The sequence below is a fragment of the Fistularia commersonii genome, chromosome 3, assembly GCF_037954325.1.
Source record: "Fistularia commersonii isolate RoL2024-O1a breed Wild chromosome 3, RoL_Fcom_v1.0, whole genome shotgun sequence".
NCBI classification, from domain to species: domain Eukaryota; kingdom Metazoa; phylum Chordata; class Actinopteri; order Syngnathiformes; family Fistulariidae; genus Fistularia; species Fistularia commersonii.
The window spans coordinates 18,206,104-18,330,409 of record NC_141286.1 but is presented as its reverse complement, the minus strand read 5'-3'; the positions used below and the strand labels follow the sequence as shown (position 1 = coordinate 18,330,409).

Genomic DNA, 124,306 nt, shown 5'->3' with positions numbered 1-124,306 from the left:
GAATGGCTGATATTGTGGTCACCGCTAATCTAGCTCATTCATGGGTGTCTAACATGAATTATTTATACAGTTGCAGCATCATACATGTGCCATATATGTAACGATATGGAGCTACTGCTGACGGGATGGGGAACTCTGAGAATGAAAAGGAAACATGGTGCTTTTGTCAGATAACCTAAGTTTGGAAGCTGGATTAAAACCCATTTTTTATTATTCCCTACAGGCATAGACATCAATAATGAGTGATTAAAAAGTTTACATAAACATAACATTTGTTAGGAAAATATAAATACGGTCACTTACGAATGTCCTTTGTTGCAATTGTCCCCTTTTAGCAAAGCTCCCCTACATGAAGCAGCCAGAGACCTGAAAAACCTCACATTCCCTCCAGAATAAAAAAATGATAGCAAGAGGAAGAATATATCAATTTGTTATATAACATTGAACAAGTAGCTTAATGCGAAGACAAATTAAAATGCATGAAAATGTGCAACAAAAATGGATTACATTAAAAGATAAGAATTTGTTCTAATACACTCTGATAGAATGGATGGTTATAACTACAAAATGGCCTGATCTTAGATCAGATACTTTCATGGCCAGTCAGAGCAACATGTGTGTGTTGAACATTCAAATGCTGCAGAGGTGATGAAACTGTTACATCCTCCCAAACAATGAGAAAGCTCAGTTGAATGAAAAATGTGTAGCAGAAGCTTGATCCCCCACCCCCCCAAAAAAGACTGCCATCTTTTTTCATACTTATAATATTATATTTTGAGTTCCAAACTATTCAGCTTCAATGAGACATTTAAGTAGAAAATTTGCATGGAGAGCAAATTTATTGTCAGCGTCAGCAAGATCTAGCCGCTCAACAACAAAACCAAAACATAATTGGAAAAACAAAGTGGAAAGCAGTTAAGTAGATTAGCATTTGACCACATTTTGTCTTCTCGGGCACCGGTCACAGTCAGCACAAGACAAGAAACAGAATTAGCTCAAAAGATTAAAAGAGCAGTGAAGGCACACTTCTTGTAGGCATCTTGAGCCATATGGTGGCTACTCTCTTCATCCTCAGCCACCACACAGTTGACCTTTGTAAGATTTACTAGTTAATTAGTCTTCTGGAGTCAGGGGTATGCAGGCTTTCAGCATGCATCCACCCAATTATAGATTAATCATTGATGTCAATATTTCGGCTCTCTGTCCTGGCGGGAAAATGCCAAAAGATATCAGGTGTGTTTCTGTCCACCTGCATCTTATGGTTCCTACATATGCACCTAAACATGACAAATAATAATTGTAAGGTAGCATGAAAGATAATCTGACATACATTATTAATGTAACTATACAAAAATCTGTTAGTGTCTGCACCTACAAGTGAAACGTTAAGGTGGATATTTCAGATGAAACACAATATTGTCACTTGTTTATTAACCCAACCAAGTCAAACCACAAAGGTTGAGAGTTCCAACCAATCCGAGACATCGTAAGTAGACTCATGCAAATACTGAGCTTTTGTCCTCGCTTGACTTGGTCTAATCAAATTGATACCAACCATTACCTGACATTTTAATTTGTTATCATATTATTAAGTAGTTAAACATTGCATTTTTTTATCTCAGTCATCAACATGAATTTTCTCTCTTGTGCTGAAATGCATGCATCTGATCAATTATTTAAAATATGATTCAGTGACGTCTTGAGTGGCCTTGATTTGGTTATTGATTTGTTGCATTTATCTGCAGAAACTTAGATTGTCATCTAAATATGTACACGCAGGTAAAAAAAAAAACATGGCCATGTAAAGCAGTTTCATGAGTTTGCTCACTGCATATAGAGGGACTGTATGGTGATCATGCCATCTGGATGAAGTAATGTGAGAAACAAATGACCTGCAAAGTTGAGCAGGTTTTTCCCGAGCAGAGGACGTATAGAGGACGGTGACAGCAAGATGGCTAACACTCTGGGTATTGTGGGACTGTATTTGACCATTAGTTCAAACAAAACTGTAGTCTTGTTGATGAATGAATGTAAACTGGATAATCAAGGGAACAGATGGAGCTGAGCAGCATCCCAGTAACGTGGAAGCCAAAAAGGACACTATGTATTTACTACTCGAATAACAGTCCAAGTCTTGCCTCATGTCAAATTTCGGCTACTGACTTGACTCAGCTTTGGTGAGTTGAAGTACTGAGGGAGTCCGAATTAAAGTTTGTTTGCATTGACGTGAAATAGTTGACGAGGTTCAGGCATATATGGCAGTTTAAGGGCCTCCAGCTGGAGGAACTCTGAGAAAGACCAACTGCTCAAAAACAAGTCTGTTGGAGGAGCTTTAAAGCTAAGCAGAGCACAATGTTCAAAAGGCTATTGAAGAAATAAATTCAAATCATGTGGCATACATGTTTTTTGTTGTTGTTTTTCATTGTTGGAACTCCTTTATTTTTGTTTGATGTGTGAAGTTTTAAATGTTGGTCATCAAAATAACACTTCAGAGATGTCGTTGGAATGGAAAGACCTGTTTTTTTACATCCGCCATTACTGTTTATATTTGTTAGATTGATTACATTGAATGTTTCTGCTTATAGTGAAGAGCATAAAGTGGAAAAAGATTTACAGGCCCATCCGGCTGACTCCAATTGAAGCCTCAGCCTGTGATTTGCACGGAAACCAACCAATATTGAGGGTGGGGAGGGAGGGTCTGTTGAGTCTGTTCATGTATTATGCAGCATTGATTTACCTAACATATGCTTGCGGTCCCTTTTAATATCTTATGAGAAATAGATATCGTGGGTGATTGCCTTTTTTATTATTTATCAAAATCACCTGAATTATCTCATTATCAAATAATGGGGGCGATGCAATAACTGCCATGGTTAAGGTAAGCAGGTCCTCTATTATTAAATTCAGATTTGGTTCATCAAAACCTGCTTTTCTTCAACATTTTCTGAGGCAGGTCCTATGGACATGCAAGATTTTTAACCCACACTTCCATATTGCTTGACGTTTTGGATAAAGATATACATTTAATAAGCTACAAACAGATACAATACAGTATAAACATGCACACTGAAGACGTGGTCAGACGAAAGTCATGGTCAGTGTCAGATATATATTCATTACTCCGATGCAGACACATTAATCGATTTTGATATATATAAATAACGAAAAATATTGTGATAAATATTTATTTTCCCATCAACCAGCCCTACATTCTCCTCACCGTCCTAGTACCTGCCAAATGTGAAGATACCAAAAATACTTTACAGAGTCAAGAAAATATAATAATTGTTCTATATGACAACAAGTTTTCCAAAACTACCTAACTGACAGACAGAAAAGATATATGTAATGTATAAATTTCATTATGTTTTAATCAATAGAGGGCCTCTTTAAGAAGGTGCCCATGAGTGTGACATTCTTGAGCAGAAGCCCATGTCTTCCAAAGATGACTCCTTCAGTGAGATGAGCGGCTATAGCTCACTGGCCAGGCCAATCGCAGATTTATAGCAGTTTACATAATGGTGATGATAAGCTGTGGGATGGAGCACACCATCATGGTGAGTTTTAGGTGAAGAGATGCTTACATGAGCAGGCCATAGATTATGGCAAGACAAATAGATTAGCATGGGAGCAGCCTAATATTAGGATTCAAAGAATGATTAGAGGCTGTGTTATGCAATGACATTATGGTTCAACTCATTACACCGATTACAATTCGAACAGGATGGAATCAGATGGTTTCAACAATTCTCTGTCAGAAAACATTGTTAAAACATATTTGTAACAACATCACATATTCATAAAAAATTGTCAAAAGAGAGATCGTCCTTGGATCTGAACATTCCAGGTTTAATTACCAGCTCCTCCTAGTGTGTCCAAGTGCTGTTACGCAAGACACTGAACCTTTAACTGCTCCCCTGGTTGACGGCAACCAACTGCTCATGGTTCATTCATGATGGGTTCAATTCAACCGACAACTATAAATATATAAAATTCAAATAAATAAATAAAAAGAAATATATATACCTATATATACACATATATAGAGATATAGATATATATGTAAAAAAAATATATATAGATAAAAGTATCGTGGAAATTAGAAATCGATCTAAGAAACAGACAAATTCTGTATGTTAAATTTGAATTTCAATATTTAAGAGAAATCTAAATATCAAAGAAAAATCTAAATGCAAAATTTCAAGTCTGATTTTTCCACATGAGTTCTTGATAACGACAACAATAACAATAACAATAACAATAACAATAACAATAACTATTATTATTGTTAAAATAATGATAATAATAATAACAATAATAATAATTCCCTATTATTATCATTATCATTATTATTATCATCCACTTTGAGTTTTTTGTTATACTGTGATAGCACAGACTAGACCTTTTCCATACTGTTAGATGTCAATGATAGCTGACATTTGATTTGAAGCACAGGGGAACATCAAAACACAAAACAGGAGATATTTGATGGAGGGGTTATGTGAAAGGAGAGGTCTGTTGGAGTTTGGTTACAATCAGTTGGGGTGATGACACTTCTTACTAAGTCACAGGGGAGAAATGCAAGCAGGGCCCTTATTGATCAAGGCAACTGAGTTACAATAAAAAAAAAGCATGTAGTCAACAAAAAAAGTTATCAGTGTTCATATCGCGGTAGCTTGCTTTTTGTCTCCAAAACAAACACAATGCCTACAACTTAACTGTATGTTTAAAGGCATTTACGTCACCAGAACTGTTGACCACAAATGTGAGCGCATTTATACGGAGATACCTTCATACATGCACATACACATGTAAACAATTGGCAAGTGTTTCTATGTACCATGAGAGAAACTTAGGGAGGAGCGTGTGGAGATGAAGGAGGTGTTAAATCTGATCTGTCCAGTGCTGACGATGGCAGTGTGGCTGCATCCTCACATCAGCTCTGCATCAATGTGTGCATGTGTGTGTGTGTGTGTGTGTGTGTGTGTGTGTGTGTGTGTGTGTGTGTGTGTCTGTGTCTGTGTGTGTCTGTGTGCGCGCGCGTGCGTGTGTTATATAACAGTAGGATAAATCTGCCTTTGGAATCTGACTGTGGCAGTTGAGCCTCTTACCTGTATGTCAGGTGTGTCAGATGGAAAGATCTGACAGCAGATCTTTATCTCCTACATCACGCAGCTCAGTGACCAACTCCTTTAATACACAACCTCTGATATTTTTGTGTTTGTCTTGCTGTTTTAAATACATTGTACAGAATCACAACAAGCACCTCTCTTTTTAGAATTCTGACTTATTGGTGTATGATTTTTTTACCGATTTTTTTTTCAACATTAAAATTTCACATTTTTAGTGTTATTATTTATACCAATAAATTGTAGAAACCCATACAATTATGACAAGAAAGTTTTAGTGGGCATTGCTATCCTCATGAACATATTACTGACTGTTGATGTTTCATACCAAAGTTAATTGTTATTTTATGATATTACACACATATTTACTGTGCTGATACAACCATTATCATATTAAAAAGCAGTTTATTTAGTGATGTGAATGGCTAATATAACAAGGCAAGTTTCATGTTATAATTGGGGATAAGTTTGCTTCATTATAATGTGTTTGTGATATGTATAATTTTTCTGCATCATTCACTTTGCAAATTACAACGTCATCCATCCATCCATCTTCTGCAATTTATCCTGCACTCAGTGTCATGGGGGATGCTAGAGCCTATCCCTGCTGTCATCGGGCAAAAGGTGGGGTACACCCTGGACTGGTCGCAAGTCAATCACAGGGCTACATTCAGTGACGGACAACTGAATGATCTCATGCATTCGGGGCAATTTTCCCAATTTTTCCAATTAACCTGCTTCAGTTAACCCAGAGGAAAGCCATACAGATGCAGAGAGAACATGCAAACTCCACACAGAGAGGTCCCCTTGTCAGAATCAAACCAGGGTCCTTCGTGCTTTGAGGCCAAAGCCCAAAACTCTGCACCACCGTGCCACCCAAAAAGTTTTCTAATTATAGCATTTTTCCAAAAATTCTTCGTAGGTTTTGACCCTAATTTTTGCCGTCATTGAAGTATTATTATTGACCCTCCAACATTATTTTGATCTTTATATATGTGTATATATATATATATACTGCTCAAAAAAATAAAGGGAACACTTGAACAACACAATGTAACTCCAAGTCAATCACACTTCTGTGAAATCATAGTGTCCACTCAGGAAGCAACACAGATTCATTTTGACTTGTTTTAAGGACATTACATCAAAGTTGGATCAGCCTGGAGTTTGTTTTTACACTTTAATTTTGAGTGTGATTCCTAATCCAGACCTCCATGGTTGATACAATTGATTTCCATTGACCATTTTTGTGTGATTTTGTTGTCAGCACATTCAACTGTGTAAAGAGCAGAGTGTTTCATAAGAATATTTCATTCATTTAGATCTAGGATGTGTTTTTTAAGTGTTCCCTTTATTTTTTTGAGCAGTGTATATATATATATACTTTTCAGTGATGAGTAATTGTAATAGCAAGATATGCATTCAGAAAAATACATATGTCAATATTTCCCTAGGTGCTAATCCAGGCCAGCAAGGTAACTTTAAGAAGATTAAACGATCTAATTATTGCATTACATTGCCACCAGAGGTCTTCTCCTACAAACAACAGTATGGCTGAAAATAGGCTGGAAAAATCTTGGGAAATGATTTCTGGTGTGGAAAGGGATAATACCGCAGCTCTATTACATTTTGATTAGCCCTCTTTTCTAATTGTATTTTCCTGATATCCTCCTCATGTTTTAACATGCCTGATCCTTGTTCTACCATACTGCAACAGCAGTAAGGGCGTCACTGATCTCTAGTATTCACACACCCGGGAATGTCCGAAGGTTCTTGTCAAGCTCTGGATCCCTCCAAATCAGCCTCATAAAAGCATAGAGGGATATTATGTTTATTTAAACTGTTGGCTGGGCTCTGACCTGGGCTTCCCATCCAGCTCTCTCTGTTGTGACCTAGATCTCTGACAGTAAACAGCTGCTTCCTAAAGCGACGTGCTGCCATCAGCAGAACGGCCACAAGAGATAAATGTCAGCTTGGACCTGGGCTGAGCCTCTTGATGCAGCTCAGGCCCTGCAGTGTGTTTGGGAGGTACGCAGACACTTAGCAGCCAACTGCTGCGGCTGGCGGCATTGTTGTGGTTTTTGTTGTTTGTTTCAATTAACACTGTTTGTGCTGGGGGCACACAATAGATGTAATGTACAACAACACACTGGAGCGTCATGTCAGCTGCAGTGAGCATCAAACACTGGCGTGATGAAGACAGAAAAGAGATGAAGGGTGAAATCATTGGTGACGGTGGGAAGCTGGGTGATTTGAGAAAAAAAGACAAGCCAGTTTTTATGTTGATAGGTATCACAGTTACTATGAGGAATATTATGAGTCAAAACCAAATTTAACGAAGCTATTCCTCAATTTAGCTGTTTGATTCTTGTTATTTTGAAAACAATAACGCAGATTCGAAAGAACTAAAAAATATAAAAATAAAATATGTGTAAATGCATCAGGTAATCTGAAATAATGTTAAAACAAATCAACTGCTCAGCACTGGAACAACGTAACACCGCTTATCACTTTTAGGAAACATTATTGAATCATGTAGAAGAAACAAATAATTTCAAATATAAATTGATTGAACGTCAGCCTTTAAATGGGAACAGTAAGTTCACAGTGATTAATGAAACTTTGACGTTAAATCAATACTAAACACCTCACTTGTCTATTTCAAAACAATCTTTTAATTTTATTATTTTAGTATCAGATGAGTAAAACAAACTAATTAGACACACTTATGGCAGATGGCAATCAGTCAAAGACCTAATTTACCTCGACCACTGCTGCCGCCGCTGCTGCTGCAGCGGATTAGTTTGGATGACTTTAGCTTAGATTAGGGCCCCTGTGGAAACACAGAGGAAGCAAGAAGATTATAGCAAATGAGGTAACTGAAATGGTCATTGTTACATGTCTGTAAGCTTCAGTTCGGTGCCACTGCTTTGTTTTAACCGATGGGAGACGAATTTGAAGGAGTCCTGTACTTTCTTAAAGGTCCATCACTTCAAAAACTTTATGCAAGACTGGGAGGATTCTGATCCTTAACGTAATAGATTCGCTGATGTGTTAGCGTAATGTAATCAGGTATATGCGGGCGATAGAATGGAGCAAAAAGGTGTCAACATAAAGTGTCTCTTGCAGACAGTTATAGCTTTGAAAATGATTGTGAATATTTGATCCAGTTTGAAGTGTGTGCATATATTAAGATATTCAGAAGAATTTTAATTTTAATGTACAACATGATAAATGTTTGGCTGTGTCCAGCCTGATGTCATTCACTGATAAATTAGTTGAATATATCCCTAGCATGATGAGCAAGTGATGTAATATATGTATTTTGAGTTATAAAGTGCCTATGCATTATGTATGGTACTAAGTAAACAAAAATGTAAAAAAAAAATCAACATTTGGAACAGTACCTTGCTTATCATTTGACATATAAAAAGAGGCATCCAACTATTACAATAGGACCAGTGTGCTGTAGGGTACAGCAACTGGAATGTTTACCATACATTCTGTCATTCACAATGAAACACACTGAGCTTCAATGGAGCTCTTAATACCCCGTGACCACCCCCCCCACTCCACACACACACACACACACACACACACACACACACACACACACACACACACACACACACACACACACACACACAAACACTCTGGCTCATCTACTGACTGCTGACACAGCCATTACTCACCAGTTTAAAGCAGCTCTTTGGCTGCAGTTCAGCCAGTTCGTTAAGGTTTCGGGGGGACCTGGAGGAGGTGGGTGAAGTGCAAGGGGTCAAGCCAATGGGCAGTGGGGATTACCACCGGTCCACCATCTGCCATCCAAATAATAAAGTGAGGAAATCAATTCCCTGAGTAAATATCAGAGCTTGTTTCACAAATAAACTCAAGTTTTACGGAAGCATGTCTCTGTACTAAATAGATAAATAATAAACAGATTTTAAGGATGTAGTTACAAATTAGCTGTTTTCAAGCTTTGGTTGACTCAGGTTTGAGTTTAGCAAGAATAACAATATACCTGAAAAAGCTTTATGCTATAAATAAACATGCCTAACGTACACATTTTATATTAACCTTCCTTAAATTAGTTACATATGATTACCGGTGTGTTGGCTCACTCCGTTATCTAAATGCTATCTCAGAACTTCTCAACCTGGCCTGAGTTATCTCTCTGAAGAAATGATCTGCTATGGTTTCTGGCATTATAAATGCAAACTAAGCCACAGTTAGAGCAGGCATTGGTAGAGAAAATATTGTGTCTGAGCCCATGACATTGTACGTTGAAAGAAACAAAACGCTTTTCCTAGATTGTGTTTGCCTGAAAAAAGATGCTAAGCTGTTTCCTTTGGTGACAAACCTGCTCCCAGCTCATCAAATGAATGCATGAGCACACAACTGTTGCTGGTGAAGAAGGTGGGACATTAAAAGGCAACTGGATTAAAAGACACCGACCTCGAAACTGGAATCCATGCATTTATTGCTTCGAGTCTTTTACGGGAGTACAACATCAAACTATCGTCATTTCCTGCATTTTTTCAGCTCAAAATCATGTCACTGGAAGAACATGAGAACATTATATATGAATGAAAGGGTCAAAGTTTGCAGAGGAGCCACATGCATAGAAATACAGATGCACATTAGAAGTTGATATATAAAAGTCTGTGTGATCATAATGAGCCCAGACTGCCCTCATGATTTGTAGCAATCTGACCAATGTGGCCAATAATGGTGAGATTTGTCTTTGCATAACGCAGATGCTCCTCTTTATGAGTCATGAGTTGAGGCCCACTAATTCAAACAGATGCCCCGATGCCCCCGCATGGCACACTTTTTCCCGCCTTTTATTAATACAACATATTGTTATCTAATCCGCTCAGGCATAATTAAAATGATATCCACATCCTCTCTTTTTTCCTATATTATCTTTGAGCATGTAAATCTGTTTAAATCCTAAAGGAACAATGATTTCCATGCAGAACTATGTACAGTAGTCTGTCACCTTGTGTGTTGCACGATAATCTGCTAACACACATTATCTGAGCAGTACATAAAACCACTAATGCCTTAAAGGTTTCTCGTGGTGCAGCGCAAACAGGTTGGGCTCTGAGGTCAGTGCAGTGGCCATTTATTGTTCTCTTGTCTTGTGTGATGCTGCACAGAGGCGTCAATGAGGGATTAGCGAGCTGTTGCACATGTCAGGGAGTGAGAGTGTGGACTGAAGCGTGCTGGAGAGATTGAGCGTCATGCAGCTCAGAGCCGGTGAAACACCTCATCACAGTTGTTACAGAGGGGAAGCTCGTGACTCGACACGAGACTGTCCCCTGCACTCGGGTGCACAACTCTGCAAAAACTGTTGGCACTAAAAAATGACTTCAAGTCACTAGTTGCAGCCTTTGAATCCTTTGGTTCAGTAAAAGTACCAATACAACATTGTGAAAGTTTTAAAGGGTCAGTTTAATGTCTTGTACTCAAAACATTACTCGAGTTAATGTGTGCAATTATTATTAGCAAAACCTCTCTGATACATTATAACTAATAATAGTACAGTAAAATATTCCTTCTGAGCATTTTTCTCTTATTCAAGATGTCTTACCGTAATTTTACATAGCCATTTATGTATATTTTGCATTTAATAGGTGATAAAGAAAGTTAAAAGATTAGATCAGCTCTTGTATATTTTCATTTGAGAAAACTATATGCTGCTTCTCTGGGGAGTTAGACAAATAGAATAGAATTTTGTCATGCTGCTGAGCGAAGATATTTCTGTTATTCAATGCAAACTTTCGTTAAGAATTTTAACTGAACAGGAGGGTAATGAAAGCCTGTAATTTCAATACAAAGTATACAAAGTAGGATATTGGTTTTCCGTTTTGGATTTCTAAGACTATCTTCATAGGCTTCAATTGTACCTTGGTTTTCACTGTATGACTTAGATTTTTTTGTCTTAAATATATTAATTTTGAAACACTTCTGTCTCATGGTTGTGTTCCTGGTTATCTTTTCCTTTTTTTATTCTGCCGCCCCCTGTCCGTCTGTCTCCTGTTATGTCAGCGTTTTATTTCTGTCTTCAGTTTAACCTGTAGTTGTATGTAGTTAAGTCTCAAATGTGTGAGTCTTGAATTATTCTGCCCCTTGCATCCACCTCCACTTTATTTTTAGAAAGAGGCATTTGTTGAGGCTTTTTAATTTTGCCAAAAAGATTCTCCTTATGAAACAATGAATCGTTATCCTATTTTTTCATATTTACTTAAAAATAGAATAATTCTATTCAAATTTAGGGCAATGGGCAATGGATGGATGATATCTATTGAAGATCCTCTTTACAGGGACGTTTATGACCACTTTCAACAGTTAAATATACTCATGTTGATTCTTTTAAATAGGATTATCTGGTGATCTACGTTCATTTTGACATTTTTGAAGATGGCTATCATAAATATGTGTATTTTGTCATCCAATCATGATGATGATGATGATGATGATGAGGATGAGGATGAGGATGAGGATGAGGATGAGGATGAAGAAAAGTGCCATATGGTTCTTACAATGTAATGAAAGTAAGGATCAGGAAAATTAAGAATATGCACTGACTTCAATTGTACTTTTGTCCTCATCACATAAAAGCCTCACCCATGGTAACTTCAGTCTTTTGCTGTCCAAGATAATATCTACTCTGCGGCACTTCTCTGGCAGTATGGTGGACACTAAAATTACTGTAATATTTTCTGAGCTCTTCTAAAATCTGTAGATTATGATCTCGGCTCTACCACAACCTGTCAAACAGGTTATCTGATTCGGCCTACTTCAAAACTTGGGGGGAATGAATGATACACATGACAAATTAGTAGTCGTATTGCCATCACATATCCTCTGGTTCTGCTCTCAAAAGATCTAAATGAATTTTAAATTATTTGGTATATCAGCTGCTTAAATAGAAATTTTTTCTACTCCACAAACAAGCGCTAGAGATGAGTTGATGAAGCCAAAACAATATTTTTTAAATGTATGAAGACCTTTGGGGCATGTTTCTTCTGCATGTAGTCTCACTCTCCTTGAAATTGCATTGTGTAGCAAGTGTTGTTCGACGAGTAAATTTTGTTCCTTGTGCATTTTCGCGAGCGGCGTCTTCAGCTGGTTTGCAGCCAGTCAGGCTACTGCCATGTAATCAGGACGGGAACTCGAGCCGTCTCTCACCAGGTCGCTATGGCCCCAGTCATTATCTTATCTCCCATTGTGACCCGCTGTAATTCCCCTACTCATGATTGATGATGTCGCTGTCTGATTACACCAAGACAAAACCCCCTAAGATCAACTTTCCTTCTTGTGTCCAAGTCTTCAAACTCCATGAGGTCTTCAGGAGAGGATGATGGGGGATACTGGTTGCCGCACACACTTTAGGCTTCTACAATGCCTCAACTACAGTGACAGCAATTGGGGATTATTCATAATTTAGAGCAAAAAATGTAGATCTATTTTTCAGGGAAAAAATAATGATTTTTTATGATTTTTATTTGTAAAATTTTAATGCGTCTAAAATTGTGGCCCATAGAATCACAATAATGTCCAACTAAATTAAATGTGGTTACAATTATTACTTTTGTATGGTATAAAAGAAAAAGAATGATGTTCCTATATTATTGTGACAATATTTTTGGTAGTGGCATTACTTGCAGAGGTAGTATTTTATTTTCAATCATGCAAATTCTTATCGTTACCTGTTTTTATTTTACTTTTGCATACTGTATATATATGACGTATACTAACATATTCAATGTGTGCTCATAGAATTATGAATATAATTATAACGATACATACAGTACCTAAAAACACATTTGCATCTACAAAGTGAAACCATTCTAAAAATGATTTAAGTTTAATGTCTCCTTTACAAAGTAATTTCTAAGTGATTGTTGAAATATTTGATTCATGTTGATGACGTCTTGCCTCTTGTACCGATGCCCATGATTGACTAAATTATTGCTTTCCGTCATCGAAATTATTGAATTGGAGGTTTGACACAGTTCTTTCTTAGTTTTGGCCGCAGCTACATTGCGATCTTGCATCAGTTCAAGAGGTTGTTTCCCAAGAATTAGACAAAAATTGAGACATGTGGATGGTTTTAATTTGTATAGACTCGATAAGACGCAGCAAAATGTTTGTGAAGAGTAGCTTTGTGTGTCGAGGGCCAAGAACTAAGAAATGGCTGATATAAAACATTTAGGCAGCAGGTTCCTCTGCATCAGATCATGTCCCTGTCTGCCTAGGACAAATCAGATAGCTAGCCTGTGCTCTTTTTAAGTGTGATAGTGAGCCTCATCCCTCCATGTGACAGGTGGAGACAGATGCCTCATTATTCATGCCACAGGGGACAAAACAAGTCCAGTACCTGATGGCCCCCCTGCTGGCATTCAGTTTCCAGTGCAGCAACACAAGGCAGCCTTGGACCATCGCCGGGCCACGTTCATCTCTGACCTCAGCCGGTGCAGGTCGCTCGCCGAGTCACATTAAACTTTCAGAGGACCCAAAGATCCACGTCAGGAGTGTTAACAGCAGCATTGTCCCAGATACCCCCGCCTCAAAGGGCCAAGTGTAACAAGGCACCCCCCTGCTGTGGTCATGGTCACCCCCCTGAGTCCATGGATATAGTGACAGTCTTCAAATCCACCTGGAGCTTCTCAGACTGATCGAAACAAATGCTTCATTTATTACTTCTAAGTAAAAAATCATTACTGCTACCACGACTTTCGCAAGCACTGTAGTTAACTATCTTCATGAAAGACAACAAACGGCTCAGACAGCGACTCAAGAGCCAATGTAGGTGTGGGGTGCAGGATCAGCCTCAGATGATGGGATTGCCACTGAGACGACTGATACCATTAAAGGTGCAGCCATGAAACCCTCCCAGCCTCTCAACACAATCATGCTGAGGGTTTTTCAATCAGCCTGACATGTCTTACCTAGGCAGGAAAAACAACTGTCGTTTTGTTCTTCTCACACAATCGAACCTAACCATAGCTTAACTTCCCTTATTTGATCAGAAAGACCATTAGATACTGTAGAATTACTGCATATTGGGTGTGACATTTACCCGAGGCTCTGGAAATAGTGTATCATATCGACAAAATTATTGAATGGAAGAACAGCCACAAAAAATGTGGGAATGACCTAATTGCATAAAAATTATTGTTATCTCTTCATATATGTCTTACTTAGTATTTACAAACGAACCCAATTCTTATCTTTATCATCTGATATTAATTGCCTTCATATACTGAGTGAGAGAGTGAGATTCAAGAAACATTTATAAATCAAATCCTCAAAATGTAGTTCTAATCCTTTCCTATTTTCTTTCAACTAACAGTGTCATTGCAGCATTTAATTGCAATGAAACCTCATAGAACACCCCACACTTATAGAAGACAGATATTAAAATAAAAGTTAAGTCACATTTCTGTTGGCTTGTCCATTTGTATTGGATATTAAGCCCGATAAACATGGAAGAAACTGCACAATGGACATCTGTTGAAGGTGTCCCCCTGCTCTATAACAACTCTATAAAACCATGGGCCCCCTACTGTTAAAATAAGACAATGATTATCTGGGATTGCTGGATGAAATATTTCAAAGACCAAGTATTTTGTGGGAACAATGAGACACCTGCTGCAGATTTTGTGACATCACTTCCACACGCTGCAGCTTGGCATCTAAACATGCTAAACTGTAAATAAACATGATGAAGAACATGATTAGCATTTAAAGATGCATTTATCCCCTCATAAAATGCCATGTGTTTTCCTAACTAATAATTTAATAAGTTTTAGCTTTGCAGGATGGAACATTATATATATGTGTGTGTGTCTGTGTGGGTGTGTGTGTGTGCGATTGGTGGGGGGCATGCAGAAACCAAATCCTCAACTGCTTAATTTACCGAGTGGATTTACTTTGACAAGCTTTAATAGAATATAAACAGGCTATGGCAGTCCTTTTACCTGCATTTGCTCGGTGTAATTCAGTAGTTTGCACATGAAAATGCATAACAGTCACAATATTTCTGATCTTTTCTTATCTTTGTCCTGTGATTATTATTAGTTGGGCTGACTGACGTTGTTTTTTTCTGAGTTAATATTAAAAAACAATATTTTGCAGTAGTGCCAAATATTGTGTTGATCATATATACTATACATGTGTACATTACTGATGCACTCTTATCAAGTCTCTGTTATGTCTCTGGAATAGCATAGCCTAATAGCCACCGTGTTTTATTGCAATTATGCTTTTCAAATTTTTTGTCATTATTTAATTATTGAGTTTAAAAAAGTCAGCAGACATACTTCAGATAAGATACATAAAGCTTTAATTTTGCTGTTCTTCTTCAAAATAAAAAAAGACAATTCAATCATATTCCTATGTATACCTCCAGTACTCATAAAAGCATGGCTCAGGCGTGTGTCCAGCTATAATTTAAGGCAAGTGAACAGTATGGATGATTTAACAATATATTGTCAGGAATTAACCTCGCTCACATAGCAAGCAGCCCAGACTGTAGAGGAAACAGGCCTTTTCCAAAACTGTCCCTCCCCTTTCCTCTCATGCCTCCAGGTACTGTATGTGGCAGAACCTTTAAGCATTGAAAATGGAAAATTCTCATACAAAACGTGATGCTACCAGAGGAGTTCAACTGAGTGATGCTTCACTGTTGTCTTCTGTGTGTGTGTGTGTGTGTGTGTGTGTGTGTGTGTGTGTGGTGTGTGTGAGAGAGTTATTTGCAAGTGTTTTCTCAATATTTACAATGGATTACGGGTAATATATTCTCCTTTAATGTTTTAAAAGAATTTATATGAAAAGCAAACTGCTCTAGAGGTTATGACCACATGATTGATATCGACTTGTTCAGCAATTTATTGCACTTTTTTTCTGAATTCAACCTCAAAGATTTGTACCTAGCCTATCTGAATTTCCCTGACCTTAATCTGAACTTGGCCATATATCTCTAACATCAACATCTGACTATCTGCACACTGATTCAACATGTGTAAACTTATTTTTAAGTTTACACATGTTGTGAATTTAAACTCATATGAGTTTTATACGAAAAGGCTGGTTTAGCAAAATGTCAAAATGTTTTTCAAAAATACTCTTGTGTAAGGAGTATTTGTCAATGTTGTGACAATTGGTGTGTCTGTGGGTGCAAACTGAAGATTAACAATATTAAATGATATACTGCACACAAATCTCATTAAATGATCTTATCAGCACATGTATGTTGGATTTATTATATCTATATGTTGGAGTAAAAAAATATGTTGATTGATAAAGCATAAGCATTGATAAAGTTTTTGGCAATATATAAAACATTAAAATGCAACATGATTGTGGTAAATGGATCCTGTGAGAAAAAGAACAATCAGGTACAAAGATGGTTTGCCTCCATCTAGTGGTTAAATAGAACAGTTGTTGGGCACAACAAAAATAAAAATGATTGATTTCTAAATGGATGAGTTACGATTTGGAAACACAAATACTGGTAAGAAGTCAGTCCTTTTTCTTGACCTGCCTTTGCAGCAGGTACACAAACACAGCGATGTTCACAAAAAACTGTAGTAAGCCTATAGAAGGTAGGCCGTAGTTCATGTAGAGGAAACCACCAACAGTTGGTCCAACTGTGCGAAGCAACGACTGAACAGACGCACACATCCCCAGCATGGTGCCTGCATGCAGAAAAGAAGGTTCACCTTATTGTTTTACCTATAGTACCTGGAGGATTTGTATTTTCATTTTCATTTTTGGTTTAGTCTGGAATAGGACTCGGGCAGGGGTCGGCAACCCGAAACACCCAAAGAGCCATTTGGGCCCGGTTTCCTCTGAAAAGAAAACACTGGGAGCCGCAATTACTTTTTGACATCTAAAATAAAGGTACCACTGTATATATTGCTTTTTACTACCTTTACACTTTGTATAAACAAGTGTGTAGTGTGTTGCTTCTGAAAGTCACAAAGTATTATGGAGAAAATTATATTTTATTTATGTAATGAACTCATTTTGAGCTTTGGGCTTTCAGAGCGTGTAGCTGAGCCTTCACCTGAATTTTAAAAATAAATCGGGAAAAAATTACTGTGTCAGTAAACAATAGAAAATAAATATTTGCAACATATCTTCATAAATATTTATTTTACCTTATGGGACTTCTGTTTCTGAACTTCTGCGCACAGCATCTGCAAACTTTACTGGCTGGCGGGTATACCAGCTTCCGCGAGTGTGACGTTATTTTGAGCGGCGAAAAATGATAAATATAATTTTATTTGATATTCTAAGATCACAATAATCTTCCAACTTGGAAGTAAAAGTTAAAAAAAGGAATTAACACAAATGAAATACACTTCAATTAAATATTTATAATTTATTTTCCCAAGCCACTCGGAGTCGCAGTGTAAAGATGAAAGAGCCGTGGGTTGCCGACCCCTGGACTAGGGGGAGGGTATCAGAAGGAAAGGGTTTCTCTCAGTGGTGAAATATATAAATTTAACCGGCTAATGTATGAAAAGAAGCACATGTAAGATATATAATGCATTTAAATGAGTTCATAAACAGCATGTTCAAGTGCTTGTATTGTTCTATTAGAATGCAGCTATTCTGATCAGTTTCTTATAACTACATTCAATTAGAATGATAATCATTCTTAATACCTTTTGGCTTATTTCATTTGCATGTTATGGTGTCATTCATTTTGGTGAATTCTTGGAAATCCAGGAGACAATTCTGGAAGATTTTTGTGCATATTGTGATTATTATAAAATCTAAGTGAATTAGAATGTGAAAAATGATTTGCAAAGTACTCGCAAGCCCTAAGCTTAAACCTGTATGTAAACATATACATGTATTTTTTTTGTTTGTTTTTGTTGCTCCATGTTAATTTTTTTTTGTCATCACCAGACAGTCGCATGTCATGTGATCAACCAGATTTTGCAAAGTTTTGTCAGCTAGAACAGATGGAGCTTACCTGTGTCTGAGGATGATACGCTCTTGGTGAGAATGCTGTTTGTGATAACGTTGAACATGCTCAGAGAAGATATCATGGGAATGACGATAAGGCAAAACTGGAACACATTCTGCATGTAAGCCTGCCGGAGGGAACAGAAAGGATCATTAACAACTTAAACAACAGGGGTTTGATTGGCTATGTGTTATTGTTTTAATTTTGATTCATTATTCATAAGACTCTTGTGCTAAAAAGGTTTTTACAATTCAAAAGTAAGATAACTATACATTTTTAACTGCACTTAATACTTTCTTGCTCCTGCAAAAAATGTGTTCTTATATGCTGGCATTTACCTGAGCGAGTCCCACAAAGGATGAAATTCCAACAGACAGAAGCAACAGTGAGCTCTCAGAGAATCTGGCTGTAAGTCGTCCGATGACTCCTCCCTGAACCACCTGAACAAACATCCCATTTTCATTCATTCATTTAAATTAATTCAAACTATTTTTCACACACAGAAGTTGTAGTCACCAACCATCTGGACCATTCCAAAATATGCCATCAGGTAGCCGTTCTGTTCCGGTGTCAGCTTGAAAAATTCCATTGCAATGATGGAGAACATCACTTGGAAAATTACTTTGGAGAGAGAAGAGATCTTTTCATTTCATTTTATACGAAAGGTTTATATTTGAGTGTGTTTAATCTTCCCTTTGAATGAAAACACTGTGCATCCTTTCCTAACAGATGGGAAAGCATGGATTTGTGAAAATTGTGCAACAGAAAAAGTGTGCAATGAATCTGATAAATCTAGTTGGACCTGGAGACAGGTTTTAGAGGTTGAAAAAAATAATTGTGAAGTTTCAGGCTTACCTGAGGGTAAACCAGAAACAATCTTCACCATAAATGTTGGGGCCACGTCAGGAAAACTCATCAGTCGTGCAATCTGTCGCAGGTTAAATATTGACTTGCTTTGGTGATCAGCTGCAGTGGATTCTTTAAAAAATTAAAGAACATATTAACCTTTTTTTTATTAAAAGGCAAAACTGACAACCACAAGAGGAACCTATTATTAAAAATCTGATGGTCACTCAAGGGAGCTTGTTGATCTAGACTAAAAGCAGCCTTTGTCATGACTCTGTTCCATGAACATCAACGTGCAAAAAGAGAGAGGACAATCGTCATAGACTCACCTTGTGGTTGGGCTTTAGTCGATTCTGGAATAAAGGTTAAGACCAAGAACAAACTAAGCGCACTCCCCACAGCACCAACACATGCAGCAAATGATTCCCTGGGAAACAGATAGTAAATTTTTTTATTGGCAGGAAAATATATATAGTAGAAAAGTATTAGCATTTTATTGTCAAGATGAAGTGTGGTTATGGATGAGCTATATGTGACAAAAATATGATATCATAGTGACAAAATACATTTCTAAATCCATCCAAAATTCAGAAAAGTTACTTTTTTTTTGTATAAGAAGCAGCTTTCCTGAAACAGAATGACTTATCTAAGTTCTGGGTTTTAAGAATTATCATTACATTGTAATATCTGTGCTTTGAAACATACAAGATTTCCTTGAGGTAAATCAGTCCACTGTGGAAATATGTGTGCACATTTGTGAACACAGATAAGTCAACTTTGTGTTCCTCCTGTCAAGTGAGTAGATTTTAAATCTGTTTTTTTTTCTGTACATTTCTTAGCAATGCAGCATGTGTTTTATATTTTTAATGTATGATCTATGCGTACACGCTTGCTGTTACTCACCCATATTTTGTGACAAGGTGGCCCCCTAACATGGAACCTGTTAGCATACCAATGCCAAAACAGAGCCCTAGTTTAGATAAAGAATCCGCCCGTTTCGCTGGTTCTGAAAGGTCCGTTACTACCATCTCAGAAGCTGTGGAAAAGATAGAAAAACACAGTTTTCATTTTAAAATCACCCAAGTAATCAGTAAACAATAGTGTACAGATGAGATGAAAGAAACACTGAGCAAACCTGAATTTGGAAGATACATTTCAAACTAACTTAGAGCTGTTGGGAGCAATTCAGGAAAAAAATGTGTTGGTTTTGTAAGCCAAAAGCTAGTTTGCAACACAAAGCAAAGTATTACTTTTAGTTTGTCTACCAGTTTCTCTTGTGCACTATAGCGACAACAGAGTATAAATATTTAACAAAGTACATATTCTATGTTATTTTAATATTATCATATGCAGGTGTCAGATCACACAGTGCACACAAAAACAGGGTGAGTAATCGGGACTGAGGAGGGGAGACATTCACCTGGCAGAACGTGCATGAAGACTGTGGGAAGTTTGTGCACAAACAACATGGCAGGGTGGTTTGCTAAGGCCAGCAGCACAAAGAAAACAACAGTAGCAGAACACGACAGAGATAAGGCTGTTCGCGCCCCGAAGATATCTGCAAACCTGTCACAACCACAGAATCGGAATGAAAAAGGTGCAGATCCATGATGTCAGACAAATGTTCATGAAGCACATCAAGAATTCACCCTGAGTGGTAGAACTCAATTTAGAATTTCAGAAATAAGAAATAATAGCTGGGAATTTCATATCAGGATGCACACAGCCAGTTGGGTTAGATCACTGCCTGCTGATGTTTGCATTTTTTTTATTTTAACTTGTGTTGTTAATTGTGCCTCTCTGGTGTTAGTTCTGCTGTTCTCTAATGTTACAGTGAGCAGTATTGTATATTCAATTTAGCAGAAACAATGGTTTTGACGGCTTCAAGTATCACTTAATGCATCCATACAGTACTTTTTACACTTAGATATCAGTCTCAGCTCCGAACATCAGTAACAGTTGGGCTCGACCAGGTGTGTTTGCAGTTGCCATTAACAGAAACATTTGTGCATTTTCAGCTATCCCCCTAACTTACCTTCCAAACATGGGACCCCCGAGCAGCTGGATAAGACCTACTGTAGTTTGCAAGTAACCAAACCACAAGGTGTCAAATCCCAGTTTCCTTGCCAAATACTGTTAGAGAGATGCAATAATAATGGTACACACATTAGAATACTTGAATACATATAGTATAAAGCATACAGATTTGCAATTGTCCGGGGATCTTGTTCATCTAAGCTACTTTTTGTCACTGATCTATCAACACAGGATGGTTCCAATTGCTTGAAAATGCCAATTGCCTCTGTTTATTTGTGAATTCTTTTCAGGTAAAATCTTAAGACGTATGCAATGCAGTAGGTCCCAATGCACCTCGGTTACCAGTTTAAAATTATCTTACATTACAAAGTCTCCCTTGACAAACCACATTAGATCATACAGTGGCCCTAGGGGACAGCACACACCTGGATATGCAATGACAAACCCTTGGGGGGCTGTCTGTTTTCCACTAGAGGACATGAAGTCAGTCTTGATCTGACCAACTAAGACAGTTAGTGGAGTTCAAGTGTTACACTCAAGTATAACCACCGAGCACTCCACCTACTGTATGCAAGCATGATTTGCTCACGCCTCTGCACAATTACACTATAATAGTGGGAGCCTGCTGTTTCTATTAAGCATCTACTAATGGGATTGTCCTACTTGCATGTTTTGATGGATGCAGATCCCGCAGCATCCTTCAGACCTGAGAAATACACTTACAGGTGTTATAGAAAACTGTAAAAACATCCATGTTATATCCAGAGCAGTGATGAGATAAACAACATAGATTATCTTCGTCCTCATCCACTGGTCTCTAAGGTCGGGTTTGGAGTTTGAAACATCTCCGGGATTTTCCTCTCGGTTCTCCGATGTCATGACGGCGGCTCTATGATTGCGTGCCCACCGCTCGGTAAAATGCCCTTCGACACAAGTTTCCACTGCCTCGTTTGCACTTTGGATCCCACGGAATTGGATGTCAGTTGGTTTGCAGAGAAGGTTACTGGTTTAACAGTCTCCTAGATAAACAGTGTCGAGAAGAAGCCGCAGGTAAACATACAATCCGACAGCTGATTGGTCGAAAAACAGGAAGTATTCCTAGTCTTTCATAAAGTCTGTAAATATGTACCTCAGCAATGTATTCAATCCAAATTGCCCTTCATGAAATTTGCCAGGCAAAACGGTTTAAATGTCCAACCCAGGTGGCGAGACAGCCGCCCGTCAGCTATTTCCTTTCGCATCGTTGTTTCTTTTCTTCTTCATCTAAAACTCACCGGAAAACAATGAAAGACGTTTGTGTTTTTCTATCAACTTTGACTCGAAGTGGGCAGTGGGCGTGTTTCTCTCTTCGTTAAAGCGACAGTTTCCCCCCAAATACGAAGAATAAAAGCTTTTATTGTTGTTGTTGTTTTTCTTGCCGTTGACTTTTTTGACTTTGTTTTAAGGTTATACGGGGTTCAGACATCTTAAGCCGCCTTCTGTCATTTGCATTGAGTGAGTGGATAGAATAAATCAGGTGTCGCTGCGGCACCAGTAAGGTCACCACTGCGCATGTCAGAAGGAAAACGCTGGACAATCATTCACTTACTGTAGTACCAGAATATATTTTAAGTCCCGTCTGATTTAAAAGTCAACCCCCCCCCCCCTTTTTTTTTCATGCTCCCTTTCCTTTTAGGTGCCATGTTAGTGCAATCCAAACCCAAGTACTTTTATTTTGAAGCTACCTATCATTGCTTCGTCAGGGACCGGCCTCCTCCCGGAAGTGTGTTCCGTCTGTAGTTCCGAAGCTGCTGTGTGGGGGTTGTTACGGAGTGACATTGGATGCATTGACAGCGTCAGACTTCATCTTCGCAGATTTGTGGCATGTAGATTTCGGAAAACGCTGGTCGACGATGCAGATCCTCACTCCTCAAGTCTTCTGGGCTCAGCGGCACGGAGAGATATTTCTCCGGGTGGAGCTGAGCGATGCCAAGGTAGGACCGTTCGCAACATCCTAGTGGCTGCTCTCAGTAAGCTCTCTCAGTCTCAACTTACACGCACTTCTCCCCTCACTCACAAATGTCCCGACGATAAAACAAAACAAAACAAAAGATAAATGCTATATTTATATATATCCATTTTAATTCCGTTTGACTTACAACCTGGTTAATGATAACATTTTCCTGGAGTAATAACGGAGAGTAACGAGCTACCAGTTAAGTTAGCTTAAACTGTTAGCCGGTGATGCTGCTCTTTATAGACGTACTGTCCTCGAAATGTAACAGACTTAAAACAATCGGTAACTAATAAGAAATAAATATATGTGTTTTTTGTGCTTTATTCATATTTTATTACCGCAGTGATTAGTATAAAGTGAAATGTACTCCACAACGATATTAAATAGAAAATTGTTTATACGATATAAAATTGTGTGACTGTGCCTTTACTTGGAAGTTTTGATTCTGCTTTAGCACCAGACAAGGAAGAAATATACTGAGGATAATTACTTTCAAAGAGGATTAAATAAATACATATAGCACTAGGCATTGCAGAAGAGTGACTGACATATAAGTAGTATTGCATAGAGATTTGAATTAATTAAAATATGTATTATTGTTCTTAAGTCACTTGTGGAGTACAGGTTTGAGTGATAAAGTCAGTCTTTATGAAATGCACCGTGGACAGCAAAGTAGGAATTTCACTGTACACGGAAACACATTTCTACACTGCATGTGACAATAAACGCTTTGAATCTTGAATGAAAATAGTTTGTTTTGTTTTCAACACCATATCGTCATAAAAAGAGGCCAGTTGTATGAGAAAAAAAATTTATACTTGATCATTGCTCATAATTGCATATTAAAAAAAGCATCACGCATCACAGATGTAGTGTGGTGTAATGTAACAGCTACTCTATACAAATTTTGTGGGGAGGGGGGTTGTTTTCTTCTTTTGTGATCATGTGGGTTTATTGTGTTGGCCTATAGCTGAGTAATTTTTTTCAGCATCTGCTTCCAGCATCCTTGTGTCATGTCTTCATTAAAGATGCATGACTTTAATGGTTGTTCTGGATCTTGTTCAGGCTCCATTTGCAAATGCTAAAGTAGGATGACAGAAGGACACCTGTCTTGTTATACTCGAAGAGGAGCTTGGACTAAATTTGTATCGATCAGGTTTTTTTTCTAAAGAACTTGTTCACCTAAGTGGAAATTAAGATAGGAGATTTCACGAATTTGTATGTCACTGTTTAACTGTTTTACCAGGTTCACATAATCACTTCTTAGACAAATGTCTAATTTAAAACTAAGCCATTCCACATTAACAATTAATTAGACTGGTCACACAACACTGATGCACTCTACAGGAAGGGTCAGAGCAGGATGCGTCTGTAGCGGGCTCCTCAAGACAATTCTACTGGTCTATGGTAGCCAGCGCACTCTTCTGCGGTATAGTGTGCTGTTGGGGCGGTGCCAGGGCTGGGGAGGTCAGTAGGCTCAACAAGATAGTGAGGAAAGACCGCTCGGTGGTGGGAATGAGGCCCCGGACCAGTTTCAATCGGTAGCAGTGGGGAGGGTGAAGGACAAACTGGAAGCTATCCTGGACAATCCTTCCTACCCCCTGCACGACAAGCTGGGGCTGATGGGCAGCTCCTTCAGCCAACAGTTCATCCTACCCCGGTGCAGAATCGAATGCTTCAGACACTCCTCTGTGCCCATGGCCAACAGACTGTGTAACAGCAGTCTGGACGGCACACAACTCTGATCAGCCTGAGGTGCATCTGTGCTGCTTCCACAACCTCACTACCTTAACCCATTCACATGTCATGCCTTAACTCTGCTGTCTGTCTTTTCTTTGTTGTTCCCAGCCCGCACACACCCTGCCTATTTTTGTTTATTTATTTTATTCTTGTCCTTGCTATTGTCACTCTATTTATACTGTCGTTAAGTTCTGGTTGTGTATTTTTCACTCTTACTGTTCCGTTATGTTGTCCATTATTATCCCTGATGTTGTTGCTGTTGTTGTTCTCCCTGCTGTGCATTTATTCATGGATGTCTAGCTATCTTCTGTCCTCTAACTGGGTCTGTGTTTTTATTTATATTTATATTCATTTTTTTAAAACATTAAAACTTTATAACTTAAGTTTATCTTATCTTATCTTATCTTATCTCAACTTAACTTTTTTATCTTATCTTATTAAATACACTGATTAATGGAAATTACTGGCTTTTATTGGGTTTCAGATCTAAAATAAAATATTTGGTAACTGTGGTCATTATTGAAACTGTCATAAGATAAAAAGTATTATAAATAAAAAATTTAATAAAAAATGAAAATGATTTCTTTACAGGATTAGGTATTTCATATGATAATGATGTGGGACTCCTTCATTCTACATTATCTAGATACAACGTAAAAATGGATTCGTTTTTGGTGTTTTTCATTTTTAAATAAAAGATAAACACAGCAGTAACATAAAGTTAAGGGAATGGCTTTTCACGGGTTAACATTCAGGACACTTATTGCTTGGAATATTTGGTAGTCATGATCTGGAAAGCGGTTGTTAAAAAGATAAAGCAAGAATTAATAGTATTTTCAGCAGTTTTTGGAACGGTTTTTATTCTTGATTTTTAAACTGTAAGAAAATTAAAGAATCTGACAAGAAAAATCTGACTAGTCAATGAAAAGCAATTTCCCTCAGGAATCAATAAAATATTCTGATTCTGATTCAGTCCTGGTCTTCATGTGCCCTGTGTTCCAAATAGTTGTTTTTGTGTCGCTTTGGTGATGATGACCCTCTTTTTGACCCTTGTTTTGCAGAACCTCGATATCAGCCTGCAAGACAACATCATTCAGTTTAGAGGTTGGTATTTGACTTGTGCATTTTCTGGATCAAACACCTGTCGTTTTTAAGCTTTGTTGAGAACAACTGGATTAACTAATTTGCAATGAGGTATTTTACTGTAAAATGCTATAAATATCTGACAGTGTGTATAAAGGCCTTTCATCTTCTTATCCAGGGTTCTTATGATGGTGATTTCTGAATACAAGCAGTAAAAAAAGCTTAATCCTACTTCTAACATTCTAAAACTCCCATCACTTTCCTCAGCTCAGGGCCACGGAGCGAAAGGGGATAATGAATACAAGTTCACTTTGGAGTTCCGGGAACTTGTCAGACCTGAGGTATCGGCTGTTCTCTCATCTTTATTGCAAAACAGGATTTGATTTTATTTCATACATTTCCTCATATTTTTTGTTAGATATGTTTTTTGACTTGTCAAATATCCATCAGTCGTCTGCCACGGTCACAGTGGATGTTGGGTTCTATCCTAGCTGTCATGAGGCGAGAGGCAGGGTACCTCCTGGACTAGTCGCCAGTCATTTGCAGGGCCACTTGTCAAACATGCACCTCCTTTGTCTTCTCTTCAAGCTGGAAACTAATTCTCACTTGGTTTCTTCTGACTTTCTAAAGTGATCCTGCTGGAGGAGACTGATGAGATAAAATGGAATGACTGTCCTCTTTTGTTTTTAGCCTTTTTCTGACCATTAAAAATAATATTTTGTGATATATTATGCTCATATACTACTAAAAGGATAGAGATATAAATTCTAAATGCAAAGGATCACCTGGGTTCCTCATTTGTAAGAAAAATATCATTATATTACAGATTGAACATAAGTCCACCCAGCGTCAAGTGGACATCAAAATCAAGAAACAGGAGGAGCGCTGGTGGGACCGGCTGACGCTACAGGAGAGGAAGCCCTTGTTTCTGTGTCCCGACTTTGACCGCTGGCTGGACGAATCTGACGCTGAAATAGAGCTGCAGACAAAAGTATGTACAAAAAAAATGGAGAAATGATAATATCAGGGCTGAGTGATGATGAGCAACATCGTCCCTTGAGGTTTTATGGACTTAAGATTTTTAGCAAGAGATAAACCCACAAGATAGTTGATTTATACATATTTATAGATTTACCAAATAAAAAATACTTATTTGTATGAAATGTATAATTACTGTCTGGTGTATATAAACTTGAGATGTTTTCATTCTCCTACTTAATGTGCATGTAAAATATTTGCAGCAGTTGATATAATCTGTTAATTAAATAGGGGTGTGTGTCATCAAGGTGTGAATCTTGTTTTTTTTTCAGGAGGAAGAAAAGATAAACAAGATATCTGTGGAGTCCAGAGTTCGTCAGAACCGTAAGTCCCTGAACACTTTACCTGCAAATATTCACAATGCCATTCATAGTTTAATAGAAATCAACCAACACTAAATGTTTATTTTTCATGAAAATCACTGGCAACATCTCCCATTGCATCATGTTTCCTCAGCATACCTTGGACTGAAGAGAGGCTACTTGTTCATGTATAATCTGGTGCAGTTCCTGGGATTCTCCTGGGTCTTTGTCAACATGACAGTTCGACTCTTCATTCTCGGTCAAGGTTTGTAAGCAACTGCCTCTGATAGACATACCAACAGCTTCACACAACCAGACCTAAGCTGGAAAAAGTGAGAATGAGGACCAAGCAAGAGTCAGAGTATTCGTTTCTTCATATGCTATACTGTTTGTTGTAGATGTCTTGCTTTGCTGGAACAACCAGTAGTTTCCTCAAATAGGCCAAAAAAACGTAACTGTCATGCTTTATAAATTTAATTTTGGACTGAATTGAGTCACATAACATTTGAAACATTATATAAACTCATAATAAAACAAAGATGCTCCACATGAAACATCTGTGTCAAAATAGAATCCACCGTCTGTGGAGGGACATAATTATTAAAGAAAAATACTGGTTACCCTCATAAATAGTATCAGCATAATTAGCACGTGCGTGATACAAAGGGTGAAAAAATGTGTCCAAAAAAAAAGGAAGGAGGGCTTGTTTGAATATGAACAGGACCCCGATACAGCAAGGATTTGTTTTGCTAATGATGAAATTTATGAATAGTGCTTCCGGCGCTCCTATTATATCTGTTTGTTTCTCTCCCATATTGACCCCAACAGATTCATTCTATGATACCTTCCACACCACAGCTGACATGATGTATTTCTGTCAGATGATGGCCATGCTGGAGGTTGTTAACCCCTTGCTGGGTCTGGTGAAGACTGGATTCTTCCCTGCCATGATACAGGTAACACAGAGGTGACGGTCTCCTACAAGTGCATGAAGGCAGCTCTTATAAGCAACGGCACATTCAGGGAGCAGGAATAGGTGTTACATTCAGTTACACATGCAGCACAACTTCACAGTACTCCGCATTTAAGCCATCATGGATGAACTATGCATTGGGCAGCCAATGCTCATTTTGGTCGGTCTCGCTATACAACTCTTAGGCAGGCAAGGAGGAGCTCGAGAATTGAACGAGGAACTTTCAGTGCCAAGAAGGCAACTCTAACCACCTGAGCCACGCAGCCTCCTAGTAAATGAAATGAGCATCAGATATCAAATCATATTGTAGAAATTAACAGGATCAATCATTTTAGGATACCTGTACTGTAAAAAAAATCCCAACAATTCACGTAAAACCTAGCAGGAGACAGTGAAGGGTTTTTCAGACTCATTCATTTTGGCTGTAATTTCTGGAACTGTAGTAGATGATATCTCTTTTCTCAAAGGGAGAACAGACATTTTATTATGTTGTGACATTGCAGGTCGCTGGGAGAAACGTCATTCTGTTTGTCATCTTCGGGAGTTTGGAAGAGATGCAGAGCAAGCCAGTAGTCTTCTTCGTGTTCTACCTATGGAGCAGCATTGAGATCTTCAGGTGAGCTCCCTTCCACCACCTCTGCTCTCCCAGGGAATGTGTGTCATTGCTCCCTGTAACATCAGCCTGCCCATCTCTGTGTCAGGTACCCTTTCTATATGCTGGCCTGCATCAGCACAGAGTGGAAGCTATTAACATGGCTGAGATACAGCCTCTGGATACCTCTCTACCCACTGGGAGTCCTAGCTGAAGGTGAGTGGCACCTCTTGTCTTGTCGCTATGATTTGTCAGTTCATGCAGGGGCTGACATTGTGTGTTTTGTTGTTATGTCTGTCTGAAGCGGTGGCCGTGATTCAGTCTCTATCCATCTTTGATGAGACGCGTCTCTTCAGCCTGCCCCTCCCTGCCGCGCTTGGACACTCACTAAGCTTCTCCTACACCCTGCAGCTCTACCTGGTCCTCATGTTTCTTGGTGAGACTGAACTCACACACCACCGTCCCCATCTCCTAATTTTAATTTTATCTAACCAATGTATCACTGCTGCGGGAGGACCGCTCATAGTTACATCAATGTGCATGGACGTGAAATCATTACAGATCAGTATTTTCTGTGGAAAAAAAAAGTTCATCCCCTAGCTAATCGTCCATTTCAATATGCCTAATTTCAAGACCACAGACAGCTTCATTGTTTTTAGGTTGTATTTATTAAACTGATTATTACATAGGAATACATGTTACTCTGTACATTTTTAGTATGTCTCGTTAAAATGTTATTGTATTTTGGACAAAAAGTAAGTAACAAGTACATGTTTATAATGTAATTAATGACCATCTTTTCTGTACTTCCCCAGGACTCTTCATCAACTTCCGACACTTGTACAAGCAGAGGAGCAGACGATATCGCTCCAGGAGGAGGAAAGTCCAGTAACTGATCACTGCAGCACATACATAATCTCTGAACTGCTGTCTCATACAAAACCATTGTTCAGGTTGCCTTTCTTTCTAACACACACACACACACACACACACACACACACTCAGTGGCATATCCAGATTGACATCTGGAAGACTCCATGTCACACAAATCATCCCGGTATTATCTTGTGAGTTTTTAAATGTAACCCTATTTTTTTAAATTCAGTGGTGTTTATGTGACGGATACACATTTATGCTAAAAGGTGACTTACTTGAATTATATTCTGAAGGATTGTATCATGTAGTGATGGAAATGTAGGCAGGAATGGGATTCTGGATGGAAACCGTTAGAATTCTGGCCATTTGGTGTTTTGCATTATTCAGTAAAACCATAGCGGCTTATCAGTCATGTTAATTGATCTCTATTCTTACTATAAATGTTATCTATCACTACCACAGCTTGTCAATACTTATTTTGTCTGATCATCACTGATTTCACATATATATTTAATCAGCATAAAAGTCAATTAGGGAAATATACAGCTGTTGAATTGACCCGTGGCAAGAGATTTACTCTTTTTTTTTTTACTCAAGTTCAACAACAAAGTACTTTCAGTCATTCTAATAATTGCCTATGCATGAAAACATGTCATATAGAGATTATTTTGTGGCATCCTGTGTTTGTGTACAGCTGTGCTTTTGTTCCCCTGAAAGCAGCTATGTTTTTGTAGAAAGTTTTTATTCTGAGAAAAGGCACCGTCCATTACATTATTTATTGCCAAGATTTTAATGATTCGTCTGCATCTTCACCTAACTTTTCCGCTAGAAGTTTATCCTTCTGTCATGTCATCTGAAATGGATACCTTGATTTGAATGAAACACGATTCTTTCAGTTCAAGACATTTGCAATGGAAGTTATTTAATATATGGTATATCCAAAATATGTGTACTCAATACCTACACGTACTCTTGCAGTAGCCTGTACTGCCGTGCTATTGCTGTGCCATTGTCGTGTAATATAACACCATATGTATGCAATCGGAAAACTCAAATAAGAGAAAAATATTGACACCTCAAATCTTAAAGGTGCCAATTTTTTCCTTAGTATATATTTATGTGAATTCATATTTGGTTGGTATTTGGTTGAAACTGAAGTCAGACTCGTCAGGACTTGTTGGTATAAAACACTTGTCTGTCAAAGGTCTCAACTGTCCTTTCAGCAAAGTCTTGGGGTTTTCCAGTTTTTGATTTGTAAAAAGATATTTGAGGTTTGCATTAATAACTTTTAAAACACAAATGTAATTTCTTTCAACCTTACAAATATCTCTACAGTTGCAGTGTTGCCCTCAAATCGGTATTTTTATTGCAAAGAGGTTGTATTTGGTCGCACAAATCACCACTACGGCAACTCTGTTGTTCTACCTCCTTCCTGAATCCAGTTCCACTAAGATATCATCACATGCAAATTACCAGGCTGGGCAACAGTTTACTGACTCACTGTCTATATGAAGACACCAATCATTTGCTGATTTTTTTTTTCCATTTAATAGTTTCTCATTTTTAGCTTATTTAACTTTCAAACCACAAAAACAAATTATCTTAAAGTCATTGTCAATGACAAAAAGATGTAGATGAAAATAACGGATTTTACCAAAAAGCTTGTCAAATCCAGATACTTAATTTATTTGGCGATTGTTTTTTTACTGCCACATATACACAAATATGATTTATATTAATGCAATACAACTGTACTCTTGATATAATGATAATCATTCTTTTTGTCTATATTGCCCAGCACCACCTCCAACACATCTGAAAAAGACTGACTCCATTATTTTTGCTTTCACTCTGTCAGTGTCTTGACCTGCACAGGTCCTTCAAACATGCAAAACCTTTGTGCATGCTCCAGCCTCCACTTATTGAGCTCCCTGTGTTCTGTGAGTGACATCGTGAGCTGCACTGCATACTGTACGAATTTCCAGAGAGACATGCTATTTTGTTCAGCAAACTGCACACAAAAAATTTACATCTTTTATATAAAGTGACATACTGAACATGGCAGGTACAGATGGGACACCTCAGTCGTGATTAATCGGACAAGTATTAAGCTGCTGGAAGTGCTTGCAAGGTCACTATGTTTATAATTTAGTACCAACTTTATGTGAAGAAAAGAAATATTTAAAAATTTTCCCTAAACATATCCTGATTGTTACTTTCTATTTTAATGTCATAAATTTGTTTGAATTTAATTTAAATTTGACTCTTTAATTGCTACTGTATTACATTACCAGTATGTGTAATGTGGTGATTGCAGTTTTAATCTTATACATTTGTAATTTATTTCTATACATAATCCACTTTTAACCTGATTTTTTTCAATCTCTTACATTGCTCAAAAAAAAATAAAGGGAGTACTAAAATAACACATCCTCGATCTGAATGAATGAAATATTCTTATTAAATACTTTGTTCTTTACATAGTTAAATGTGCTGATAACAGAATCACACACAACTTATCAATGAAAATCAAATGTATTAACCCATAGAGGTCTAGATTTGGAGTTACACTCAAAATTAAAGTGGAAAAACACACTACAGGCTGATCCAACTTTGATGCCATGTCCTTAAAACAAGTCAAAATGAAAAAAATATTGCCGCCTAAGTGAACATTTTGATTTAACAGAAGTGTGGTTGACTTGGAGTTACATTGTGCTGTTTGTGTTCTCTTTATTTTTTTGAGCAGTATATATTTGCAACTTCAGTAAACCTATGCTGTATTTGGTCTTTGTCTTGGAAAGTTTTTCCCCTGATTTCCAGCTCCTAATAAAAATGTGTGTATATGTAGATAATTAAGTTGGGTTTTGCCCAAAATGGCCCAAATGCTTAGTAATAATGATGAATAAGTAGGTATTTTGTGATTTTTATACTTTAATTACACCACTCCCTCATCATCAATGTGACCGTTTTTTAATAACCTTCTGACGCCTTATTATGAATAGCAGTCCATATTCACAAGGTTTAGATATTGTTTCCAATTATCGTTCAAAACAAGTATTTCTGTTGTTAAACTGTTTTCACAAAGCAAATTACATCATCTCTGAGCTTAAACTTCTACATTCTGAGTTTGTTCTACATGGAGCTATCCAATTTTCAGATGGTCAAAAAGCCATTTGAACACTTGAAGGTGGGTGAAATGAAGTTATTACTGTATCCTTGTAATCCTGGCCAGAAGAATTAAATATTTATTGTTATTATAATTATTATTATTATCATTAGTTGAATTTTTTTATGAGTCTATTGATACTGACTTGAAGAGTCTTTTTTTAAATTATTATTTTATTTATTTCTGTCACCTGAGTGTTTGCTTGGTTTTCCAATAAACAGAACTTTCACATATTTGTTTTGGATGTGGGTTTTTCTCTGATTCTTTCATTTGTCATCAGTTTTTAAAATCTGTCATTTCATTTTTGCTTATATTTGTTGCAGCCAAACTTGTCTGATGGAGAGAGAGCCTGATGCCGGACTTCATAGCCACTGATATTTGGAAGTTTTAAATAACTTATAAATTGGCTGATCTATCAAGTACATAATTACTCTCAGTTGGATTTATTTCAACTGTGAAAACATTAACCACTCATTAACTACAAATAGACCATTCTCTCTTATAGATCAACTATCGACTTAACATCATTGATATTTAATCAGCATTTGAACGTTACTAGTCTTCAACTAATATGAAGGATATGATTCTGTTAAGCACTTACGTCTGTCAACCATCAGTATTGGATGTTATAAAAATGACTAGTTAAAAACACAGTCACAATGACATTGAGAAAGAGAAAATAGACCAAAGTGACTTTTTCCTTATCACACAAAGTTACGATAATTATCCTTGCCAAAGGTGGCCTTTTGTCCTTTCTTTCTTTCCAGCATTAGACCAGACCTGTTTATTGGCTGCCCCAGGACTTCTCTAGGCTGTCTTAGGTACTTTTAATCAACCTAATTTTTGTATTCATGTTTACAACAACTTTTTGAATTGAACTGCATGTTGTTCAGACAATTAACTTACAGAAAAGACATTGACTTGTACTTAAAAAAACATTGAAAATTCAATTTCCCCCAAATCCACAAATTGAATATCTTGATGCATTGAAGAGACCCACCATGATGTAATAAAGAGAGAGATTATAGTACAGTACAGTGTAACTATAAAAGTGTTGAACTTTGGAACAGGTTTAAATGCAATATTTAAAATGAGGTGTTTAGGATGATGAAAAATACATATGTTTTTTTTTGGTTTTATGGTTAAAATTTGGAGCATGTAATAAAGAGAGAGATTTTAGTACAGTACAGAGTAACTATAAAAGTGTTGAACTTTGGAAAAGGTTTAAATGCAGTACTTAGAATGAAAAGAATATTAAAAAAACATTCAAAATCGTGGTTAAAATTTGGAGCATGTCATAAAGAGAGAGATTATAGTGCAGTACAGTGTAACCAAGAGTGTTGAACTTTGGAACAGGTTTAAATGCCATATTTAGAATGAAAAAACTATATAAAAAAATTCAGAATCATGGTTAAAACGTGGAGCATGTAATAAAGAGAGATTATAGTACAGTACAGTGTTGAACTTCGGAACAGGTTTAAATGCAATATTTAAAATGCAGTGTTTAAAATGCAGTGAATGACAAAAAAATATTTTTTTTTTCAGAATCATGGTTAAAATTTGAAGCAATAATAATAATAAAAAGAATAATAATAGTAATAAAAAGAGAGATTATCGTACAGTAGTGTAACTATAAAAGTGTTGAACTTCGGAACAGGTTTAAATGCAATATTTAAAATGCAGTGAATGAAAAATATACCTTTTTTTTCAGAATCATGGTTAAAATTTGGAGAACGTAATAACAAGAGAGATTATAGAACAGTACAGTGTAACTATAACAGTGTTGAACTTTGGAAAAGGGTTTAAATGCATTATTTAGAATGAAAAAATATGCTTTTTTTTTCAGAATCATGGTTCAAATTTGGAGCGGAAAACGGAGAGGCCACACCCTGCCACACCCCCCAAAAAAAACGAGCCACCTCCAGACCTCGTCCGCGTCCCCCGGAGGGTCCCGACCCAGGACGCCCTCCTCCCCTCCCGGCCCTCTGAACGTTGCTGTATTGATACAGCGGTATGTCTGGAGGGGAAGGTGAGAGGTGTTCGGCTTGCAATCCTCTTAGCAGCATTATGCTGAGCCTCGGCCAAGCCCTGACATGCGGCGCGCCCTTGTAGCTCCCTCCACCCTACCCCACCCAAAAAAACCGGAGTCAGCATCTCGGCGTCCGTTACGCACAGCTGGAGGGGAAGATCCGCGGAGGCGAGGAGCCGAGCAGCCGGCGGTTACAGGTAGGAGCTCTGCGCAACGCCGCACTCTTCCTCTGAAAACTGCTTCTTCATCCATTTCGGTTAGGACAAGGGGGGGGGGGTAACCCGCGCTGTTCTTAATTAGACCTCAATTAAACCGCCCCCCCCCCCCATCCACCCTCCCCCACCTTTCTCCAAAAGACTTACTCTTTATTTCCATGGAAACCCCATCACTGCGGACTGACTTCATCGCAGTTGCGTAAACGCGCGTTTTTGCGAGCAGCGCGCATTTCATCACGCTCTCTCCGTGCGCGCCTTCGCTCTCGACCGACAGCGTGAATGTAATCATAGAAAAAAAAAAAAAAATCAGATTCGGATTTTTTTTTTTTTTGTTATTGGGATATCGGGTTGGGTTATTCGAACATTTTAACGCGTCTTAAATGGACTCCTGTGTTATAAGAAAACAAAGCCAGTGTGATTATGTAGCCATAGTAACAGGTGGCTGTCTGCATCCCCATCACACGCTCGCCTGCACACACACACACACACACACACACACACACACACACACACACACAAACATAAATGCAGTTCATCTCTGAAAATTTAAACTATGCAAAGCAAACTGATGATGATGATGTGATCTCCTCTCCTCTCCTCTCCCCTCATTTCCTCTCCTCTCCTCTCCTCTCCTCTCAGCCCTGCCACAGGTTTAATCCACCAGCTGTGTGGAAGATGAACGGAGCTACGCGCGGACGCGTGTGTCTCCCTGCAAGCGGCATCGTCTCGCCACATAATGGTGCTGGAACTACCATGGAATAGCAATGTGTCTGCTGTAACTTCCCGCTCGGAGTCAATAACAACGAAGGCGATGAACGTGCACTCTCCTCCCAGGAGACTCCGGCGCGGTCGCGTCCTCTTTTTCATCTCAGGTGTGCTCCTGTGTTTCGTCTATACACTGACACTCAAGGCCCGACTGTCCGAGTTGCGAGCCTCCGCCCACAGGGATGACGCACTAGGAGGAGACGGGTCCGACGGCGACGTCTTGGAGGTGAAGGTGCGGGAGGTGGCGGCGTCGAACGAGACTCAGGAGGAGGTCATCTCACCTGAGACCACCAGATCTCATCTGGTGCTCATCGTCAACAGGACGGATCTGGAGCAGTGTATCTACGTGGATCCCAAACCTCCTCCGACTCAGTCCCCGCCATCCACCACTGCTGCGGTTCCCCCTCCTCCCCCCCAGTTGCCCCACAGAAAGAATGAGTACCCAGTGGACATCTTCTCGGTGGAGCAGCGGCGTCAAGGCTGGGTTATTCTGCACGTTATCGGAATGACCTACATGTTTGTAGCCCTGGCCATCGTCTGCGATGAGTTCTTCGTGCCGGCTCTGGAGGTCATCACCAACAAGCTAGAGATCTCTGACGATGTGGCCGGCGCCACCTTCATGGCCGCGGGCGGCTCAGCTCCGGAGCTCTTCACCTCCCTCATCGGCGTCTTCGTTTCTCACAGCAACGTGGGCATCGGCACCATCGTGGGTTCCGCCGTCTTCAACATCCTGTTCGTGATCGGCATGTGCGCCATCTTCTCGCGGGAGATGCTCCACCTGACCTGGTGGCCGCTTTTCCGCGACGTGACCTTCTACATCGTGGATCTCATCATGCTGATTGTCTTCTTCCTGGACAACACGATACTGTGGTGGGAGAGCATCATGCTGGTGCTGGGCTACATCAGCTACGTGACCTTCATGAAATTCAACTGCCAGATCGAGCACGCGGTCAAGATGCGGCTCAGCAAGCACGTCAGCATCGTCAAAGTGTGGACGGCGGAGGAGCAGGAGACGGTCAGTCCGAGCTCACGACCGAGTTGACACACGTCTCTGTTGCTGTGTTATTGTTTCATTTGGATGGAAACTCACTTTCACTTTATATTTATAACAAAATCCTAATGAACAGCCGTATTAATTTGTAGTGTTTGATCATTTCAGAGCAGGTAATTGCGCAGACCAACCGTTTGGGGTCATTTTGATATTTGTGATATTACTAATATTTTTTTAAATATTTTTAGAATATTTTTAAGATTTTTAAATATTACTTTCTGGTGTTCAAATGTTCACAAATAGAATCTAAAACTCCACCTTATTTTGATTTTAACGCTTAATGATTATCGAACAAGACAGTCATTTTTAAAAGTTGACATCACAATACTTTTCTTCAGTGTGAAACCAACAGGTTAATGATCCTAACCTAAATATTGGCCTTAGAAATATTTTTTTTAATTTCAAAATGTTTTCAAAATATTACATATTTCAATTATATATTGTATAGCTGTGTAAATGTGTTCTAAATTATAACTACAGGATTAATTGGAATACTTATTGTGCTGATATAATCACAGTAAGTGTAGTATTTTACAATCAAACAATAGTTAAAAATGATGGCCCAAGTCCCATTTGGAAACTGAAAATCTCTGATTTCATCATTTAAGAAAAAAAAAAACATTTAAAAATCAGATTTACTTCAAAGTCCGGCAACAACATTTGATTGACCATTATTGAGACCAAAAAGACAATTTTTAGATTGACCATGATTTTATTGTGAAAATGTTTAAAGTGCAGATAAAAGAGAGAGAGTAGCGTTCTTCTTCTTTTCCTTTCAGTTTTCCCTTCAGGGGTCGCAACAACAAATCAACCTTCTCCATCTAACCCTATTCTCTGCATCTTCCTCTCTCACACCAACTAACTTCATATCCTCTCTCCCTATGTCCATAAATCTTCTCTTTGGTCTTCCTCTAGACCTCCTGCCTGGCAGCTCCAATTCCAGCATACGTCTACCAATATATTCTCCATCCCTCCGAACCATCTCAGTCTGGCTTTTGTGACCTTCTTTCCAAAACATCTAAAATGTGCTGTCCCTCTGATGGACTCATTCCTGATCCTATCCATCCTCGTAGCTGACAAATCACTTATGTGCTCAAGTACATCTTCAAACAGAAAAGTGAAATTATATCGTTCTTGACACATTTTGTGCATCACTGATAACTTTTTTCATCTGGAATTATTTGTCGGGAAAAATTAAGAGGTTATTTTTCCCTATTAAGTGGAATACAACCCCCCCCCCCCCCATTTCTCTTTGACATGTCCCCAAGCAGTGGATTACCCAACATGTATACATGCGTAGAAATGCATCCCACCTGTACTTGGTGCTGCGGTGTTAATCAGACTGCCATCTCCTCCCAGACTTCTCTGTACTCTCTCCCCTTTCATGTGAGTGCGGTCGGGACCATCGCCGCTCAGACGCAGTGAATGAGGGACAGTTATTTGTGCGTCCGAGCGGGTGACGGTGTGTTTGTGTTAAACCCTTTGATGATGCTGAACAGAAAGGAGTCCAGGTGTCAGAGACTCTCAGACGGCGATGAGGTGACGGAAACATCACTCGGTTTGCCATATTCTTGAAAATGACGGTATTGGCATCGGCTTATTTGTATTGCGCCAACAGAAACAGCTGAAGACAGAAAGCAGTTCATTTCTAAGTCTGATTAACATGTAGAATTCTGTATTTCAGCCAACAGCGCCTGCAGCACATCTGCACCCATGTAATGATGCATGCTGCTGCTTCAGCAGTCGCATTTCTTCATATAGCTTTGATTATTCTCTCATATCATAATCCTCAAAAATGGCCAGGGAAGGCGGTCGGTTATTATTATTGTGACGCTTAGTTGCCATTCTCGTATGGGAAATATCATGACATCTATCCGGTCAGTTACACAACACAAATTAAGTGAATAAATGTATCCCCTGGCAGTTTCAGTTAAAGGTCTTGATAATTTTGTGCTTTTCCAGTTAACCCTCAGCATGTTTTTGGACAAAAATTGGAAAAATTGCCCAGATGTGCAGATGAGAGACTGAATGGTTTTCTGTCTGTTTATGTAGCCCTGCAATTGACTGGTGACCAGGTCAGGTTGTACCGCACCTCTCACCCGATGGCAACCTGGGTAGAATCCAGCATCCCCTGCGAACCTGTGTAGGATAAGCAGTAGAAAAATAAATGGTGGTATTTGGATTGTGAGAGGAAACTGGAGAACCCAGAGAAAACCAATGCAGACAAAGGGAGAACATGCAAACCTCACAAACAAAGGCTGTCTTGTTGGAAACAAACCAGGGTCCTTCGTGCAGTGAGGCCGAAGCGCTAACAACTGCACCACCCATACATATACTGTGTTCTCCTCATCTAAATTAATAATTTTCATTAAATTCATAAAACTAACTTTTGAATTCACCACAGTATCCCCCTCATGAAAGAAATATTAAAAATTACAAGATAATGATCAGTGAGGTAAAACCAGAAAAACTAAAAGTTTGATACTTGAAAAATATCGTACAATTTTCCGTAGATGAAATTCAAAGCTCAGTCAAATATCACTTATATGACAGGGTGACCGATCCACTTAAACATCTCATTTTCAGTGTACAGTGATGTATTTATACTACTGATCAGCTGAATATAGTTTTTTTTAATGGCAACCGTAAACATAACGTAAGCTGTTCAGTTCATACCGAGGCAACGAGTGACTGAATGAGAGTAAAATCTTCTTACAACCACGTCTGGATTAACCTGTGAGGGGTCCTTGCCACAAATTTGAGCCCTGATTAACCCCCTGTGCTGCCACCTCTCTGCAGAGAGGGACAACGGACTTATTGTGTTTTCATTTATTCAAACGCGTCTTAATTTAACAGCTTACTCCATGTAACTCGACATCACCTTCAACATCGAGCAGCAGAGAAGCGGATTTTGAAAGCGCTCCAGCGAGCTGACACTCATAAATTCATACCTGCTCCAGTGTTAACATGATTGGATTAGCCTAATACTATTTTACTCGGTGTATGAAAAAGCATTGATGCACATTCGTACGAAGGTGCTCGCGGTGTTGTATATCAATCCCAAAGCAGGAGAGGCAACAACAAGCTCCACTCTTATAAAGATCGAATTTTTATTTTGCATTTACAAATAAGTGGCCAAATCAAATGTTTTAGTGTTGTCTTCTAAATGCTCCCCCTGGTGATACCATTGTGTCAATGTATTGTGCTTTTGTGGGAGGACTTTGCCAAGATTTGCAGGTGTTCAGAAAACCCCTTCACAGCACTGGCTTTATACGACAACAGATATTGCTGTGATTTACATTCTAATTGATGTAGAAGAATTTCATAATGTAGTTCCTCTGATGGGATGAATTTTTTATTTGGAACAAGAACGTGTGCATGTCAAATGCATCCTTGACTTGTCTGAATGTGAGCAACACAGTTTCTTAAGTACCATTTGATTCTGGCTTCAATATCAGATATTCATTTGGGGCCATAATTTCTTAAATGATACATAATCAGATATAATTGGTGTTAAATGTTATGTTTTAAACGTACTCTGCACAGCTTTTTAAATGCATTTGGTTATTATGTCTGTATGTGCCAGCGTGTGGTGGTGGTGATAGTGGGAAATATTACGATAGTGTATCGTAATATTCTGCAGTGACGTGCGGTGCGGTACATGGCGGGTTAGGCACCGATGTTTACTGTTGCTACAAAATAATCACATTATTCTGTAGCCGAGTAGTAAGAAAGATCCCTGGGATCGCCAGTGCCCCCTACCATGAGGCACCGTTACTGCGTGCCTCACTTAATATCTCTTCGCAGTCGTTTTATGATCGCTCAGCACAAGAAACATATTACAGTTGTTGACGAAAACATTATACACATTAGCTGAACTATGGAAATTTAGTTTATATATTAAAAGTGTTTGAAAATTTTAATAGTGACATACACAGACAGCAATACGGTCTCAGTGCATAGCATGGCAGCGCAGTTAGCATAATCATTGCGCATAATCATGGGCTCAGCTGGTTGCTGTGTCACCGCAGGTCTCTTCTTCATATTTGAACGGTAAACGTAAAATTTTTTTTCAGCGATTTTGAAAAAAAAACCTAAAACTGCTGAAGTTAAGTGGAAAATAACTTTACAGTACAAATCACTGAATAAATATAACCATTTAATTTATTTTTACGTTTACATTACATGATACATGATATTGTGTTTATTGTAATATTACAAATATTACAATATGGCAAGTGACTTGCACTAAACCAGATAAGAGCAAAAACATCCATTACTGCACATCCATGTTTAAAATCAAATGTTCCAATAAAATTTTACTGACCAATCAGGAGAGCACCGCTGCACCTCCTCCTCCGCCACCTCGTCTTGCACCTCCTCTGCCTGCTCCTCTGGCTCCTGCTCCGTCTCCTGCACCAAACCTCGAAGAGAAGCCCAAACAAGAACCCGAGCCACTTCGGACTCCTCCTCAGCACAAGCCATCGGATCCCGCAGAGGACAAAACCAGACTCCGGGTAAAGAACATTTCCACACCCGCTGTTGGCTTCATGAGGAGAATACAAGGTGTTAGAGGTTCTTTGGTGACAGCTTTGGAAACCCATTTATAAATCCATCTATAAATCTGTACTGCTCACATAGGAATGCCAGTAATAACACTTTCTTTTCTCATTTCAGAAATCATGTCTCTTTGAAGTATCCAATGCCCTGGCACTAATCTTAATGTGTGTCTTACTGTGTAGGTTGTGTGGTTGCCAACCACAACTTAAATGTCAGCTTTTGATTATCACTGAAATAATGCCGCCAGTAGCAAATAACTAGTCCAACTCATCTTTAACCAAACTGCAGTTTTTAGTTGTTGACAACATGCGCTTCTGCAGGTCCGTCCTGTCCTGCAGCGTGGCGGCAGCACAGCTTCCCTCCACAACACCTCACTGAGGAGCACCATCTTCCAATTGATGATCCACACACTGGACCCGCTGGGTGAAGGTATCACCTTCCAGTCTGCATTCTCAGCATTTATAGATTTCAGGGAAAAATTAAAAACCTAAACTCTAAAGAAAAGACTAGATATAAAGTTAAATTGGCGTCTTTCTACTTAAAAATGGTGTATTTATGCTTTGGAAGTGATTGTAATCGCCTCCAATATTTCACTTCCCACCTTTCCTCGTAAAATTTTTTGGTTTGTGCTTTTATTGTATTTGATTTCATTTATTCAAAAGTGTATTTGGATTTAAGTGACTTGCCAAAGGTTTTTGTGGAAAATAAGTTAAAGGTCAATTTAGTTCTGTATGCAGCTTTACAAAAAAAAAAAATTACGTTAGGTTAAATTTCAAGATTTTTTGTGACAAGCTTCACTTTTAGCATCCATGTTTCCAGCTAAAATTCATAACTCCCCCTCACTTTCACACATACTCCCCTCCTCCTTTCTTGTAAGTCAGAATAACGTGTTGAACCGCAGCGACCTTCATCCCGTCCTCAGACACACCTGGCCTGGTTTCTCGCTCTCGCAGCACTTGACCACAACTGATCCTTAATCAGCTTTTCGATGCAGGCTTATAAAAGCTGGATAAGGGCCAGCATGGCAAGCACTCCAAGCTCTTTATCTCTGTATGGAAGTAGTGAAGCCATAGGTCCAACTCTGAGACTCACTCAGAGTACCTCGGCCATCGCCGGGGGCAACCTTTGTCTTTGTGAGACAACCTGAAGAACTCAAACATCCAGTTGTTTTGCAGCTGTAATCGCGGATGTGCGTGAAATTCAGTAGATAGCATAAATATCAAGATTAACTTTTTAATGTTAAAGTGTTGAGTTTTTTTTTAATCTCATGTATTATTATATTTGTCTGTTTTTTTAAGCATTTAAATGTTCAGTTCTAGAAAAAGATAAAATACGTATCTGTAGATTTCAGTATGTTTGTGTCTGACTTGATCCATCTGATCTGATTTTTTCTTTATTAGTTAAAGAAAGTGTTTTTATTTTTATCTCTGGCGAAATCTAAATGTACATACGATTGAATTTTTTAAAAAGTACAGTTCTACCCCACCTGAAATAGAACTGACTGTATGCATATACTGTACATTGTACAACATATATATACTAAATAAAACTAAATTGTACAAAGATAGCTAGTGAAAGATGAGGACCATTTCTCTAGAACACATAAAAACATAAAACTCTCAAACTATATTTCATTGTAATAATTGCAGTCTTTGTTATTGTTAACTTTAGAAAGTGTTTGTGTGTGACTGTTGACTAATTTTGTATGTTTGAAGCCTGTGTAACACAGCCGTTGCCCAGGGGCACAGGTTTAACATTTTCATAATATTCCCTGCCTGGAAAAGAGGATTGTGTGCACAGAATACTTTTTTATAACATCTGGGTTTTTATTGCTAAATTTTTGAGTGAAAGACACCGCAGTTTGGTGCAGAAATATTCTCTTTATCTTTGGTTCCATAGCCTCCTAATGATACAATCTCCCTGTGTCATTGGGAGGCTTTGCACAAATCAACTGGAGGTGTGTGCTATAGACTGATGTACATGATGAGAAATAATCCACAAAAAAATTACAGCCGTCAGTCAATGTCATATTGTGGACTCACAGAAATTTGCAATATATCATTGGCTCCAGACGATTTATTGATAAAGCTCTTGGATATTGTCTGTAACAGTTCTCTTTTGAATTAGTGACTCTTTCCAGTTTGTCAACACCCCATTTTTGTTTTCAAAATTGTGGGTTAATGCCGGTAGTTGTATTCACTTTTCAGAACTCAGCTTGAAATATCATAATTTAACAACTTAAGTTATAAAGCAGTGGTCCCCAAACTACGGTCTGGGGGCCGGATACGGCCCGCCTCCACATTTTGTCCGGCCCCTGAACAATACCAGAGATTAGTATGATTTTTGACTTGTACATGCATAGAACGTAACAGTCTATTCCAACCATACCGGTAGTGAAATGTGTTGTGTTTGTAGTTGTTGGTATCAGTTTGGTTTCATAGCCTGCTCGCTTTCTGGTTTTCACAGTGAATTTGATATGAGAGAGCTGCAAACAGTTGTGTCTACAAGAAAGTTAATGTTCCTTGGTCTTTTTTTCTGTGAAAAACTTCTGTGAAAAGGGTTATTTGGTTATTATTTAATTCATAAATAGTGTTATTTATTTCATTAATAATGTTATTATTTCTTTTCTGATTTTTTTTTTCCCGTCAATATCCCAGAAAGGGTTGATTTTTGGTTATGTGTGGCTTTCTGGAAAACATAAATGTTTACATTTAGACATCTTTGCGATCGTCACACTTTTTGTTACAAATTGGCCCGGCCCCCCGTCAGAGAAGGGTAAAGTTTTTTGGCCCTCGCAGGAAAAAGTTTGGGGACCCCTTTTATAAAGAAAATAGTCTTAAATTTAATTAGCCATACATTTAAAAGAAAAAGATAAATGATAAAACTGAAAAAGACCAGGAATGTGAGAAAGTGTGTGTGGTTTCCCTCTCAGACTCAACCTTGAGAGGCCCACTCCGAACCCCTGGCCCGAGGAAAGCCAGGAGAGGTAAGGGTGACATCACCTCACTGCTCTCCTGTCATGGTGTTTGGTGCTTCACGTGTTCATTCTTGCGCTGCTTTGACGCTAACCTGCACCGTGTTCATCTGTGGCACTGTGGGAGTGACTAAACCGTGACTGTGAAGAGTGAGAGAGTAAGAAAGAAGTTTGCATCCCTGCTCTCAGGATGTGAACAATTCTCACGCCGGTCATTTTCATTCCATATATGCATCTCTTGGCATGGAATGAGGACTCATGTGACGAGAGGGAACTGATCGTGTGTAAATTCTTCCGTGTATTTCTGTCAGAGACGTCCTTTAATGGGGATGTCAGAGGGGAGAAGTCTGTGCAAAGGAAAGGTAAGACGTGTTTGTGTCCCGTTGTGCTCGATGTTTCTCTGAAATATTTCAGGGACGGCTTTGGAAATAAGTGTGTCATCGAAGGTCTGTGTTGTTTAATTGCATTTTTGCGTGGTTGCATGCAGTGTCTGCCTCTGGTTTGTGCATGTGCTTCTCTGACCCCAAAATCCTGGCTGCTTGGAAAAGTATATTATAATCATTATTTTAACTTGTTCATTTTGTCGATATCTTTGCGTTTTTATTTGATTCTGATTTTTTTTTTTTGCTCAGTCGTTTATTGTTTGCTGAATTTACACAACTGTTTTGCAGATTGTCGGTAACTACCCTGAATAATTTAGTCATCTAACGCCTCAAATAGTCGTAAGAAATTCTCCCTGGAAAATAGCAAAAAAGCAATTTGTACAATCTTAGACATAAGATTTTAATCTTATATTTGTTATCTATACAGTATATAGCATACATTGCACATTTTGCACATGTTTAACAATACATTTTTCACTGTTTGTTTTTTTTACATCCAAACTATCAATGACTTGGAAATGTAAAATAGGAGTAAAAAGTTTGAAAATCTTGTGTGAGGAGTTCAATCTACCAAAAATATTTTTTTCTTTTGTTGTATTTTATACATACTACAACACTTTTAGTATTTCAATAATTCCAGGGGTCAAACATGAGGATTCTTAGGGTTTGCACAAAAACTGACCTTTGTAAAGACTCAAAAACGTGAAATAATTATAGGAACGAAAAGAATAGAATATCAGAAAGTACGTAGGTTAGCTGAACTCAAATCGAGCCCTCATTTTGGTGATTTGCATTAATGAGGAAATGTTTTGTAAAACACATGATCTCAAATGTCCTTAAAGTGGCTGATAAAAATATACTCTCAAGCATGGTGACATGGATGCTCCTTAGAGCAGGGGTGTCAAACTCAAATGCACTGTGGGCCAAAATTCAAAACTCGGACAAAGTCGCGGGCCAACATTGATATTTATTTAAAAAAATCTTCCTCCAGATATAACAATGAACAATGAACAAGTTTTGCTTAAAAACTAAATGTGGAACAATCATCGCTTCATACTCTACAATATACAACTTAATATTGCACAGATGCAAAATCCTGTTTTCTGCCTAAGTAGCGGGCTGCCTGTATTAGCATAAGGTTACTATGACTACTGCCAACAGAGGAGAGGGCGTTTATGGGGCCTGTTGTGATTTTTGTGCCAAAACACCAGCAGAAAAATCTGGGATTTGTAGAATTAGTGGTACATGCACTGTAGACTATACCGACAGGCCAGCTCTCATTTGGTATGGCTTTGCGGGCCAAATATAATTACAGGGCGGGCCAAATTTGGCCCACGGGCCAGAGTTTGGCACCTGTATCCTAGAGCATATCTCCATGACGTGCTAGCAAACTTTCTGAATTACAGCAAAGAACAAATTAAAGCCAATGATGTTACTGATCACAGAAAAACTACATCATCGCTGCATGGAAGGTGATTCTTCCAGCCATATTAAAGCAGCATGATTTTTTTTTTTACTCCGTGTGTATCATATGTTTGGCTTTACTGCTAATGTTACACCATTATTACAGGATGTGCAAGTAAACAAAGGTTTGCTGACAAGATAAATGTTACCTATTTCCCAATTAGACAACAGCTAGATACAAAAGATGCAAACCTAAAGCCTTCACGTTGGCTATCAGGAGGCAACACGGCTGGTTGCATGCAGAAGTCTGATTGCTCCTATTTAGAAGCAAGGAAATTTCACGTAATATTACAGATTGCAGAAGGAAGGATTTTTACCTCATTTGCTTAGTAAACATGTGTTAATTGTTCCTTTTCCGAAAAATTAGGTCCCCAAAGCAGTATAAAGTTCAGCCAGGAAGTCACAGGCCCAATATATGGTAATCGATCATAGAGCAGGTTGGGTTTTTTCTTTTACGTTTTTTTTTTCTGGAGGCCGAACATGTTTGGTCATTTATTAATAGTCAGAAATGGTTCAGGGTTGAAGGAGGTTGTTCTCTACAATCAGCAGAGCCTCTGTGTTTGAGCATCACCCCGTGGTGTAATGAGGTGCTCGACAGTCTGAGATTCGGAGCAAAAGAGGGGCTGCGGGAAAGCTGGAGAGGCTTCGATGGGCCCCAATCAATCAGCCGGAGGATTAAAATGCAGATGGGCTCCTCTGTGTGTGCGTGCGTGCGTACGTGCACGTGTACACGCGTGCATTTGTGTGTGTCCATTTATTTGTTTATCATCAAACATCACAATCAGTCCCTGTGGCTTTTAGATGATTTCCACCCCTAAGTATGAAATAAGAGTTTGTTTTTTCAGAGGAGTTCAGACCCAGGCTCCTTTTTGAATTTTGTTGTTTGTACCTAGATATTAAAATAGAATAGTCTGATATTAATAAAATGGCTCTTACACCATGTTGGTGGTGTTATTATCTTAGGGTCTATTTCTGCACATAATACTGTTGTACAGCTGGCACAATATGTTGCAATCAATGTCAGTTTAATGTCTGAATGTGATGTTTTGAATTTTGAATTTTGAATTTGTTGTTTGCACCTATATATTAAAATAGAATAGTCTGATATTGGTAAAATGGCTCTCTCAGAATGTTGGTGTGTTATTATCTTAGGGTCTATTTCTGTACGTAATGCTGTTCTACAGCCGGCACAATATGTTGCAATTGATGTCAGTTTAATGTCTAAATGTGAGGTTTTAGCTGGAAATGATAAATCAGCTGAACTTTATCCCTCTAGCCATTAATGTAGAAATCAATCGCAGCAAATCATACTTCTCTCGGTCAGGGTTGGACGTAAAGTCAAGGTGAGCGTTTTGACATGAAAAAGAAGATAAAAAGTATGTTTTAGTTGGCGATCCAAAAATAAAATTAAACAGTGTGTGTCTTTTGTTTCTGAGTTATGGTGAACTGTATCTGTCGCTATGTGTTTAGAAGAGGATCAAAAGCCCAAGTCTGATGTGTCTGCTGCTGGCGCACCAGGAGGCGCCGCAGTCGAGCCGTCCACCTCACAGCCTCACAAAAACGGGGAGACGAGTGAGAAGACTGCCGACCAGCAGGGGTCAAAGGTAATTGTTTACACTTCCTCTGCAGTCTTTAAATTCAATATAAATGCAGCTGTGAAGTTAGGGTTCAGGGTTGTTAAATTAACCACATAACAAAAGATTTGATTCTGAGTGGAGTTTGACTGAGGATCTGTCAAAAAAATGTCTGTATACAATAACAATATTATCAAAAGTGTTGGTAAGAAAAGAGAAAATTCAGTTGCACTACAGAAACAATGATGAGCTGTTTTAGTGACCGGTAGACTCACCGAGAAATATCTGAATAATGCAAACTGAGGTAACAGCCACTGACTTCATGCTTTTGCATGAGTCACCACGGTGACGTAAACCCGACTTCTGATTTTTGTCCTTGAGCCAAATCAAACAAAAGCCACCTGCCTGTCCAACCCTCTCATTTGGCAATTGAGACGTTCAACTTAGAGTTATTAAACAGAGGGGCACTTTACAGATCACATGTGTGTTCCATGATCTTCAAAGTTTGACATGGAGCCTTCTTGTTAATTTGCAATAGCAGATAATATGGAATTACCTTCTTATTATGTTAGTTTCTATTGATTTAGGATCAAATGCATGGATAGGTAATAATTATAACTGTAATAAATGAGCAATGATTGTGTATGTGTGTAATAACTGTTTTATGCTTATAGACTGTTTGATAAACATTTTGAATTTCTCAATTCAACCCAAGTATTTTAACCTGTAAATACAGCTGCATCGACAGCTGAGCATAGTTTAAGTTGGAATAATTTACTATAAAAAAAAAGATGACGTCAACGATTCACCCTGCAGATGCATTCACATCACACTTCATGTTAGCATATTCAGACGATGAGAGCAATGCATTTGCACCTTTTGGCAGGTCGAAGCCTCAGCAGCGGGAGATTCAGAGAGCACTGATGATGATAGTGGCGATGAAGAAAGCAGTGACTCCGAAAAGAGTGAAGACGATGATGATGATGACCATGATGATGGAAATAAAGAGGAAGAGGAAAAGGAGGATGAGGAAGAGAACGAGCCATTATCTCTGCAGTGGCCGGAAACCAGACGCAAACAGGCCACTTACATCTTCCTGCTGCCCATCGTGTTCCCTTTGTGGCTCACGTTGCCCGACGTCCGCAACCTGGTGCGAACAGTTGCCTAGTGCAGACTAGGCTAGACTTTGGCTAGATATTTTGAATCAATAAATTCAATTATAGTATGCACAATTCAGTATTTGATCACATCAAAATCAAGCTGGAGGTAATTTTGAATATGTCATTTTAATTTATTCATAGACTGAGTGTTCATTGGCCTTGTTAAAAGGCATTCTTTTCAAGTGTTTATCAAATGAAAATATATACAGGAGAGCTATTTAATGGGATTATTATCTGTGCAGATTGATGTCACAAAACACTTGTGGCCTTTGGCTTAAATGTTTTTTTGTTTTTTTTTAGGCGTCCAGGAGATACTTTGTTGTCACATTTATTGGGTCCATCTTGTGGATTGGAGTTTTCTCCTACTTGATGGTGTGGTGGGCTCATCAGGTAAACTGACTTCACAATTCCTATATATTTCGATACCTCAATAATGTAAAGAATAATCATATCGTGAAACAATATGATTGAAAGAAGTTCAGTGTCTTTGAGTGCTAACACTATTATCATCATTATTAACACCTTTGTTTTCATCCAGGTGGGTGAGACGATTGGTATCTCGGAGGAAATCATGGGGCTGACAATCTTGGCGGCCGGAACTTCCATCCCAGACCTCATCACGAGCGTGATTGTAGCCCGTAAAGGTCTTGGGGACATGGCCGTGTCCAGCTCTGTAGGCAGTAATATCTTTGACATCACTATAGGGTGAGTGATGATACCAACTCAACTCATGATCTCTGAAAACAGTAAGGTTGGAGCTCCAATAAACTTCTAAATTGTGAATGTCACATTATGGCATGTCATGATATGTTATGATATGTATATGATATATCCCCCATGGGTCATGGGTTAAGTCTGTGGCCCAGAAAAGAACCCATTTATTATGGGATTTGCAAATTAAGATGTAAATCTACTAAAAATGAATGAAGTCAAGTGGAAAATCAAGATATATGTTCATGCTTTAAACCATATGCTTTTGCATCACATGAAACACATTCATAGTTTGGTTTTCCCAAATATTCGATATAAACGGTTTGGAAAATCAATCAATACATTTCTTTGCACTATTAATTCCAACTACGGATTATCCTTGTGCAGCATGATAACATACACATCACTATGACAGAAACATTACTTGTGGATTTTCTTTTTTCAGTCTGCCTGTCCCATGGCTCATATATACTCTCTTACATAATGGCAAGCCAGTGACGGTCAGCTCCAACGGTCTATTCTGCGCCATTGTGCTGCTCTTCCTCATGCTCCTCTTTGTGATCATTTCCATTGCTGCCTGCCGCTGGAAGATGAGCCGAATGCTGGGCCTCACCATGTTCGTACTGTACTTCGTGTTCCTTGTCCTTAGCGTTCTGCTTGAGGATCGAGTCCTAACCTGCCCCGTCTCCATCTGAGCCAATGGCACAAATAACTACATCCAGACAGTGTTAGTAACACAATGTCTTAGATAGTGAAACCCACTTAATTTTGAAAATTTGATACTGGTAAGAAACAGTATACTAATTTTGATACCAATACTTTTTGAATACAAATTTTACAAATCCCAGCTAAATAAACTCATTGCTATTTTTGGGCTATAAATTGCTATTTGTATCTATAATTTGCATTGGTTGATTTTTCTTAGGGACATTGCAGCCTTCTGTTCAAACAAAATGTAAAGATATAGCAAGAATTATGTGTAAAGATGAGTAAGAAATTACCGCTTTACTGAATCAAAGGCAGTGGAAGTCAACTCAGTTGTTATTCCATGATACTGTTAGTTAAACCAGTCAATATACATGTAGCGGTTATTTGGAAACACTCGATATGTCTCGTGAAGCTGATCGGGAAATGCTGTAAAGGAGAAAAAAGTAGTGAAAAAATCATCACATTGCATTTGCCCTGTTAAGCTGTCTTTTTGTGGCATTACAAAAGAAACACATGAAGGAAAGAACAATATTATGTTCACATAAAAAAATTGAAAATCAAAATGTGGCTGATAAATTGGATTTGTTGTAGTCGGCCTGAAATTCATGTGTATGCATTGTCATTGAATGTAAAGGCATATAAACTACTATATGCATACTGCATATAAACTAGAAAATAAATAAGGATTAAAAATGTACTGTCAGAAATGACAAAAATAATTAAAAGCATGTCATGGACACAGCATGTAAAAGATAATCCCACAGGCTTATTGTGGGATGAACCTGTTTAAAAAAACAATGTGTTGTTTGAAAAAAAAAAAGATAAAATACAGCCTCAGTGTAGCTTCTTAATTTAAATATTTCCAAACACCTGCTTGGTGACAATTGCACAGGATTTCGAGTGTTATAACTTTACTATAATTTATTTCTGATTCAAAACCCCAAGGAAATGAAGACCATGCTCCTGTATTTTAGAAAACGCACATAAAACACCTTTATATTTGCATTTGTCACACTCCAGTTTCTGCTAAAACACAAACCTGTAACTAAAGATCAAGATTAACATCAAAGTATCCCCTTTTCATCAGTATTGTAACAATATTACTTCTGGGACAAACATGTCTGTTAAAGTAGTTAGAATACAGATTCACTGTGCAGCAATTCAAGACTTCTGGATGCAACTTGACATTTGTACGTTCAGTATTTTCTGAACTGTATCCATAAAAAGTGTTCTGTAGTCAACCATACTATGTGTTTGTTCATGTTAAGTGTGCAAAGAAAGTATTTGTGTGAAGTTCGTAACCGTGCTGGGGAGAAATGATGATTGTGGGTGTAAGTGTGTTGGGTACAAGTGTGTTCTCGTAGCATGAGTACCTGGCCGGCGTCATGTTGTTAAGATGTTGTTGTATTGTTAAAAGTTCTTGTTGGATGCAATTATTTATTATCAATAGGAAAACTTATCAATATTTAGGGCCCAAGCAGATTGTTGCAAAGGCCCAATCATCACTTAAGTAATTATTCAAATTGAAATTCTATGCTGCAATAAATTATTTTTTTAACAGTGAAATGCAGCTGTCAGTTTTGTTTTTTGTTTTTTTTCCAGGCAGTATATCTGTTGACCTCTGTTTGTTTTTAGATAATATAAGTGGTTGCAAAGACAGGTTACATGCACAGGTTTGGGGTCAGTGTGAGAGTCCTGAAGACGTATTCGACTAAAAGGTTGAAGGTTATAATAAAGAAAGCGAAGTTGAGGTTGGATGATTTTATTTACATTTACACAGTCCTGAAGAGCTGGTCTCTGTACAGAACCCTCACCACATCAGAAAGGACATTTACATGTGTGAATTTACTATTATAAAATATGATTTCTACAAAGGTCAGGTTAAAATGCACATGGCCCCGGATTCTGTAAAATAATTCATTTGTACATTTTTTTATTTTTATCTTCAAACATGAACGGCAGCTCCTCTGAGCTGCTGACATCGCAGTTGATGTTTCTCAGACTCCACGAGAAGCCTAAAGGAACATCTGCTAGTTCACTTTTGTGCAACATCCTGACTTTTCAAATCAAACACGTGATCGACCATTATTCGACCAGAAGCCGAAGTACTCCCTCAACCACTGTGTCAGTCACTGTCATGTAAAAACAGTTTGGTGTGTCACAAATCATCTTGCAATTTGGTCTTTTGATCAGCAGTTTTGAGAGCAAAACACCCACACAAACTATCTGTTTGACTTCCATCATTCTAATGGAAGGTAAATTAGGACAAAATTGAAAGATGTGAAACAGGTTTAAGCCATTTACTGTGAACCAAATCAAAGTGCTTGTTTAATGAATTGCCAGATTGTTCTGATTCTGACACTGTCAGCATTAATTCGGAGCAAAAACAGCTATTGTTCTTATTTTCTCTGCCCCAATGCCTTTTTTAAAAAGTCCTCCCTCAGGGGACATTTGAACACAACCCGACCTTTTCTAGCTTTAACTACTTCAATAACTTATGCACACTTTTTTCTGAAATTCTGTCTTTGAAAAAAAGATTTAAAAGTTTCGGACAAAAACAGATTAAGGAATCCACTAAAGGAGAGTGTTGCGAAAGTTTTTTTTAAATGTCTTGTTAAGTTTGAATTCAAGGACTTGCTGGAGACTACGGTTTTCCAACATAGAGTTCACCTGAAAACAGAGATGCCCTTTCCGACTGGTCAAGAGTGTTTCATTGTGGCGGGAGATTTTCGGAGTTGTTCACCTTCTCGTAAAGAAAACACCTCAGAATAGGTACATGGCTTTTCAGCCCTGCTGCCCTGTTAACACTTCAATTTCAACACTTCCACTTAAGCCATTTCATTAATTATGTAAGAGAAGAATATCAAAATGTGATGTCAAGGGAGCATCAATTAAAACTATTCCCAATCTAAGACTTTCCACAACCTTCCTGTTTATCACAAGGAAGTTTCAATTGTCAATTTCAATTTGCCAATGTTTTAGGGAGAGAGAGAAAACATTCAGCACTTGAATGTTTGAAATTAGGGCACTGTTTTATAAGACATATATCGCCTTCCTATGTTAATTTCATAGCAAATATTGTATATAGTAAGCTTTTTATCATTCATACGTAACTCCGTATATTAACTAGTAAAGCCAGAAGCATTAGCAACATTACATTGTTGAAATTATAGAAGCAGAATACAAATATGTCAGACTTACAGAAGAAAGACTCATTACACTCTTCCACCTACATTGAATACATTGAAAGCGGCCTAGACTGACATCCCTCCCAAGGGATGCTTGGGTTTCTGTGGGGCTGGTATGGTTCAGGAAGTTCACTTTGGGATGAAACTAAAAGTGCGGAGGTTTAAAACACAAATCAGGCACAGAATGATGAAAAGTGACTGGCCGATTATAAAACAGGAGTGAGCTGACAGCCGATTTGGTATCCATCTAAGGGAATAATTCATTTTTTATAATCTTCAGTAACTCCCATTGGAATACTTTGATTGTTTGAAAGCGTTAGAATGAAATTATTGAAAAAGCAGCCGTACGGTTACTGAGTGAACACTTTCTTTAAAGAAGAAATGTTAGTCTCAAAACTGCCCACTTGTCCAATGTATTACATGTTTTGAATTAAGTTTCAGTTATATGGTATTGATTAAAACTTTGATCTTATCCTATCTGTTTTTAATGCACAGATTGAACAGGTGAGAAAAGTGCAAGAGGCAAGAAGCAGAGAGCGGTAATACTGAAATGACTAAAAGTTATTGTTCATTTGAAAAATAGAATAAAAAAAACTAAGCTGATACACAATGTTATACAGCCATTGCACCTTGAATACATTTAAAGCTAACTGGGCAAAAAAGATACTGGACTAATGGACTAATGCAAACCATGGTTGGGAAATATCCATTTATGATGATAAATTAATAAAAATAATATTTTAAAAAATCCAATATGCTAAAATATGATTAGCAGTTTTCAAATGTAATTCAATAATTGCCCTTTAAAAATTAATTTAACTGGTCACAAATTCTTGGGAAAATACTATGCAAAAATATGGAGTAAGTCATCATTAGGGGTGACTTGATTCAAAAAGCTGCAAAAACACATACCAATACAAGTTTACAATAAATCATAATGAGAATTTGCATGGAATTAAAAAGCGCCAAAAATTCCATTAAGCTGTAGTACAACTAAAAGATTAAAATGTTTTCAAGTACTAAAATTCTACATTTCAAAAGGTTGCATCAACAACGTCAAAAACAATCATTAAAATTTCCATAAGAATGTCAGCTAATATTGTGACTTATGTCAATATCAAATTGGCTCTAAATATGTTAAAATTTGTGTTTTTTTTTCCTGCATCACCCTGCACTAATTAAAAAATTTCTTCCTTGGGAAGAGGTGCGTGCATATGTGTGCGTGTGTGTGTGCATGTATGTATATGTGTGTGTGTGTGTGTGTGTGTGTGTGTGTGTGTGTGTGTGTGTGTCTGTCTGTCTGTCTGTCTGTATCTGTGCATCTAGCATGATAAAGCATAGAAACCTAGTAAACCCTTACAACAAAAATACTAAACACTTAGTGCATCATTTGTTGAAAAAGAGCTGTAAGTGTTGTCAGAGACTGTCAGATGATCACAGCCAGTGACACACGCACACACACAAACACACTCACACAATGATGACACTTGAATAAATTAAGCTTACGTTGTATAAATAGAATTCACATTAAAATATTGCTAATGCTAGTTTATATACGTCATATGACTATACAATATAAATGTTGCTTGAAAAAGTTCCTCTCCTGCTGAGTGTGCACAGAATGATTGGCCTCTGCAAACCAGGTGAGAAGCAGGGCTTGGATGAAGTGGTTACGAACGCTGGGGGGTGCTTTTGTCGTTTCTCTTATAAGTCAGGGCTACATGATGCTGTGCGTCCTCACCCGCCGCTCTCCGTACAAAAACAAAAACAAAACGTTCACACATTGTCACAGTCTTCCGTCAGGTTTCCTGAGCTCATCATAAAGCAATGGGTGCAATGGCGGGTTTGGGGTTTACAGGTAAGGCTCTCCGAATGTCCTGCGGCACTCCATGACCCCCGTGCTGGGAGGACGGTCACAGTTGTGGGTCAGCTTGACCAGGCTCGGCACCAGGCGGTCGTAAGCCAACTTGTACTCCCGATCGAAGGCGTCTATGTGGAGCAGCGAGGAAAACTAAAATTATTACAATCACTACTACAATCAATTGATTGCATTGCATTCAGGAGCAACAAAAGGTGGTGAATGGTCATTTACTGTCATTTACCTGTAGGAACATTTGCCCATTTCAAATATTAAATCATAAACAACAAACTGATTTACTTAAATGATAGTGCATGTCTCACTATGTTAGCTGTTCCAATAATATAAAGCAAATTTACTTTTATTCCGACCAATATTTTCTAATACCTGTCCTTGGACTAAACTTCTACTGAAGGTTCATACACACGAATAACAATAAATGTAAATGATTATGTAAGCTTAAATTGACCCAAATATTTTATATATTTTTTCCAAATTAGTCTTAGCTCATGTATGTCAGATATGTACATTTTAAATTAAAATCAACCATCCTTTTTTTTCTGATTGCATATTTTTGATCAAAACAAAGCAATTTTGTTTTTTCATTTTTTTCCCCTCAGGCTTTCAAAGATGGAGTTAACACCCTTGCATTTGCTACAGCTCTGTGTCCTGCCACCCAAGTCACCCAACTGTCTGTACCTGGATTATATTTCAGTATAAAATTCTTGAGAATCTCTGACTCTTTCTTAGAACCATGTTTACTAGTTCATGAATATTTAAAAGATTTAAAAAAAAAAAAAGAGTGAATGATTCTTTCTGGGGTTCAGTTCAAGTTATTTAATGTTAATATATAACTAAACAGATTTGTCTCCACACAGCTAAAGTTTGCTGAGAAGAACTAAACAACTCCTCTGGCTGTTCTGCTGCCACCAAGTGGCCAAAAAACAACTTTCTGGCATTACATACTATCACACATACACAATGATTTCTCAGTCCTGAGGCTCAATATATGTATATAGCTTCCAATTATTTGGATGGTTGCTCAAGTTTTCAGTGTCAGCTCACTAAACATTCATTCTACTGCTTCTACTGCTTATACTACACTTAGGTTCCCAGGGGGGACTATCCCAGCTGTAATTGGGTGAGATGCAGAGTGCAACCTGAACCGCTCGATCACAGGGCCACATTTAGAGACAAACAACCATTCACTCTCTCATTTCCCAAATAACCTTCTACATCAGTGGTCGCCAAACTATGGCTTAGGGGCCGGATACGGCCCGCCTCCACATTTTGCCCGGCCCCTGAACAATACCAGAGATGCATTGATTTTTTTTTTAATTCTGGCCACGTAATCGTGACTTGTACATGCATAGAAAGTAACATTCTATTCAACCTTTCTGCAGTCTGTGCCTCATCTGAAACCCCTCCCTCAAAAAAAAGAAATCCTGGACACACCCCTGTCAAATAACACGGAATAATGGTGAAAAGATTAGGTAAGAGAAAAATAGATTCATAATGCAGGATATTTAACCTGGTAGATGTATTTAACTTGATAGGTGTTGGTATCATTTCTATTTCATAGCCTGCTTGCGTTCTAGTTTTCACAGTGAGTTTGATATAAGAGAGCTGCAAACAGTTGTGTCTACAAGAAAGTTAATGTTCCTTGGTCTTTTTATCTATGAAAAACTTCAAAAGGGTTATCAGGTTATTATTTATTTCATAAATAATGTTATTTGTTTCATTAATAATGTTTTTTTTTCCTGTCAAGTTCCCAGAAAGGTTTAATTTTTGGTTATGCGTGGCTTTCTGGAAAACAGAAAATTTTTACGTTTAGACACTTAGACACTGCGATTGTCATACTTTTTGTTACAAACTAGCCCGGCCCCCCGTCAGAGAAGGGTAAAGTTATTTGGCCCTCGCAGGAAAAAACTTGGGGACACTTGTTCTATATGTTTTTTGGGTAGAAACCTACGCAGAGAAAGGGAGAACATGCCAACTCCACACAGAAAACTGAACCAGGGTCCTTCGAGCTGTGAGGCAGAAGCCCTAACCACTGTGCCACCATGACACCCCCTTCTGAACATTTTAGTAGTTTTACACTGAAAGGTATTACTTCTAGTTTCAGCACACCAAGTGTATCCCCAGGGCTGCAAAAATAATCATAAGGCAAGCAAGTGACAGTAAAACTCACCAATATCAATGTTATCTTTTCCCAGAGCCACAAGGGAGAGAAAGAGGATGTCTCTGTACAAACTCCTGGGCAGAAGAGAGTTTAAGTCAGCACACTGTACAGCTTTCACACACTTCTCATATTCACCCTAACAATTACGGTTGCGAAATACTGTAGTATAAATCTAATTTCGGAAAATTCCTTTCTTTAACCAATGAAGAATTGTGATTCCCGGGTCAACAAAAGACGTGGTCCCTTAGATACCAGTGCAGGTCGGTTGCATTTCAACAGGCATTGGAATCTTCTTGTTACTCGAATTCCTCTCATAAAAATTTACCTCATTAAATTCTGAAGTTTCTAATTTCAATATCCTTGTTTCTTTGTTTCATTTAACTCAATATATATGTTTAACATATTTTCAAAAACAAACCAATGTATCTACCCCAAACTATGTTACACTGTCAAGCCTGTCAGCAGAAGAGAGCCTGTGAATTCTTTCAACACAGAGGAAAAGGATTTTATGTACTGGCTGAGACATTGGAGATTTTGTTGCAAGTATGCAAATGTAGTCTAGGGCCACCACAGGGCAACCAAACATGATCCACTCTTTGATTTTTAGATCTGTTTTGCTTTAAGATCAGGTTCTCCTCTGGTCAGGGGTATTTTTTAAATTTCACTTCACAACCATGGTCATCTCTGTGTAAAACCAAGCTTGGACATGCCTTTCACAGGTCTTTTGAAACTGCTATTAAAAGAAAAACAACTCTCTCGATAAACAGATTTAAGCCTGACTGGTGAGTCTTTGCAAAAATATACTCTAAGCGTATAAATGTGTCCAACATTAATAGGAACTGAAACATCGACTCTCGTTCAAAAGCAAAATGAGTAATTGACCGTTTTATAGATAAGAATGGGAGTGAAGGCGAGGATTTAATCTTGAGTCTCATCCCGCTTCATAAAGCAACACTGGAATCGATGTACAACCTGCAGCAGCAGCAAGTGTCTGATTTAAGATTGAATATCAAAACTCCTTCAAACACTTTCTTCATTTAAAAGTTTGAGCCTGGCACAGTATTCTGCTTGAAAGGATATATACATTAGACATGTGTACATTTCTTACATTTTTCTCATAAACTGTTTATAACTAATGGGGTGAATAGTCTAACTCTAATTTCTCTCATCCAAACACTTTTTAGATTTTCAGAATGAATAAGTTTATTTGCATTTCCATGTGATCAGGACCACTGTATGGTGAATATTACTAAACTCCACCATTATTAAAATATTAATAACTTTATTTTTCCAGTGAAAATTTTATTTCTGGGATATTTTAGGGTAAGAAAAATGGGAGGAACCTCATCAACCCATGTTCTTGTTATTGTTAAAGCAAAGCAATATCAATTAAACTTCATAACAAGTCATGAGGGGAACGGACCGTTGCCTCTTGACCCCAAGTGTATGGGCCAGCAGCTGGAGTAGCTGCGCCATCGGCCTGCTGATATCATTCCTCTGGATGCTCTTCACCACGCCATGCAGCAACTCCTCACTGAAGGGCTTCTCTTCTTCCGGAACTGGCCGGGACAGTGGGTAGCCCACATCTGCCGAAGTACACACACACACACACACACACACACACACACACACATACACACACAGCTCAGCAGGGCCCTTTGATAAAAAAGACAAATATACACATTCATAGTATTCTGACCAGATAGTGACCCCCAAAGTAAAGCCAGTGAAGACTCCCCTGGGCCCTACCATCCACTGAACACTTTCACTGTAGAAATTCCTGGCCTACTGATTTTATTTACTGTACCTTTGATTCAGCTGTTGTAACCCCTTGGTAGATAGATTTAATATTTCCTGGGATTTTCCAATTTTCAGGATTTTTTTGAGATTTAATCCTATTTTTCAGCATTTAGTAATTTCATTGAGCTGAGGTTTTTGTGTTGTTGTTTTTCTGATAATTCTATGGATCACTCACATGATTGATAAATATGAATGTAAATAAACTTAACAAATTTTTTTATTTATAGATAAGAAAACTAGCAGGATATTTTGATTTCTTGGTTAATTTCTTAGTAATTTCTGTCTTATTTTTTATCTGTTATGACAACAGTGGCTGAAATAAGTTTAATTTTGTTACTGAAAATGTATCCAACTGATAATAGATGAAGATAATACACTCCTGGTTTAGCTATTAGGAGAATAATAAAGACAATTTACCAACTTAACCCAAAAAACTCTTTTCAGAGGAAGGCTGTGATATATTTTTAGTACCCAGTCCTTCACCCTCTTTCAGAAGCATCTGACATTATACACTCACCTGAGATACAAATCCACATTCCTAGCACTGCGGTAAAGTTATATTCCAGCTACACAGATCCTTCTTTTCACCAAGCAATAACAAACCTTCAGTCGAAATTCTAAAACAGTTTCACATTGGACAGAGACTCAATTCCAAAAACGGTCAATCCATGGAACAAAATGCTAACTTTGCACAGACAACACAGCAAAACACAGAGGGCGGAACACACGACACAAACAGCAGGCCTAAGACAGCACAGCCAGAGCACAGACACCACTGAACCGTGGCCAGAGGTGAACACTCACTTTCTAACAACAGAGTACAATTAAGCCCTGGAAGACAGAGAGCAGACAGTTTGTTAGCTGGAGGATTATGGGACTCCCAGGAGGAAGTGGCCTCATCCGCATCGTCCTCCATTAAATAAGCACTTACTGCAGACTGAGACTAGGCAACAAAGTCTCAGCACATGAGTCTGTCAGTGCAAATACTGAAAAGATGTCAAACGTTCTCCAAAGATAGAGCCCGAAATGCAGGTGAAACAGAATTAACACATGACAGCATAGGGCTGGGTAGCATGAAAATCATGCCTGTATGAAAGAAAAAACAAACAAACAAACAAACAAAAAACCCACCAACACAACAAAGAATATTACCGTTTTAAATTATTACAGCTATCACTTCTGTGTTGTGCTCTGATTGACATATAATGAATTCAGGCCTTAAATGATCCTGTTCTGTTTTCTGTGAATAAATGAGTCAATTGCTTTAATTGACATGGATTGTTTGAAGAAAGAAAATAGTTATTTTTGTATTTTAAATGTATTTTGAAAAACAGGGAACAGGCCATAGGCATTACAAAATTACAGTCATACCAGGGACAGGAAAGGAATGCATAATTATAATAAAAGGGACATCTGCTCAGCTGGAAAAATAAATTGTCTGATAAGTATAATAATTTCATTATCAAGGCTGAGCTCCGAGTAACCCATAATAACAAATTGTGATAAAAGATAAGTGCAGCTCAGTCTGCTTAAAGCTCTCCATAATGCAGTACAAGAGTCTGTTCATATTTTAATAGGATTTTTCAAGAATGTTAACCTGGACTATTAACAGACATGCTTGAGAGGCTCCTGCCATTTGTAATCTTCAAAGACCATGCTTTCAATGATGAGTAATGAATAAAATCTCAGGAAAACAATTTTATCCACATCTGGCAAAGATTTAATGAGGAGGAAATACAATTCACCTACTACTTTCGCTCAATAAGTACATTTGTAAGGAGCTAAAACTTTACTAGCTGAAGATGTTTCCTAATTCATTATAAAGTTCATTATCAGCTCTCATGAAGAGAGAGCTTTAAATTTTTGAATCAACCCTCTTTACTGAGTATTGGCACAGCACGGCCTCAGAACTATTTATGATGTCACAGATGCTGCTCAGAGAACTGACCCATTAAATCAGGCAGATAATGAACTCCGGGAAATTTACACTTCAATCAATGAATGTGTAAAAGAGCCAAACTACACAGCCATTATTCTGTCCATTCGATTCGGCTCAAGCCACAAGAAGAAAAACACATTTGTGATTGGAAAGGGCCATCAAGGTGTTAAAAACAAATGTAACTGACTACACACTGTTCTTGTCAACTGTTAGCTGTGATGATATTAGTTTACCATTAAAAAGGCGAAAAGTAGAGGAGGGAGTGAAAGAGCAAGACTCACTGTAAGTGTTCCAAAGGATGTAGAGTGGCTGGATGAGGTCCTGCTGCAACTTCAGGTTGTCCCACAAAATCTGAATCAAGACATGTTTACTGTCTTCTGACATCCAGTGACGAGGCACCTACAGAGGCGAGAGAGGAACGGTGAATTTACCCTTTAGTAATATACAGACTATCAGACATTGTTTTCCTCCGACATTGTACTACTTTTTTATCAATAAATAATTTTGATGCCTTGTTCAGATATGAATAATGAATGGAAATATAACACGTTTAGGGTTCATTTGCTTGTTCACTATTTTACAAATTTCGAGAAATCGTAATAAGATAATTATGTCACTTGATAATTGATTTAAAAAAATGTCCTAAAAAACAGAAAAATTACCTAAAAAATATACCCAATTGAAACCAAAATGCAAAATAATTTATAAGGGGTTGGGTAATTATACTTATCCTTTAGCAAATATTTTGATATATAACAAAATAACTTTTTTCAAAACCCATTAAGTGGAAGTTACACTTATATTCATCAAAAAACATATTTTCAGATTCTTCAATATTCCTCCAAAGCCTACTGAGTGACAAAGAAGTCATACATTTTCTGTATCGTATCAAAATACCTAATTTTTATTTGTTGGATATTTTTGTAAAACGGGAAACAGAGAAGTATGAGATTCTCCAACAAACTGAGCCTAACATTGAATCTGGTAACAAACTTAAGTAAACATAAACAATATAATCTGACATAAGAATCAGAGAATGAATGGGTGTGTGTGACTGTTTGTCTGACCTGGGAGCCTCTATTGCAGTGCTCGGAGGTAAGGATGAGCCCTGGCAGGTTGCTGGGCAGGTCCAATCTCCTGAAGTACCAAACCAGGTTCCAGTAGATGATGGGATGGTGGTCCACCATGTCTGCCTCTGTGATCCCTTGATCACCCTCATTCTCAAGCAGGCTCTCCAGTTCCTTCCACAGCACCAATGGGCTCAGGTAGGGTACTGTTACCGGCTCAGGGTTGTGGAGGCGCCAGTCCATACTCAGTGGGTCCTAAGTGGGACAAATATACTGAGATCAGTGAGGTGGTGTCAGAACATCCATTGTGCTATCGCAGGTGTGTTGCGACATACAGTAGTTTCATTCAGGCGGCTGGGCAGACTGCCTGAGATCGGCAAGTAGCAACTATGCTGGGACGCGTCATCCAGTGGGCCAAAGGCACTGACACTGCGGGCCATTGGTGCTCCGGACAGCGCCACCTGCCTCCGCTCGCTGGGGATATTGATACCATGAGCCCTTGTCATTTGTATTCTGAGGACACAAGACAAGAGGTCTCAACTCTGACTTTATACCAAATAAAAGTAAAGAATTTTTTATAGCACATAGAATTCAGAAATTAAGTCACATTAATTAACCAATAAAATATTTTGCGATTAATCTTGTGTATGAATATAAACTGGCCATTTATTATATATATTATGGGAAATTAATTTCAAACGGGTTTATGTGAATTTATACAGCAGTCCCAGTCATTTATTATTTTTCACTTTTTATCAAACTCATACGACTCCCTTTGCATTCAGGACTTTAAATGCTACCATGGACTGACACAGTGCAAGGGAGACAACCTGAATGGAGACTGATGGGGATTTAACTCAAACTAACTGTTACTGGCTGCTCACAGGACGTTTAAAACTGAGCACAAAGGCAGACAAGGTAGAACGTAAAGCAAATTTCTTTAGTATTACAACTATTGTATCTGATCTCTCATGAATGAAAACACAGCTTTGTAACAGCTCATGTTTTACAGTGCAGATGTGGAGAACTTGGACATAGCCATAACAGTATTAGTCTTCAAAAGCGTAGCATGAGCAACCAACCGTCATGAAGATGAGGCTGGGCCAAGAAATATGATACAGATCATTTGGCAAAGCACTGTGAGAACAAAAATCTGCATTTAGATATATTGTACAATGATTTATGCTCAAGGCCCTATACATAATTTAGTATTATAGCCCCTCTAACTATTATTATTAAAATCTCTATACCTTCCAGTAATTAACTTAATCCGCCATGTGAAATCCTATTGCAATGCATATCAGGATAAGAAATTGCTTCTAATCACTCGTTTCACTGGTCCCTGCCCTTGGTTTGGATCCCCATAGTATACCTTCCCCTCCCAGATGACTCCTGGACAGTGATCACAGGGGACGGAGGGGAGATAGCTGTAGTGGGACAGGGACTGGACAAGGTGGATGTCCCCGTATCTAAACCTGTTGATGCTGAGTATGATGATGTCATTGCTTCATCCACCAATGGGCTCCCCTTTAGGAACAACCTGATCGGAAGATAAAAGAGTTTCCACAGGGAGTAAATACATTTTCATCTTGACAAGACAGACAAGTTGATGTTTTTGTTATATCTATAACATCATTTTCAGATGATACATCTAATGTTAAATGCAGTCTTTCAACAGTTGTGTTTTCTGTACCATCATGCTATAAAGCATAGGGCGCTGTCTGCAGCAAGGCTTTTAAAAGTAGGCCAGAGAGTGGCGATTTAGGGCAGTGAGCTGCTCTTATTTTCTGAGAATAATTTGAGAGGCTATATGAAGGGTAACTTTGTGATACGAATATCAACACACATTGTGAACATAGTCGAAGGATAGAACAGTGAACACTCAAACAGTGCATTCTTGATTTAACCCTGTAAGTTTAAGTTTGCTTGTCATCAGACTGAAAAGAGAGTTTGATGAGTCTGAAAATGTGAATTGTGGGGCTTTCTACAGGGTCATCTGCACAAAAATGCTTTTTTAAGCATAACTACTGAAGTAACAGTCATTTGCAAGTTAAACTCAGGTAAATCTGAATAAAAAGCAGCAAAAAAAAAAACTTATTGTGTTAAACTGTATTACTTTTTTGTTGCAGAACATTCCTGTTCTACAACATAACATAACTGCAAAGTTTCTATCATGAAACTACAGTTCCTGATATGCCTCGGTAGCTTGGCTAAGTATTTCTACATTCTTGTCCTAACTCAATAATTTTAAACCAACGTTGACTTTTTCATAGCCTACGACTGGGTTGATTTACCCTAAGGATAAACTTTGATTCACTCTGTTTAATGCCATTTATTATTGCAGAATGCCATTAAAATGAGACACTTCAGACAGACAACGCACAAAACAAGAATTATATATGATTTAAAAATGGTAAAATGTGTTTAATGCATCAATCTCCTCAGTCCTCAGGTGTTGCCTTATACCTGCAAGGTCCTCGCATGTCTCGGATTTCCACATTGAGGAATGGCAGGAAGGGGTTTCCGCAGAAAGGACAAATGGTGTTCAGATTGGAGTCATCTGCAGTCCAGCCAGCCATGATTTCTTCATCGTACACCAAGCAGTCACATGTTTTACATCGTGAACAGCTAGAGATCAGCAGCTGAAGAGGACATCACATAAAGGACTGGATGATTTGAAGACTTCTGATCACAATTCACACGTTAACATAACTTGTCTTATGATGGCTAAAGATGCTTGCTATTCTGAAAGCTGTTTGTTACTCTATGTTGTCTCTGCTGATATGAACGGATCAGTCTTTTCAGTCTAATATAGCATTGTATCAAAATGACCTGAAAGTAACCAAAAAAAGACATCCCTAAATACTGGCCTGGCAATTATCAAGACATTGGAAAGAAGCAAAAAGTAGGTAAGATGTTAGCAGAAGATTGTCTTTCAGACAAAGTATGTTCTAAAGTTAGAGCAGTAAGTCTTTGTCAGATTTACTGCATACTTCTTCTCCTTTCGGCTTTTCCCTTCAGGGGTTGCCACAGCAAATCAACCTTCTCCATCTAACCATATTCTCTGTATGCTTATCTCTCAAACCAACTACCGTCATATCCTCTCTCACTAGATCCATAAATTTTCTCTTTGGTCTTCCCCTAGACCTCCTACCTGGCAGCTCCAATTCTAGCATCCGTCAACCAATATATTCACATATTCAATATCCCTGATATATATAGTATATATAGCAGTGGTGGGCCATCAGGGCCTGCAAGGCCTTCTCTGCTGGCCTAAAAAATATCTGAATCACAGATGTTAATTATATTTTGTCCATGAATACTTATTAAATGATTCCAAATTGTCTGTTCACTTCCTTTCATAGCTTTTCTCCTGGTTGTGCTGCTTCCAGACATGCATTTTCATATTAAAGCATTTAACCAATCATATTTCAGCCATCATCTGTTGCCAGGCAGGGTCAAAGTCAAAGAAATGTGCCGGGGGAGGGGGGAGGGGGGGGGGGGGCGTGCTGCTGCTGCACAATCGGTTCTGCAAGCCCTTTACGCAAAAAAAATAAGTGTTGACGCTGTTGCTTCAACCGATCAGATTTTGAGTTGGCGACATCAAAGCCTTCTAGCAGGCTACTGCAACTTCAGCATATTCACACCCTCTGATTGCATAGTCAGAGTGAACAAGTGTTCAAGTGTAGCGAGGAGAAGCATACTAGCGAGCTGCAAACAGAAATATAGTTGTGTTTGTTTAATATCGGTTTTGTCAACCCACAATGGTTTTAGGAGGAGAAGAAACGGATTTAGTTGCTATAATATTGTTACAGCCATTTTCTTGATGGAGTTTTGAAGAAAAGCTGGACATAGTAAAGAACGGTTGGGCAACTCCTAAGCTAGCGAACCGGTCACAACCAGGAAAGGATTTGTCCGACATTTTCAAGCCACGAACTATGACCGGTAGCCCTGGCTCATAGGCTCCAAGGTACACTGCAAATTGTATTACTGGGAGTGCTTGGAACCAAAGCGCACGAATAATCTGTATGACAGAATAATTTAACTCTTTTTGAGGAAAGAAAGGGAGATGGATTTTGTCTACAAATGATCAGAATTTTTGGTGAGTAAAATGCTGCTAGTTTCCTAAATAATACTAAAACTTTATAACGTTAATATTGGTGTTTTTATGTGTCGCAGCTGTTTGCTGTTTACAGGCGTTTATTGTGGCTACTGTACATTTTTGTGTCTCCCGCCACGGGACCGGACTTTGTTTTCCCAGTGTGTTCAGATTTCATTCTGGGAAAAACATCACAATGGTCAGGAACTGATCGAGCAAGAATGGTTCATTCAAAGTCAGGAAATACTCTAACGAGACATCCCGGGCCAGAATGAATGTCACCCCGAGTGGATCGTTCACCCCCTCTGGACACCCACTCACACACGTCCAGCGGATGTGCAGGCGAGGAGGTTCTGCCCCCGAGTCCAGGGGGCGCGGCCATTTTATACAATCGCCTCAATGGTACTTCCTAATAAGGATTTGTTTTACACACTTTTGGAATTTGGGCACTTGGGGTGCCAGGCCGCGCCCCGGACAAAGCTGCGGAGTGCGTGATCGATAACGCGCGGGAGGTGTCAGTGGAAGAGTTCAGAGTTGGGCATCCCTTTGTCGTCACGTGATACGTTCACACGGGCGAATTTTAACACTACACGAGTTATCTGTCCGCGATGCACCTCTCTTTATACTGCATTTCTGCATAGTAAGATGTTTTTTACAGCCATAACCTAATTATTGGGGATGGATTGATTCGGAGCAGTACTGAAGGCCGAGGTGTAAAATGCACGGCACGCCACTGATTTGTAGTGTATATATAAACTTATATTTCCATCCCATTAAAACCTTTCCCAGTAGTCATAATGAAAAACCTTTGTCAAGTATCTTAGTATTGTGAGACTTAAGCTGCTGAGTTAATGGTTCTGGTTTACAACCCATGGTCTCACCTCCATGGCATAGTTGCTGAAGATGCTGGTATTGCTGGTATAGTGTGAGGAGCCAAGGTCTGACTTGTCAGGCAGAGGGAAACCAGGTGGAGAGAGGACACCACCTGAATGCAGATGAAAAATGAGCATGTGAGTAAGCGAACATACATAAGGAGTATGCATATTACCTTCATATTTCTTGACATATTTCTTGACATATTTTTCTGATAAGCATTAACAAGCAAGACTGACAGATTGATTTTTATTCCAATGATAAATAAGAAAGAACTACTCTGGCCCTTAAGAAAGGGTTGGTCCTACCAGGGTGCAAGGATGTGGATCTTCTTAAACCGGAGCCTGCAGTGGGGCTGCTGTCCAGTCTGCTGTGAAAGGGGCTGCGTCTTGGGCTCTTTCGCAATCCCATTGGCCCAACAGGACTGTTCTTTTGAGGCGAAACCACAGAGCTCATCAAATCTATGTAGTCCTCTTCATCCTGTAGGGAATTGCAGTCGGGCTCTTCCACACTCAGATGCTCATTCTGACTGTCCTGTGTGATCAGATGAGGGGTGGGAAGGTTTACATCATAACATTGATCTACATGAGACTTATGTAGAAAATAACAACAGACCAGCATTCACAAACAACTATAAGAAAAAGAAGGGTACTGAGCTAGTTTAACCTGGATGTAGAGGATAAATCTGTGCACACAGACAGCAAAAAACATTATTTGAAGACATGCGGTCAATTCTTGCATTCACTTCAGAACAAAACTTACAATACAACAGCATACGACTACTGTGCTCCATGCTATGGAGCTGGCTGTGATGAGCTAATATGGGATTCTTGATGGTTTATCAAAAACAGAAATACCATTTGATCTCATGCTCTCAGAACAGTAAGGAATTGATAAACCGCAAATTGGGAAAACAAATCATTGGTGCTTCATTTGGAGTTCCCAGCAAATACTGCAGAGGTGGAATATGTAACATTCCTCGAAGAATGAGAGCAGCACAACTGCTAAGCACACAGAAACTGCACACGGACTTACTGACTAGAAACATAAAATGTTGCAGAGCTGGATCAGTGGAAATGTGATGGATTACCAATGACCACAGTGATTACAAATATGAGACTATTTGCTTCGGTTTCTCTTCTTGACAAAGTAGGTTTAGGGAAAGGCTTTTACACTCGCTGTCAGACAAACACAAAAACCACAAGATGGCATCAGCAGTCAAAGTGTGCATTCTTGATTTAACCCTGTAAGTGTAAGTTTGCTTGTCATCAGACTGAAAAGAGAGTTTGATGAGTCAGAAAATGTGAATTGTGGGGCTTTCAACAGGGTCGTCTGCACAAAAATGCCTTTCTAAGCACAATTACTGAAGTAACAGTCATTTGCAAGTTGAACTCCGGTAAATCTAGATAAAAAAGCAGCAAAAAACAACAAAGATATTGTGTTAAACTGTATTACTTTTTTGTTGCAGAACATCCCTGTTCTACAATATAACATGACATACAACATACATGACTCAAAAAATTATCAATTTTGTCAATATCAATATAATTCTGCCTAGTATTTTAGTGCTCTAGCACTAAAAATGAACCAGTACTTACACCTTCACAACCTCACAAAGAATTATTAAAAGGTTTTTACCTTTGTTGGGGTGGCGTATGTGGCAAGACGGGAATACCAGCGACTGGCCTTCTCTGCCACACCTTTCCCAGCAGAAAACATGCTAGTCTTAAAAACATCTAGTGTTGGAGTGAGCAGGGTGTCAAGAGCAAATGAGGAGGATGAAGGTGAAGGAGTTGCAAGGCTTGTCCTGCTTGTCCTCTCTCTATCGGGGCTAGGTCTTGGGCTGGGGCTTGGGGTGGTGCTGGAGCTGCGACAAGGCGGAGATGACCATAGACGTTGCCGTGCAAAGGGTTGGGAGGGTGAGGGAGGGTGATAGGTACGTGACCGCGGTACTCCACTAGTCCTGAGGGGTGAGCTGTGGGGCAAGCTAGCTCTGCGGGTGGCAGCCGGATGGTGAAGAAGGGGGCTGGATGGGTCTTGTAGGTCCAGACTGGGTGTGCGGCTGCTCAGAGGGCTGCCCATGTGGTTCATATACAACTCTATCTCCCTGGCTAAGTGCCGACGGGCACGGGGCGTGCTGGGCTCATCCTCCTCTAGAAATCGATCCTCGTTTTGCTGCTCAGACACCGACTCAGCTGCAAGCAAGGATAGAGGGTCATAACCCGTCTCAATGCCTATGCGCTTTACAGTTCCTCGGGATGTCACAGTATTGACCCCACAGTAACTAGAACTACGTTCAACAGGTTTCTTGTGAGCTCTGCCTGATTTGTGAACACCAGGATCAGCTACTGTGACAGTCTTATCCAGATCCAGGTCCTCCAAATCAAAAATGGCTTCTGCATTACTTCTGTCCTCATCACTTGAGTCCTGTCCCTCTGTCTCCTCATCGTTCTCTCTTTGCTTGTGACTTCTGGCAGCTGTTTCATCAATCTCCCCAAGAGTCAGCGAAAGAGGTCGCTTGCTCCTATTGAAATTGGCACTAGAAAGAATTTTTGCATCAGCGCCCAGGTGTTCTGCAATTTTATCTGGGTCCGTTTCACCCTGGCTCATACCCAGGCCAAGAACAGTGGTGCCGCTCCCGCTGCTGCCTGCTGTGTCACCGCTCAGTCGGCGGCCTCTCAAACTCTGCCAGTCGAAAGCTGAGCCACTATTAGTGCTCCCAACCACTTCCTCCAGAGCACTTTTATGTCTCCTGAGCAAGCTGTTGTTCTGGGCTTCACCGATCTCATCCAGAGAGGAAGTGAAGAGGAGACCTGCAACATGTCCTGACAGAGGGGTGAGGGAATAAAAAGAAAACTTATAAATCATATGCATCGGTGATTTGACACAAATACAAAAACATTTCTGAAGGATTTAATTTTGACATCCAGGTTTGGGTTAAAAAAAGTAGCCCTGTTTTTTTCTTGGATGAAATGTGTTGTGTGATTGAATGGCGACTGATTGGTGAAACCCTCCTGGCTGAATCAAAAAATAAAATAAAAAAAATGAAAAAAAACAAGAGAGGGAGAGTTATAGCTGTCTTTCAAGGATTAAGCGATACATATTTTTTTATTTTTTTGAATACGCTAAAGGTCTGACAAGATTTGCTCCAGGGCTGAGGCTTCAGTGTACTAGTTAAAATAATGAGTGTAGTTGGCCATCAACCTACTGTATATCTACAGTATGTCAGAAACAGATGCCAGTATAAGAAATATTTTTGGGGAGGGAACTCACTCCGTCTTCAACAACACAAAACACAAAAAATGACAAAATGTCAGGTGAATGCTTTTCATCAACAGAAGGCTCTCAGTGATCCTCAGAAATTAGTTTTGCAGCTTCCTGCAAAGATTCACAGCACACGACACTGCAGATGTTGTCTATTGAGCACTATTTTTGAATAATTAACTACTTTTCACTTTCACAAAACACCTCACACAATCTTCTATGGGCATGGGTATAAGTAAATAATTATGAATTTTCATTTATGGGCAATCTATTTATACAACTAAGATTTTCAATTTACCTGTGCTTGCAGAGGTCTTGGGTTTACAGGCAGATCTGTCATATGGGCAGCTGCTGCGAACAATGCCATGGGGTTGGATTTCCATGTCCAACTGAGGGAGGCAGTCCTTACTTCCTTTTGTGCTCTCTGTTTCCGACACTACAAACATAGAAATTGAAATTTAAAACGTTTCTTGGTCTTTTATAAACACAAGATGAAACACATCGCCATGCTTAAAAAAAGTCAACTGAATTACATGTGTAACTGAAATACTTTGATGTGCATGAGGAACCAAAAGGAAGGGATCGTCTCTGGAGGGGAAATCCTATGTGGCTAAAAGGCAGTCAAATAATCCATTTTTTTTAACGTAGAAAAGTGATATCAGATCAGACAGACTACTTACAGGAGCTGCAGTCACTCTCCTTCCTGTCATCTTTCTCTGGGGTAGAGTCCTGGGCACTGCTGTCTCCTCTCCGAACTTCTTCTTTGGATAGTGAGTTATAACCCAGATCTGACTGATCGCCTGCAGAATAGAGACAAACAGAAACAAACAGAACTGAGATGGGGGCAGATAAGGGAAAAATAGTTATAAGCAGCTAAAACAAAAATGCACAATCACAGAAATATGTAATAAATGACAATTCTGTATAGGAGAAACTAACTACAAATTTAGAAGACAACAATACAGAGAAAAAATGCTGAAAAGATGAACAATGCTTCTGTTTTTACTGTCTTCTTGAACAAAAAAAGGAATTCAGGGGGAAAATGAGAATCTGTTGTAGCTTGACAGAGTCAAGAGATATAGGAAGATTAACCTGCAGTACACCAAAACAAAACAAGTGAGTTTTTTTTGGTCTTTCTTTTTTATTCTTGGGGGGTTAGAGAAAATGCTGCTAAGCAGTGAGCGATAAAAGAATCCTCCTCAGGGCAGACAGACATTCACAGCTACTGTAAGGACAACAAATGCAGTTGCAGCTAATGAATACAATGATATACTCAGGGCTAAAGGGGAAAAAAACTCCTGTCACTCAAGGATGATTCTCCCATCTGTCTCACAAACTTTCCTGGGTCTCCCACAGCAACCAGCCTGCTGACTGCGCTCCCCTTTCATCTTTCCCTTGAACCTCTTTGGTCCTCATCTCTAAATAAATCATGAGGCTGCATGGCTGTAATACAGTATGGTGTGACTTGCAACTGACGGCAAGCAACAAAACTCATTCCAGGAAGATAATGAATGAGCTGCATATTGAGGTTCTTCTCTCCTGCTGTGCAAAAAGGCAAAGTCACACGCTGAGGTTCTTTCTCCATGATGAAAATCATTTCCCTAATCAAAACAATATGTTTCTACATAAGTATCCTCAGTAATTAACCACAACAAATCACTCAGTGGTAGAAGAGGAGTGAGACAGATGAGCCAAGGCAGAGAAGCAGTACAGTGATGTAACACATACAGAAATGTCACAGAGGAGTAAAGACAGAGGCAGGAAATTACAAAAGTCAGATAAAAAGACTGGTGTTAAGATGTAAGAGCACAAGACAGGAAAAAGAATAGTTTCAGAGCATGTAGAAAGACAGACAGATTTAACCAGAATGTGAGAGACAGATAGACTGACAGAGTGGTTTACCTGGATGGCAGGTGGCATCTCTAAGCTCAGAGCCCCCCCAGTGTGAGTTAGCCACCAGGGCCCTGGCACCCACGCTGTAGGCCCCTCGGCCGACTGCATGCAGGGGCAACACAGGGAGGGCCAGAGTGGAGGGTTAGGGACAGAGCAGAGCAGAAACCACAGCCGCAAAACCAAAGGAATATGGATGGATTACAGGAATCAATGAAAAGCAGAAAAACAGGATGGGATGAGGGAAATGAAGAGGAGGCTGTTAAATTGGACAAATGATAAAGGAAAGGAAAATATTTCAGTGATAGAGAAAAAAAAAGATATGGTTCAAGGTGACTGCCTGAAGAAGATGGAATCAAGCAGCAGCCAGTTGAGGTATACCTGTGCTAGATCTATCATCAGTGGGGTCTACTTTGATGGGGTCTGTGTTGTAGGGCACCTGCTCGGCCAGGTTAGTGTCAGCAGCGCTATCCAGGCTGCCGTGACTCACAGCATCCAGGTCACTGCCATCTGCCCAAAAATAAGAAGGGGTTAAAGATGGCTTGTCACTTCTGCTCCATTCAGAATTATCTATTATTTGTGTGTGTGTAACTCTAATTCTTTAACTGTTCAGTTATTAAGAAGAACCTTTAAAAGTTCAAGTTGAAAGTTACTTTCTCACTTGATGTTGTTTATGATGTGTGTTTTGCAGGACTGTTCCTCTCTCTCAAATAGAAGCACTAGTGAATTCATTTGAGATCTTTTAAGAGACAACCAAAAATGAAGCAGGGATTAGCAGGACACAGATTAGTATGAGCTGGGTCTGCAAGGGCTCACTGACATGCAGGGGAGCTAAATCACACATGCACAAATGTATGCATTTAAAAAACGTCGGCTGATACTTGATATATATATAAGGTCCTTTTTGTGCTAGAATTCAATTTAAACAAATTATACATGTAAAAATATTTTTCAATGAATAAAGCTTGATGTTGTGGGAATTGAAACTAAACAATATAGATATAGAACTTCAAATAACGAATTGGGGGGTACCCACTTTACATTCCTTGCTATTTGACACCTTTTTTAACTGTCCATGCCGAATAGGAGCAAAACCCCCTCTTTCATGAAAACGTTTATCTATAGTATATGAGTTTAACAGACACCTGCAAACAGAGCAATGTATAATGGCCAGGTCTTTTCCACATTTCAAAAGCAACACTGTGTCAATAACATTACTGAAGGCACAAAGGAAAGTTAGCAAGCATCCAGCTGACAGAAGCTTTGATTGTACATTACCACAATCTGATATAATCATCTGTGCTCCCTTTGATTGCTCTCCCAGTTTTTTTTGTTTTTTTTTGTCAATGGTTTGCGTCAGTTGTTTCTATCATTTCACATTTAATCCAAAAGGAAATGTCCATGAAAGTACCGCTCCCTTGTGGAAAGACCATTGGCAACAGATGAATGGGGCTGACCAAATTATGAATGCAATCCAGGTGTTGAGAAAAAATGGAGAGGAGCTGAAGCCGGGTTATTGCTTACAGCTATTTTCAGTGGTCTCTTCTCTGAGCTGATTACACACCTGCAGCACACAAACTTCCCCAAACAATATATGTGGATATTTACAAATTATCGGCGGTTTTATGAGTGACATCTGACGACAAATTATGATCAACGTTGACGGCAAGATTGATCAAGCCCTACTGGCAAACAACATTGCCAACATTTCAGCAAAAAGTTAAGTGAAGACAAAAGCTAACACTAGATCCAGGCAAGAGTTAGAATTTGAATTACTGTCTTTGGTTGATGATAAAGCCCTCTCAGTATTTTATCATTCAAGCTGAACCGGGTTGTTTAAGAGAGGTTGCTTAATAATGAGCTTGATGACATTCACAAATATAAATACTACAGGTTTGGAAATAAAAGTTGTTTGTGGGCTTCTTTTCAACCACAAATACCTCACAATTACTATAACAGTTCTTCTTCTTCTCCTTTTGGCTTTTCCCTTCAGGGGTTACTGTAGTGAATCAACCTTCTCAATCTCCATCCCACCCTATTCTCTGTATCCTCCTCTCTCAAACCAACTACCTTCATATCCTCTCTCACTATGTCCATAAAGCTTCTCTCCTGCCTGGCAGCTCCAGTTCCAGCATCCGTCTACCAATACATTCACTATCCCTTCTCTGTACATCACCCAACCATCTCAGTCTGGCTTCTCTGACCTTCTCTCCAAAACATCTAACATGTGTTGTTCCTCTAATAGACTCATTCCTGATCCTATCCATCCTGGTCACTCCCAAAGAGAACCTTATCATCTTCATCTCTGCGACCTCTGGGTCTCCCTCCTGTCTTTTCATCATTGTAACTGTTTCTAGGCCATACAGCATCGCTGGTCTCACCGCTGTCTTGTACATCTACTCTTCATTCTGGCTGATAGTCTTCTATCACATAGTACCCCTGACACATTTCTCAACCCATTCCAACCCACTTGAACCCGTCTCTTCACTTCTTTTCCACACCCTCCACTAGCCTGGACTGTTGACCCCAAGTACCTGAACTCCTCCAACTTCTTGATCTCCAGCCTCACCGTTCCACCTGCGTTCCTCTTATCCCCATACATATATTCTGTCTTGCTGTGACTAACCTTAATTCCTCTCCTTTCCAGAGCATACCTCCACCTCTAGATTTTCTTCACCCTGTTTTCCACTCACTACAGATCACAATGTCATCTGCAAACACCATGATCGATGGAGACTCCTGTCTTACCTCATTTGTCAGCCTGTCCATCACCAATACAAACAACAAGGGGCTTAGGGCAGATCCCTGATGGAGTCCCACCTCCATCTTGAACTTCTCTGTTAGCCCTGCAGCACAGCCCACCACTGTCTCTGCTAGAATGATTGTCCTGCACCAGTCTAACATACTTCTCTGCTACTCCAGACTTCCTCATACAATACAAGAATTCCTATCTTGGCACCCTGTCATATGCTTTTTCTAGGTCTACAAAAATGCAATGCAACTCCCTCTGGCCTTCTCTGTACTTCTCCATTCCTAGTCTCAAAGCAAATACTGCATCCGTAATACTGCTTCTCAAAGCCAATACTGCATCTGTAGTATTTTTATAAATATAATAATAGTAATTGATAGTTACCTGACAGTGGGCTCGGAATTAAGGGACCATGCTTCCGTAATGCACGTTTAAACTGGGCCACACCTAAAACAACATTTCTCAGCTTCATCCATAGAAAGTAACCTCCTCTGGTACTTGAAGGCCATGTGCTCTCCAACACCGCCTTGGGATGAAGAGGGAAGAAAAGTGGAACATATTGTGGTGAAGAGGATTAAAAGGATGAAGATTAATATTGTACATTCCTGAGATATCTGACAGTACTTCATTCTATACGGTTGCAGTGTTGTGTGAGCTGCAGCTGCAGCTGTACTCATTCAGATTCAACAAAACATTCTGAAGTGAGTGACCTAAAATAAAAACTGTAAAAATCATCTTGAATGAATTTTTGATCAAAGTGCCAATGGTATGAGATCTGCAATCATGTTAAACATCAAAACGGAAAAGGAGAGACGCTGCAGCTGTTCATTTTCAAGTCACGTTCGACAGTCTCTGTCTGCTCCTAAAATATACTTCAGAAGCCTCCAGAGAGAAGCACTATTGGTATGCCACTGAACACTGCATTTTATTATGCCTGCTGCTTCCGTGTGAAGGCTAGTCTAATTTGGGCCAGGTGATATAGATGAGAACGTTGATAATGCAGTCGCTTAGACAACTACAGCACAGCAACCTGGCCTCAGCGTTGCCAGGTAGTTAGGAGACAACAGTAAGAATTTATCAAGATTCTGCAATGAATGTCTATGTGTGTGAAAATCCTATGATGGAAGAGTCTGACTCCAAGTTTTAATGTGAGACTTCAGAGCAAATAGATAATACATTCACACATTCAAAGATCAATTCAGTATTTTGAAGTGTGACTGAGAAGTCCGCATATGCTTTTTCCTCCAAGAAGGCTCTTTTCACTGGGTTGCCAAAATTGTGTGACTGAGGATAAAATCCACAGCCTTTCTTTTTCAAAAATACATGTTTGTTCCAGCCAATATGAGGCTGAGCACCCCAATTTGTCAACCAATTCAGACGGATTTTCCAAAATATTTTTAGTATAAAATTCTTTTGATTGAACTCAGAAAGGAAACTGCCAGCAACAAGACAGAAAAGGAGTTTCATACCACAAGAGATGAGTTTTGGAACTTAGTTCTCTAACTTTAGCTTCTCAAGGGTCATATTAACATGCAACAGTGGAAAAAAATTTAAATCTAGCAAACTGAACTATCTCAAGAAAATTTGGCCTTTCTTGTTTATTCAATCTTTCATTATCCATTCATTTATTTCTACCTGCAAAAGACCAAATGAATGAGGATTTTTTAGCAAGATATGTGCCAACTAGACATAACAACTCAAACATTTGACCACTAACACTGACAGCTCTTTATCACAGACACTGCTCATTCTAAATTGTTGACTCCAAATATTCAGTCCTACATTTCAAACTAAAAGCATTCCTTCCTCTCACTTGCCCATAGACATGATGATGAAAGAAATACTTTAAAGGTCCCATAATCTGATACTTTCATCTGTATTGCATTTGTCTATTACCTACTTATCTTCTTCTTCTTCTTCTTTCGGCTTTTCCCTTCAGGGGTCGCCACAGCGAATCATCTCTCTCCATCTAACCCTATTCTCTGTATCCTACTCTCTCACACCAACTACCTTCATATCCTCCCTCACTACATCCATAAATCTTCTCTTTGGTCTTCCTCAAGACATCTTGCCTGGCAGCTCCAATTCCAGCATCCGTCTACCAATATATGCACTATCCCTCCTTTGTATATGACCAAACCATCTCAGTCTGGCTTCTCTGACCTTCTCTCCAAAACATCTAACATGTGTTGTTCCTCTGATAGACTCATTCCTGGTCCTATCGATCCCAGTCACTCCCAAAGAGAACCTTGACATCTTCATCTCTGCAACCTCTAGTTCTGCCTCCTGTCTTTTCGTCATTGTAACTGTTTCTAGGCCATACAGCATCGCTGGTTTCCCCACTGTCTTGTACACCTTCCCTTTCATTCTGGCTGATGGTCTTCTATCACATAGTACCCCTGACACATTTCTCAACCCATTCCAACCTGCTTGAACATATTACCCACTTATCTGAGAAACAGTATTTTTAAGCATTTTCTTGTGGTCTATTTTGGTCTTAAACATACAGATTTAACCATTTGTATGTTTCAGCTCTACTAAGAGCCCGTCTGTAAAAAAAAAAAACATGTTACAAAAACCACCTCACTGTAACTTGTACATTGCTATAGCAATGTTTCAGTTTATTTTTGATCCTTTTATCATTATTCCACTATTATAAAATGTCAGAGCGTATTGAAAATCCTTTCAATTTTAAGCTGGATTTTAGGCTAACTGCAATCCATTATCACACAACTCTTGGTTATCTATCCACTTTTGAATAAAAATGTGTTTTAACAGCCGAAAAATCGGGACAAATACATAAATAAATAAATCAAATAAATGTTTTTTTTCTTTGCAGGAAAAAAAATGTCTCTTTAAGCATTACTTACTTTGTATATAGTAACATTTGTTTGCTCCCTCATTTGGAGCACATACAGGCAGTAATGGTCGAGTTATTTGTATTTATTGTACTGGTTGCACATTTGTGATCCAGCAATCAAGTGACATTGATACCAGGCTGTAAAACTGAGTGAAGCATTTTATGCAAGATCTATAAAATTACAGCAAAGTGAAGTTTTCATTGTTTGTATTTTATACCTCAACCTTATAAAAGGCAAAAAACAGGCATTGAATCAAATGTTTCAGAATATGGGACCTTTAAGCCATAAGATGAAGTGTTTTATAATTGTCATAATTTCTGTGACTGAATTACCATTAGTGAACAATCAGACACACATTTGGTGTTATTGGGGGAGACAGCAAATGCCAACAGTTCGTCATTTTTATTTTCATCTGGCGGTCAATTTTTTTCAGTTGAGTGGCAGTGTGTCTTTATCCCAATTAGAAATAACCAGAAATGAATTCATGTTATTGATGCAGCAATGAAATGCTGTTCATGATTTGGACAGACTTATTTATGCATCTTTTCTAAATTGGGAATGAAAAATCATTGGACCACAGACCTTCTTTTTTAAAGCACAGTCTAACTTCCTGAGAAGTTGTATTAGATCAGTGTAAGATAAAGAATCATTTCATGAAAACTGAAATATTTCATATAATTTGTATTCAATGTTAAATAATGGTATTTGAGAATATCCCTCAGTAGGTCATTTTGTTTCTTTGGAACCATACATTTATTCCTCTTCTCTTATTTCCAAAACCTCTTCCATCATTGTCTTCATCAATAATAGCTGATTATCAATCAAATTTTGCCAGAGGTTAATTTGTGGGTTCACGCATAAGTCAGCTCTTAAGTGAAAAAAATACACCACATTCAATTCAAGAAAAAACACACAGGATGATGCTATGATACTGGGTATTTGCAGCACTAATATAGCCTTATAAAATTACAGCACACTTAGAACTATTTGCCAATTTGATTTATTAGACACCCTTAAACCAGTATGTTTTCTTGTGAATGGACCATGGTGAAAAAATGCCTTTGATTTGCCAAAAGCAATAAAATCCTGTTGCAATATGTTTAGATAAGTAAAATGTCATGCATTTAACCACAGATTTACAACAAATCACTATATCAGCCACTCACTGACCATTTGGCATCAACACAAGGAACAAGTCTATGTACCTTGTTATAGTAGCCATAAGTGATAGCATTGGGATGGACTCCAGCTTTCTTCATCTCAAAGAGGACCCTGACTGCCAGGACGGGCTGGCCATACTGTCCACAAAGCTGCATCAGCACTCGGTAGCAAACCTGCATTTTTGAAAAAAATGATACTACACCCTGAATATTAAACTGCATTAATACACAAAACATACAGAATACAGTAAAAAATGATCTGTCTCACTGCCTGACAAATTTAGAGGACTGAAAATATACCTCATCAGGTGGCTGTAGCTTCTTTGCCTGCATCTTCCTGAGGACATCATAGGCAGTGCGTAGAGCCCGCACCTTGGAGTGGCACACCTTTACGTATGCTGGCAGACAGATGAACCACAGGCCATAGCAGTGACGGAGTAGGCACTTTGACCACAGCTGAGGAATGGATGAGTACTTCTTGGCAATCTTCTGGGCTGATTTAATCTCCTATAGATCAACAGAAAGGTGAGCTGAAGAAGTAATTTTATGATAACTCGGGCTTTGATGGGACTTTGACTATGAAGCCACTTTCTGCACAACTCATCCAATCAAACTAGAGATTTTGTAATTTCAAATATCATTACTAAATATTTGCTATTAATTCAGAACACACCCCATTCTCACAAGATTTTGAAGTAATTATGTTATATATATATATATATGCATATAAATAAATATACCAGCATATTTGTGTGTAACATCTAGTTGTTAGTCTGGTCTCTTCTTAAACTACATCCAGTTTGACACCGAAAATGTTGCATTACTGTATCCTCAAACTGATCTTGAGCTTTTCACCCAAGCAGAAGTGCATGTGAATGCACCAAAGGGGAAATTAATGAACATGTGAAACTCACAGGCTGCTCATAGGCTCACCTGCTTGGTGCGCCTAAACATGGGTGCAGGGCTGGTGGGACAGCTGTGCCGAGTGGTTAACCGAGAACTGGTCTGAAGCCCCTCCACAGGGTCGAACAGCTCAAGACTTAATACTGGAAAGCCATCATACCTAGTGAACAGTGTGTGTTGCATAAAGTGAGGGAAATAATGATTTTCTGAAAACACAACATTGGATTGACATGCAAGAACATTCACCAGCTACCAATCATTCATAGTGAGACTGAATAGGGTTTGATTTTAAATTGATTTTAAAAAAAGAGTAGATAACAAAGTCTGTTGACAAAATAAATTCATAGGAAGATCACAGCTAGAGAGGTAATGGAACATCACTCAGCATAAATTACATAACATAGAGAGAAAAATGGCATTGGGATATTGATTGCATATGAATTTATCCAATGACCAAGCAATAAAAAAACAGTATTTTGCCCTAGTGAGGGATCTGAGCCTGCTTATCCACAACACTAATTTCCAAACAAGTAACTTCCTACTAATATCGTTTCCATTTTTTCATTAAAATTCTTGGCCTAAGCTATCAAATAGTGTACACAGTAGTGGACATCCTCAAATGGTTTCGATGAGAACCCTCACACTAGGATTCGAAAACAGTGGCTGCCAGGATGATTTAGGTATCAATCTGGCACATGGTTATAAGTCTATAACTATAAATCTGTCAAGGCTAAGCTTTATATCCTTTTAGGTCTCATGGTTCAGACACAGTGACCAAGACTGTAAAACAGCATGGAAGAAGAAACTGCAATGGAAAAACATATATATATATATATAAGAAGAAGAAGAAACTGCAATGGAAAAACATATATATATATATATATATATATATATATAAATCAACCAAAAATTAATGGAAAATCAATAACATAGCTTAAAAAAGATTTTGAAACCTGTAGCAGAGTGGATGATCCTCCTCCCCCTCAGGAAGGGGAGGCAGTTCTGGGGGTGTGATGAAGACTGTGTGCTCGCTGCGCTGGGATTCATCAATCTCTATCAGCCTGGTCTCCTCTGGTCTGTCACCATCCACCTGCAGAGGGATCGCACAGATGCATACAATTGGAGATGTTGGATTTGGCTGTACTGCTACCGTTCATCAATCACAGCTGACGGAAACAGGGAGGATCCTGTTAGACAGATGGGCACTTACACGCAGTGCCTGCCATTATAAACTGTAATAAAAATCTTCTGTTTGCATAGGGTTTTTTTGGGGGGATTAACCTTTGAAAAATATTACACGGGCATAATTTGAAAACTGATTTCTGGCCATAACTCTGTTGACAGGATTTCAATTAAATGAGGTGGGAGAAGCTGCTGGATGATGACTGCAGGTGACCTAGATTTTGGTGCCCCCTTTTATTAACATACAAAAGGCAAATGAATGATGATGTTTCCTATCTTTCTTCCATGTATATTCTTTCACCAAGTCATTAAAAAGGACACAAAATTTGTACAAAATACATTCAACCTTAAATAACAGTGGGAAAATTCAGCTAAAAGTTATGTTAAAATCTGTGAAAAGCCTTATAGACATATTAGTCAGATGACTGGCATTTAACAGATAAGTCAGTGCTGGTATGTTTGGCTGAGCTGTAACATTTTCCAAATAACATTTAAAAGAAATAAAAACCATTACTTTTACATCTTGTGCAGACACCCAGCTGGATTCAAACATTTTAGACTTTGAAATTTGCTTGAAAGAGGGATGTGACATAAATGTCAGATCATCTCATGCAAACAATTTTAGGGAGATATTTCTGACAGCTGATGTTGATATTGTGCCACCCTACAAGGGATTTTAATGTCAGTCTGATATCCTTTTCCAAATAAATGTCATGTATGATGACAGATGCATTTTATTTTTACACACTGTTAAAAAACATGAAACTATGAAATTATCTCTCCAAAGGAAACATTGATATTATGCTCAAAACAGTGAACTGTTGCAGAGGCTACTGCCAAAACATTATTACTGACACTAACTTTGGTTGTAGGTGAAAGTGTAACATGCTTATAGGCTGAAATGAAACTTTCAGGACATTATGTACCGCTTTCCAATAAAGTACATCTATTTCACTACAGTCATGTTCTTGCAGTGGACAGATAAGATTGCTGGTTCGCAGAGAGAATTTTAATGGAGGAGCTCAGAGCTTTATGGGAAAGGAGAAGAAGAGCTCTGAGCTATTTGATAAGTATGAAAGACGAAGTGTCATGGATAAATTGAGATGCCTTTACAAGCTATAATTCTGTTTGTAGGTAGGAAGGAAATGAAGCACTTAGTGAAAGTTCATATTATGGTGTACTTAGTTTCTGGTTTTACACTAATCTTAGTCAACCCGGTTAAGTGTGGGAAACAGGCTTTTGGGCTATGAAAACATGAATCATTAACTTTGTGTACAATACTGGATATAATTGGATAAAAGGTTCAATGGTAATGTTTGAAGCAAAAAGCAGCAATTAAGATATTTGCAAGATGTGCCCACACACAATGCTCATGCTATTGAGGCATGGGAGAAAACCTTAGCCAAAGATGCTCAACAATGTAATTTTGTAGAGTAAAGGAACATGAGAACATTAGTAAACAACAGCAACTAATACATTGATATCTATTGATAACTTTACCACTATTGACCAAACAGAGCTGTCTGTTTTTATTGCATGATCTTAATCTTCGCCAAAACCTGTAGTTTTTAGTAAGATACAGTAGATTGCTAGCATGAAGGTTGTTGTTATTGATGTTAATTTGCAATGTGGCTTACAAGTTCCCAAATCAATCAAATCAGTTTTCACCCTTGTTTTTTTTTTGACTGTTATGACCTCTGGGGTTTTCATTCACACATAGAAAGAGCTAAAAAAAGACAACTTAGTCATGTCTAGGGAAGACAATCTCCAACTGTATAGTTTTACTATCCATCAGATTTAACCAAATCTTACATCACTTAAAATGATTAAAATCATTATGAAATAATTCTGTTCCTTTTTTTTTATTACAGTTTATCAGCACCATGCTGGTATTGTGAATAAGTGTCCCGGTTAAGATTTAATTAATCATAGCTGTGGTCTTTGGAAGTGACCACTCACTGCATGTGGGTTTCAACTGATATTCCACTGGTCACTGTGTGAGAGTTTTTTCGCCTGTTGTTACTGTGTGACTGGTCAGAAAACATTACTATCATGTGTCCCTGAGCTTCTAATACAGCTGTACTTTGACATTACCAAGTGAGATATTGATCATCATCACAGCCCTGAAAACACTTGGATGGGTACAAAGAGGCATTGCGCATTTAACTTAATGAAAATAGATAAAGGAACCAGCTTCATTACAAATATGACAGCAGCCAGCTAGAAGAGGGAAATCAGAGGAAAATACTGCTATAGGTCATAGTTCCACCCAACTCCCTCCACATAATTGCAAGCCAATTCATACCTGTTAACTGATGAAAGGAGTTTTTCTTTTCTAAAAGGATACTGACTTCTTTTCTGCACAGTGCCTAGCAACAACTGTGATGACAAGTATACAATCTGTCTGACAAATGGGCCTCTCAAACATCAGAAAGTAACGCAGGAACAGACCTGAGACAAGTGACCATCTAATCTCAGCAATTTAAAAACACTCAGTTCAGTTGAGGTTGGTTGACAGAGAAAAAAGTGCTTTCATATTTGTTTATTGTTTTCAAAATTGAGTTTATACCATCTCTATTTCTTTAATTTTACATCTAGGAATTTGAATTTCAAATTCTGTAATTCTGTAATACATGGCATGCTAAAAACAGTGGCCATAGGTGTAAAGTCAAGATTCTCATCATGAGCAATATTTTTGACTTATATACAACCAAAAATAATCATTTGGGGATAGACATGGGTGTGCCAATGTGTTTGGTATGTTGTTTATTGCCATACACAAACAGAATTTTAAACATGCTCACCGCAATCTGTTTCATTATTGTTATGCATTGATTTTAATCATACAAAATTACAGCTGCATGATGGTATTGTCTGATGCATTGTTAATTGGGTTAATTTTGTTACCAGCAGATCTCCCCTCATAGATTAATACATCTCATATCCTTCTAATTCAAGTACGCGTGTGTGTGTGTGAGTGTGTGTGTGTGTGTGCGCATGGGCATGTGTGTATCTGACTCGGCTCACACATGAATGTGGATGCCTGCTGAATGGTGTGCTGAGCTGTCATTCCCAGGGAATAGATAATATAAAAGGGCTGTGGAGGATTTAATCTTCTGTGGAGCCGACACACTGGAGAGACAAGGAGACCCAGCCACACCCTACTTTATGCCTGAGAAGGTTGAGAAGGCTGGTATGGATGTGGATGCCAGTGCCAGCTTCTGAAGTGAATTACATTTCACCTCAATTACCAAGTCTCTAAAGAACACCTGCATCTCCTTGTAACTGTTACAAAACTGACCTCAAGAATCATGGAGCAACAGTGACCAGTGATTAGAAATATGGACTTAGAATATGCGAACACATAACATTAAACCTTCACTGCCCAAACAGTCTGATAGAGTAGCAGTATGCTGTAACATGTACGTTCAAACCACATCTAGATTATTACAAAAACACATTCTCACACGAGCAAAGGTTCTGTGCAAAAATGTGAAGAGGCTACATTTGATTGCATCAGCTGAGAGAGATATTATTTTTGAAGGATTTACGATCATAATGAACCTATTTCATATAAAAACGAATGTGTGAGCGGAACCATGTGTAAGGCTACATAAAAACTACATGAATTTGAAACTTGCCTTGAGGTCAATTATCTACTACTAAGATTGTATTAAAATGTTGTTCTGTACACCGTTTTTAGATCTTCGGGAATTTTTATGGGCAGCACACTATGAAAATATTCTGATTATAAACAAAAAGAATAATTACCACAACAGGTAATAAGCTACCAAATAATAAACCTACCTTTCCTCCTTTTTCTGCGCTACGCTCCGAGCTGTAGAGCTGCTTGCAAACAGAGGCAGCAAGGGAAGAGACAGAAAAAAACTCAAGAAAGCACGTTTAGTTGAAGGCATTTCAAATGATCCTGAGTGACAAAAATAGAGCCCCGCCAAAAGAATAAAGACGGACATGAGGAAAATGAGAAAAATTGCCAAAGATGAAAAAAAGGAAGCTCTTTTAGTGTAAAGCCTTTATCAAATGTGTTGCATCAAAACTATACATTTAAGGTAAACACGAAACTCACTTTGTCCACGCAGTCATCGAAGAATGCTAGACTGGCGTCTTTGTCGCTGACAAAAGAGCACTCCTCAATGAACCGGATAAACATCTGGGTTTTAGTCATCAGTGAGTAGAACTTCTGGTGTGAGCGGTCACGGCTCTTCAAGAACCCTGCAAAAATAAATGGAAATGTTTTAACAATTTAATTTATCTACTGGCTTAAACTCAAAAAAGACTAAATTAGTGTAAGATGTTATTAACCTCTGCCTTACAATCATCTTTAAAAAGATTCCTACAAGTCCCCTTGAGGACCCCACAAATATCCACTGTGAAAATGTAATTCTAATGCCACCAGGAGTTCATTTTAGATTACTTGCATGTAAAATAAGGGAGTCTGGTCTTATCTCAAAAGATTAAACTTGTGATCTGTATTTGTAGAGGACCTTTTCCTTGTAACTGACAATTTCATGCTTTAACTTTTTGGGAATGTGCTTTACGAGCGATTTATAAGTAACAGTATATCATAATTTAACTCAACCATCAATGAGTGTTCTGAAATTACCATGCAACATGCCCATTATCACTAATCCAGATTTAAATGAGTGAAATAATTGTTTTGTTTTGGGTTGTTTTTTTGTTTTTTTTTTCACAAAATGCCACTTAAGTGTCTAGCAAATATGTTTTAAGTCGATGATGATATAAGATTTATAATGAGTGCAAAAGTCTCTCTGCACTGGGACTTCTGAAGTGGCTCACAAAGGAGACATTAGCAATGAAATATCATTAGTGTAATGGCCAGTTTGGGATGTAATAAAATGTTGTGAATAAATGTGAAAGCTGCCTAAAGGCCTAAAAAGCATCTGCTGCTATAAGGCAGAGGGCTGGAAGGAGGATGCATCAGCTCCCAACACACAAGAGGACGTCAACCATCGCTGTGAAACAATTCCTGCAGCTCAAAAATATTTCAGTCCTGATGCTTAGTTCTCTGGTTGACTCTTGTCCAAAACCTTTTAATACGCTCCAATATGAAGCTACATGCAAGGCATTTTGTAGCTACATTTAAAAAGGTTTTTTAAAAAACTATTAATTGACAGCCAGGGGGTTTAAATTGATCTATATTTGACATTGATTCCTTGGATGTGCTGTCAATGTAACCACTTTTTGGTTTTCTTCCTAGTTCCCTTGAGAATCACTAGCAAGTTGCTGTTAGGAACATCAGAAGTTAGTTTTCTGCAGAGGAAACAACTTCCTACTCATTTGTCTGTTGAATACGAAATTCTCAAAATATGCTGAGGTATGTCTTGGCAAACATAATTGCATGTTTAAATATTTTGCTGCTGCAAAAATTCACTAAATTAACCTAAAAAATATTTTGAATGTAATCGGCATAAAAAATTAACTTGACAACTCCCAGAAGAAAAAAAGTCATGATTTGAATAATGTTCCTGTAGCTCTTGTGTAAAAGTCCATAGAATTTCTCTAAATGGCTAAAAGGGTTAACCATGTAGGGCTATATGGACAAGAAAGTACACGAACCAGCATCTACAAAAGCAGCAGAAGTGAAGCAAGTATTTCACAAAATGATTATGTTTCATATTGTGGTTTTGCATTCATTATCTTTTACATATTTGTGGTGCCACATGTCTGGTGGCCTAAAAACAGACAGCTTAGGTGTTATGGATCCGTCACTGTGGATGAACATTACCATCTCATTAATGAGCTCTTTAAAAAGAAGAAAAACACTGTGGTATTTACTCTAGACCAGGTATTTGTTGGGCGATGGTGCAAGCTTTGTAAAATACATCAATGAAAATGTGCCCAAAATGCAACAGACCAGACTCCATTTTAGTAAAGACACATGTATCGTTGCACAACAAGGGTTAAATACATTTGCTATTTAAACATCGGTGAGGGGTGTCATTAAGTGCCATTTGCACTGGTTGGAAAAAAGCTGTGGAGATTTGAGTGGCATGCAATCTGCTTTGTTCCATCTTTTTTCAGTGATACAGCAAAAAAAAAAAAAAGAATATCTATTGAAACACACTACCGCAAGGTGACATGTTAAGTCCTTAGTGTATTGGATCAAAGTACCTTCAATGGTCAAAAGGTCATAATCAAATATTAACAGTATGTTACATATTTCCTTGTGTCCATATGTAATTTACTGAACACTGACACATTCATCTTTGCTATATCATGCAACCATCATTGTAAACAGCTGTTCTCCAACAAAGTGGTGGCGATAATATCATTCAGTTTCAATGTGAAACAGTTTCGCTGGCTTCCTTTGCAGATGTTAGGTTGAAGCCTCAAGAGCATCACACAGCTGCAAAGTGAACTGACAAAACATCAGCAAAGTGCCTTGACCTTGGAACACATTATTTTTCAGATGTTGGACTGAACACTTAAAAAGCTAATGCTAAAAACAAAAACCATCTGTCTCTGAGGTTGCCCAGATGAATAAGTATTCATTTTTATATCCATGAGGTCTACTCATGTACTTTTCAACTGCAGCACAAATTGGCTTCAGAACCTTTGTTGAAAACATAATGATAATCAAAAGTACCATAATACACAAGTATTTTGGGGTGATCACATGATTTGAAAAATGTAATCACCTTAATTTTAAAGGAGTAACGCATTTAATTGGATACTAGAAAAAAAAAACCTTTGCAAGAACTGAAAGTAGATGAGACCCTTGGTGAGGAAGAAAGCATTAAGTGACATTTTTTTCAATTAGACAGGGATGTACAAGCAACACATGCTGTCAAAGATTGTAGATCAATGTATGTTTTTTTTTCAGTTATACAGGCAAATGTAACTTGCATACAGCAGTTCATACACACAGAGTTTAACTTGAACAACATTAAAAAGGAGCAAAAATCATAACAAATTTCAAAGACGGCAGTTCTGAAAGACAAAATACAACTGAAGATACTGTATTTTCCTAAATGTCTCACTTCTGGAGGATGAAATCCAACTCTTGCATACATTTTTGAGACAAAGCGATCATAGGAAATGTTATCACAGTAGGCAGAATCAGCTTTTGATGTATCGTTATAGTGCACATTTCATGAATGAACATTTAATTTATGGAAGGAATGCAATAAACTATCAGTGTCATTAACACACAAGTTTTGTATGTCAGATTGTAATGTTGAATATATCAACTTTCAGTCACAGACCCAACTTTTTAACCCTTTAGCTACAAGTTATTTTTGAGACTGAAATTGCTTTTATAAAATAATCTTTCTGAATACTGTAACCATGAAAACTAACCACTCTTCAGCAAATGGAAAGATTGCTTCTAGGATCTGCATACAAGTGATATACAAGTTAGTACCTTGCAGGTCGAAGAGTGAGCTAGCATCTGTGGCTTTCTCTGAGGGTGCCTGAGTGATGGGTCGCAAGAAGGAGCGGTAACCTTTCAAAATGGCTGCCATAAAACGCAAGAAGGCTTCTTGAATCTCAAGCTCCACAGTGTGGAGACTCTTCCCACAACTCAGCTCCGATGAATCACTCATGCTAAGCTCCAGTAGTCCATCAGGACGGTACTGACCTGAAAACACATGTAAGGGAAAACATGCTTAACTAGATGAAGAAAATTTCTTGTTCTGCTTTTTCTAGAGTAAAATGCAGTGGCTCCACAACTAATAAGTTTTGGTGGATGCCAAACTAAAAGGATGAAGCTGATCTTTATTACTTCATAAAAGACATACATAATGAATCATTAGCATTTGTATTGCTACCACTGACATAATTTATGATAGCTCTGTGTTGGCTTCTTTTAGTCATGTGTTATCACTTGATTCTAACAATGCTAAGGTTAGAGTCTTATGTTAGCCATGGAACACACTGCTGACAGATATTTGCAACTTTAATCCTTATATCCACATCCTGTTATCAGTGTTTTAGTAGATAATCATCAGGACCTTACCATATATCATCCTATTAGCTAATCTAAAAGTTGTTGGTCAATCATTACTGCCTATTATTATCTATTATCATTTAGCCATTAACTGACAATTATATATTGAACCTGGCCAACCTCTTTGACTATATAAATTATTTATTGGCACTTGTTAGCCATCTTATGATGGATATTAGCCATTATCATCATTTGTTTTTATTTGAACCAATTTTCTAAGTTATACAATCTAGGATTGGACTGGAAAGAAGGTGATTTAATTATGTTTCACGTAGTCAAATGGATGTCTAACTTTCCACATACCTTAAATTTCTGAACTAAAATGTCTGGCAGGCATATCAGTATTTGGCCACTGACTCAGTACATTTTCAACTTCACTGAATCAGAAAATGCATTTATTCAATTTCTCCAGTTCAATAAGCAGCAGGAGCCATGGTTTCAAAGTTGTTCTGCTTCATAAATTGCAGAGAAAGTTGACTGAAGCACAGTGGGCAAGACAGATGCTTCATTAAGATGTGACAACAAAATGACGTTATTGCCGCCTTCCTCCACAGAATTATTTAAACAAATACTAAAGACCTGGCATATTTTAAGTAATTTCTTACCAATTTTGAAGCCACTTCTTCCGGATTTTCAAGTTTACTCTTCTTGTTATGACAGGACATAACTGCTATTTACTGCTATTTTTGGAGCCAACTGCATGTCAAATTTTTTTGCAAATTTTTAGCTAATTATTTATTTGGGGAAATACATGTTAGTGTATTGTCAACCTTTTGGCAGCTTTTTGTTGAATTTCATGATTTATTTGCTCATTTAGAAATAAGTTCCAGATTATTTTAGGTGAGATTACCAAAATAACTGGAAAACAGAGGTTTATTTCTAGGAGATTTTCTGATCTATTTGAAATTGTTCAAATCTATTTTGATTCTAAATAACATCTTATGTTCAATCACCCTGTGACCTCTGAGTCCCAAAGGGTATCAGATCCCGACTTCACCAACCTCTTTGTTTCCCACAGACAGGACAGATAATATATTCTAGCAAATCAAATGATTTGAATTCAAACACATATATATATATATATATATATATATATATGAGCACAGTATTCACCATCAATTAGTTGTTGGTAGAGATTGCTCAGCACATTCATCAGGTTTTTACAGGCTTTCTTTGGCAGGATCTTCCATGTCAGGGCTCGCTTATCGTCATTACTGGAAAAGCAGAAGCATATTGTGAACTTTGACGGGGCAAAGAGGCCAAAAACAACATGCACCACAGTCTGGCCAGGGGAGCTCAGACCACCCAGTGTCTGGGTGGTGGGAAGGCTAAAAATGATGTGAACCATTACTGAGCTTACCTGACAAACCAGAAAATTGTATTCTCTACATATTAAAACAAGTCTGACACTACAAAAATAACCATTTCCACCCTAGCACCAGGAAAATAACCTAGTCTCTAAACTTAACCATTTAATCTGGCAGTTCTGTGGTGGGAAAACAAAGATATAATGATGTGCATCCTATGTTTCAGCTTCCTGACACTCGCATTCATGTTGCACCTGGCTGCCTTAACCCTCTCAGGCTCAAATTAAGTTGTGGCGTAATTAGCTAAGTAGCATTTAGCTGTCGCAAATCTGCAACATCTGCCTGGAGAGGGTTAAAGTTACTCATTGTAAAGGTCAATGGAGAAGATAAGTGAGATAAAGCTCAGCCAAGGTGTCAGTGTGTTGAATTTCATTCCTTGCACAATCTACTTGACTTGAATACTAGTGAGGAGCCATGGAATGCTATGGAAATTGCACTCACTGGAAGATGGTGTTTGTGTCTAGGTCAACACAGCTGACATCTGGTGGGGGGTCATAAAGGTCAAAGTAGCGAGAGTCCACTCCCACAATGAATGGGCATGGGGCACTCAATACATCAGCCAGTGCCAGGGGGCACAGGGGAATATACGGGCATGGCCAGTGGAAAGGAAAGATCATCTGAGAGGGAGCATAAAGAAGTAGTTATAACTTGCTATATTGCATTGATTTTGTTTTGATTTTGCTATTTCCAGCAAAAACTAAACCTAGTATAGTATTTATGTACTGTTTTATTTATGGAAATCAATCTAGTTTGTAGAAAATGTACTTTTAAGATTCATGGTCATATAACACAAGTAAACTTGCAATCAATAAGCTCTGAGAAAAAATGGTATATGGCTATCATGATTTTCATATGTTATTTCATTTCTGTTAACCCTGATTGTTACTATAAACTATAATTGACAAAACAAAAAGTATGTATTAACAAATGCAAAGAGCAGCATGAAGGTCATTAAGTTGTACGTTGAAGGTGGGATAAGCCCCTTGGGATGGCATTCAAACAACAGTAACTTACAGACACCAAAGCTTCTGTGACGCTGGTTAGAACTGCAGGTCGCAATGAGTGAACCAGGATCTTATGCTCAGTGACAGCAAACACCAGCAGGGTGACAGCATTCTCTGGCCCAAGGTTCTGCAGCAATGTGGAGAACCGTCCACCACTAGACAGACACACAATGAAGTGATTTATGATTTCACAAAACAATTGAAAAAAAAAAATACTTCATGATAATTTTTTTGTTTGTTTTTTACTTCAAATCAAAGTCTCATCCCCTGAAAATGCCCATATTTTGTATAACAACTCCATCTAATGTAATTGCTTCTTAGCCATACACAAAATGGACTGAAATGTATTATTCTCACAAATATAGTGTATGATCTCTAACACAGATGTTTATACCTGAGTGGTAAAGGAGATGACACTGGCTGGCTCAGCATCAAACTGTCATGAGGGGAAAGCTGCAGAAAAGCTGGACTGTGAGACAAAACTGATCAAGCAAAACAGGACTTTCATCAAATGATTCCATCATTTATATAATGATGTGAAGAAAATATTGACAGAGCAATTAAACAACTATTATGTCAAACTTGAAATTCCCTCCCAAAATGAAAAAAATAAACTATGCCAACCTTTGCTATACAGTACTTCTATATATATATATATATATATATATATATATATATATATATATATATATATATATATATATATATACACACAGAGAGAGAGAGAGAGAGATAGATAGATAGATAGATAGATAGATAGAGAGAGAGAGAGAGAGAGAGAGAGAGAGAGAGAGAGATAGATAGATAGATAGATAGATAGATAGATAGATAGATAGATAGATAGATAGATAGATAGATAGATAGATAGATAGATAGATAGATAGATAGGTAGATAGGTAGATAGGTAGATAGGTAGATAGGTAGATAGGTAGATAGGTAGATAGGTAGATAGGTAGATAGGTAGATAGGTAGAAGGGTAGAAGGGTAGATAGGTAGATAGGTAGATAGGTAGATAGGTAGATAGGTAGATAGGTAGATAGGTAGATAGGTAGATAGGTAGATAGGTAGATGTAGATGTAGATGTAGATATAGATATAGACAACTAAATATCTTAAATCAGGAATCCATCCTACCTGTACCAGAATGCGAGGCCTCTGGGAGGATGGAAAGGGAACTTTGTGCATAAAATGAGAAATGTGCCTGGGAAAAAAGAATTATAGGACACTTTAGGCCAAAAACAATAACAAAAGGCAACTGAAAATCTCTCCATTCAGTCATTTTAGACAGTGTAGCAGCCTTATAAACAAGAAAACATAAAGAGCATACTGACAAGAACAATGTTTCATCATCCAAACTTACTTACAGTATTTGTTACCTCTTAAGTGAGTGTGTTTACTTGTGATTGAAAAATTGCCCCTAAAAAGGCATTTCAAACAATATATAATAGGGGAATTGGAATAGCAGAAGCAATCTTGAACATTAAAAGACAAAACACCTTTGACTCACTTCTCAATGGGCAGCGCATGGGGACCAGAGATGGAATAGCGATAGAGGAAGGTGAGGAACTTGCGGAAAGCATCGAAGAAGGGCCAGTGGGAGAGCAGACAGATGCATTTGTTGGTGTGGACAGAGCGGCTGCAACTGACGTGTTTTGCTGTGTCAGCTGTTGTGTTGGATGAAAAAGGTTTGTGTGGATTGAGGAGGCCTAGCTGAGATTGCTGCTGGTCAGTCAGACACTCAGGGGGGTAGGGCTCATAGAACTGAATGGCAGCACCATACACCTAAAAACAATAGACAAGCAGTTCGTAAACATTGTCTCCTATCTGACTGAGTATCCTTTCACTAAGACAACACAGTATCATTATGTGCATACAATTGTTACACAAATCCCGCAAAAGACAGACAAAAGCCATGTAGATTGTGTCTTGTAAATAAACAATGAATATATTAGACAAATTTGGACACACATATTCAAAAGTATAAAAAAATATCTATGCTTAAATACTATAAACCTAGGTTTTTAGTGATGGTGGAGCCCGTTTTCCTCCAAACAATATGGTTACTAAAAGCAAACTTATGTACAAAGTATAAGTGCACATGCATTGTGTGTGTGTGTGTGTGTGTGTGTGTGTGTGTGTGTGTGTGTGTGTTAATTGTTGAGTCTGCAGACTGTCAATGGACTGCTGAGTCCCTCTTTGACCTTGTCTGTGAAATACATGTCAGCACACACAAAGTTCTTGCTGGCTCTCATGCAGGGGCTTGTACAACAGCAGGCCTTTCAGACTCACACAGAAAACAACAAAGACAAACTTGACTCAGAGGTAGCATCAGCAGACTGTGACAGGGTTCAGCAGAGCTACAATTATCTGAACCAAAGTGCAATCAAAACATGATTCTCAAACGGCATTGTGCTTCAAAGATTTACTAAGTTCAGTTTCAATGAGTGAGTTAAACATCCATAGGGTCCCAAAATCAATACTGGATAAAGAGACACAAACTGTAGTTGCATTAACAAAAACTCACAGTACACCTCCAAAAGTCTTATTATTTGTGTGTTATTTGAGTTGAAAGTTTTTTTCGAAACACTGGAAACACGCATGCCTGACCCACTTTCCTTCCTGGCATACACCATATCATGTTTTGGTCTGTGGTCACACCAGCTGTACGAATGACAGTTAGAACTTGCTAAGGGGGTCTAACAGTCACTGACAGCCAGTTAGGTCGATGCCACCAAGATGACTGTTAGTCCCTTCGATATGGGTGAGCTAGAGACGGTTAAATCTGTTTGTTCAAACGTCTAACCTTTTCTCCAGAGGCTCCAGTCAGGACGAATGTAGAGAAAATAGGGAGGTAGTATTTGGTATTAGCTGGCCAGCACTCAATGGTCGCCCCCATGGGAAGGCAGAAGAGAGGAACCGACTCCGGCAGTGGGAATGACTCATAGTCCTCCTCTGGATACCTGCTGAACAAACCTAACAGAAAAAAGAAGATCTCAATTTACAGAGTTCAGCCTCCCTCTCATTTCTTCTATTAATCGTCTTTTCGTAGCAATTGGACCTGATTTTCTTCCCTTGAATTTTCACCTCTCATCCAAGAGGCTTCTTCAGTTTGGGGCTCCCTCTCATTGATTATCAATTAAAAGCCAATGTAAAAAGGTACCACTTTTCTAATTAGCTTTTTTCATACACAACAAATAAAATTTGTTCAAGTCAGAAGGATAACAAGCGACTGCAGTGTCACAGGCTTTTGGAAGACAACATAAGAGCATGGAAAACATTTCGGGTATAAGGCCACTGTCAAGGAAGATGGAGTTTTGATTATATGTATGACATTTGCCTTTGGCGCAAGAATGAGACTCACAGGTTAAAAACGATAAAAAGAAATGCAAAACACCTGCAACAGGAAGTGAAATTTCTTTGGACTCTTTTGCCAATGGAATTAGAGAATATGGATAATATGTGGTATATTTTATATTTTCTGGTTACTATCTACAAAATCAACATACTCAAAAATAAACAACAGTGATAAACTCCAGTGTGCAATCGTTATATGTTTATTTCTTTATGTATGTAATGTGTTAAAGCTATGGAGGGGAAATATTTCAACAGAAAATGTAGTGTCATCAGAATTAGTCAATATCTCAAACAGCAGACTGACTGATGGCAGTACATGAATTGCACCATATGTCCATTAATCTCACTAAGTTAGCATGCAATACCCCCATCAATCTGCTGCTTTGTTCAATAAATGAACTCGGATACTGCAAAAGACAAAAAAAAAAAATTTAAAAAAAATCAAAGTTGGTAACAAGCTGGAAATTTACTGGACGGAAATGTTGAGACTGAACTTTGCAACATGAGCAGAATTATTCAAAGCAATGTTGAGAAACAGATAGGATCACTTTATTCACAGTCTGCTGCATATTCAAGATGTGAACAAAAACATCAGCCAGCCAATCTAAGTCAGGGCCAAAGTCAGTCCAACACAACCAATTTGTTAATGTATCACGATTTGTCATTGTTTTGGGGCTGGGAAAGGGAAACAAATTTATTGTGATTATATCATCACATTACCCAACAATACGACAACTATTTAAACCAAAGAAAAAGTGATACTGTGGGGGTTCATTTCTTATTGCCAATATAGCGGCATCAGCATGCTTCCACAAGCCTAAACATGTGAGATGAACTCTCACACAGCAGACGCTTGTCTCTAGAGACACTGCCTCATAATCTTCTGACAGATATAGCTGAGAAAAGGCTAAAAGTTCAATGCAATAAACATTCATCACTTCAAAACATTCTGGGACTCTTTTTAAAAGCAAATTGTCATGAAAATGTTCATGAAACCACAAGTAACTTTCCAAGTGTATCAAGTAGTATCCTCCTACTCTGCCGTTTCAGTTTTTCCTCACATACCGGTACACACGAACCCTGTGATTATAGCAAGCCTCAGGAAGAACACAAGTATTTAATGCCAACATGAGGTTGTATGAAATCTCATGTTTTCTCATGCCGCCAGGATCAGGAGATATAATATATTATATTACAATGTGTGCACCAGTAGATAAGGGATGAGGAGGGCTTACCTGCTTTGTAGGCTATTGTGTTCGTTTTGGCCACAGACTTCTTGTAACACAAATAGACAGAGGAACCCCACTGGGGAGAAGAGCATAATGAAAAATATGAGGGTATTGTGCCACGTGTGCCATGCACTGACTGTTTTACAGCAAATAAGCAAAAAAAAAACTCACTCACTAAAAACACTAATGTAAATGAAATTTGGACATTAAATTAAATTATATGCTTCAATATGAACACCCAGATTGAATGTTTTCAACCCATAAGAAGCTAGAGACGATATGTTTTCCTTAATCTGTGATTTCATTTGGACCATATGCCCATTTTATTCCCTTTTGGTCTTGATCGTTCTTTTTGGTCTTGTCGTCAACATAACAGAAAGAGAAAATTACCATTTGAAGTTAACCTCATTTGTTTTTTTTTGTCACGATTAATATGTAAATACAGTCTTGAGTTGCAGTGGGATGAAAAATAAGTCTTTGAGGTGCATTTAAAGCAAGGAAAAATGTGTTCGTAAGTACATTTCATAACCAAAGGAAAGCCAAAGTGCTGAACTGAGAACAAATGGTAAAAAGTATAAGCAGAGGACAAAAACCCAAAAGTCAATGGGAAACAAACAAAGAAATGGGATAATTTAAAAGGAAAATATAAAATAACCAGGTTTAGCTTAGACTTCAAGGCAGTAATTGTTTTAAGTCTGGCAACTCTTCTGGCAGTATATTTCTGCTTCGGTGTGTTTGAGTGAAACTCTGGGGCCTCACAGAACTGAGCAAGCCAACCTGAGAGGCCTGTATGGTTCATATTGGGACAGGATTCTAAAAAAAAAAACAAAAAAAAAACACAAACTTGACCCAACTTTAACTTATGGCCAAGTTAAATCTTTGGGACACTTTATGTCACTCTGGCATCAGAGGATAGAAAAATGCTCTTGATCTTTATAACAACCATGGGAGCAACATTCTGGGTCACTTGGATCTGTCTGAGTTGCCACACAGTCATCCATCTACCACTGAACAAAAGAAATTGCTGACATTATTTTTGTTTTACTTATTGGCAAAAAAACAGAAGATGTAACATTATTTTACTTTCAAACACATTCTGAACTTTTTTTGAACAAAACAGGAAACAATTTTTTTTACACCATACTTAAAATATACTGCGAATGCAAATTCTGATCAGACTTAACAATGCCAAAATTCTTGCCGTTATAAAGTCTGTTGCATCTCTCCATACTGAAACATCCTACCAGTGCCAAGTAAACAGAATTTAACACACATGGTGTTAAGTTGCAGCACGACTATGTGGGACAACAAAAACAGTTGGGTGAAAAAAATAAAAGCAGATGGCATGGAAAATGTTGATCAACAACAGAAGGGAAAAAGAAAAACATTTTACCCAGTGGATGTATACAGGAAAGTTATTCTTACATATTAAAACTGTTGATTGTGTGTGTGTGTGTGTGTGTGTGTGTGTGTGTGTGTTTAGTGAGATCAAAGAAAGTCTCTTGCTTTTTTCTCACCATACTGCTGTTGAGATTCTTCTCCACCTTGCAGAAGGTGTGTGGGGGTGTCTCTCCCTTGCTCGGGATGATGATGCAGATGTCTGTTACAGCCAGGGCAGCATGCGGTTGACTCTCGGGCGCCCGGCGGTAGGTGATATAGATTCGCTGTGATGAGTTTCCGCTGATATTTGCTGGACGTCCAGAGGGTGTGGTCTGAATAAGGTTACAGCCCTGCTTCAATCGCTCCTTCCACTCGTACAGGACACTGCAGGGCAAAGCAGATCGTGGCACTCAACGAAACAAAAATTCCCACTGGCCAAGGTTATTTGTCAGAAGAAAAAATTGTAGACTCAGCTAATTGAATTCAGTGATCTAGAACTTTATGTAAAAATATTTTAGGCTGCATGTATACAAACAAGAAGAAAAGGACAACAGCATGGCAAGTAATTTCTGGATATCATAAATGTGATTATCCATCCATCATCTAACGCTCATCGTACTCAAGGTTGCAGGGGATGCTGGAGCCTATCCCTGCTGCCACCAGGCGAGAGGCAGGGTACACCCCTGGACTGGACGCCAGTCAATTGCAGGGCCACATATACAGACACCCAACCATTGACTCTCTCATTTGCATGTCTGGGCAATTTTCCTAATTAATCCGCTGCATATTTTTAGCCTGCAAGAGTAAACCCATGCACATAACATACAAACCCAACACAGAAAGTTACACTGTCTGGAACTGAACCAGGGTCCCTCATGTTGTGAGAACAGAGCGCTAACCACTGTACCACCATGCCGTCTGTTAATGCAATTAATTATTTCATTAAGAATTATTTAAAATTTAAAGATATTAAATGTCTTATTATCCTCCGACATTGAATGCACAGCTTCTCATTAATCTCACCAGTATGTGGATAATACAGCTTCTCCGAGCACTCACTAAACAAAGGCTGCTGATAGAGTCTGAACAGACCCTCTGTATCAACCCCTGATGATAAGCACTATATGCTGTAGGTTCAGGGGAAAGTATGGGCCTCCTTAGCATTGTCACCATCTGCCTCTGCCACACAGAGGTGAGAGAAGACTGAATCAGCAGCACTGAATCTCCCCACTTCAAAAGATGTTCCAAACATGATCCTGCAGTGCTTTATCCTGTTTAAGTAACAATGAGTAACTGCTGCAGAAGCAGATGGAAATGGGCAACTGTAAAAGCTGCCATATACCAGGTAATGAAAGGCAAAGCTTATCAGTTTTTTTAAAACCCAGTCATAATACTAACCCCAAAGTTCTCAAATAAGATATGTTTCCTGCCATTTTTGCTCCTAACTGCCATAGGATATATTTTTTAACTTTTTAGCCCACATATCTTTGTTCCATATTTGTTATCAATACCACTAATATATCTCATAACCAAGTGCATCTTTTTGCGAACATTCCGTGTTCACACACAAAAGACCCGTGTTGGGCCCGAACCAAGGACCTTCTTACTGTGAGGTGGAAGCCTTTCTATATTTAGCATTTCTATATTTTTTAACACTTAATAATTTGTTGTGAATTAATTTGGTTGAGGACTGTGGTATTAATAACTATTAAGAACTGAATTGATCATATAAGGTGTTGAAAACTTTAACAGCACCAGGTGCTGAAGCAAGTTTTCTTAAACAGTTATTCTACTTTTAGAACAGTGTATAAAAGACAAAACATTAAATTGCTTTATCTATGGGAGAACAATAGAGAAAACAGTACCTGGGAGTCAAAGGACTTTTTGATTCAAGCACCACTGAACTGGATTTACACACTAATGCAAACAGTGGTAATGCATAATGTTATTTTTCTTAGTTCATTTCAGGGCTGCAGAAAGCATTAACAAGTACTGCAGTCCAAGCACTTCGCAAGTTGTGTTTGGCTCGACCTACAACCACTCCAACTGATATAAGGCGAGACTCAGTGTTACATATATTGTTCATTTTTTTATATAAATATACAACAGAACATTCAATACAGAGACAATAGCAGACTGCAATGAGTTTTTACTGTTATTTGGCAAGACTTTTTATCATGAATGCCCTATCACTGATATTGTATTTAGATCTTCTATCAACATATATAGCACACTGTTTTTAGCCTTATCTGAGCTCAAAAGCCAAGTGACTCTGTAAATATAATCAACTTATTTGATTGTTTTTCAAACCATGACTCCAGTTTATGAGAGGAAACTAAGGTCTGGGCTTTTGTGTCACGTACCCTAGGTCAGTGAGCGGTGGTTTGTCTCGGCCTCTCCTGTAACAAAGGTAGATCTGAGGTGCCATGAGGCCACCGTTGTTGAGATCCGCTGAATGACCAGTTGGTGTTGTCTCAATGCAAATGAACCCTGGTGGCACTTCATCCCCCATCGAACGAATCACCACCGCCACATCAGTGATGGGAGCCTTGGGCTTGGCTGTCTTGTGGCAGGCATCATCAAAGTGGATCTCCTGGTCCAACGGCTTGGATGGATCTGTCAGACCAGCTACCACAAAATAGTCGGCTACACGAGGGCCTTTGTCCTCCATCATCTCCCATCCCCGCCAACTGTCTGCATGGGTGGCAGGAAAAGGAGGAAGCCAGAGAGAGGGGGAGGTGAGATTAATTTTGTTTTTTGTGGTGGCAGGTAGAGACAGCGCTTATGTCCTTGCTTTAACAGTAAAGCTTTAGCAGTAAACCATTAAATCTGACAGTGATAAATCTTACTGATCATTAAAAGGGCGTTTTCTGAGAGGGCAAATTGTGAGCGGGAGACAAGTTATCTATGATTAGCAGGCATTTACACTTTAATATCATAGCTTTTGGTCAATGACCAAGCCAGCTTTGGGTCACATGATAGCTTAACTGTTCCTGGCTCAAGGACAATCCCTGACTCAGAAAGAAAGAGGAGGTTTTCTGGAGAGCAAAAAAGGGAAAAGGCACAAAAAGACAACGTAAATCACAGTTTGCATTTGAAATAAGGAGCAGAAGGGTGGTTCTTTTCATCTGGCAGACTGCCTAAGTTATACTGCTCTAACATAAAAATCTCTTCTAATTTAAAAGCACATTGGCCTATTAAGGAGGATAATAAAGCAAAACATTAAATTCTTTATAAGTAATTAAGATACTTTGAGAGTGACTGACAAGTGTCTGCAGTGCCTAGATTGGAGGACATGATCATAATACATCATCTTCATGTGACAAAACCAAAACAACATACAAAAAAATAGAAGAATATGCAGACACGCCACAGCTGTGACCATCTCAGTCTGAACAATAGTTCATGGGGTGAATCCCCACGCAACAGGAGCACTTTTTAAGCCTCAAAACGGCTAGCGGGAGACTGAGCAAACACTTTCACTACCCTCTGTGGACAGCGGTGAAATTTCAAGGTCAGTGATACTTTGATCCCCCTAAGCACTGTTTGGGATCACAGTCCCAATTCAGGAAAACAGAAGAGTTGGCACCACTGAGGTTAAAGACTAAGACTGAAAAAGGATTTGTGTAAAAGTCAAAACTGAACACAAACTGTTATGTGGGGAGGAAAGCAACAGATCTTGAAAGCACAGCACTGCCACAGGGGGCTTCACTTGAAAGAGATGCTGGTAAAACTGTTAGAGCTTTTTTTCATAAAGACCACTTTTTCCCATATTTATTTGGCTTAAGGGGAATTTGCTTACATTCATAAAACATTGTATTTTGATTTTATTTCTTATTGTGGAAATTCATAAGTTTGACAATAAACTCAACAGCTCACAAGATCACACATAAAGACATGCATGTATACAAGTTTATTACAAATTGAAGAAATGCAATGAATATGATGAATTAAAAAAAAAGGTACCTGTCGCTACTTCCTCCAGAGTATTTTCTAATAATATCTACAGAAGTCTTTGGCTCTCTCCTTCAAAGTACATTTACATTGCACACTCAAAGTCCAAAGACAAATCTGCAAGTCAGCTCTGTTTTACAGTGGACATTTTCTCCTGTGCAGTCTTTGGGTGTGGTGGCTTAAAATCTCAGTTTGCTTCAGTGACCAAATTCATCACTCAACCTCTTGACACTGGAGCCCCAGGGAGGCAAGGGTGTCTCGGGTTCAAATGAAACTTTATGCCTACCAGTACTCTTGCTCCTCTACTGGTCAGTCATGCAAAAGTCCCTGCATTGTAACAACTGACATGGGAAATGTATACCTGCCCTGTAAGAATCCAGTTCCAACAGGTCAGTGTTCCAAAATAAGTTTTTACAGAAAACAGAACAGTTTCAAATAGAAAAGCAAGGATATGAGAAAACCAGGCTGATGTCTTTTAAAAGACTCACTGGTGTCACATACTGTGAGAATTTCTCACCCGGATACCCCTTTCATTGCAACCAGATTTTCTAATGCAAGTGTTTTTGCTCAGCTTGATGTTAAATAATTCCACAGGACAGAGCCTGTGATTCCAAGCATATGCAGTAAGAGGGTGTGAGCAGAGAGGTTTAATTAGCAGGGTGTGTTAGCTAGGCTTAATGCGCTGGCTCTGAAAAAGGTTAAAAAGCTGCCAACTGCAGTCTCTGTATGCTGTAGTGACTACACACTACTCCGTTCTGACTTCAACCAGTGAAGGTTCTTTCACTGACACACTGGGAATTTTAAGTCTTTGTGAAGCTATAGAGTTGAAAATATTCAAGTTAAGATTTCTTTGTTAAACATGTGGCTGGAATAACTATCAAAGTCTTGGAAGCAATGTTTCTGATCCTGACTCATATTTTGAATAGTGACCATAATAGTGTTACTGCAGTGATGTCATCAAAACATCAACCTTTTGGATGTGTTTTTCCCCCCTTATGTTTATATATTCAGTCATTTTTGAGACATGTTGTCTCAGCATCAGAATAGGCGACAGAATTCTAGATTTTATGTTAATATTGACATTTGGCAACCAAATTTCTATCCATTCTTCCTTCCATCAAAGCAAAGTTTGGTGAGAAAGATGAAGATTTCCTATCAAATAATTAGTGTGAAATTAAATTCTTAGACCAATAAGTAGGAGGGATAGACAACTTAAAAAATAACGTCTCCAGTTAGAGTTTGTATCCGGCCCTCCAGTGTGAAGGCATGACCATTTTACTTTATTAAAGTGAACTTGGTGGTCTTCTGCCCTCTTCATGTGCCTTTCTCAGATGGTACAAAACTATCAGCTCAATCTTCACTAGCTGGTCTGGCAAAGGCCAAGAAAAAAATAACTTTGTTCAGGAAAAAGCAGCTTAACTGTAGCTGACTAGAATTAAAATCTATTTCACCTCTTCACTGTGAGAATTTGACAAGATGCCATTGTTGTTCCACCGAGCTGGTTATTTATGTCAAGAGAATACAAACAAATAGTATGTGTTTGCCCTCTTTTCCCTCTGTTGTAATGAAGGCGCAAGAACCCTTGTGACTAGTCACAAAAACTAGCATTCTCAACTGATTATGATAGAATTTCTCTTCCAACTATCAGCTAAAGAACAATGTGTTAATTTTGGATTGGCTGTGAATCTCTCAGGGTTGCACATCTGCACAGTGTCCCAAGTGGAATTTTGCATTTGATTTCTGTGTCCTGTCCAACACACAGAGCAGGCTTGTAACTGTCCCTCGACATTTGCATTACACACTGGTTTGACACCCAAAGGACAGCGGTTAAAGGTTATGTGGTTTAGCTTAAAGCTGAACTTGGGAATTGAATACAATAAAAATACTCTATGTGTCAAGCATTGTCTCTTTCAGTCATTACATTCAACTTGAGTTTTAATTCAAGAGGAAACTCGGCTTATCAGCGTCCTATCTGACAAATTAAAACAGATTATTATTCATTACTAAGCAGGTAACACATTCCCATGTGTTTTTCCTGCTTTTGGTGGTGTGACAGCACGGCTGAGCCCTATAGAAATGCACCATATGTAAAGAAGGATGATACCGCACACTGTCTGCATGTGAACATATGTTTGACAGACAGAAAGCCTGATGGATCAGACAGAAAGACCGAGTTCAAGGTGAGATGTATTATGTGCATGCGTGTGTGTGTGTGTGTGTGTGTGTGTGTGTGTGTGTGTGTGTGTGTGTGTGTCTGCATGCATGGGTCCTGGGGTCACATTCCTGTATTTGACATCACTAACAAAAAGCAGAAAAAACATGGTCAACACATGTGTTTTTTTTTAAACTGCGAGACATGCCAAACAAACTCCTATTGTTCTGCATTTAAAGCATTCTAAAACCAACTAAATGAATAAAAGTAACAACAGTACAATTTAATATATAATGAAAGGATGGATGGAATCGCACAGGGTGTTGGCCAGTGCAACAGATATCTTGTTTCCTTCAAATTACTAGAGCCTTATTGAACCCCAAGATTTTTTTATGAGAATGGATTAACAAAAAGCAGATGTTGCAAAGCACACACCATAAGAAAAATTAACTTCTCAGCTAGAATCAAACAATGGTACAAAAACAACAACAAAAAACACAACTACTCATTTCTCCTATGCGTTCAAAGCAGACTAGAGGTCTTTAGCATATATGCCAGTTAGACTGACAACAGGTCCACATGACAGGTCAAAGAATGAAACTTTTATCCTTGCTGTTCTGTCTGTTTGCTACTGTTTACAAATACAATGTAAACCAACGAAGAATCTTGTAGCATAACTCAGCAGAGTTCAAACACATCACAAAGTGATGCATAATGACCAACTTTTCTGTTTTAGTAGACTAAAGATGTTTTTTGCTATAATGTTGTGCCTAATGATCATGTGCTGAATAACTGACATGTAACTGACATTGTCAAAAGAGACTGAGACAAACTGAGCAAAGATGAACTTCATCTAAACAGCTATGGCTTTTAGAAGTATTTCATTTGCTGAGAGAGCAAAACTGCACAAACCCAATTACTATCGTCCATGGATTTGCATGCAAAGATCATCGTTGGATTCTACTCAACAAACAGTGCTAAAAAATTCAGATGTGTGACTCACACAATATCTGGCTAATGGGCGCCAAGCTTATTGGCTAATTGCAAATCACACTGTGTGACATGGATTTAATAAACTACGGGCATTGAGTTTGATTAGCATAGATGATGCAATCTACTAAACTGCTAAGCTACAAGTTGACAAAATTATATCAGCTAGCATTATCTCTCTACCCTGCTAATTCTGCTGAACAGAAAAGCTGTGAAACAAAAACGGAGTCCCTGTGATGCGTGATGATGTCTTAATTAGCTAGTTAGACCATTATTTTCGATTCACTGACAAGTGGTTAATTTTATGTTGCATTTCGAATGGGTGGTTAACATCTGCAGGTTACAGCAGCGGTCACATTTTTAAATGAGTGTAAAAACCAACTTTTTACTTGGGCTTTTGCCTGTCACAAAACCATGAAAACAGCTGTTATGGAAACTTCATAGTGCAACCATGTCAAATTTTGTCTTTTTTTTTTAATCTTAGATAGCCAATAACCGCAAAGCAAATACCAACAATTAGAGGATCTCAATCTGTCACAACTGATTAAATCACGTTTCTGATGAGATCACATTAAAACTGCATCAGTCATCCTTACCTTCCAGACACAAGGTGTGGCCCTCATGATTAACATCACACTAAGACGGAATGGACTACAGTTTTAACAGACACATAAGAAGGTAGGACAGATTAGTTAAGTTACTCAATGAATTTTTTTAACCATTATCAGAGGTAGACTGGCCACACAGAGACTGGTAGTTACCAAAGAATGGTGATTGTGCTGGATGTATTTTTTGAAAGATTGTAGCTTTTTAAGTTTTTTCCTTTTCCTTCTACCCTTTCCTTTACCCATTCCTGCAATCATAACAAAGACAAGTGTAGAGATTTCATTTTGCATCAGAGAAGCCCTGACGTGTCACAAAGGTCATCTGTGCTCCAAAATGTTACACTGCCTGATACTGTCAAATTGAACAGGATCCCACTACCCATCGTACTTTTGACTAACTAGGAACAGATGTCTGGCTAGTGTGGCTTCCTACAGGCTTATGTTTATGTTCATGAGCACATTCCTTTTCACCTCCTCCACGTGTCTGCCCTGCTGTGGTTGTCTCCAAGCCCAATGTCTATACAGCTGGAGCCCAGAGCAATGACTGGGCTGTTAGAAGCGTGGACGATAACTCCTTTGGTGAGTTGCTTCGGCTCCAGTTCCTCTTAACCCAAGACAGCTGAGGGTCGTTCACCCCACTCATTGACTTAAACAAGTCCCTTGTGGAAGCCACCAAGTGCCTGATGGGTCTGGACATCCTCATTGTGAACTCCTCCCTGAGCCCCTGCTGTGGTTGTAAGTCAGCAGGTTTGAGCTGGGAAACATTGGGCTTGCCTCTGGCCCCTAATGTGGTCTGGGTTTAAGTTTCTCGACCTGTTTTGCCTTTCCCAAACATTCTACTCTGCACCTCTTTCTTACCTACCTTAAACTTGTCTCACTCTGCAGGGTTTTTAAAGCCTTGAAAATGTTTTCACTTTATATTTTCTGTGTTCTCATGATTTGAAAAAAGTGGCGCTTCATTCACTTAACTGCATTATTACAATTTTTGTGCCAGTGTACGATCTCAATGGGGAAGTAAAACAAAATCAAAAGGTTTAATAAGTCCAGTTTAAGAGATGGTGAGAATTCCACATGTTCTTCAGTAGGAGCTGGAGGCCAGTTTAACTGTGGGCCTTAACAGTCGCTAGTTCAAGGAAGTTAAATATATGATTAGTCAGAGTGTCAGGGCTGTTTGAAAAGTTCCAGTCAGGAACTGTAAACTTCATTTTCCTAAATAATCTGGGCTGAACATTGGTGCAGACTAAGGTTTGACATCATATTTCTCCTCTAATTGTTGAGAGAGGTGCGGGAGGGGTCCCTACCCGGGAAAGTGTAGTTCAGAGAGTCTACAAATTCAGAGCCTCTAGCTCACTTATTTGTATGGAGGATCCTGTCAAATGTGGTAACCAAATCATTTATTTGATTCCATTGCCAAAACTTCAAGGAGCTTCTTACATTTTGGGGGGAACATATTTTAAGGCATTTGCACCGAATAAATTCATAATATTGATGATTCAGAAACACATTTTTTGAAATGCATGAGAATCTGGGCACCAGTGAGTTTCAAAGATTCTTGTGGTTTGAAAATATTATATCTAAACTATTTATTTTTTCCTCTGAGGAATGATTTGACTCCTCTAGGCGTACACCCTTGGACCAAGGAAAATGTTCACTCGTGTTGATTTTTAGGGAAAAAGCCATGTGGCCTGATCCATTTAAGATTTACTCAAATCTGACAGTCCATATGAGCTTAAAAGACTTTGGCAGATGGTTTAGCATATAATGCCATCTACAGGCTCCTAAAATACCATTTCAAATTAATTTTATTTTTTTTTACTTCATACAGTGACGCAGTGCCAATTGTATAGTTCAGAAATCATTGTGGCTTTACAAACAATGGTAACTACAGCAGCCCAAATTCTTCATCTAATCATTCAGTTTCTGGGTTTCTAAACAGTTGACCAGTTCATGAAAATACCCCACCCTGGATTAAAGTGTTTTTACTCAGTTTTTCCATATACACTGGTGCAGACTGCAGCAAAATATACCACAGCGAAAAAAACAACCCTAGAAGAATGAAATGGGTTTGCATTCTGACAGATGAATGTACATGAAGATCATTGTCCAACATCCATATTCAACTCTTGCCTAACATCAGATGCCACCCACAAACTGGAGACATTCTGCCTTTTTTCCTGCAGACAACAGTCCAGCCTTTAAGTTAATTAGTGTTTGTGGATGGTTTTGCCTGTGAACATGTAATGCAGTTTCTCTGCATACGAATCTGCGCCAGCTGCTTTCTATAGACCACTGTCTTTGTCTTTGGCTGCTTTTTTGTATTTAAGCTGAGGACAGACTGTTGTGGCCCTCAGTCCAAAATCATATCCTTCTCTGATTTAATTCTTTGCATCACTGAAATGTTAAATCAGCAGAGGTTGTAACTAAATATTACATTTGAACATATTACATCAGAACTGAAGAAGTCAGTCAGATAAGGGGTGAAGCATCTTCAAGTGAATAAATTCAAGTCCAGTTGCCAGGACAGAAGATGCTGACATGAATTCATCAATATCTGGATGACTGAGAACCTCCACAGGCATTACATTTCTGTATATCATTCTTAATGCTGTTTAGATTGTATTACATCGCTGTCTGTGTTTTTTTGTTGCCATTATGTTTTGGGTTTTTTTTATAAATCTTCCTCAAATACATTTTAATGTTTTCATAGTGAAAAAACACAAGTTTTAAAATCCAACCAGGTAGAATAAATATGTGAACTTGTTACTTGGGTATCAAAAACCACAGATCCACGTTTAAATGTTTGCACACCCTAGGTGGGCCTGGTACTTGCCACACTATCTTTTAGCATTCTTCAGGTAACACCAAGGTAAACAAAGTTAAGAATACTCTTTAGAATACTAAACAAAATCCCCACTGACATAACAGATGTATAAATTAAAGCGCTGTCACTAAAACAACTCTGTTAGGTAGCGGCAATATTACTAACAGGTGTATGCAAAGTCTCAGCAAGTAGTCTTTAGTTATTTATTCATTTAGTAAAACTCATTTATTGACAAAGTTTGAAGTAAAAGTAACATTTTCCAAAGTCTTTCAGAGAGGAAGGCACAGTGGACTTTCTGCTGTAAAGTAAGATAAACAGCACAAGATCAATCATCCCCAAAACTCCCAACAAGGATTCTTGAAAGCTTTCTCCTGGAAAAACTTACCCTTTGGTATAAGCATTGAAACAATCATGTGTGAATGCAAATACGATCACATTTTTCATTAAATTCCAAAAATATTTCCAGGGATATCAATGAGAATTCCACAAAACTGCCCTTTCTAGCAATATTGAAGCCTTCCTGGCCACATTTTTCAACACACTAAGTTACCTTTCTCCATTCTACAATTTTGCTCAAAACACACAGGCAGACAATTGCACTCAACTCCGTAGACCAGACGCTTAGGCCAAGCCAGAGCTTGTAGCACACTTGTAATTGATCAATGATGAATGAAGATTTAACTTTTCTGCGGATGCTCATAAAATGTTCAGTAAGTAACATCACTGCTGCTAATGGAAAAAAGTTGATCCACGGCCTTGAACCTGTGATTGACTTGAAAAGATCTTTCTTTCCTGCTCTGCTCCTTGAATCTTTTCCTTCTTCAAATAGCACTTCTCCCACATTAAATCGTGTGGTACCCTCTGTCTTCCGCTGTTAACTGAAAGATCTAGCATTAGCATCCTGTCATTACCTACTTGTGGCAGTAGAGGACATTGTTGCTTGGCCATAAATACATAGTATTCTTTTAATTGTAAGTTCCCCATGAAAATATACGCGAACATCTATGGTAAATTCTGTGGCGTTTAAAAATGCACGCATATTTAGATTATCTGACCTTCAAGATTTAATCAGTTAATGAGTTTCTGGTTATAAACTTTAACCTCCAGTGAAGCTGGAGGTCAACTGTCACTGCTATGTAATTCAAGTATTCTTTTCTAAACCTTTAGCTAATTTCGTTAAAAGTGATTAATGTGAAAATAAAATTGGATGAGTTGTGAATAAGACACTTTTACTCCAAAGCTCCTAACTAGCTACTAGCCACTAGCTACTACTGGCGGAGACGAGTGGACTCAGTTATAGAGGGACAGTAACCTGTGGGCTAGAACAAAGCCTGAAGTCCTCAACCAGCTGAAGCGGAGCAGCAAGTCTCAGGCTTGATCCCCTTCTGATCTATAATGCACTGCCCTAAACCCTACTGGAACCACACAGGACCAAGAGTGCCGGCTCATGGGGAGCCAAGCGACAGCTTGTTCATCCTGAGTGCAACTCTTTCTTTTTCCACTCTTGCATTCCTGAAGGGTGGCCTTCTGCTCCCTGAACAAGAACAGACAAGGCAATACAACAGAATACACACTTCCCGTCCTTCTTTTTCACAATGACAATCTGGCCATGAAAAATCCCATGTTATGTGATCCCTTGAATGAAAAACATGAGCTGGGCTTTCTTCTTTTTCATTTTTCCCTTTTTGCATTAGGGTTACTCACTTAGTTACCTCTCTGGTATGTGGAGCTGAGGATTGCAGATGACAGGCTTGAGGGTTTTCTGTCACATTTATGATTTGACCAGACTTGCCTGTCCTGTGCGACACCACAAATAATATGTGGGGAATTTTGGGGAGGTAAACCTCCAGAATGTCAAGCTCCTTGACAGCCATCAGCACCACTTCACTACAACTTTGAGTCCTGTTGGCTGAGATATTGCAATACTCCTGACACTCTACAGGGATGTATTGTGATTAAAACACTAAATGTTTAGCTTAATACATCTGGTATTAGGATATCATCCTAATTATAGCATCTCTTTTCTCTGTATTTCATACACTTTAGAGCTGAGACTTTAAATGAGAGCTTGTTTACTATTATCCTTTTAAACATGCTTCACTTCTGAAAATTGATTCAACTTTAGATTATAATAATCAAATCATTTTTCAACACAGAGGAATATTGTCAGTGTTACAGTGCAGTGACTTAATAGTGCAACCTCCAATCTAGGAGTCACAGGAAAATGTATATATGAAAATATAAATGATAAATAACTTACTATAAGCAGAAGCAGATGTAGGCTGATGAAAAACAAAATAATTCATATCACAACATTCAGCGATATTTTTTTACGTGTTTCAGCAAAATTCTGCATCATAATTTATAATATTAATAGAAAAATCCAGGAGACTGATAGCATCGATCAACAGAAGAAAAATATAAAATAGATTTTAAAACCGATCCCAGACCAGCATTATCATCATCCCCTACCCCCCCACCCCCACCCCCTGCAGCTCAGCTCCTTCACCTTACAGCGGCACTATTTCACGGAACATGTTTGCAATGACAGAATATCACACAACTACATTCTCATCATCCCCGCAAGGCTGCGAGAACACAAGGCGGCGGTGAACTCTGGTGCCCTGCGCCCGAAACCGGGCCTCCCGGGGATGCACATGGACCCGGCGGCACCGTGAGAGACACCCGTTTCTAACGCAACACCTTAAAAATATCCCGAGGCAACAGGCTGTATTTTGAGTTATTCTTAGCTGCACGCCAGTGGGTTAAACAGATACATCACTGAAGAGCGTGAGTGGCCGGGGTTTAGCTCGGCGAACCCGGTAACACGGCATCACCGCAGCGCACCGGCGACGAGCAAACAACCTGTGGCACCGGACTCCGTTACCTGGAGACACCGGGTCAGACGCATGTGTCATAATCAGAAAATACACACTGTTTGTGCAAACACGGTCACGACGGGAGCGTGGAAGTGCAGAGGAGGTGGAGGGGTGTGTGTGGAGTGGTGTGTGTGTGTGTGTGTGTGTGTGGTGGGGGGGATCTCCCCTGTGTCGTGGCGTCAAACCGACAGGTCCGTTTGGTAAATCCTTCACCTGTCATCGTTTCGTACTCACCCCGGCTGCAAGCGTTAAATAACTGGATCGGACACAACTTCGGAGGTTGACGTCTACCGCCACATTACAACGCGGTCGGTAGGGAGAAGCTCTCGGGACGACTCGGTCGAGTTGCCGGTTCCGTGAGTGACACCGCTAGCCGTCCAGCCGCGCGAGCCGTCCTCTGCCAGTCACCGTGCCGGGCCGGCTGTCCGCTCCGCCGCCATCTTGGTTGTGATGGGGAATCTACCGCCTCTCTCTCTCTTTCTCTCTCTTCTCTCTCTCTCTCTCTCTCTCTCTCCCTCGGTCTCCTTGCCTGTCTGTATATCTCTGTTTCCCCCTGTATCAAATGTGAACAGCCCAGCCCAGTTCTCACCCTTTACGAGCCCAGAGAGCCGCGTCTACGTGTGGGGTCCACTTGTGGCTGTGGTCCCGGTGAAGCTCGTCGGACCCCACTTGTATAGTAGATTCCAGAGGGTCGGATCTCATGTGTCTGGTTAAATGACAGAACGCACGCATCCGCGTACAAGACCGTTACACACACACTAACACTGCATGCAGAATGGATGTCATCTAATCTGCCGGATGCAAATTTATGCACACAAGATTATCTATTCATGTATACCCGTGTGTACATTTCGAAAAAAAAAGTAATGATTCAAGTCTTACTTAAATGTCCTGTTGACATACTAAAATAAAAATGTAAAGCTAAATATATATATAGGCATATATACCTCACATATACCTATATATATAGATATATATGAGGACGACTTCGACTTTTAGCTTCAAATTTTCAATATATATATAGGTATATTTTATATATTATGAGGACGACTTCGACTTTTAGCTTTGCATTTTTTAATTTTAACATGTCAACAACTGATATATATAATTCAATATATTTAATATCATAGATATATTTTTAAATTTATTTACCTATTTTTTTTTTTTCATTTTAAAATCAAAATGCCGAAATGTTCAGTTGATCTCATTTTTTTTTCCAACTGGGAGAGAAAAAGATATCCTCCCCAAACACGGATGTGGCGAACAGAACCATTCAGAAGATTAATTCAGCATAGTAAAATAGAAATAAAAAAAAACAGCAGCATCAAGCTCTGTGTATTTTTCAAAGGTATTGAATGTGCCCCTGTTGTAAATTGAAAGGTATATCCTGAAGTATGTTTACTGCATGTATGCTGTATTCATTGGCTCCTTGCTGACATAAGAATAACAACAAAATGAAAAACCAAACAAGCACCTGGTTAAACAGTATGTACACCCAAAAAAACAGTTTATTAACATAGTTACACTATCTTTACACTTATCTTGTGCAGACAGATCAATGCAAACACACAGATACATGCTTAAATATCAACAATAATCATATTGTTTATATAAGCTTTAGAATCTATTTTCCTTTCAGGTGGGAGGGTTCTTGGTTCACAGAAGTATAACGGTAACTTCTAATTTCTCTCCAATTCTATATCGTCATTCCACTGTTCTCCCCTGCAAATTAATCAATCATCAATCCTGTAAGAAATTAACAGTTTTTCTTGTCATTTCATTATCTGTCTGTTCCCTTCTTCTCATTGGGCACACAGTGAAACCTGACCAGCGCAGCGCCAGCAGCCGATTGGACACGCTTCTAAATTTGGCTTACAGAGCGGCACACACTTATATTTGCGGCTCCAAGAAGAAGAAAAACAAAACAACGCATCTGCCCACACAAAATACAGACTCAGCAAGTCGAGATGCTGTTTCATGACTCAAGATCAGCAGATATGATACCATGGCATTATACACCTCTTAAAATCCCAACAAAAAATAGAAAGTGGTGGTTACTGCATGAATCCATCAGAAATTCTGTGTCAATGGTTAAGTGCTAGAGCCTGGACAATAATAGGCTTTTGGAGCCAATATCATGAAACCATTCAGGTATTCTTAAATCACCTAATGATGGAAAACTAAGAAAATCTCCAAGTCAAAAGATATCAAAATGTCAATTTGAGATTTTTAACTGGATCCCGGACACTGATTTATTTTAAGGTCCATCACATTTTTCACATTCACATTTATTGTGGATCTCATATGGCAGTATGTCCCTGTCTGTTCTTTCAGATCTTTAGACTAAAAACTAAAGGGGGCAGAGCATTTACGCTTAGAGCCCCCGAGGCTGTGGAACCATCTGCCCAAGGAAATCAGGTCAGCTGAGTTAGTGACTTTAACATTTTATCAGTTAATCATTCTTACCACAGAGCCTGTCATTATTTTGATTTCACTGAATTGGTGGTTGTTTAAAAAAACAGGGTTTGAGGTGATTGCTTATGTTTACACTGTAAGGAGAAGTTGGTAATAATTTATATATATCAAATGATCACTTATATCATTGCCAAAAGATATTAAAAACAACAACTATTTAATCATTAATCTTCCTCTTTCCAATCAATGTTGCCTTATCTATTGTACAGGACTGTCTCAGAAAATTAGAATATCGTGATAAAGTTCTTTATCTTCTGTAATCTAATTAAAAAAACAAAAATTACTTTTTCATGATAGTCTAATATTTTGAGATAGGATTTTTGAGTTTTCTTAAGATGTAAGCCATAATCAGCAATATTAAAATAATAAAAGGCTTGCAATATTTCAGTTGATTAGTAATGAATCCAGAATGTATAACATTTATGTTTTTGTAATGGCATTTCAGAGGATAAAGAACTTTATCACAATATTCTAATTTTCTGAGACAGTCCTCTATCTATCTATCTATCTATCTATCTATCTATCTATCTATCTATCTATCTATCTATCTATCTATCTATCTATCTATCTATCTATCTATCTATCTATCTATCCATCTATTTTTGATATGATTTGTCTGCTTGTATTTCAGTTTTGATGGTTACTGTGTCCATTCACTCAACGTCTATGAATTTACAGAGGGAATAGGTTTTTCTGCCGATAGTGATATGGATCCACAAGAAATGTAGATATGTATGCCTCTGACACCAACAAATGTGACATGTCATATATATCATCATATTCCACCTCAAATGGAATGTACGAACCCTATGTTCCTTTCCAAAAAATATATGCCATAAGTCCACCAAAAATCAACACAACACTCGACAGACGAACCAAGCCGATTGTTGTTCTTTCCAAGCAGCGGAAGGATGATGTGCCCTTTTTGTCCTACAGTCAACATGAAGTGAATCAGTGGTCTTGTGAAATTAATTCTCAAATATTGACTCGCGGTGGTCAAAACAAACAGCTTGTTTAAAGTACATGCCTCCAAAGAGCAACAACATGAATTCAATATTTCATGTAGCACTCATCCTACAGGTATGACAGGACATTTATGGTCAGCCTCTAAAAACAGTCGTACTTCAACTGCAGCAGTTTAAAGTGAAATTTAAAGGGAGAAAATTATAAATGAGTGTGAACTACTTTATGGATAGTTTCCTTTAGAGGCATGTCCTCCGAACAGCTTGTATGGTGTCTTGTATGTCACCACTTTTTCATACAAGAGCTACACACTTTGCAGGTGGACAGTTAGTAGCTTGTTTTGTGTATATGTGGTTTCTCCAAATCCTTCCTGCATGGATGCCTCTGAGCATGATTTATCAAACACCAAGTTGAGAATTGGGAATAAACATATTGTAGCTCGGGGCAGGGACTGGCCAGCGGAAACCCAGAATCCTTTGTGAATGATGAAGATGATGATGACTCTTGGGAGCTTCTCTTGGTTTTATGTTAAAGAACTCCATGGTTGAATGATCTTAAGATGTTGCGTTCGATGTGTGACACTAACCTGCACCGTTAGTTACCATAACGGAGGAGTGCACCCTCAGGCTAATTGTGAGCGCTGAGTGAGAGACCCCCTGGGTTTCCGTTTTCAGGTGCCTGTAAAATTAAAACTGTATAATGAAAGAGCATTTGATTCTTAATTCTGACTGTTACTTTCCTAAATCCCAGCTTGACACAATATGATGCAATCCTGTTCAAGTACTTATAATCATCACATAACATATGCATGCTGTCATTTTAGTGATGTAGCCCCATTTCCCAGTTGGTAACTGTACAAGATAGAAAAATCCACTTGCAAGTGAACAGCAGAATATATGATGAAGCTGGTTGAAGCAGCTTGACTGAGTAGGTGTGAGGTTTGTCCTCGTCAGAGTAGGTGGAGAGCTGACACAGTCCTTCCCACACAGTCGTGCTGACTCATGAATCCTCTAAATTTTGCACTTTGTTTATAATATGCAATGGATCAACCAAAAAAAGCCTGTGCACATCGCAATTTTTCAGCATTTTACAGACGATGCACGACAGTATACAAAAATACAAGATCAATGCGTCTGAGAATTGGAATGTGAGAGGGTTTTATGGGGGGAGAGGTCTGGTTCCAGGCTGACTACCTGAACTGTACCTGAGAAGCTGTTCTGCAGCTTATTTTATTTCTGACTTCCGTAGACCTACCTACCCTTCTTTATTAAGAAAATACAGATTATAGTTACATGGGGTGAGAAACAACACAAAGTGATTTAAAATTGAAATGGTCCTAAGATCTGATGTACTCTCAAGTTTCTCATAATATAGAAAAATAGTAGCCATTATCACAAACAACAGATGGAAATATTTTTAACAGTCTTTTTTTTTAAACTATCTTAGTAAAAGAATCAGCAAGAAATCAAAAACAGTCTAAACAGCAATGCTGCAACTACTTAAGCAATCTGTTTTTTTTTTAATTTAATGATGACTGAATATCACATATAAATATATTCCAGATGTGAATGTTTAGTATTTTGCTACGTTCCTATCTGATATGAGCACAGTAATCTTCAAATAGTCGTGTAGACGAATAAGACCTTGGCCCAGAGTTAATCGTATCTTTGGCTGTGTCAGCATTCAGGACGCGTCATGCTGTCTGTTCTGTCATGTCTCAATGCTGCTCTCTGCTGGACACTATCACTGTCCAGTATAATAAAAATCAAACAAAAATAATAATAATAATAATAATAATAATAAGGTTGCTGTTTGATCCATAACTCTCCGGACACTGCCGCCAAACAGTTTCCATTAAGTAGATATGAAATGACATAAAAAACGGGAAATATGGAATGTTAAAAATAATAGAAAATAAATGATAAAAATATAATGATAAATTCCTTTAGGGGCAGCATGGTGGGGCACTGGTAGGCGCTTCGGCCTCACAGCACGAAGGACCCTGGTGTCGATTCTGACAGGGGGACCTTTTTGTGTGGAGTTTGCATGTTCTCCCCATGGCTGGGTGGGCTTCCTCCGGGTTCTCCGGTTTCCTCCCACAGTCCAAAAACATGCAGCAGGTTAATTGGAAAAATTGGGAAAAATTGCACGAAATGAGAGAGTTAATGGTTGTCTGTCTGTCTCACCATCAATATGTCAATAGCCATTAACAGATGTGCAATTAGCTGAAGGTTTGACCCTCATGACAGTGCTTTTTCCCACAGATGTCTATGGTCAAGGAAAAGAACATGTGCGTTTTACTTCTCCGTAACCGTAGACTGTGTAGAACAGTATTCAGGATGATGTAGTTGGGAACAATGTGTATTGCATGTTGTGCCTTAATGCTGCATTCTCTCTAGTAAGCCAGGCATAACACAAGATGCATGTTCCTTCTCCTTCCTCTCCCGGTCTTTCTGACTGACCTCCATTCTCAGAGATCTTCAGTTGATACTGATTCCCACACATTCAATGCCGCCTGTTCTTGGCTGTAAAAACAATACTTGCGGCAGGCGCCCCTTGGCCTCTGTAACGTAGATAACCTTTTATGTGTTGTGGTTCTTTACTTCAAGCCCCCAAGAACCTACTCGCTATCTGATCAAAGCATCTGGATGTGTTTAAACTCAGAGATGTTATAGGTGGTGGGGGTTTGACACCCATGGGTGATGTCAAACTTAAAACACGAGCTGCAGTGCATCCAGTAAAAGGTTGTGAATTTTTTGTGTGCTGAATCGCAAACAAAATGAGAAACTAAAGTGTGCAAAAACCTGTAAAATTCATATATAACCTTTGATAATATACTATTGACATGCACGAAGCAGTAAAGCTAAGCCATTAAATAAATCACAACAAAAAATAGCACAAAAGTGTACATGTACAAGAAGAAATAGCGCAGAAAGCATAAATTGATAAATCAAGTAATATAACATTTTCAAGTGTGATTATGAGTTTGAAACAATGTTGAATGAATATGTTTTAGCTGAAGTTTGGAGGAGGTCTTTCAAATGTTGCATTTAATTGATGTTCATAAGCGGCAAAGCAGAATTAATAATGATACATTGAAAAAATTATTATTTAAAAAAGACCGTAAATATACACACAAGCTTTTTCCTAATTTGTGTAAAGAAATGGATATAAAAATGACTCCACTTTCACGCGTTAAAGAGTCAAACACAAATGATAAGAACATATTATTTCTATCATTCCATTGAGCTATAATTTATTGTGTGCTATGAGTCATGCTCAGGCTCATAGATGAGTAAGTCAGTTACTCATCAACAACTTACAGGACAGGAGAACATCTGTCATATTTTAACATTTTCAGGTCAGATTCTGTCTGTAAAGAAGAGAAATTATGTGACAATGTGCCTTTTTTTTAAGAAAATGAATGTCATACAGTGAAATGTGCAATGTCACAATCAACATTGTGACCCTTAATATCCTGTGTTGTTGTTTCCAAAAGGTTCTTTAAAAAATTACATTTGAAAGTAGTTATTTTTGAGTTGACCTTGAAAAGATAAAAAAGGTGATCTAAAGGAGTATCGAGTTAAAACATACAGTGGTGCATCTATTTCATCGCCAAGATACTGTATCTTATAACAGAAAATAACCCCCCTTGCAATCTCTCTCATCAAGCTATCTCCTATATTACATTTTATGATATGCAGGGATATAAACCATGCCGAGGCTTGACCATTAACCCAAACCTTCTGATGTGATACCAGGAAGGAGGGGTTAGGAAATGACACCTCCTTAAAGATTATCAGTGATACAAAGACCCCAGGGCGCCTGTCTCATAGTGTTCACACATGTTGCAGAACATTCGCAAATTTTTGTGGAGATCAATATCAGCTGTATCCGTCAGTCAGTCGCGGAAACATGAGCGAAGAAGAAAAAAAGAATGATTTATTTTTCAATTAACATCCCCAGCTCGTAAACTTTTGCTTGTAACTTAATCTTATGTCATGTGGAAATCTCTGCCAGATGGCTAAAACTGCTGCTCACTCACAAATTCTAATTGATAGCCGGGTGTTTAACACAAGTCATTTGATTCATTAACTTGCATTCAAGTTTTCACCTTTCTTCATGCCCTAATCTTAATGGAAATTTGCTATAAAATGTGCATATAGAGCTGCATGAAATGCAATTATCAGTGAACTGAAAACTAACTTGAGTATGTCCTTGCAAGATCATATTAGTTCAGGCATGTTTTAACATTAACTAGCTAAAAAAAATTATTTGATTCACTAAGCATTGTGGGGTCGAAATCTTTCGAAATAAGCCCAGCAGCATCAACAACATTTAAATGTCTATTGCAGCTGAGTTTCAAAACAGTATGATGGTGCCATCACACAATGGAAAAGAGCCACAACCAACACTCACCTTAGGTTCAAGATGAGTGTAACTGTAAAGCCAGTGCAAGTTTGTGTTGTAACATGTGATAGCTTGTTGCCAAGAAAAGCTTTCTGTTAGAGAAAAACTGTATTTGAAAGTTTAAAAATGTCATACTGTGTAAAAAAAAAAAAAAAAAAGTCTTTCTATACATGTGTGGTCTCGAAGGATTTCAGTGTATGAATAACTCTCAAATGATGTATCAGTGACACATTATTGTTACTGATATTTCAAAAAAAAAAATGAAGAGAACCTGGAGGTGTCCAACATCTGGAAAGCTGACCTGAAACTGAAGTGAATTTATTAGAATTTTGAATTTTTCAATGATGTGGAGTTACTTTTTAATGTAGCTAATTACAGTACTAATGTGTTTATGTATGTGTGTGTGTTTGTTACAGGGGGCCACCCACTTCAACTGTCACATAAGATGTGTGCAGGCATACAGTTACTGGAATTACTCCTGTCTGTGATTGATTTTCAATGGGGATTGCAAATGTTTACATGACTTGTAGGAGACATGCAAGCCTATAGAATGGATCCCCTCCCCTGGACTTTCCTCCATGCATCAGAGATCAGAAACCACGCAGGACATGAGTTGACCCATAAGATGCAATGTAACAAAAAAGGGGTCTTTTTTGCAGCAACTACAGCAAATGTTATTCTCTGTCATCTTTATGGATGTGATGTTTGTACTGAATTAGACATGTTATGTTGACTGTGAGACATAATAGCTATTTTGAAATTATATTAGTGTATTTCAGAGGAATACTTACATGATCAGCAGTATAGATAATGATTGACGGACATCAAACTTGGTCAACAATGCCCTGATTATCTTTTTTGTTAAAATTAAATGTTGAAACAAATTTGAAATTCTGATATTAGTTGGGTTCTTTTTGGTTTAACTTTATGTGTAAAAGACACACGGGTTGCTATATTCCTTTTCCAGGCAAATAAAACAGTTCTATAAATGAACACTGACTTAGTAAGTCCTTTCCACTTGTTCATTTTTTAGTGAAAAAAAATAAGCAATTTAAAAATAAGTAAGTAAGGATGATTGATTCTTCCCAGAATGACAGCACTCTTCAGATTGGAATCTAATGGCTGCTGGCTGAAACTACACTCAAGAGAGACTTAGTCAGACTGAAGCCGTTGCTATAGGGAAGGTCTCTTTGGGTCATGCAGGTTTGACTCATCAAAAGATGCTGGTTAGTGTAGCTGCTGCTGCTGCTGCTTAGAACCTGGAGGAATGTGAGTGTGCCTCTTCCTTCAGGGAATAGCTGTCTTTGTTAGATCAGATTATAATTTACCACACTATAAAAAGAGGCAGCCCTTTACCATCACATTTTTAAATGGCACATTCCATAACATTTAGGAACACAATGGCCAGAGTAAATACTGACAATGATTTGTCCTGGAGATATATTTTACATTGTTATTGAGAATATGAGACATCATGTCTCGAGGCTTGTTCAGCCCTTCATCCTTCTTTTGAGCACTGTATTATCATCATAATGCCAGTTGTGCTCCTTGCGGGCATCGGGGTTTCAGTAAGCAGGTGGCAGCACACGACCTACTTAAATCTTCTTACTTTCCTGCTCAGTCGTCTTGGATAAAAGTCATCTTCTTTGATGGCCATCATCTTTGGCTTCTCTCTGCTCCAAGGGCGTCCTTCACGCTCATCAATTTTGTGCTTGATGATCCTCCTCGAGCACAAAAACATCATGTCAAATATCATATAAGTCATTGTTTATGGATCCTGTTTTGACAATTAAATGTTTGTGCTTCATTGTATAGAATATCTGTCAATAATGTCATTCACTGATGAATGTATACATTTCTCAACTGGTTACTGAAACTGGTTACTCAACTTACTTGATCTCAAGGAAATTGTTTGTTATTGCTGTGTTTCTGTACAATTTCCATGAAACTACATATTTAGAAAAATGGAAAGGAAACCAATATAAAAGATGACTGAAACTTACCCTGCTTGCCCTCATCAAAGGATTTGACCTCGAGTCGCATGTGGGCAATGTGAAGGGAAGCAACCTCTGGTTTTTTAATTTGACCATGACCTTTGACTCCTAAACTCCCTTGGCAGCAACAGGAAAAAGAACTTCCTGTTTTGGGATCAATACTTAATTACATGTAAGTGGAGCATTTCCCACAAAGACATTGACAAAGAACACTGACAAATACACACACACACACACACACACACACACACACACACACACACACACACACACACACACACACACACACACACACACATACACACTCACGCAGAAAAATCTGCATCAGACATATGTTAACATGATAGCAGTGCTTTTACTGAAAATATAAGACACTTTTTACAAAACCTAATGATTAAATGTCATGTGATGTCAAATCATTATGCAATTTAATATCATGAATCTGCAAGCAACCAGGCAACACTCACATTATTTTTGAGATCATGACTGCGGAGATATCTTTCGCAATAAAGTCTGTGTAGCATTTTGTTTCTGCAATATTATCCTGTTGTGGTTCAATTGCTTCAGTTTGTATACAACTTATATTGGTGGATAAGAATAGCTTACATAAAGCATTTTCACTCCCAGTACTTGAACTATAAAGTAACGCCTTAACTTGTGCCTTAACTTGTATAAAAAAGTCTTTTTATACAACCAACATCAGTTTGAATTTGACATACACCACTGGGCTCAGTTTCTCCCTCTCTAATTTTTATTATCTTAAATTTGTGTGCACTTACAATAAAGTAAATTTATTCTGTCACCTTGTTCTTCGAAGAGACATATTTTTTCTTCCTTTTAAAGTCCCATCTTAGTATTTTTGAGGTAAAAGAATAACCCACTGTGGATATAAGAGTGTGGGTTTTATTGCAAGACGTACATTTATTATGAAGGGAGTGTAACGCTAACAAGGTGTAACTAGATTTCTGCCTTCGTCTTCGCTTGTGATATGCAGCAGTAATCCTATTATCTTGTTGTCCCATCCTCCTCATCCTCTTGATATTGATTCAGATGCGCTGTCTTGATATCCTGTCAGGGCATCTTTACATGATGAGCTGATAGAGTGTAAAACACTGTTGACTCACATCCTGCTGTCTCACCCCAAACAAGTGAGGCAGCAATGAAAGGAAACACATGCTTACAGTATACCTCTAGTCTATGATTATTGCTGAGACAGTGCTGAGGCTGATTTGAAGGAAGTTCATAAAGAAAAACATGCAATTTTTCTTAAATATGCCTTCTCAGCATTGTGAAGCACTGATTTAAGTGACATACTAACTAATAACTGGAATGAAGTCATATTACTTCACTCTGAATCAAAATGCAATGAAGCAGTAAATAGGTGATAGGATTAAGCTCTGTACTGCCAAAAACTCCAAAGACAAAGATCAATAAAGCACCAAACTTTCAACTTGGAAAACTCCACTGATTTGTGTTCTTTTAACTATACTATAACACAAAATTCTCAAACTTCAACAAAGGAGCATTTGTATCATTTGAGATGTTTAATTATTGTGTCTTTTCTGTCCTATACAAGTGTACCTAAGCTAATTAAATCTAGATGGGTATCTATATCATGTCTGAATTAGGATGACTATATTTACATTTTAAAAAAAAAAAGTCAATCAGCTTGGCCTAGTGATACTTAAATGATATTTGAAGTTTACTCAGAAATGGCTTTTAACTCTGTATGGATATAGAATCCCCTTATACCAGAAAATAATGCCTCTCATTAAGATTCTGAAAAGTCATTCAACATGCATCAATATCCCAAAAAATAACTTATTAACAAGTCTCAAAATGAAAAAATAAATAAATAAAATTAAAATAGAATGAAATAATAATGAAAAAAATTAAAATAATTGTTTTTCGGTTCCACCTGAAAAAAAACAAAAAAAAATCCAAATAATTCCTAGTCTAATATTAGCAAATCCTTTTTAAAAATGTCCTTCAATGTTTTCAACGTAATTATTTAGATAATAAAACAGTAATAAAATAAAAATATTTCCGTTTTCTTCCTCCAAGTTTTTTCTTCATTCACCTTGTCTACCCATCCATACCTAGTGGATCCCCTCAAAAATTGATAATGCATGTTGTCATTTGTTTTGATGATTTTATTGGAATAAATGTACGGTACATACTGCAACCAGTTCAAGTTAGCTTAGCATGCTTCAGAGAAAGAAACCACAGGACACATAAGCTTCATCAGACATGACTCTTCATTAAATCACTGTTGCTTGGCTCAACATCCGTATTAATGTCTCAGCAACCCCAGGTTTTTGATCTGATGGCAGCCAGCTGGAAAAGCGTGACATATTGCCAACGTCTTCGAAATGATGAACTGCACAGCACAGCAGTACCTCTGTCCAGGATATTATGCTATCCATCTGAGCAAAGAGTAAAACAGTGCAACATCTGTTCACCAGAGGACTATCACACCAAAAACATTTTGGACCATGACCATTGGGCCCCTGCAGGTAACTTCAAACATATATGAGAAAGTATTTGTGCAAGTATATCACTATACCAGCATGTGTTTGACCAGTTGCATGACCAGCATGGTTTGGGTTACATTCTTTACTGCAAGTGAAAAGAGGACCCTCACTGCATGCTTGCGGGAAACAGAGGTTGAAGGCATAAATAAATCTCCCCTGAGGAAAGTCGATACAGCAGCTCACATTTCCACAGCAGATGAATATCCAAGTCTGTCTGCATCTTAATAGCTAAAAAAATGTGCATATGATCCACAAAACCATGTGCTATTTCTAATGTGCATTCGGGATCCTTTACTTTGAATGATGAATATATTACATGTAAGTTAATAAGACTTCTCATCCCTGCAACACCAATGAAAAGGTTATTGCAAACAATGATGACAGTGTTCAGAATAAAGAAATGAAGTAATGCAGCCTACTCATAATGATGATTGACTTTACCGGCTGAGGAAAATTAAACTGAATTAAATTCTGATGAGCAGAAAAAAACAACAAAAAATGTCACATGTTGCAAAAGCAGGGCATTAATTTAAAATATTATAGTTTGCTTTCTCACTACAATGCAATATTTTATTGTGTGATATATTCTCCCTAATTAAGTTCAAACTTTCCCAACAGTATACCACTGTAAAGCCGTTAAGGTTGTTATATATGCAAGTCAGAGGGTTTTCAGGTCTCAAAGTACACCAGCCAAATATCTCCCATTTTGTCTCATATTAAACATCCTATAAAAGCTCTTCAAGAAAACAACAACATCATCATCATAAAAGTATGAATCCAAGTCAGAATTAATGTTAAATGATTTTTGTTGCTAAAGGGGTGTGT

The 124,306-nt window shown here is 38.4% G+C and overlaps 4 protein-coding genes and 1 long non-coding RNA gene across 12 annotated transcripts; 3 read left to right on the top strand and 2 right to left on the bottom strand.

Moving 5' to 3' along the window:
- Window positions 1–15,475: 15,475 nt before the first annotated feature.
- slc67a1 (solute carrier family 67 member 1) lies at window positions 15,476–22,337 on the bottom strand. Of its 2 annotated transcripts, XM_086139792.1 has the most exons (11): window positions 22,136–22,337; window positions 21,730–22,025; window positions 21,005–21,102; window positions 20,390–20,535; window positions 19,873–20,005; window positions 19,299–19,396; window positions 18,979–19,101; window positions 18,644–18,744; window positions 18,462–18,563; window positions 18,130–18,250; window positions 15,476–16,840 (listed from the first exon to the last, which is right to left on the bottom strand). In XM_086139792.1, exons 2-11 carry the CDS (start codon window positions 21,883–21,885, stop codon window positions 16,665–16,667), a joined length of 1,254 nt encoding a protein of 417 aa, XP_085995918.1. In that variant the 5' UTR covers window positions 21,886–22,025; window positions 22,136–22,337; the 3' UTR covers window positions 15,476–16,664. The 2 variants fall into 2 exon arrangements, with proteins under 2 accessions (XP_085995918.1, XP_085995927.1); XM_086139801.1 differs by lacking the exon at window positions 22,136–22,337 and having other exon boundaries at window positions 21,674–21,803.
- Window positions 22,338–22,523: 186 nt separating this feature from the next.
- On the top strand, window positions 22,524–32,996 carry LOC147235759 (very-long-chain (3R)-3-hydroxyacyl-CoA dehydratase-like). Its single transcript, XM_086143975.1, has 11 exons — window positions 22,524–22,979; window positions 25,804–25,846; window positions 26,093–26,166; window positions 26,652–26,816; window positions 27,136–27,187; window positions 27,320–27,430; window positions 27,994–28,121; window positions 28,642–28,754; window positions 28,840–28,946; window positions 29,035–29,166; window positions 29,546–32,996. The coding sequence occupies exons 1-11, from the start codon at window positions 22,899–22,901 to the stop codon at window positions 29,620–29,622; spliced, it is 1,083 nt and encodes a 360-aa protein (XP_086000101.1). The 5' UTR covers window positions 22,524–22,898; the 3' UTR covers window positions 29,623–32,996.
- A 1,872-nt stretch (window positions 32,997–34,868) lies between these two features.
- On the top strand, window positions 34,869–50,809 carry LOC147235758 (sodium/potassium/calcium exchanger 1-like). Of its 2 annotated transcripts, XM_086143973.1 has the most exons (11): window positions 34,869–34,998; window positions 35,656–36,796; window positions 41,167–41,349; window positions 41,713–41,821; window positions 44,325–44,378; window positions 44,678–44,728; window positions 47,684–47,817; window positions 48,674–48,937; window positions 49,248–49,337; window positions 49,486–49,652; window positions 50,104–50,809. In XM_086143973.1, exons 2-11 carry the CDS (start codon window positions 35,753–35,755, stop codon window positions 50,351–50,353), a joined length of 2,346 nt encoding a protein of 781 aa, XP_086000099.1. In that variant the 5' UTR covers window positions 34,869–34,998; window positions 35,656–35,752; the 3' UTR covers window positions 50,354–50,809. The 2 variants fall into 2 exon arrangements, with proteins under 2 accessions (XP_086000099.1, XP_086000100.1); XM_086143974.1 differs by lacking the exons at window positions 44,325–44,378; window positions 44,678–44,728.
- Window positions 50,810–52,112: 1,303 nt separating this feature from the next.
- On the bottom strand, window positions 52,113–111,909 carry LOC147235757 (C-myc promoter-binding protein-like). 6 transcript variants are annotated; one of them, XM_086143966.1, is made up of 34 exons: window positions 111,340–111,909; window positions 100,068–100,398; window positions 97,842–98,088; window positions 96,331–96,400; window positions 94,545–94,714; window positions 93,249–93,523; window positions 92,876–92,942; window positions 92,137–92,195; window positions 91,753–91,897; window positions 91,180–91,355; window positions 90,485–90,585; window positions 88,787–89,002; window positions 85,469–85,614; window positions 85,189–85,227; window positions 81,153–81,289; window positions 80,230–80,359; window positions 79,597–79,803; window positions 79,342–79,470; window positions 75,660–75,801; window positions 72,908–73,036; window positions 72,539–72,631; window positions 71,317–71,436; window positions 70,935–71,072; window positions 69,011–70,197; window positions 67,681–67,906; window positions 67,381–67,484; window positions 64,867–65,042; window positions 63,773–63,940; window positions 62,736–62,913; window positions 62,401–62,655; window positions 61,615–61,732; window positions 59,018–59,180; window positions 57,604–57,668; window positions 52,113–55,543 (listed from the first exon to the last, which is right to left on the bottom strand). In XM_086143966.1, the coding sequence occupies exons 2-34, from the start codon at window positions 100,376–100,378 to the stop codon at window positions 55,407–55,409; spliced, it is 6,024 nt and encodes a 2,007-aa protein (XP_086000092.1). In that variant the 5' UTR covers window positions 100,379–100,398; window positions 111,340–111,909; the 3' UTR covers window positions 52,113–55,406. The 6 variants fall into 6 exon arrangements, with proteins under 6 accessions (XP_086000092.1, XP_086000094.1, XP_086000093.1 ...); XM_086143968.1 differs by lacking the exon at window positions 72,539–72,631; XM_086143967.1 differs by lacking the exon at window positions 85,189–85,227.
- On the top strand, window positions 111,220–113,046 carry LOC147235756 (uncharacterized). Its single transcript, XR_015105930.1, has 3 exons — window positions 111,220–111,461; window positions 112,745–112,777; window positions 112,923–113,046. It is a non-coding gene; the product is annotated as an uncharacterized LOC147235756 (long non-coding RNA).
- The last annotated feature ends 11,260 nt before the right edge of the window (window positions 113,047–124,306 follow it).

Coding starts and splice junctions, on each gene's coding strand:
- LOC147235757 (XM_086143966.1), bottom strand. CDS start 100,378: ATGATGGAGGACAAAGGCCCTCGTGTAGCCGACTATTTTGTGGTAGCT. Junction 98,089..100,067: donor CCACCGCTCACTGACCTAGG/GTACGTGACACA, acceptor TTTGCCCTGCAG/TGTCCTGTACGAGTGGAAGG. Junction 73,037..75,659: donor AATTCCGAGCCCACTGTCAG/GTAACTATCAAT, acceptor ATTTTTGGGCAG/ATGGCAGTGACCTGGATGCT.
- LOC147235759 (XM_086143975.1), top strand. CDS start 22,899: ATGCAGATCCTCACTCCTCAAGTCTTCTGGGCTCAGCGGCACGGAGAG. Junction 27,431..27,993: donor ACTCTTCATTCTCGGTCAAG/GTTTGTAAGCAA, acceptor TGACCCCAACAG/ATTCATTCTATGATACCTTC. Junction 28,122..28,641: donor TCTTCCCTGCCATGATACAG/GTAACACAGAGG, acceptor GTGACATTGCAG/GTCGCTGGGAGAAACGTCAT.
- LOC147235758 (XM_086143973.1), top strand. CDS start 35,753: ATGGTGCTGGAACTACCATGGAATAGCAATGTGTCTGCTGTAACTTCC. Junction 36,797..41,166: donor CGGCGGAGGAGCAGGAGACG/GTCAGTCCGAGC, acceptor CTGACCAATCAG/GAGAGCACCGCTGCACCTCC. Junction 44,379..44,677: donor CCCGAGGAAAGCCAGGAGAG/GTAAGGGTGACA, acceptor TATTTCTGTCAG/AGACGTCCTTTAATGGGGAT.
- slc67a1 (XM_086139792.1), bottom strand. CDS start 21,885: ATGACATCGGAGAACCGAGAGGAAAATCCCGGAGATGTTTCAAACTCC. Junction 21,103..21,729: donor TACAGTTTTCTATAACACCT/GTAAGTGTATTT, acceptor TCTCTCTAACAG/TATTTGGCAAGGAAACTGGG. Junction 19,102..19,298: donor GACTAAAGCCCAACCACAAG/GTGAGTCTATGA, acceptor AATTTTTTAAAG/AATCCACTGCAGCTGATCAC.